General features: G+C 36.0%; 1 protein-coding gene across 4 annotated transcripts; it reads right to left on the bottom strand.

The window, feature by feature from the left end:
* Positions 1-44445: 44445 nt before the first annotated feature.
* On the bottom strand, positions 44446-120126 carry LOC145686187 (D-ribitol-5-phosphate cytidylyltransferase-like). 4 transcript variants are annotated; one of them, XM_081759217.1, is made up of 6 exons: positions 119916-120126; positions 113088-113180; positions 74614-74815; positions 70356-70603; positions 67481-67631; positions 44446-45671 (listed from the first exon to the last, which is right to left on the bottom strand). In XM_081759217.1, exons 2-6 carry the CDS (start codon positions 113178-113180, stop codon positions 45241-45243), a joined length of 1125 nt encoding a protein of 374 aa, XP_081615343.1. In that variant the 5' UTR covers positions 119916-120126; the 3' UTR covers positions 44446-45240. The 4 variants fall into 4 exon arrangements, with proteins under 4 accessions (XP_081615343.1, XP_081615342.1, XP_081615341.1 ...); XM_081759216.1 differs by having other exon boundaries at positions 119950-120126; XM_081759215.1 differs by lacking the exon at positions 119916-120126 and adding an exon at positions 119752-119882.
* Between the last annotated feature and the right edge of the window lie 24053 nt (positions 120127-144179).

Here is a 144179-nt window from a genome sequence, read left to right as displayed (position 1 = left end):
TCAAAACTTCCCCTGTTAGTAGATATAAACCTTTGAAATTGGGAAGTTTGCGGCGCGCCACCCTGTATAATAATAATAATAATAATAATAATAATAATAATAATAATAATAATAATAATAATATACAGGGTGGCGCGCCGCCAACTTCCCAATTTCAAAGGTTTATATCTACTAACAGGGGAAGTTTTAAAAAGCAAACAGGTTGAGAGAGCATACGTTGCTATTAATTATCTGACAATTACAATTACAAGATGCCGTCCATTACAGTCAATGGTTTGCTGCAATTACTTTATAAAATTTGCAAACACACATTCCAGCAATGCACCGTCTATAGCCACAACTTCCTCAATTTGAAAGCCGCGTCACGAGCATAAGATGTGCTTCACAGTCTGAAGATATAGAGTTTTCTGAACCAAGTACGTCTTTGGAGGGACTGAACACCTCCCTCACTGCTGTTGGGTGTTCACCTCTCAAAGTTAAGAAACTATCCAGAAAAAGGCGTACACCATACATGAAAAAGAAACTGTTAGATTTAAGTGCAAAATGTGTTCAAACAGCAGCAGATCTATTACATGTTCCTCCTCATGAGTTACACAATGTTCCAACGCCGTGCACTACCACATGTTCAGACTGTGACACATTGATGGAGGGGCTCAGGAGAAAATTTGCTGTATCTACCATCCCAGATAAGGTGCAAATACTGACTCTAGTTCCTAACTCATGGACTATACCACAGACTATGGAATATTTTGAAACAACTGAATACATGGTTAGACAAGCACGTACGATCAGAAACACAGAAGGTATTCTATCCAAACCTGGCAAAAGAAAAGGTGCAAGTGTAAGCAATGATACTATAAAATGTGTTCAAGAATTTTATCTACATGATGATATAAGTCGAGTTTGTGCTGGTAAAAAGGATTGTGTGTCTGTGCCGACTGAGAATGGGAGGGAATTGAAACAGAAGAGGCTGTTATTGTTCAACTTGAAGGAAATCTTTACATATTTTAAGGAAAAGCATCCAACAGAAAAAATTGGATTTTCTAAATTTTGCCAGTTACGTCCCAAGGAGTGTGCCGTGGCCGTGGAATACATTCTGTTTGTACTGTAAGCCGTGGAATACATTCTGTTTGTGTATGTAAATATCATCAAAATGTCAAGCTGATGCTACAAGCCATACACATACAAGATTATAAGGGTATGCTCCAAAAATTGGTTTGTACATTAGAGAATGAAGAATGCATGATTCATCGCTGCAAAAACTGTCCATCAGAAGAGTTTGTCAAGTCGGAACTGCTGCAATCCGAAATGTTTAACCTTGTAGATACTATAAAGTACTACCAGTGGGAAGAAACGGACAGATAAACTATTGCATGCATCGAACAGCCATGGGATGACTTTATTGACAAACTAGTTACCAATCTTTCAAAACTTACAGCTCATCACTTCATTTCTAAATGTCAGAGCACTTTTTTGCAAATATCAAGGGAAAACATAACACAAGAAACAGTTATCATTATTGCTGATTTCTCTGAAAATTATTCCGTTGTAATTCAGGATTCCATTCAGAGTTTTCATTGGAGTACTTGTCAAGCTACGGTTCATCCGTTTCTGGTCTATTACAGAGATGCTTCTGGGTCTGTCTGTCACCTCTGTATGTGCGTAATAAGTGACTGCTTGCAGCATGATACAAATACATTTTGGTCATTTCAGAAACACATTGTTGCTCATATTAGAAAAGTTGTTCCGGAAGTGACCCATATTTTGTATTTCAGTGATGGCATTTCTTTGGCACAAGCCATGGAAAAACGGCATGTGATGGTATCGGTGCCACTGTGAAACGAATGGCTACTCACAACAGTCTTAAACACCCAAGAGATAATATGATATTAACTCCTGAAGATCTCTTCAATTATGCAGACAAGAATATCACTGGCATCAAAATATTGTATGTTTCATCATCAGAAATATCTGCTTCTTCCATTGCTCTGGAGAAAAGGTACACTAATACACAGCCAATTTGTGGTATCAGGCACTATCATAGTTTCATCCCCATACCGAATTCACTAACAATTCAAGTGCACAGAGTTTCTGGTTCTCTTCACTCACACAATGTACACTTGGGTAAAAGGGAGCATGTACAGTCACAAGTTACTGAGTTACAAGTAGAGCAGTACGTAGCTTGTGTTTATTGTGGAAAATGGTGGTTGGGAAAGATCATTGATGTTTCACAAGAAAATGGTGATGTAAAAGTACAGTTCATGCATCCTAATGGTCCATCTATGTCTTACACCTGGCCCTCAACTCCTGACACATGCTGGATCCTCACAGGCCATGTCTTGAAGATCATCAATGTTCTCATCACATCAACAGGACGAACATATTACATCAGTGCAGAAGATACTGCCAATATCGTTTCCCTCTTCCAGAAGCAGTATTTGTAAGTATTTCTCGGTGGGAGCTTCTACATGCTGTACCTTCATACCATTGTCTTTTTTGGACATACTGTGATTATTATGTTATATCCTTGTTCATAACGATGTATAATTGGAGCATTTTGCCTTCTATTATGTGCGTGTTAATCCTTACACAGTAGTGACGTACTTCCACATATCTTCTGGTGTGCTAGAACTGTTCAATTTGTGACATATGTGTTGTGTTTGCGGAAATATGGACTCTTCTAAAGTGTCAGACAGCAACCAGGTAAGGGTACAATAAAATTGTAATAATTTCATTGTCAGAAATAATACCTTTTTAATTTTTATTTATGTTATTGTGTATGTGTTGATAAGGTGATGTACCAAATTATTTTGTTTTATCTCCTGGGATTCACCGTTTAAAAAATTGTCATTTCAGGTGTTATTTTGGATAGTGTTTTTTGTCTAGTTCACAAGATTTTTCTGAGATTTTTGGAGTTACGCATGCAAAAATGACATCTTCGGTTTGTACAGACCTTCCATTTTCAAACAAGACCAAAATCATTACAATTGGTCAAATAGCTGTTGAGATATGGCTCTTTTTCTGTCGTAGGGTGTTTTTCAGAAACGGCCAATTTGGAGAAATTCGTCACTTTTTGAACACCCTGTATTTTCCGCAGTATCTATTAAAAAGTTCTCATATTGCATTTCTGTTACTTAGACCACACTACCTTTCAGTAAAAAAAAAAAAAAAAAAAAAAAAAAAAAAAAAAAAAAAAAAAAAAAAAAAAAAAAAAACCAGCCAAATCTAAGACTATGAAGCAACATGCATCTGGTGAATTCGTATGGAATTACCCATATCACGTAAGGTGCACGGCGGGTAATCAGGGATAGATGCCACTTCGTTTGGCAGTGTTTCCGTCAGTATATATGGTGCACTGGCCAGTGTCGCATCGCTTTTTTTTAAAGTCTGTGGTGTCTAGAGGAGATTTCGTAGGCATTATAATGTGCCAAGGCACGTGCAGTTTCATTACATAAAACAATCATGCACTGGGTCCATATGTTTGACGTAAGCGCGACTGTGTTAACGACATAAAACACTGATCAAGCAAAAGAGCAACAATAACCGAAGATATTGCTCGTGTGAAAGAAATGTTTGAAAGAAGCCCAGCATGGGAACAAGCAAGAATATTGGGTATGTCGTGAAGGTTTTTAGGAGGCGTATTAAGTAAACTGCACTTTCACCCATAAAAAGTGCAACTGCGCCAAAACCTGTACCCCAACTATCACCAAGCAAGAGTAGATTTATACAATACCATGTTGAACATGATAACGGAGCACTCCAACATTCCAATGTTATTGGTTATGATTGATGAAGCCCATTTTCATCTGAACAGTACTGTGAACAAGCAAAATATCGATATTGGGCGCCTAATAATCTCTTGTTAATGATGGAGAAGCAACTGCATTTCCCCTATGGTGCGGTGTTGGACAATTGGATATTGTAGGACTGTACGTAGACTAGTCGTACGTCAGAGTGCTAACCTGTTGTCATATTACAAATCTGTGTAATTGGTGAACTGGAAAGAGTTGGGGTGGATCCAAGGACTGCTTACTTTTAGCAACACGGAGCCCACTACTCAAACGGCCCTTAACAGCATGAACTTTCTCGGAGAAACGATCAGGACGGTCGTCTCACATTTTGGAGACATTCCATGGCCTCCTTGCTCCTCTGACCTATCCATTTCCGATTTTTATGGGGTCACCTTAAAGACAAGGTGTACCGCCGACGTCTGACAACAATTCGTGAGTTGAAAAATTTCATTATTGAAGAGGTTGCGATCACAGACAGTGTTACAACGTGATTTTTAAAATTTTATGAAAGGACTGCAGCAAACCATTGACTACTGGACGCCAACATCCGTATGCTTGGAGCTGTCAGGTAATTAATGACAAGATATGTCCTCTCAGTAGGTATCTTTCTTGTTTTCCTAAATGACCACTGTTAGTAGACATAAACCTTTGAAATTGGGGAGTCGGTGGCGCGCCACACTGTATGATTCCACTCTTATACTACTGAAACTGAAAGTTTTATTTCCAATAAAAGTAGTTTCTGCGTAACAAACTTTTAAAAATACACTTAAATCCAAGCATTTAATATTTAAATCTCCTCACTCGAATCTGAAAGCGTTAATACAAGACATCATCTCAGTCAGAAGTCAAGCCCCATCGCATCACTTACAACGACGTTCCTCAGGATATTCCGCAGCCAGGAAATCATGGCCCTCTTCGAGCAGAAGTACCGTCCCAGCAGCCTGCTTTGGAGGACAAAAGCTGCTGACCCATCACCTAAAGACCACAGCCTCCTTTATATGTATTATTACTGAAGTTCCCACACACATCCAAAATGAGGTAATAGAGGACTAATCCCAACGTGTACACTTCAACAATATGCAAATAATTCACCCACAGCACAACCTAAGCAGACTTATTCAGCTCTTCATGTATAACCTTATGTAAATGTCAAGGTTATTGGAGTGTACAGTACGGTCCGAAAATCTTGTCAACCTCTTTTTGTTTGAAGGTAGAGTCAAGTCCTCAAAACCCGATCGGCTTGTAAGGAGGATCATGGTGAGAAAAGCAAGATATGTGACCAACTGTTGGCACTCCTGTGTTCCCGTGTCTATATTACTTTGAGTTTTTTTAAGGAACGTGATAGCAACTTGTTGAAAGGTAAAAGAAAGTTGGAAAGATGATTACAATTGGAAGTGATAGACTATATGAATGGCTTTTCCTCTATGTTTAACTGTTCATGACTTTGGAAGAAATATGAAATAACTTCCAGTACGAGAGGTTCTGCCTTATGCTTCATTGGAGAGCTGTGTAGTACCTCGGTCCTGGGCACGCACCATAGAGGTTCTGTGTTCGAGATGGATGAACAGCCACCGTCACTACTAGCAGGGGTGCTGGATCCAAACTCGCAGTCCTAGCCAAGCAAAGAGGTTCGCTGTTAGCACCGTTACCATTGCCAGAGGTTCTGGATTCAATCCCGCAGTCCTAGCCACTCGAAGATGTTCGGTGTGGGCACCGTCGCCATTTACTATAGTCTTGAATTCAATCCTGTAGTCCCGGCTACGCGAAGAGGTTCGCTGTGGGCAAACCTAGCCTCCTCGTAATGCTCAAATGATTAAACGCATGGAAGAGAAACGTGAGAAATTTTCAGTGATCTTTATCTAATTTGTCCAGTGCGCGCGTGTTAATGAAATGAAATTATTATAATTTTTGATAATTAATTGTACTTTGTGATATTAACATTCATTGCACTAGGTTCACTGATATTGTTTTTTTATTTAGAATCTTAAGTAATTTTACCCTGGTATAGTACAATCATTAAACGAAGAATGTTATTTGTAGTAACCTGTAGATTCCCTTTCAAATGAATGTAGCTTTAAAAATAAACATTCATCATCATTTAGTAATGCGCAGTTTATTTCCTTTCAGCAGTCTATAATAAGGTTAACGAAATATATAAAAGTAGTAGTATATCTGACGAAAGTTCACCGAGTAATTGTGAAATAAATCCTATTTCTGATAGAACTGCGTTGGCTGAGAATGCAGCCGCTTTGGAAAAGGAAATAGAGTGTTGCAGATTAGCATACCTTAAAGGGAAATCAAACTCGTGGTAACTCACAGTCACGACACTAACCAATGTACTACCCTAAAGATAACAGAAATATCATTCATAACAGTAATACTTTATTCATAAGAGTAATATTTTAGATCATGGGGATAACATCACAGAAATGTGCGGGTTTTGTGGTTATCCTTACGACAGTGAGTATGCATGCCTTAGAGATTGAATACAATGTAGCTCGTGTAAACTGTGGTTGCATGAAGATTATATTGTTGTCCGAGGAGAAAAGTCATTCCATTGTGGAAAATGCTTTGCATCAGAAAAACTTAAGAAATGCTCCAATGCAGTTCGTGTAACACGTGGTTCCATAAAGACTGTGCGGTGTCAGAGAAAAAAAAAACATTTTTTTCTGGACAGTGCTTTGTTTCAGACACACTTAAGAAGAAAAGATTGTAGATGCTAGGAAATGATGACTATAGATTGAGCTAGTTATTACACCTTGCTTTCCATTTATTATTCATTTAGATTTTTTCATGTTTTTGTGCTGTTAGAAATGGGTTCCATTTTAGAGGACAAATTGCTTAACATCTAGTTTTCGTACATGTTACATGTTTTGCTTATTATATATTTATATTTAATTAGAAACAAACAAAACTTCATTTTTCAATAAATAATATATCTTTCTATCATGAGTGTGAAATTTATCATTTGCATTTTATTTATTTATTTTTTTTTTTTTTAACCTTCCGAGTCACTGCTTTTAATCTTGAAAGTGATCCGGTTTTGAGAACTTGACTCTGTGTGTATTTCTAGTCCATTTTCCTTTTGGATGGCTAGAACCTCCCTTTTTTAAGTATGTATGTACACCGTGTCCGAGAATTATCTATACAACTTTACAATGTTATATTTAAAGAAGTTAAGGTGATATTTACATGCGGTTTGTAGCATTCAATGCAGAAAGTCTTACAGGTTCTTCTCTTGTCTTTTACAAGTTAGCAGACAATAAATGAAGGTGTGGACACCACAAGAAAAAGCACAGTGTGTTGCCTGGTACATAGAAACGAAGTCGGAGACTCAGGTGCAGCGGAATGTAAGGACCAAGTATGCATGTGATCCTCCAACCAGAGCTACAATTAAAGCTTGGTATAAATAATTCATGGAAACGGGAAGTGTTCTGCACCAGAAAGGAGCTGGAAGACCAAGTACCAGTCAGGAAGATGTGGAAAGAGTGAAACAGGCCTTTGTGCGTAGTCCAACAAAATCTGTTCGCAAAGCGGCGAGAGAATTGAATATGCCCAAGGCTACGGTTCATGTGTTCTTCATAAACGGCTGAAGCTGCACGCCTACAAGGTGCAACTCCTTCAGGCTTTATTGCCAACCGACAAATCCAGACGTACTGACTTTGCTTGTTACATGCTGAACCGCATTGAGCACGATAACCAGTTCCTGCAAAAGATTTGTTTCAGTGACGAGGCAACATTCCATGTGTCTGGGAAGTTGAACAGGCACAATGTTCGCATATGGGGATCCGAGAACCTTTATGTAACACATGAGATGGAGCGCGGTAGCCCTAAGGTAAATGTCTGGTGTGGGTTAGTGAATAATCGCATTATTGGACCCCTCTTTTTCGCTGAAAATTCAATCACAGGTCAGGTCTATCTGGATTTGCTTCAGCTTTATGTGATTCCTCAGTTGGAGGATCTGCAACCAAACATTCTGTTTCAACACGGCTGACCACACTGGAGCTCCGCCACACTGGTCTTTAGAAGTTCGAGAATACCTGGATGAGGTGTTTCCCAATAAGTGGATTGGTCGCGACGGTCCGATATCATGGCCTCCACGGTCGCCGGATCTGACACCACTGGACTTCTTCCTGTGGGGGTACCTTAAGGACATCGTCTTCGCTACGAAGGTAGCAAATCTTGAACAGCTAAAGCAGCGTATCCTTGCTGCTTTTCAAACAGTAACTGATGATTTGCTGCAGCGCACATGGGCTGAAATTGATTTTCGTCTGGATGTGCTTCGTATCACACATGGTGCCCCCATAGAGGTATACTGAACAGGTAAGAAACTTTAAGACTTTCTGTATTGAATGCAAAAAACCGCATGTAAATATCACATTAACTTCTTTCAATATAACGTCGTAAAGTTGTACAGATAATTCTCGGACACCCTGTATATTTATTCTAAAATTTTTTTTTAGATGGCTGACACAAGTATCTACAGTGTGGAAGAAAGTGTTTTGACAAATGCATGGGTTCATGAACGTCAACGCACCGGGAAAATCATGAAAGATGTGCAACGGTATTTTACAGTACGATTCAATAAGGAATCTTCGCCGAAGAAAACAATACTGCAATGGTAAGAGACTCTTCTAAACTGGATTCATTTTGGATACGAAGAGAACAGATTGACCATCAACACAACAAGAAACAAGTGCAGCAGTGGCAGATTATGTGATGAGATCTCCCAGAAAATCATTGTGGAAAATATTCTGTGAACTTGGAGTTCCAAAAACGACTATGTTGATGACACACATGAAAAAAGATCTTGAACTCAAGTTTTTGGACTATGATTCGTAAATGAGTTGAGTGATGAGGACATTTGACGAAAACATGAAGCTTGCTCAAGTTTACTCAATGTGTTTGTGACGCTCCTACAATAGGGTAAACTTTTCTTCTCACTCACAAGGGACCATTTTTTCTTTGACAATTAGATTTTTGAAAATGCTTGCTATCATCGGATGCAGCACCCAAGAAACCGAGAAAAGCAAGTTTTTAGCAGCAGACCGTAAACAGGGCCGGAGATAAAGGGGTCTAAAGTTCGAATACAGGACGCAGAAAGTGCATATAAACGTCATGTAATTTTGAAACGAGCGGAGGAATTGAAATCAAATTTGAGGTGTGAGTATCGAGTGTGAAGCTCTTCGGAATAGGTATATTGCCCATCAAGTCGGCCATCTTTAAAGTCGCCATATTAAAGTTATCGAAAATAAACGGGAAGGAAATCCAAAAATTAGCTTGTTTCCAGAAATTCAAATATGAAGTTAGTTTTTACCAACCCTTATGTGTTGAGTAGTTACGGATGCTGAAAATTATGAACAGGCGAAATTAATGGTAGTGTTTAATTCGCGAATAATGAATATAATTCAGTTAATTAAGTACTGAATTAATTGGTTGTCTTCTTTTGTCTCTAGTCTTCGTTTAACAAAGTAACAAATGAAGAAAGTATACCGCGTGCCGGTTTTTTCGACTATCGAGATTGTGTGCATAGAGTTGTGAGTAGTCTAATTTCAGTGATCGTAATTGTGATGGAAAAGTAATGAAACCACAAGCAAAAATTTCTTCCGAACACGAGAAATGTATTGTAATTTCATTAAAGGAAACATACAAAGACATTATTGAATGTAAACGGACTGATGGGAATACAATAAAAGCGAAAGAAAAAATGTGGGCGGAGACTGTAGAAGAATTCAACTACAATCCAAATGTCATTAAACGGGATGTAAATGAAATTAAGAACTGTTATGATATCATGAAGAAGAGAGCCAGGAGAAATCTGGCAGAAGATCGTAAGGAGCATTAAAAGACGGCTGGTGGTCCTGTGCAGCCGAAGAAATTGAGTTTAATAGAAGAGAAGCTAGTTGGCATGCTTGGGAAACATATGACGCCTCTTCCGAATCCATTCGATTCGGATGGCATTTCCAGAAGAGAAATGTGTAAGTACTTTTATTTTACATTTTCAGAACGTAGAATTCAGTTCAATAGCTTAAATAGGGCATAATAGGATGATGTTTGTTAAGTGTGTAAGGCTCTCACAAATCAACTTTATGCAATTAGTTCGTGCTCAAATATCATACATTATCCATGGCTATTATGTTGCAGAAGGGGGCCAAGAATCGATCTCATAAAATATCATAAAATGGAAGATTGCCATGAACTTTCATAAGAAGTTAACAGTGATGTAATGCTAATATTTTTGGTAGGTATAAGGTCAACTGTTTGAAAAAATACAGTGTATACACTCTTCCATTTACGCTCGTTCTTTCTTGAATTTAAGGTGCGTGTGAACTTTACGCTATAAAAATATTAGGTGGGTATAAGCCGTATACACCCAATTACATCACTGAAAGCTAGGTTAGTAGCAGTGTTAGTAGGTTATTGGTAGTACTAGACTAGTACTAGTGAGGAATAAACGGGATTCAAGTTGGCAAGGATCTAGAACAATGACCCCATCTCCATTTAGCTATAATAATGGAAGAAAACGTGTCCTGCGTTGCTCTAATCCGTCTGAATTACGAAATATGGTGCTATCGTGCGCAGAGCCAAACCACCGCGCAACAATATTCCTTATACGCAGCTGTGCGTCGCTCCCTGTTTGAACATTTATAGAAAAGAAACCTTTTCTGTTCCTAAATAACACGGCGTCAGGGCCTCCAGGTGATTGAATTGCTACGTGCGTGAAATCTATTGCACCTAGCACACCAGGGAAACCACGAATGCTAAAGAATGTTCTCATAATTTGTTGTTTTTCAGCTTCTGTACTCGGGACCTTAATGTATTCACCTGCCAAATCGGCAATAGCTCTTGTACATTTATACACAATTCTGCATACCGTGGAACGATCAACGCCTGCCATATCACTTACCACAAGTTGGAAGATTCCAGTTGCATAAAAATGCAATGTAAATAGCAAGCAATTTAAAGGCGAAACACAATTGTTTCTTTTTGTTGGGAATTTAACTGCTCTTCAATATTCCCCAACAACATTAAAACTGAAGTTTCATTCAATCGAAATCTTTTTTCGAAAATCTTCCTCGCTAAACATTTCAAATGGATTACGGCGATCTTTCATTACTCTATGAGGCCAAATATCCTCTAAATACTCTAAATCCTCAAGATCACTTTCGGATATCGTTTGCACCACAATAACAAATTCCATTAACAGTACAGACTGACTTGGATCAACGAAGTTTAAGCCCTCAAATTCGGCCGTTCAAGCTAAAACCAAGTTTATCCACCATTTGACCGAGACAACCTTGAACGCTGTTGGTACAATAGACATTTTCACCGAGATTGGTTATGATCCTCGTTCAACAGCTGAACTTCGTTGGTGCACACGGCCATGAATGACCTCACAGAAGGCCAGATAAGACGTCGTGCGATAATTCCTTGTAGGGAATAGTTAAGCAGTATGTCTCGAAACTGAGATACCAGAAACTGAAGATTTAAAGTAAGTTCTTAGTGAGTCATCAAAGAAATCACAGGAGATGGCGCAGCATCATAATTGTGCCACGACAATGATGGTGTCCATACTGATGTTCTGCATCACTAAACAAGCTGGAACAAAGGGAGTAACAAGACTTCCGAACCGTACTGTACATAAAGAAGCTGTGCCACGTGGAATAAAAGATTCGATAGAGATTAAGCGAGGAGAATAGTTAATACGAACAGAGTATTAAAAGGAAAGACCTGTACATTTCAGTACAAAGCTAGTAAAGTGTTGACAAAAAGAGAGTGTAAATCAGGACTACTTATCTTTAAGTGAGGGAGAAAAGTACACACTTAAACCAGCATATTCATGCGAGATTATTAATTTGTAAGACAGACGGCCACACTTCCTTAGGAATTAAACGGTTTAAGAGCGGTAGGACGGATGTTTCTTCTGTGATTGAGGAAGGCCTATCCTCGAGGCGTATGACCCTGTGCCTTGTTCTTTGATATCCTGTTTTATTTCAAGGCCACATACTCAACCTGGCCCTTTTCTGAACCACTTACGGAAGAATGGCAGTTTTCAGCTGCACAGAATTCTTACGTACCTTCCCGATGACATCCACATCCATGTGCTCACGATGGCAACGGAAGCTATAGTCATGACACCGGTAGGGGCACTAGCTCCCACAATGGTATAGAGTGCTGTAAGCTAGGGGGCATACCCCACCCAGAGATTCTGGCATAGGCAGGCTATACTTCAAGCAGTCCATAATTTATACAAGCTCAAAGGAGACGACAAGCCTCCGATGATAATGAACAAAAGAGGCAGAGTGGATTCTGAAGCTTCACTCACAGAAGCAGACTTAGTAAGTGTAGGCTCTACGAACATAGTAGTAGAACTAGAACTAAATCCATGGAGCTAGATAACGATGAGAACGCACGCACTCCCCTTGATCTTAGCTTAAAAAAACTTCCCATCGATAGTAATCGAAAACCCCAAAGACTTTCTCAAGCTGATTTTCTGTGTGCAAGGAGAACTGAAGGAAGTAATTAATGATAATAGTATACAATACTTCAAATGACACGGCCCACGGAACACAAACAAGCATGGGAAAGAAGCAAGAGTTAAAATGCCTCATTTCCATGCCAAACTAATTGACTCCCTCTTTCAATTAAAGATCACATGAGAAGACATAGGCCCTCAAAAGACTAGCTACAATGTCACAGGTGTCAATAGATTTTCCAAAGTCCACCTGTTTCAATAATGAAGTATCTATTTGCTGTATAGATCCATACAATGCGACAAAAGGAATGAAACAAAATGTGCAAAGTATTGAAACAGTATCTAACTTCAGTTCTTGTGGATAAGAACTGTATTTTTCCTTTAAATTAGGTATGTCAAAGATTTATGAAGTATTAGAGAACAATTCGACAAGGTTTTGTTGTACATACTATTGTCAAATCTGTCAAAAACTGCTATATATACCTGTTTATTGACAATTGAACATCGACGGGAAGATGAAGTTATTTCCGTGTTTATTTTTGTGGTGATGAGGATTTGTGATATTTCACATGGTAATGTTTGAAGCTCTGACTCCTAGAATCCTGTAAGACTTAAAATTCGACTCAAATTAAAATATTTACAAGTTATTAAATATTACACTTTCTTTTCCCATAAGAATATACACAACACTACAATAGGAACAGTATTCCTATGGGCCTAGTAAATCACGTGGATGGGTGCAGAAACTCAGATTTAGAAAATGGGTCTGTAATGTCGAGTACAAGAACGTTAAGAACTGGTTACTGACGCCACGCACAAATAGCCAAAATAATTTACATCGAAGTTAAATTCAATATACGAGATTGATCCCAGTTTCCCGAAGGACATAAATGGTGTAAAGAGTATTTTCGTCTGTTTTATAATGAACTTGATAATGCAGCTGGAGCGCAACCTCATTGGAGTTTTGTTTGTGACGATTAACTCTTGGTTAAATAATAGAACAGGAGAATTTCTTATGGAAATTATCTAAGATGTATCAAAGACCAATTTGCGCAAAATATTTTATGTTGGATCAACTGTAAAAGAGTTATAAATATTAAACATTGTGGCTTTTGCCTATAAAGATATATAGAGTCTGACTTTCTGTGTCGTACTTTAGTTCTGGTGATGGGATTATAATGATTTGAAGGGAGATGAATGGTGCCATTGTGTTGTGCATTTTCCGCAAACTTAACGAATTTTGGATCAATCGTTTTAAAGTTATATGCAAACGAAATCTAAATACGATGGGGTACGAGTACGAGTACGAGTGTTTGCATTGTGTAGTCTGAGGTAACTAGTTACTGTGCTTTGGTTCTAGTGATGTGATTGTCATGGTTTAAAGTGAGATAAGTGAGGCTCCTGTGCTGTGCATTCTGCGCAAAATTGACGCGCAGATCAATTTCGATTTACCATTAATTTCCTGTTATAAACACACAACTGTTACGGAGATTCCTGTTATAAACACACTACCATTAATTCCTTCCTGTTATGAACACACACACACACACAAACTGATTTTAGAATGAAACGAAGATGGCATTTTCCAACATCATGCAAAACTTTCCCATCCCCTCATGTCATATTTTGGGTTCAGTAAAGGTCAGAGCTGAATTTAACGTGTAATGCTTATAGTGACAACAATACTGCAGTCTGTCCTATAACGTTTGAAGTTTTGGAAGTGTACGTTTTTGTTCTTATTTTAATTATTTCTTTCTTCTTTTTAAATTGTTTTCGGGTTTCTAGCACTCGTCATTTCAGTGATTGATTGACCGTTGAGGTGAAGTGTTTATTCTGCAAGTGTTTATTTTGTTTTGAGTTTGTTGCATTGATAAAATAAGTGGGACAAAACATAAAACTGAAAATGAAAATCGAGTATATCAGGAGCGTTGGGAAAATGACTATCTCATAACAAATCACATGAGAAAGTTGCAATGTTTAGTTTGCATGCAGATTGTGTCTGTGCCTAAGGAACACAATATGAAGAGATATTCTTCAACTATACATGAATATAAATTCAATAAATATGAAGGTGAGGCTCGAAAAGTGTTGATCGAATATTTGAAGAAAAAAATGAAGCATCAAACAGGTATGTTTAATAAAGTAAATACGTACAATTGAAACCTGTGTGTTGCATGCTTCGTATGCAGTTTTTCTGAAGCTTGCTGAAGCCAACATGCCTTTAAGAGACGGAGTTATAACGAAGAAATGCGCAGTAGAAATGGCAAAGGCTTTTGGTAACACAAATTAGCGAAATCACTTCGAATCTGTACCGCTTTCCTCTCAGACTGTACACAGAAGAGTATTAGAAATGTGTGACCAAGTGGGGGAAAAAAAATTCAAAAGAAATCGAGAAGTGCCGTTTCTTCTCTTTGTGTCTTATGGAAGTACCAGTCAGGCAGATGTAAGCAAGCGTCTGATTTTTATACGAACAACACAGGAAGATTTTTCGATCAAAGAGGAGATGTTAAACGTGTATAATCTTCGCAACACTGCATAGGGAAGGGACATTTATGAAGCATTTAAAAATTCTGTAGAAAAATTTTGTGGTTTTGAGAAATGTTCATCAATTGTAACAGATAGTGCACCAGCGATGGTAGGAGAGAAGTCTGGACTAGTAGGCCTTTTGAGAGAAAATGGTATAAATTACCCTTCATTTCATTGTGTTATTCATCAAGAAGCTCTTTGTGGCAAATCATTAAAGCAAGACGAAGTCCTCAAAAAGATTGTCAAAACTATTAACATAATAAGAGGTGGTAATAGAGCTCTTTTACATCGCCAGTTTCGTCAATTCTTAGAGGACGTGGAATTAGAGTATGGAGACCTACTTCTTTACAATCACGTTAGGTGGTTAAGTGCAGGAAATTGTCTTAAAAGATTTTTTGAACTGAGGAAAGAAATCCCTGATTTTCTTAACCAGATCGTTCCATCAGACACCACATGCCTAGAAGAGGAGCTTCGAAGTGCTGACTTTCTTCGACATTTGGCATTTCTGACAGATATTACAGGGCATCTAAATGAACTGAACAAAAAACTACAGGGGAAAGGTGAATTAGTTTCTGATCTAATGGGGCATATCAATGGATTCCGGAACAAACTGAAGCTTTTTCCATTCTGCTTTAGGGAAAAATAATTTAGCAGACTTTCCAAGTTGCAATCGTCTGACGTTAGATTTTCCAAAGGAAGCATTTGATCTTTCTAAGTGCTGTAGAGACATCGAGAATATCATGAATCAATTTAATGCACGATTCTCAGATTTTGACAAACTGAAAAACGACACTGCATTATTTACAAGTCCATTGACAACGGACATCGAAGAACAACCTCCAAACTTACAGCTCGAACTTTGTAACCTTCAGGCTGACCTATTCTTTCAGACAGGGACAGACATAGGAGTAGAGTTTTTCAGGTTACTTTCTAATGAACGTTTTCCTAACCTTTGAGAGTTTAGTCGGAAAATAGTGTCAATGTTTGGTGGTACTTGTGTCAAAGTGCATTTCCACCATGAAAATTGTGAAGAACCGCTTCAGAAGTTGCCTTGGAAATTCTCTTTTACGTCTTTGCGGCTTGCAACAACAGGAATGGATGTAGATATCCCAGCCCTTGTAAACGCTGCTAGTCACCTTCATTCCTGTGACTACACATTGAATAGATATGTAATATTTCAAATACATTTTTTATATTTTTCATTTGTAATGTAATAATAATAATAATAATAATAATAATAATCGTTCATTTCGAGTGTCAGTAGAGCACAACAGATGAAGCAGGGTGATTCACGTGTGTGGGAACACTTAACGATAAATGGCCAGAAATGCACTCATACTAAGTAAACGTGAGTTCAAAGCGTCGGAAATGTAAGGATTAGCGTCAAGTACATGAAAGCCATTGCCAATTCACCAATAATATTCCATCAATCCGATGCTATACGATCTGCACGGTTGCATACCAATAAGGATGCAACAACTAAGGCCAAGTTGAAATTGTGCAAGGGGACTCACAACGAAACTAGGTAAACTAAAGGAATGTCACTAGTGGGATCGCATGATCTATATTGAAATGTGGCCAATGTGTGTGTTGATATCAACATGTAGCTAATGGAAAATGTTACCATGTCCCACTACTGCTGGGACACCGTCTCACGTGCGAAAACTAGGAAAATAATTTTGTACATTCTGCTATTACATCTGGTGCACTTTTTGGTAGAACGTAACTAGAACACGATTGTATCAATGTCCCTCTTTGTTTGGAACATTGTCCCACAGTCGACACATATGAAAAGAAATCTCTTAATCCATGGTTCAAATTCTGATAGAGCCTGAAAATAACAAACTTGTATCATGTCCAAGTCTTCTGGGACATATGACGTACTCGAAATATAGGAAAATACCTCCAGAAATTTGTATCTTACACACAGTGCACATGCCAAGACAAAGACGAAAATGAACCAATTTGACCCATGTAACACTACAGCTGGAACACCATACATATGGAAAATAAAACGACATGAGAAATAGGAAGAAACTTCTTAAAGCTCTGATTGTTTACAACTGTACAGTAGGAGTGACAAAATGAAACACACAAGAATGTCGGAAGGCTGTACAAGAGCGCTTGCCAAACAAAGCTGGGTATTCCTCAAAGAAATGAATACAGAGAAAGTTAGGCTCCCTCGAGGCTCTGGGCTAGAGCGCTCGCTTTCGTTCGTGTGGTCGCAGTTTCCAATCCTACTGGGAGCCGACGGCCTGATTCAAGACCCGAGTAGTTATTTTCCTATTTTTCGCACGTGGGACGGTGTCCCAGCAGTAGTTGGACATGTTGACATTTGTCCATTAGCTACATGTCAATATGAACACACACATTTGCCACATTTCAATATCGATCATGCGATTCCACTAGTGACATTCATTTAGTTTACCCAGTTTCTTAGTGAGTCCCCTTGCACAATTTCAACTTGGCCTCAGTTGTTGCATCCTTATTGGTATGCAATCGTGCAGATCACATTGCATCGGATTGATGGAATATTATTGGTGAATTGGCAATGGCTTTCATGTTCTTGACGCTAATCCTTACATTTCCGATGCTTTGAACTCACGTTTACTTAGTATGAGTGCATTTCTGGCCATTTATCGTTAAGTGTTCCCACACATGTGAATCACCCTGCTTCATCTGTTGTGCTCTACCGACACTCCAGATGTTTTTGTAGAGCATTTAAGTACAAATTCGCTACACTTAAGACTCAGAACGTCACTGTTGGCCAGCATCCGTACTTGGCGATTATGCAACCACACACAACGGGCAGGAAGGTGTCCGCCATTTTGTATTTGTTCCAGATATCGACTTAATGCAAACGAATTATTGTTTCCTGATAGAAACCTCATCAATTCATATCCATTTAGACCAATTTTCATTTGGCAGATTATCCACGGCTCCCTACGTTCCTTTGGGGAATCCCTTGCGCGTGCATGGTAGGATTAGGAAATATGCAAAATTCAATACAGCAGGTATGACTTCTTCAGTGAATTTTTTACCCGCCCTCTTTACGTCGGATAGTTTCCGAACTATTAGCGTCCGAAAGTCATTTTCCCACGCTTTCGGCTCCTTGTAGATCCGAAACTATGTCCGATAGCCAAAAGTTCAAGAGAACTTTTTTTCTTGTCTCAGTGGCAGGAGTCACCTTCCAAGAGTTGTAACACTTATTTTGCAACACCCGATATATATATATATATATATATATATATATATATATATATATATATATATATATATATATATATATATATATATATATATATATTGGGGGGGGGTAATATTTGTTTTGCTCAATATTATTGTGTTTGCTTTCACGTGTAAATTCTAGGAAATTGCGTCAGTAAACGTATTTGCGGTTAATGGAAATGGTAACGTGTAATAATCTAAAATATTATTACAATTATACATGTATTTTTCTATATCCCTGTTAAATTTTAATTTAAAAAAATATTTATTCCCCTTTTTAAATTCTTTCTCCGCCACTGCTTCTTTAATGACCACGTTATTTTACTCTCATCTCTTTAGTTTCGACATTAAAATTTCTATTTAAGTAAAATAAATGACTATAAACAAATAATATAAATCACGGGAAGGAAGGAAAATAATTTGTAAAGATAGGGACCATCTCATCCAATGAGATGCGCTAGAACGGTTTTCTTCTATCGCCCCCATCTCTAACTTGATTGTTATAGGTTCTATTGGCATTTTGCCTTGAAACCATTGGATGATAGTGTACAAAGACCGCTAAATCTGTCATGTTAGCGTCTTTTTCTTGAAGAACCTGTGCGAGCATAGGAGGGCCAACTAATGTGAGGAAAAATAAATAAACCTATACATACCATTAGTGCTCCGTTTCAATAGGATCGGAAAGACAAGAATAACAGAGGTATGAAATAGTGATTAAGTGAAATAATCAGAAATCGACACTAAAAGAACAACCTAACAGCGGAAAGTAATAATCAAAAGTAAACACAACAATAGTCATATGGGCAGCCATGTTGCAGTAATTGGAACCATCCATCCTTAAATCGTAAATCCAGAATTTTCAACAGGAATAAAAAAATAAATAGGGAAACGTTATTATAGGTACCTTCATCCAATAAAAGTAACAGTATATCATTTCTTTTATGAAGCGTATTGTTGTTCTTTTATCATGGCAGTCCCACGCAATTTCTGTGCCGTTATAAACATTAACATAATGTCAGGTTAGGAAGGAGTGGCCCACCAGGGTTCAAAAAATTGTAATTGTTTCGGCGAGGCATCTGCCAGAGATCCTTGACTGATCTCTGCAGATGTCCTAAACTCGTAACATGTAATTTTATAACCATTATTATCAATATTCCCCTCCGTTCGGTGTAGAAATTGCGTACGTACCGAGCTATATCCAAACATAAAATTTAATAATCCACAATAGGTAAGAGTTCCACCGTAGTTAAGTATCACACCGGAAAATATATAATTGTTGATTTTAGTTAATGTATTGTGTGATTTAGTCGTAGTACAGGTCAAGGTCTGGTCCATGATATGTAGTATTTATTAGAGTATTTACTTTTAATTTTTTTGTTTTGTTTAACCTCATTTCTTTTAAATAATTTCGAGACTAAAGAATTTTGCCGCGAGTGTTTTTCGATAATTTTCATAAATTTAATTTAGTCCATGACATCCATGTAGTGAAAATATACGTATGAAAGTGCAAATTTTATTGTTAGGTGCAAGGGATGCATTATCGCTGTCTACTGTGTCGACTAGGATGCCATGTGTTACCTTCCGCTTAATGTTAGTGTTTTATTTTAATAGAACAATCTTCACTAAACTCCTGCGGCGAGTTTGATAAGTAGATGCCAATATGCAGTTATACGCTTTAACAAACAAACAAACAAACAAACAAACAAAAAAAGGAAAGTGGTCTTGGGTTATTTTAAGTATGAAGTTTTAATCTTGATATGCTGTTGTTAATTTCATGTAGAAATTTAAGCCTAATGTGTTGGGAGTGAGTATTATCCAGTTATTTTAAGCAAATCCAGTTATTTCAAGACTGTAGAAAAGTGAGAGTGTGTTTTCGTGTTGTAAATGTTAGCCATGTCACTTACCTGGTTAACATTTACTCACATTAAGAAAAAAATATAAGAGTATAGTTTCATGGCGGTCTATAGGTGTAAAAGTAAATAGTCAAAATGTATTTGACCGTGTTGTGGCCGTAACGTATTGTAATACTAATATAAATAAATAAATATAAATATAAATGTTTTATCGACAAGTGATAAGACTCTCGGGCCCAACAGCAATGATAATTTATAAGAATATTGATAAAGACCCCATGGTATTTTGAGTATAGGCCACGGTTAATGGAAGTACATGTGTATTGATGAGTGCGTGTGATATTTCGGCGTCTTGCGCTAACTGTATTTGTTGCTGACAAAATTAAACAATTCGGTACGCGTTGGGAAAGGAAGGCTATTTGGTTGAATTAGGGAAGAAGTTGCAGTGAAGGAAATTTATACTTTAGGTAGGAACCAACAGCATAATAGTGAACTTTCTTAATGGAACAACTGCCAATTGTTCAGATATAGTGTCAAAGTAGGTTTCATCAGTATATACACTTCATGTATATGGATTTTTTTTTTACCCTACCACTTCCTTTATGCACAAGTGCATGATATCATTTCACTAATGCGGATTGGTCAACTAAAACTGTTTTATGAAAGTTATGGTCTACACTTAAGTTTTATTCTCTGTCGAACGGCAAAGAAATATTTTATCCCGACGTCCAAACATTATTCCAAGCGGCTGACTTGCGTGGTGTGTTTCTGGCGTGCAGTAGACAACGTGTTGTAGGTATGTGTGTGTGTTGATTTGGGAGGAAGCAAATTTGTTGTTTTCTGCGATTTCGTTTTCGTACTTTTCGGAATCTGTTAAATGCAAGGAGAAAATCGATAGAGATGATGTTCAAACTTTATTATTGACTTCCCACTATTCTAAGATAGCACGCCGCTCCCTTTTCCTCTTACGTTCTAGAAACGCGGCGCATGTCTGTGGGGAGCATGCTTTGTGAGTTCATTTTGGGATTTTTGGCAGTTTTCTTTCCCAAAATGTCGGAATTTTGAATTATTATTATCATTATTATTTTTCTATTATTATTATTATTATTATTATTACTATTATTATTTTTATTATTATTTCTTATTATTTTCTTAGATTGGAGTCAGTGCTTTACTATTTTCCTGTCTTCTACGGACATTTAAAACTACCACGATTTTTTTTTTATTTTGAATATTTCAAAATTAAACAGGCAAACCCACTCCTCCGATGTAGTCGGCCGTAACCGACATGGACGTTTCTGGCAGATTACAGCGACTAGGGCGCGGGGAACCTAAGGGTAACGCCTAGGGTGTTTTCTCTTGGTTTTCCATGCTTGGACACAGCAATTCCAGCGGTCATGTCGGGACATTTCAATCCGCCCGATATTTGGGGGCGGTATTCGTCCGGAGTTTATGAAGTAGTTTAGATATTCAAAGAATCACAATATACCACCTGATTTTGTTTTCTTTCCTCCTATTTGTTACAGTTGTTGATACATTTGAATGTATTTAGAGAAAATTATTGATCTTACAAATACTGTGTTTTTTTTTCTTTTACTCATATACCTAATTTTGAAGTAGCCTTGTTTTAATAACTTTGTTCACCCAAAGTCATTTTGTAACGTATATAATGAAGTAAAGCTTCCTAGCGCCACAGGGCATTCTATATTCTGTTGTATGCAGTGGAAAAGGGGTGAAAAATAAAATTGAATTGTGATGTATATATTATACGATTACAGGGAATTGTAACGTTACGATGAAACATATATAATTAATCGTTACGAAATGTTTGAAATAAGTAAAGAAATGTAAAGTTAGCCCTGTATTTACCGATTCTACATGACTTTTGTCGAGTCCCGACCTACCAGTACATTGTTCGAATTGCCATCTGGGGTGCTAGCCATATTTTGTTCGACTTTTTAAATCTATTTGCTGATTTTAATACAATTCATAGTACGATATTTGTGTATACGTATTATTCAACACTGTTAAAATTTTGTAAATTGGGTGAAGAGACATAGTTATGCATCAACTTCTCAGTGAAATAGTGATTTCAAAAAATCAGTGGTGGCAAGGAATATAGTATCAGTCTAAACCAAGCACTCAGGAATACCAAATCATATCTTTCCAACTTAGTGAAATTAAAGTTAAGAAGCTGTTCCAAATAAATATATATATCCTGATCTAAGAAGTTTTGCGGTCGTTATGTTAAGTGCAAGCAGTAAAATATTAGTTCACGAAGTTATAATTGATACTACAATCCACCATTTAAAATCCCTTATAATGACTAAATATGCTATTCCCGGATGAGACTTATGATTTCTGTGTGGAAATCAAATTTTCTTCAGGTATGATACGTATAAATAAGTAAACCAATATGGTTCCTCCAAGCAGATCAGTTGGAGCGCTGATCAGAAGCAGGGAAAATATATATATAATTATGAAGGTGTGCTGTGTACTCTTAGTGAAATTTTGAACTACAATCTAATCGAGAGAGGACCCAATATAGATTTTTTTTAATCAAACGATTTAAGATTTAAGTGGATGTGAGCGAAGAGACTCAACGTTTTAATTAATTCTAACCTCTTTAAGAATTTAGTTTTATTTTATTATTTTTCGTTACTTTGCTAACTTGAAGCCCTTTCAAGTATCTCAAAGGAAGTGGTTCACTATTAGACGTTTTATTATCAACCATTCTTCGTATACTATCAATCGTAATGCCACACTGATAGTGGAGCTAAGAAACAGATTTTGTTTTCTAGACGTGCTTATTAAATTTCACATACGCAAAGGCTATGAAACTTTCTAAAATGTGTAATATATCTATGTATATTAATTCCATTTATGTTTTAATAATCTGGTTACCGATGTGTTGGATACTTTCATAATCTCAAATGTAATACCGTTTTCTTAAAACTCATTAGTTAAATCTGTTTTGCGAATGATAAAATTCTAAAATCTTGCTTTCGAATTTTATTATATTCTGTTACAATTTTTTTCTTTTCTTCCAATCTTTTTCTGTATGTTAAAATGAATATTTCGTCTATTAAAATGTTTTGTGGAATTGAATTATTTGATTCAACATGTATTAGTAGTGAGTAGTACCTGACTTTTGACTTTAGTGTTTAGTATAATTTAGGAATATGTAATAATATAGTTTTGGTGTGATACTAGTAATCTATGACAAGTCAACAGAATTACTTTAAACTTGGAAGTCCATAAATATCAACATTTAACAGAGTTACCATCGAAAGCCTAATGAATAAAACATGAGGTGGTGCATCATCATGATAGAAGAAAATAATGAATACGGTAATTTAAGTTAACGGTACCATTTTATTAGAAATTCACTCTGAAATATGATTAAGTACATTCATATAAATTCACAGCTTACCAAGGAGGGTCTCGGTTCATATTCAATTATTTGGCGTAATTGAATATGAATCGGCCTGGTTCCAATTTACTGTTAACTTCGAATTTCTGATTCTACAAGCTAACAATAGCATGAAATTACCTTAGAAAAGGTAATTTCATGTCATTCTTTTAAATTGAAAACGACTCGTCCTCATCCTCCATTCTGGACACGGTCATATAACTAAAAGAAAATAAAATAAAATTTCGGAAGTCCTTTGCCTTTTAAAACTTTAATACCTTTCACGAATCACTTAAATCCGTTAGGCTTATTACAATTTCCTTGGCGACCAACAAAACAAATTATAACCAGAATGTAGGAGGAGTGACGTAGTTGGTGGTTTCAAACGACACTAAGTGTGTCTAGTGCAATGACACTCGGGTTAGTCCGCATCGCAAAGTAGAGTGTATTGCTTGCAATTGCTGGTACCATTTCGAATGTGTCAGTACTACAGATAATTCTGAGCGGGCTAAGGAATTGGAGGAAAATTTGGAATTGAAATGTCCTCGATGTGATACTAAGTATCGAATCCGTTCGGAGGATTCTCAAACTATGAAATCATCCGAACAATTGGAGGAAATCTATCCTCAGAAAATAGTGTCCGAGTCCACTAGAGTCAATTTAGGAATAACAAACGGTGGTGACGGCGGAGACAAATCTCCTCCTCTTTGCCAAAACAATGAACTTCACTATAAGAATGGGAACAAGCAGGAGCCAATAAGTAAAGAGTTTAGGCTATTAATGGAGATGATGACGGAAATGAATGCTAATATGATGGAAATGAAAACTGAAATGAATGCTAATATGATGGGAATGAAAATGGAAATGAATGCTAATATGATAGGAATGAAGACGGAATTGGGTGATAAAATAGGTAGAAAAGTAGAACACTTAACAGGACAGATTAACAATGTATCCACGCGGGTGGACGAGTTAGCAGAACGTATGCAGAAACTTGAAATTGGAGTGCAAGAGAAAATAGATAGAATAGAACAAAATGTTATTCATATCAAAAATACAGCTGACAACAATTATAGAGTTTTATACAAATGGTAACGACACTAAGTGTGTCTAGTGCAATGACACTCGGGTTAGTCCGCATCGCAAAGTAGAGTGTATCGCTTGCAATTGCTGCTAACATTTCGAATGTGTCAGTATCACAGATAATTCTGAGCGGGCTAAGAAATTGGAGGAAAATTTGGAATTGAAATGTACTCGATGTGATACTAAGTATCGAATCCGTTCGGAGGATTCTCAAGCTATCAAATCATCCGAACAATTGGAGGAAATCTATCCTCAGAAAATAGTGTCCGAGTCCACTAGAGTCAATTTAGGAATAACAAACGGTGGTGATGGCGGAGACAAATCTCCTCCTCTTTGCCAAAACAATGAACTTGACAATAAGAATGGGAAGGAGCCAATAAGTAAAGAGTTTAGGCTATTAATGGAGATGATGACGGAAATGAATGCTAATATGATGGAAATGAAAACTGAAATGAATGCTAATATGATGGGAATGAAGACGGAATTGGGTGATAAAATAGGTAGAAAAGTAGAACACTTAACAGGACAGATTAACAATGTATCCACGCGGGTGGATGAGTTATCAGAACGTATGCAGAAACTTGAAATTTCAGTGCAAGAGAAAATAGATAGAATAGAACAAAATGTTATTCATATCAAAAATACAGCTGACAACAATTATAGAGTTTTAAATGAAAAGATTAATATAGTAGAGAAGTCTACGCGTACAGTCTGAGGCAAGGTAACGAAGTGTAAACAGGTATTATGTAATCACAGCGAATCCATTAGTGATTTACAGGTAAAAATTCAATCTGTAAGTGAAGTTAATGATACTATTAGGCAACAGCTCACTGAGCTGCAAAAGCAGAACAATGAACCATGTGTTATAACTAGTGATAAAATACAGTCTTCGAAAATAAAAGACGCTACTTACCGTGTCGAACCGTTGGCCGGTATTTCAAAGAAACGACCTTATATGGAAATAATAAGGGAAGTCAGTTGAGGACACTATAAAGTTTTCCATGTCAGTTTTAGATTCGGTAATTACCACTAGTTTTGTGGATACTTTTCCGAAAATGAACCCGGTTGCAGCTACCGTATCTAGTATGGGTGTACCATCTTCAATTCCACATAGGTATCATATTCCAAATAGTCGGTTTAATTCCTCTTGGCTTGGAATTTGACGTCTGCGATCGGAAGCACGAATTGTGGAACTGGTATTCCTAGGTACAGTAGTAACGTTCCGGTTGTAGATCCGTGGACTGGTAGATCTACTGTAACCCATTCTGCTGGCTGTCCTCATGTCGCCTGTTGTAACAAACATAGTTGAATTACCGAATAATCAGTTAACCATGGAACCGTATATGTGTTCGAAAGTCAAAATAGGAGATTTTGACAAATTTCCAAAATTTGAAGGTAATACTTCGTCTGGAATTCCGAAGCATTTTCTGAGAAATCTGGAACACTGCTTATCCATGTATCCCTTTTCTGACAAAGAACGTTTGCATATAGTAGAACAATCATTAACTTCATATGCTTTTGCTTGGTTTCACGCCAACAAGCATAAAATCAAAACATACAACGACTTTGTACTGTTATTCAGACATATTGCAGTGACCGTATAGAGCGGGCTCAAATACGCGCACTCAATTTATGCGCTATGATAAAAACAAATATTCGTCTCTCCTTGATTTCTCGTGAAGAATAACTGAATTATACTATAGCATTTCCGATAATCCAAATCAAGCTGAAGTTGTGGATCTGGTAACAAATTGCCTTCCACCTGAGGAATCTAGAGCAATAGCTTCGCATGTGTCAAGATATCTCAGAATTGACTTCGCGAATAGTCGCGCTAGGATCAGTAAAGCCGAGTTTTGACTCACGCCCTCCTTCTCGGAAGTATTTCGCTAGACAGGCGAAGCTTTACAAACCACTAACCACTCAAGTGAACACAAGTTGTCAGACGGATTTCTTAAGCTATACACAAGCGGGATACAGGTATCCGAGAGAATTTCAATGGTGGGCGAAGGTTATATAACAACTACCGATTTAGAAATAGCTATCAACCTTACAACCGACCTAATAGGGAATCGGACCAGAATGATAATAATAATAATAATGGTAATAACAACAGAAATTCACGAGGTAGTGATAGTCGACGAGGAAATGGACGAAGAGGTCGTGGTAATTTCAACAATACGAATAATAATAATATTAACATTAGAGACAGTAACTGGAATAGAACTAATAGAGAAGAAAGTAATCTTAGTATTGGGGTACCGAACTATAGTGACAACGAGACAGCTATAAAAAGAACAAACTACGATCGCAGCTGTCTTGTCAAATGGGGAAGATGATTCCGAAACAATAGAACACCCCATTAAATTTAATCCTTTCGATTCAAATACAATAAACGAAAGTAAAAAATGTTTTATTCCAAAATTAGTAGATAATGATTCTAAATTAGACCCGTTTGTGAAATTAAATATTATATTCGTGATCGAGGAAGAACCAAAAGTCTAGTATTAAACAATACATAAATAATTGCATTGACTGTGCTGAAACTAAATTCGCGACTCGTGTAATAACAAAAGGGGTCTATCACCTTGAGGCGAAAGCAGCGCATGAAAGACTGGTAGTAGATATCATTGGTAAATTACCATCAAGTCTAGGCTATTACTAAATCCTATCCATTACAGATATATGTTCTCGGTTTGTTAGCTTTCTTCCATTAAGAAAGGCTCATACTAAGGAAATTATTATAATTTTAGAAAGGAAATATTTTCATATAGTACCGTATCCTCATCCAGAAGTGCAAATAATGACAGGTTAGCGCAGATGTTCAGATATATCTGAACCAAATAAAATTTTAAAATCGATTACCACATAATTTGGTTGAACAGGAATAACTTACCGAGAAGATATCTAGGTTATAAATTACCATGATTTCGAATATATTCAAAGTACAATGAAACAGTTGACTGAAAGGAATTTCTAATTTACCAGAACTGTGATTTATAAAATTCTATTCTTACCGATTTCTTCACAAACAGAGCAGTTGCTCAAGAACGTGTATTGACAACTTAATGGAATAGTTTCTTTTCAAATATATATATTATTCTCAAATAACTCTGCAAAAATCTGAAAAATCAAAATATAATTAATACTAAAGAATATTTCCCTGAGAACTAAAATCCAAAATATTTGTTTAACTATATATATATATATATATATATATATATATATATATATATATATATATATATATATATATGGCGCAAATTGTGCAATATTATGAAAAAATCATGGAAACTTGCTGTGGCAAATAAAGCCATAAGAAAATATTTTTTTAAAAGTCGATCTTTTTTTAATTATCTGAAATAACAATTCTTATGTAAACTAATGAAAAAACCATATTACTGTTTACTTCCATAGTGGATGGAGATATTTCCGTATTAAAAACCATTAATTTGTTTATTTTTGCAAAGTTTTATTATTATTTTTTATTTGAATATGTTGAATTATAGATTGTAAATAAAATCCAGCTGGAAAAATGTTTCTTTTATTTCCTATAAACTGTAGATTAATGAATCCTAACAAATATTAGTGTAGTTATGATTTGATTTTATTTATGTGTAAATTTTCAGGGTGATGTAGTGGTGTGGATTTACTGTTTGTTTTACAGAGTATCTAATAGTGAAAGAACTGGCTCGCCATTATAGTAGACCTCCCTTTTACATATGACAGTAGAGTCAATATTCAGCTGAGACATACACTGGAAACAATGTCAACGGAACTTATAGAGAAATATCTAATTATTATTACTATTTCACTTAAACATGATCTAGATATAGGCAATGCTGCACAGCACCGAAAAAGATAGAGTAATCGTTGAAACAGTTACTAGTCAAAAATAGTGAAATAATTTTCTTTACAGAATTGGTTTGTGAATTGTTTCTTTCTGGGTTATTCTTTTATGCGGATAAGTTTAATACCCATTTCTTTTTATCTTGTACTTTTTCTTTTTTCTTCTTTCTTGTTATTTCTCTCTTTCTTTCCTCAGTGTAACCATCTACCTCATGTCATCTTTAACCTAGAGACAGCCTTATCCAAAACACGGTTAATATATTTATTTTGGTTTCACTACTAGGTAGTTACAGTTTTGGCTACCGTTGCAATAGAGATGACATGGGAGAAAGGTCACTACAACTTTAGACCTTTCTCCTACCTCTGCATGTCCAAACACCATTGGAGCTTTAACAAGTGGATCCTCAGAAAGCAGTATAACTCCAAGGTAAATTTCACCAGTGCCCGCAGTGAATTAGAGGGAAGGCAGCCGAGGAACAGAGGCTGGCTCTGCACTTATAATTTATAATTTGCTTATAATTTGGTATTTGAGTATACCCACTCTTGCTGGTGACTCTCCAAAAAATCAGGAAATAAACATTTACAACCTGAAACACCTACTTTGCTATAAAGTAGAAGTGGAAGCAAAAAAAAGGCAGCAGCGAAATAGATGCCAACGAGTAGACATTCGCAACTCACTGCCGAGTAGCTATCGCTAGGTCGGTCAAGTGTACAGCCAAGGGGCACACCCAGTTCACTATCACGGCAGAAAAGAAGAAAAGAGCTACCATGAAGCAATAGTTCCCATCTGTCCATGCTGCAATGAATCAAGACACAAACTCCACCCAATGTCCACTGCCGATTCCCGCCCGACATATGCCAAGCGCCTACAACACAACAAACAACAGGAAACCTCAACTATCGCAGAAACCAAATCACCTTCAGACACAACAGCAGAAGAGCCCACTCTGCCGACGGTAACAGCAACCAAGCACACACGACCACTAAATCCAGCAACAGCAGCCAAGACCACACCAGTCAACACGGAATCAACAACCATCGAAACCAGCCTGATAATATCAATCAAAGAAGTCCTCAGCCTGATCTCAGGATTGAACATCCGAAACTTTCTGGAGAAACTTGATATTACTCCAACCCTCTCTGATCTCCAACTGGAAGATCTCTGAATGTCGCAACCGATCAGTCCACCAAACTGGCCATCATAATCGAGATAACTGCTGCCCTATTAGATGATGGTACACAATTGCAACCAGAACAAACCAAGATGTCAGAGAGGAATTTGGAATGCTGACGGCGTCAAAGACAAGCAAATGGAGCTCACCCGAGAAAAAGTCGATATGACAATTATACAAGAAACACACCTCAAATCTCAACTACCATTTACAATCAGGAACTATACCATATACAGAAAAGACCGAATCGGCCGAATGAAAGGAGGCACGGCGATACTCATGAAAAGCAACATAGCATACGACCACTCCAACTATCAGCTCTCCGGTCTCTGGAAGCAACAAGCGTCACAGTACACCCACCAGACAGGCCTCTCCACCTCATCAGGACGTATCTGCTTCCGAGCATCTTACTACACCCGCCAGAACTACAGCAGCTCAGACGGATAGGTCATCCCATCCTAATTAGTGGAAACCTGAACTGTAAACATGCAGCATGGCACTCTAGGGTGACAAACAGAAACGGTGTCATTTTACATGATGCCTTCCGACAAATTGATTTAATGCTAGAGGCACCAACAGAACCGGTACAATAACTAAAGAACGGAGGCATACCAGAGTACTAGACATGCTCCTGATTACTAACACCGCAATCTTGAACTGACCAACAGTGCCCCACGATCTTCAATCTGATCACTAGAACGTGGATATTTGCATATTTGCATGTTCTTTTTCTGATGTGATATCGATATGCTTATACGGTCAATGTTTGTTTTAGGTGTCTAGGTATCTAAACGTGAAGTTTCATTGTGCAAATACTTGCATATTTTGATGAATAGTGCATACTAAAGAAGTTATTGCATATATGAGCATACTTGGGAAAAATGACGAGTTTATAGCGATACTCGTCTGACTTGACTGGAGATTTTCAGATTTAAAAAGTAATTTTTAGTCATCCGGCGGTGGTTAGAAAATCCACGAAATGGAAATAACTTTTTATGGTTTAAACATCAATATTGTTTATGAGTAATTTCTATAATGACGCGCAAACGAAGCCAAAGGAGAAGCTCTTTTCTCTTCGATTTCTCTCCCTCTAGGTGAATGAATCACTGGACTTGCAGAAATACTTAAATCTCATCGATCATACCTTCACATATGTTTGAAATCTTGTGTTGTGTAGTAGTGTTGCTAAATAAGAATGCCGAAAGAGAAAAGCTCGAGGGATTCCAGTCTTAGACGATGAACTAAAGAATATTCAAGTATGCCCATGGACGGAAAGACTGTGCTCTGCGAAGTACACCCTGTTTCAAAAAGAATATACGTATTACGAAGAATTATTTTGTCCAAACTATCGATCGCTGCGCCTCGGCTCGGCTATTGGAGAAACGAATACATAGTCTAATTTATATTAATAGCCGCTAGATGTCAGTTGTCTTCTGTTTTGCTTGGTAACCGTCATATGTTTAAAATGGTTACTCCGCAGCAGAAATCATTTTGTGTTCTCGAGTTTGCGAAGTGCAATTCCGTGATTACAGTGCAAAGACGTTTCAGGTTGAGATACCAAATTGATCCTCCGAATGGGTGGAACATTCGCAGATGGTATCAACAGTTTATAGATACAGGATTTGTATGTAAAGGAAAGTCCTGGCCGCCCTCGTGTTCCTGAAGAAAATGTTAGACGAATTCAAACTGCTTTCCAACTCAGTCCTTCAAAATCAACTCGTTGTGCCAGTCGGGAATTACAAGTGCCGACAACAACAATTTGGCGTGGTTTGAGACGTCGCTTGGTTATGAAGTCGTACAAGTTACAGCTGTTACAAGTTCTGCGTCCTGATGACAAACGCAAACGTGTGGCATTTTGTAACGAGATTCTGGATGCTATTGACAATGATAACACTTCTGCATAACGCATCGTGTTCAGTGATGAAGCGACTTTCCGTGTTAGTGGTCAGGTAAACAAACAAAATGTTCGAATTTGGGACCTACAGAACCCACATGCAGTCATTGAACATGTACGAGATTCGCCCAAAGTCAATGTGTTCTGTGCGATATCCCGATCATCTGTTTACGGCCTATTCTTCTTTAATGGAAAAACGGTTAACAGTCAGCAGTATCTCGCTATGTTACAAAACTGGTTGTTTCCGAGGCTGCACGAAGACAACCTCATTTTTCAACAAGACGGGGCACCCCCTCACTGGAGTCACCAAGTGGCGTGAATATCTGAATGAAACTCTACCGAACCGTTGAATTGGTCGTCAAGGAGCTGGTGACTTAGCATGTCTCAGCTGGCCTCCACGGTCACCAAATTTGCCACCCTGCGACTTCTTCCTGTGGGGTTTCGTTAAAGACAACGTTTATGTACCACCACTCCCAGAGAACCTGGAAGAGTTGAAGAACCGAATCCGTACTGCCATAACATCAATGACGCAGGACATGCTTGCCCGAGTATGGGAGGAATTTGAATATCTATGTGATATTGTTCGTAGGACATATTAAATATCTGTAATTTGAACTTGAGAGGTTCGTAAATATATGTGTAAAATTTCATATTCGTATGTCTTAAAGTTTAATAAATGTATGCATTCGAAATAAGTATATTCTTTTTGAAACAGATGTATGTAGCAGAGAAATACGCTGTGAGAAAAACTTTCAAGTTGTGCAACACATTAACACATGTGCACATAAAAAACGAACACAGTGTTACATCTAAGCAGCAAACATTAGAAAAAGCATTTAGTAGAAATAAGACTGAAGAAGGGAGTCAAGAACCATTTTTCAAAGATATGAGCAAAGCATTTATTGCAGTTCCTTTAAAAAAAAAAAAAAAAAATCCAGAACTTCGAGCAGTTTTTACAATTGCAAAAAAGAAATTCTGTTGAATTTATTCTGAGGCTCTACAGGACATCAGAGCTGATATATGCACTTCTCCAATCTGGATAGCAGCACAAGAAACTACTGATTCCTGTGGTAGACACATTGCAAAAATTATTGGAAAATTAGATCCAGGTGAACCAGATTCACCTCACTTGATTTTGAGCAGAGAACTAAAAAAAAAAAAAAAAAAAAAAAACTATTGCCAGAGTTGTTTGTGATGATCTGTATATTCTATGGCTGGATGGTGAAAAAGAGAACAAATTTCTGATATTACTAATAGATTCAGCTTCTTACATGCTCAAAGCTGGAGTTGTATTAAAAATATTTTATTTGAAAAAACTGAATGCAAGTATCATGTGCTGCGGAACTATTGCAACGGTTTACAAGACAGGTCAGCCTTAGAAGCAAAACAGGTAATGTCACTCAGAGGATTATAGTACGGCAGAATCTCATGCGCCTTTGAAATGCTGTAGATAAGGCAATTGAATATAGGAGCGAACACACTAACTTGCCTTTCCACTCCAGAATAGATGAACTACGGCGAGTTATATTGAATGAGCCAAATCATATATTTGGAGAGCACGTGAGTTGAGTTATAGCGGAAGAAATTATTTTTGTAAAGAAAGGGAAGACGAACCCACTCTTGTTCCAAATTTGAAATCATCTGGAATTTATCAGGAAATAATGAGTGCCGTGAACATCGTTGCGCACAATTCCAGCAGTCTTATTCATAATGTTAATAACTTTGCTGAGATTTACAACGGAAAGGTTGCAAAATTTGTTGGACGGAAACGAATAAACTTTGCACTTAGAAATTCGTACTAGGTCCGTTGTGAAGCAACCGTCACTAGTTTTAATTCTTCTGGCCAACTTCAACAATTGCTTCATAAAACACTGAGGGATCTAGCCCAGGAGAATTTACAAAAATGTTCTTAGGGAGAAAAGCCATACGAACGGAGAATATTAAGAAAAGAAAATTGAACTTTTCTTCTCATGTTACTTAAAAAAAAAACAGCGAACGCGCAACATTTTGCTGCTGATGATATGGAGCCGTAGAAAGCATCCCTGACATGGCAGCAGACAGTTTCTTAAAGAAAAAGAGGAAGTTTGTTTCCTCGTTATATCTTAGTAAAAAGATAACTTGCAAAAGAAAACAGCTGGCCAGAGCCAATGTCACAAATGGAAGCAGGAAAGGTTAAAGTGTTTGACAGCATCCTGATTTGGGCACATCTGCAAGATGAAGTTCACTACATCTTGTTCAAATGTGGTAAACCAAATGCTGTAGACAGAGTTTACTAGTGAGGCCGCATCCTATGGAATCCAGAAAGAACCACTGGCGATACAGCAGTCTGAAGAGTAATACGGGATGAAAATTGATCCCTGTGGTTTGTTAAATCGATGATAAAATATGTTATTTAGATGCTAGTCCAGATGGAATGGTAGGAACAGAAGCAATCATTAAGGTGAAGTACCCTTTTTCATGTAGAAATGTAAAAACTGAGGAAGACATTGAAAAGATAGTAATGAAATTCGACATTTCAACAGCAAATGGCATAGAACTTCTGACTCATAATTACATGTATCAGATCCAGGAACAACTTCATAGAACAGGAAGAAAAATATGTTATTTTGTGTTTTGGACACTATACGGGATGTTGGTACAAAAGATCTTCAAGAATGATGAATTTTGGAAAGAAAAACTACAGAAATTTTATCTCGATTGCGTGCTCCCTGAATTAATCGACCCGAGACACAAACGAAATATGAAAATTAGAGATCCTGTTAACATTACGGAAGCCTAACAGAAGAAAGGAACAAGCAAGCACTCACAAACCTTTATTGGTAAGAATTTTCCTCCCTACTGAAGGTATTCAGGTTAAATTGTTAGATCTCCAATCATTGCCTGGAGAAACAGCTGAAATCATTACTGCTTTCTTAACAGAAAGAACTCGGGATACGCAATAAACTTGTAGCCATATGTGCAGAGAACACAAACTGTAATTTTGGGGCGTATCAAGAAAAGGCGTGAACAATTTATTTACAAAACAGAAAGATAATTTGGAGCATGACTTAATGCTCATATAATACATAATATTATTCAGACAGTAGCTGATGTGCCCCCTATTGATATTGAAAGCATAGTGTCAAAAATACTATATTCTCATTTCTATTTGTATACTCAAGTTGATAGTCTTAAAGAACTTTGTGAATTTGTCGATGAAGAATATAAACAGATATTAGGATATAGTAAAACTAGGTGGCTTTCCCTTCTCCCTGCTGTTGAACGCCTCCTGACGATGTTTCTAGCCCTCAAGTCTTCCTTTGAATCTTATGAAAACTGTCCGCTTATAATTAAATTCTTTGAAAATCCTTTATCAGAGAGACATGGCTTTACTTAATTCATAATCAGGCATCAACTTTCCATTCCGCAGTAGAAAATATACAAGGTCTTCTACAGTTCAAGGGTAATGACCCGTGATTTGGAATGTCCAGCTGAAATTTGTAGAATTTCTAATGGTCTTTCTAGGAAATTTGTTGACATCAGAAAAAATATACATAGTCTATATATTACAAAGACCGTTATAATAAACTTTTCATAAGGACTGATTCAGAAGTTGAAACCCACAAAAAAACATTTGGAAATACTACGTTGTCTCCATGGTAACAGGACAATATTGTCGCATTTATACCTACTCACTATCGTGAAAGTTTTTCTGTTGTCAGATGTTTTGATTTTTTTGTGCTACTATCATCTCAGTGCATTGGTGTGAATATCGTGGTGTAATCTTTGTTATTTTCAGTTATCAGTGGAACATAGTTTGCATCCATATTATTCATATAGACCTAACATATAAATTTAGCATGAGTATGTGTGTGTGTGTATTTGTGTTTATGAACACAACGACTGAAGTGCGGAAAGGGGGTGCCCTTGACAAGTCAAGCACGGGAATTTATGTTTAATCTTAGAGAATATTTCGAAAAAGAACGTGACAACGACGGTCCTTTATTGCCACTGAATAACGTGATTGAAAGAGTAGCTTCAGCTTTAGACATTAGCCCTGCAACTGTGAAAAGAACACAAAAGAGAAGTGTCCGAAAGACCTCGCTGAGCCGACGAAAACTTTACCTATCCCAGAATAAAAGCGTAATAGGCCATGTACAGTCACAAATTTGGATGATTTTGACACAGATTCTATTCGGCGTCATAACCACGATTAAGAAAGAATACCTAACAAGAAAGAAAAAAAAAACTTCTACTGTCTTTGAAGGAAAGTGAGTTGTTCAAGGGAGAGATAAGTTGAGAAAAATTTTGCAGAACTTCACTTGGAAAAAATTTTCTGGAAGAACTGTTCTTCTTGAGAAGGAAGATGTAGTGGCGCATCGTACTCGGTTTTTAAGGGAAATAACTTGTATTCTTGTTGAGGAAATAGTGTGGGTTGATGAAACATGGGTAAATGCAAGACACGCTAGGTCTAGGGATTGGACAGACAACTCAATTCGTGGGACTTCTAAAACCCCAATAGGAAAAAGCGGTCGTCTTATTCTTTTACATGCAGGGTCAATAAATGGGTTTGTTCCACATTGCATGCTTCTTTTCCAGTCGAGAAAAACAGTGGACTACCAGGAGGAAATTAGTTGCGTTGAGTTGATTTTGAGTTTAACGTCCCTTTCAGCAGCGAGGCTATATGAGACGGGACCTACTAATTAACGAGGAATTCGAACCACATGAGCTCCCGCTGGGTACAGGAGGAAATGACATACGAAAAATTTAACTCGTGGTTTCAGGACTCTCTTCTCGGAATGTTCTTTCTCGCTCCACTATTGTTTTGGACAATGCATCCTTTTACAATACAAAATTAAATAAAGCACTTACCACGTCTACAAGGAAAGAAGCGGTGTTAAAATCGCTTGAAGAAAATCGAACTCCTAAATTCTGCTCTTCAATGAACCAAGCTGATTTACTCCAGATTGTTCGACATTACAAAGATAAGGTAAAACGTTTTGAGATCGCTGAATTAGCCAAGACAGCAGGACATCAAGTTATCAGGTTGACGCCGTATCATTGCTATTACAATCCAATTGAGTTGATTTGAGCACAATTAAAAGGTTATGTTGCGGAAAACAACAAGACATTCACCATGTAAAGTGTTTGCGGTTTAATACCGGAAGCGATTAAAGAAATTACTCCAGAGAGGTGGAAAAAAGTCGTGGATCATACTTGGCAAATAATTTTGAACTCCAAGAAGGAGAAAGGTTTACTTGAAACCACTGTAGAAGAAGTGGATCTCGTTGAAAAACAGTGATAACAGCGGCGAAGAAGACGCAAGAGATGATGAAACTATGAGTGATAATTTTGAGACATACGGAAGAGTTTTTTTTTTTTTTTTTTTTTTTTTTTTTTTTTTTTTTTTTTTTAATAACGATATAACATTATGTGTTTAGAAGTTTGTTTTCTTTAGAATTCTGTAAAATATATTAACGCAATACCTTCTGTTTGTTTCTTTTGACTGATACTTTCGTCAGGCATGAGTTAAATAATATTTTTGTTGTAACACATAGATGATTCTTTCTCCACAAAAATGCCCCTTGTTGTATTGTATTGTTACAAAATTGTGGCAACCTCGCTAGATCGCACGTGAGACTTGTCAGAGCTCTTCTTAGCGCGGCTAGACTAGTTAATACTCGACAATGGAAGTAATATTCAGACAAATAGAGACAGACATGTAACATTCCGCTAAATTGGATTCCAGTTGAATGCAGATCTCGTAGTTTTAGTTGCGCAAGCCGTTTAAGATAACTTGGAATTAGTAGGAAAATAAATATCTTTACTTGCCTCAAACGGAATGACAACTGTCAAATCGCAAGGATCTTATTTAGAAAATATAGTAGTTCACGTTTCGAGCGCAAAATATCATATCTCGCGCACAAATCTGTATGTTGCATGTAGTAGAGCCACAAATAAGGAGAATTGGTCTATTTCTGACAACTTTAAATTTTCCGAAAGATAAGACCAAACGACAAAATGTCAATTAAACTGCTACTTCAAGAACGTCCACAACAAACGAAAGCTCTATTTCCAAACTACTGAAAAACTACCAGTTGGACTTTCACATATACAAGTTGGATGTAAGATCAGATCCAAACTATTGTGTGCTTTGATTATTTTTCATTTGCTGAACCACATCTTGTGAGTAGCAGAAATGTTTACATGGAAGGGTACTCTTCAGTTCAATTTATTTCGTCAAAGCAAACAAAGAGTAAAACAAACTCCGAAGAAGTACTTGAGCGCTGAAGATTTGGTTCTATATTGCTTGGTCAAGAAATGGGCATTGCTTCTTTTCAAATTTAGAACTAGAGGTTCTCTAATGAACAAACTCCATGGCTCTGGATAAGTAGCTTAACAAATAAAACACAGTTCTGACCAGAGCAGAATGAAATATATTAAAAACTATACTTACAATCTGTTACAGTTTCAAGGACCTAACGTCCTCTTCATCAGACACCAACACTGAGAAAAGACAGGTGACAGCAGATCTTATATACACGAGAAAGTGAAAGGCCACGCCCTTTCTTCTCTCCCATTGGTCGGAGGGAACCAATGAGGATAAAGGCAATTCCGCGCCAACAGAAAAATATAATGAGCCCTTTCACTTTTTCTAACAGTTCAAAAAAGTAAATTACAAATAGAAAAAATTAAATAAGAAAAATAAATAACTATATATATATATATATATATATATATATATATATATATATATATATATAAAATGTTTTTAAATAAATAAATAATTATTAATAGCCTATATGCACTTTTCTTGCTGATTTTCTATAACATCCAACAATTTCTCCCATTGCTCTAGTTAAGAAAATTGAAAAAGAAGTGATCTGGGACGTCATAAGGAAAAGAAGTAAGGAAGTGAAAACAAGTGAGAAAGTGTCTAACCAAATTATGGAACATATAAAGGACAGTGTCAGTATTTTTATGAGAGAAGCAGTGATGAGATATTTAAGAGAATGGGAAAGGTGTTTTGAAGAAAAAGTTAATATCAGATTAACAAACAAAGGAAGATTGTTAGGTTGGAGAGAAGAAAAGGATAATAGGAACAGAGTGGTAGTGATAGGTGACATAGTTTTATCGGAAGAAGTGGACAAGAAGGAATTGGTGTACACAGTAGAACAAGCCATTGTAGACATAAAGGATAAGGACGAGAGAGAGAGAGTAAGGAGAAAAGCATTGTCGATTGTTAGGCAGAATATGAACAAGAAGGAGAGTAATTTAAGGAAAGAAGAGAAGGAAGGACTGAAAAGATTAAGGAAAAGAAAGGATATCGTAGTGGAACAGGCGGACAAAGGAGGCGCGTTGGTAGTAATGGAGAAAGGATGGTACCAGGAGAAGCTAGGGGAGTTATGTGATCAGACATATGAGGAAGTAGGTAACAAGGACATGAAAGATGAAGTGTTGAAGAAGATAGTACAAGAAGGGAAAAAGGCGGGAATTAAAAAGATGATCAACGAAAAAGGAAGGATTCCTGTCATGAAAGGTTTTCCTAAAATACATAAGAAGGACGTGAAGCTAAGACCAGTACTGGACTGCAGAGGTAACTATTTTGAACCACTAGAGGAGAAATTAAGAGAGATAATGGACGACATCAGAGAAGGTCAAAACACATGCAGAGTGAAGAACACGGAAGAATTGAAGAAGAGGATAGATGAGATTAAGTAGAATCAGGAGAAGGTGTTAATATTTAGTGTAGATGTTAAAGCCATGTTCACCAGTATAAGAAGGGATTATGTCATAAAGGCAATAGAAGAGGAGATGGAAGAGAAAGTTATACGTCAGTGGAAAAAAGAGAAAGTCATAAGAGCGCTTAAGACTTTGTGGGAAAATAGCTATTGCATAATTGGAGAAAGACTAGTGAAGATAAAAGAAGGTTTAAGCATTGGATCCAAGCTGAGTCCAGTTCTAGCGGAAATAGTAATGAACAAGTGGGAGAAAAAAGTGACAGAACAAGCAGGAGGAAAGTTACTGTTCTTTTGCAGGTATGTTGATGATTGTTTAGGCATATGGACAGGGAATAGAAATCAACTGGAAAAATATGTTGAAAGTATAGAAGACGAAGAGAAGGGCATAAGGTTAGAATTAGAAGTTGAAGAAAATAACTCTATCAATTTCATGGATATGAAGATAGAGAGGCAAGGTGAGAAAGTGATTACCAGTTGGTATCAGAAACCGTGTTGGGCAGGTATTTATTGCCACTGGAGAAGTGATGTAGACAAAGCAACTAAGAAGAATTTCATTAGGAACATGGAAAGGAAGATAGACAACATCAACAGCGAGGAAGAGGGAAAGAAAAAAGATTTGGAAAAATTCTACAAACAATTGAACAATAATGGATATAGGATAGAGCAGTTTAGGAGAAAGAGAAAAGAAGATAATATGGATAGGAAAGAAGAGGAAGACAAGAAGTGGTATGGAATTCAGAGCATAGGCGAAAAGACCGAAGTGCTGAAGCAGTTATTAAGAAAAGGTGGTGTGAAGACTTATAGAAAAGGAGGAGAAACTTTGCTGAAGTGCATAAGGAAGAAAAGGAAAAGGAAGGAAAATCATATAGAGGAGCAGGAAGAAGGAGTAATATATGAAGTTAAGTGTAGTGAGTGTGACATGAAATACATAGGGGAGACGGGGAAAAGACTTATGGACAGATTAAAACAACATAAGGATGATGTTAGACTGAAAAGAGATAATAACGCTATATACAAACATGTAAAGGAAACGGGACATAAAATAGACTGGGAGGGAGCTAGGGGTTTAGAGAGAGAGAACAGGAAGATTATTAGAAAGTGGAAAGAGGCTAGAAGAATAAAGAGAGAACAAGAGGAGAACTTAATGAATTGGACAAGCGGTATGAATATACACGAGCAATGGGAGAAATTGTTGGATGTTATAGAAAAGCAGCAAGAAAAGTGCATATAGGCTATTAATAATTATTTATTTATTTAAAAACATTTTATATATATAGTTATTTATTTTTCTTATTTAATTTTTTCTATTTGTAATTTACTTTTTTGAACTGTTAGAAAAAGTGAAAGGGCTCATTATATTTTTCTGTTGGCGCGGAATTGCCTTTATCCTCATTGGTTCCCTCCGACCAATGGGAGAGAAGAAAGGGCGTGGCCTTTCACTTTCTCGTGTATATAAGATCTGCTGTCACCTGTCTTTTCTGTTGTTTAACGTAATCCCTAAGTAGGTGGCACTTGTTTGTGGCTTGATCCGTGCGTTGTTGATTTTGATGAAGCTGTTTTTATTTTTTCTCGTGCCTTTGGCTGTTGGGTATAAGATGAGGAGCTGGGTTTTGGTAGAGTTCATCTCCAGATGCCACTCTTTACACCACTTGGAGAAACTGTCTGCTTGTTTTTCTAGCTTTGTTAGAATGTTCTTTGTGATGCGAGATGTGGTCCAGTAGGCCGTGTCATCTGCGTATAATGTCAGCTGTGTGTTATCATTTTTTGGAGTGTCGTTAACATATATGATGTATAGGAGTGGTGCAAGAGTGGATCCCTGAGGAACGCCTCTCTCTATAGGTATGGGGTTCGACAGCTTATCTTGGAATTTAATTCTTGTTTCCCGGTTTCTAAGGAAGAAGTAGATCCATCGTATTATTGTTGTTGGGAGGTTGAGGTTGGTCAATTTATACAAGAGCCCCTCGTGCCACACAGTGTCAAATGCACTGCTCAGGTCAAAGAACATGGCTCCTAATTTGTACTTCCGTTTGAAGGCTTCCTGTGCGTCATTGAATATTCTTATGGTGTGTTGGATTGTGTTGTATGTTGGTCTGAAGCCTGCCTGGTACTTATTAAGTTGTTTGCTCTCGGCCATGTATTCGTGAATCCTGTTTACTATGATTTTCTCTATGAGCTTGGAGAAGGTGGGTGTGAGAGTGATAGGTCTATAACTATTGGAGAGTGTGGGTGGTTTCCCTGGCTTCAGGATTAGTATGGTGTGTGCTTGCTTCCACGTTGTTGGTATATATCCAGTGGCTAGAGTGGCGTTGTATAGTTCTGTGAGTTTGCGAGTGAGAATTTCCGGGGATTTCTTGATATGGAGAGCGGTGATTCTATCAGGACCTGGAGCAGTGCATTTTTTCTTTCTAAGGACGTTAATTACCTCTTCATGCGTTATATCTTTTATCAGTATGTTGTGGTCGCCTGGGTGGTTGTCAAGCTTGTCAGCCTCTATCAGGTTGTGGTGGTGGTTGATTATATTGGTAATGAGGCGTGCTCGGTTTTCTATGTCTCTTTGTTGTGCGGTTTCGTTGGTAGTTCGTGCATATTTTCTTCTCATGCTGTCTTCAAAGTGCTGAATTTTCTCGTTGACGGTTGGTACGTCCTTGTTGTCTATTTTGTGAGGGTTGGGGTTTGCTGTGCGCCGGTTGTACCTCAGCTTGATGGTTTTCCAGAACTTTCTCGGATTGCGTCTTTGTAGGTCTTCGAGGTGACTGCAGATCCTGTTTATTTTGGATTCTTTGTGTTTAATGATGTCTTCTTTAATTTCCCGTTGTAGCCTGTTTATGGCATTTTTTGTGTTTGGGTTCAAGAAACTAAAAAGTAAAGCAATTAAAATCATGCATTTACTTAAACCAATTCTGAAAAACGCCAACAACACAGCTAAGATTAACTCAAGAATCTACAAAACAATTATCAGATCTAACCTCACCTACGGCTCTCCGCTCTTCACGAACAAGGACGTCGAAAGACTGAAACGTACGGAAAGGTACTGGATAAGAATAACAATGGGAGAAACACAGACAGATGAGGCATATCAAATATATAAACTCAAAAAGCTCAACGAGTTCATAGCATATCTAAACAGAAAGTTCGCCAATAGATTGATTGAATCAAATTTTTTCAAAGAACACTACGCAACAACAACAAATACAGAAAACCCCAACACCGTTATCGAAACATTAGTAAACATCGCTAAAAACTAAAAACATGAAAAAAAAAAAGTTTTTGAACTCAGTGGCGGAGCTTACGGGCTCGGGCACCTCAACACTGGATGACGACCAAGCTGTGCTACAAGGAGGATCAAGAAGAAATATAAAGAACAACGCTAGCTTCCAGTAGAAATCCAATACCTTCAATCCCAACTCCTACTCACATACCCAATTCCTACGCCCTATAACATGCACCACAAAAACAAAACACAAATAACACCATGGACAAAGTAGCCCCACTGGCTAGACGTCCTTCCCATGCTGGGAAAACAGACTTTGACTTTGACTTTGACTTTGACTTTGACTTTGACTTTGACTGTCTTTTCTCAGTGTTGGTGTCTGATGAAGAGGACGTTAGGTCCTTGAAACTGTAACAGATTGTAAGTATAGTTTTTAATATATTTCATTCTGCTCTGGTCAGAACTGTGTTTTATTTGTTAGAGGTTCTCTCTTTGTTTCGTTTGATACAAACACCTAAATTATAGCAATTCTGCAATTCTCTTAAAAAATTAACTCAAAACTATTACACCAGCTAAAATGGTTGTAGTAGAAGACATAAATCTGAACATATAAGACATGAAATGTACTTGATACAGCATTAGCTACAACGGATTATGGCATGCACATTGACGTATGTTATATAAATTCTGATTTAGTTCAAGACAGTACGGTAAGTATTTTCGTTACTAAGGGTACATGTGTTAACTGGTGACCCGAATGTAGTTGCTGTAATTATCATACTTGGAGTTAGTTTAATAACAGAAATTTGTACACAAATATTTATTGTTTATGTATTTTGAACGACAGATCATGAAGATAATAGGAAAAACAAGGAGCAGCATGCTTGGTCATCTTATTTGGCACTCCGATTGGATCACCGTATTGATAGAGGGAAAGGCAGAAGGAAAACCAAGAAGAGAAAGACCAAGAATAGAATATCTAGATGTCTTATGAATGTATAAAACAGCTCTCCCAAGGGAGAGAAAAGTTTTAAAATTTCCATGTTGCCCACAAACCTTTGGTTCAGGAGAGAGAGTGAGATGGATTTAGATTAAGTTTGCTTGTTTAAAATTCATCTGTGAGACCTTTGATGAATGTTAATAAATTCATTGAATTCTTCGCGATTATTACTGACCTCTTCAATTATCTGTACAGATTTATTCATACGGTAAATGTAAGTTTCGCGTGAACCTCTTTATTGTCTTTACTACAATTTATTAATTATTAGTTGTACAATCAACACCCAATGGGAACCGAAATTTAAATAGAAATGGTTAGGAGTATCATATTTGAATGCCTGCTCTTATCAGTGCAGTTAATATTGTTTATAATATCAAAACATAGTTCATTTGCTGAAAGTGGAGAGCATCGACGTACAATATATTATATTTTTTAAACAATTTTTAAAATTTTAGAGAAGGAACAGTGGCTACTTTTGATTTCATTGATAAGATTGATCTTAAAGCAGTTTATATTATAACAATTTACACAATACTTATTTCTCCATCCCCTTTTCGTTATTGAAACAGTTTCATGAATGAACCGAGAGCTCCTTCGCGGCTAAGCGGTTAGCGTATGCACCTTTGGTGTGGGAGACCCGGGTTCGATTCCAGCCAGGAGCTCCTGTGGTTCGGATTCCACGTTAATCAGTAGGTTCACGTCACATACAGCCTCGTTACTGAACGGGACGTTAAACTTAACAACAACAATACTGAATGAATCGAACTCACGTAATCATGCTGAAGTGTAATTATGACATCTAACATCTCTATCAATCAAAAGGGGAAATTATGTCTAACGTCTCTATTAATCAAAATGGGAAATTATCTTAATGATGTGTAAACATGAGCGTGAAAAAAAAAAATGCTGCCTTGTGTGTCTTCCTGTGACAATGGACCGGTCTGGGTTAATTAGTGGGGACCTTGTAATTAAAGAAAAGTACCAACACGGTGATTCGCTTGTGAATCACGTCATAGTAAGTTAAAATGAAGGGTAAGGGGAAAAAAAGAAGGAATGTGACAAAACTGTATGTTCGAGAAAACGTTTTAATATTGAAAACCGCGTACAAAATGAATAGGGTTAGTCAAATCTTTTGCCTCTTTCCTTGGACATTTCTACATCTACTCATGCATGCCATATACAGTCAAATAGTACCAAGAGTCATCAACAGATAGGGTAAAAGCACTCGTTAAAGCACACACATGGACATTCCTTGTTTTTCCCCCTTACCCTTCAAATAGTCTTTTGTAACTTATTAATACGTAAATACAAGTAAAAAATATTTTTGCTGGTTTCAGTTACAATGATGGCTCATGGAACATATATTACTAAAAACTAAACATCTGGCGTTACAGCCCACAGAAAGTTGGCGCACATTTAAATAAATAGACAGTACCTGATCAATCAGTGCATTGTTCCCAATGCTACTCTATCTGAATTCTTAGACTGGAGTTCACTCTACCTCTTAATTCAAGAACTTATGCTGGAAGCACTGAAAATTCTCTCTCTCCACTGAGAATATACTTCAGAATACCAAAAGAACCCGTACCATCCATTCGGCTGGTAGGGAACTACGTCGAACTAAATGGTGGGCACAAAAACCGGTTCGGTTTTTATAATTTAAAAAAAAAAAATTTTTCAAAACCAGTTGTTTTTTTAAATATCAAAAACCGGTTTTGGTTTTAGTTTCCTATCAAACCAGTTTCGGCTTAAAATCGGTTCAGTTTTCTAACCTTTTTTTTTTTTTTCATCTTCGTTAATTATCTAAAAAAAAATGAGAGCTATAAAATCACACTGGTTTCAGTAAAAACCTAAAACTATTGAAGAAAAGTAAAACGGTTTCGGATTAGACTTATGAAACTCTGAATACAAGGGAAACCTTAATCAGAATGGTCGGCGAGAAAAATGGCTTAAACTTATCCAACCTTTTCACTGCTGATAGAATTACTACAACAATTTATCTTACCATGATTCGTATGATTCTGAATTCAGACAACGAACACTTGCCCTGAAAAACAGTCACTTTCCATTATAATCAAATTGCAGACAAGTTCAACCACTTTCTTCTGTGCTTCTCTTGAAGAATAATATATTACTGAGCTCCTATTTGTCCATTCAATACATTTCTTTCTCAGCGTCACTATGTTATTGTCTACATTGTCTTTTGAACTAAAATCTTCCACAACATGTACAACGCTACATGCTTTATTTATTGCCCAATGCTCAGAGCGTATATTCTCAGGAAGGGCTTGTTTGTGGTAACACACCAGTTTGTTAAATGACTTCTTTAATGCAAGGTGTGTAATGTCTCCTTTCATTGTTACAATGTGAAAACCAACTTTTGCTGATAATGTCTGTGATAACAACTGCACTAGTTCATTGGTTTCAGGAGCAATAATGCAGACTCTCGTAAGTTTTTCTGAAAAAGAACAGTAAAACCTAAACAATTACAGGTTTCTTGAAATACATTACAATAAAAGCCACATACACAAAATTCAGACATATCATAGTAAATTGTAGAAAATAAAATAAGGCAATTTGATGATGATATGCATATAGTGTACTCTTTGACTTTTTACGCTCATCCGCCTTAACCTTCCAGTGATACGCAGTATGTTCTCTGTCTTTTTTCTTTTTCTTTTTTTTTTTTTTTTTTTTTTTTTTTTTTTTGACGGCCTGATGAATAGTAATGAAATTAGGTGAAATATTAGTTCTCTGTTTCAAAACGTATCTTGTAATATTAATATTACGAGATATTTGCTAAAGATTCCTTGTTCCACAAAAAATGCTAAACATACACCAGCAACTAATTTAGGAAATAAAATGAAACCTAGTTATACCATCATGGCTCTACAGATATTCAATCAAGTTAGAAAGCAAACTAACTTAACGTGTATTTTGAAATATCAGCAAAAACTATCTGGTGAAAACAAAACGGGCTAATCTGCTGAGCCTACGAATAATAAACATCTTTAATTTTGTCAGAAGATGCTTTAACACTCAGCTACTATAGACTGCCAATTATGTTTAACTCATTCTTGGACTTTGTCTAATCCGATATATATATATATATAAAAATCTCGCTGAGAAGAAAATATTGTAGATATACTGATTATAGTTAGCGATATTTAACTCTACTCATTTGCAAAGGCAGAGCTATCTGCTGTGTTATTATTGTGCAGGGATTTACGAACTCATTTCCTGGTAACTTTAAACCACCCATACATGCAGGCCAACTTTTCGTTAAACAATAATAGATTACCATCATAAGCTGGATGTCTGTCGAGTCACCTACTTAAGTATATTGAATTAGCGAGTACAAACTGTGCTGGCAGAAATTACACCATAAATAAACCAAATGCGCTGAAAGGAAAATCGATCAAATTAAATCTCGCGAAGTGTAGTAGCAAATCAAACCTTACACGCTAATTTATTCCTCACCAACATGACACAAAATGCTTTGTGACTCTGCGCTTCACTAACTTACAGACGCAATTGGTTTGTTGGAACTTGATCTAGTTTCAAGACAGAAACAATCACACCATTTAGCCACTACAGCGGAAATATTTGCCAACCAATTATAAATATCGTACAGTCCCTTTCTACATGTTAAATTCACGAAAACGATGTTGAAAGTTTGCATAAAGACAAATTGAATCAGAGGATAATTTGTGCATATTCTGTATCATCTAATCATTTTAACGTTGAAAGAACTTCATTTCAAAGTTTTCAAAAATCATTCATTAAAGTTTCTTAATAACGAAATAAACTATTTCAAGAAAGTTAGTTGATTATTCTTAATATCCTCTGATTATTATTTCCATTTATCTCTGGCCAAATATTCAACACCCATATTTTGAGATAGCTAAATTAATAAGAATCTTGTCATTTTGTAAAAAAGTACATTGTGAAAGTATGACCTACCGCCATCTATGAGTGATTGATGCGCTTTCATACGCTTTTAAGATTTTATCAGATGAAAAGACAAAGTTGCCTTAGAATGGATTACCACACTTTTTACTCAGGCCATTTAAAACAAATTCAGATTTATTAACTTATTAGAAAGGAAATTTGTAATCTTGCCTCTTTTGGTACAAGGTGGAAATGTGTTGAATAACAAGATCCTTCTGGTGCTATAAAGAACTTAAACAAGTACATAACTAAAACTAAATAAAAAAATACCATACCTTGGTCTCTGTACGAAACAATTCTTAAAACTGGATGAGCTGTGGTCTTCTATATGTAAATTGCTGCAATTAATATTCGATTGTTCCGTACTGACAGACTGTCCAAAGCAAAAATTTCACATCCTTTATATTTCGAAGATCTAATATATGATAGTAATTTATTTCTTCCCAACTGCCTTTAGTCCAGATTTAGTAACAGCTTTTTAGGAATTAGGAATTACATTTATACACATTATCGACATCTATAGCGTAAGCTTATCAAACATGAGAAATGACGTCCCTCGGCGGTAACACTACCCAAAGAATTCGGAAAGGAAGAAATCGGCCTATGGCCTTTATGTTAGATACCATCCCGGTATTTGCCTAGTGTGAATGAGGAAAACCAGAAAAAACCTCATTCAAAGTGGCTCGCCTGAAATGGATTTTACACCTTTCCAACGAGTATCTCCACGACCACGCTATACGGAACCACTAGCAGACTTTTATTTTTATGTAACCCTAAAAAGATTTGATTTGATTCTAGTAACCAACCAATGCAGTACATTCGATGTTCTTCCATCAGAAATCGGTGATTTCTTTAATTTTACAAGGAATTACAAGTTAATTCACTGCTCAATTTTCAATATGCCATTCTTCCGACAACACGAGTGCACATTTCTCTCTTCAATCACTGCTCACAAACTAAACTCGACTGAGAGCGACAATTCATAGATATAATCTTTTCTCAAAGGTTCACGGCAGCTTTGCGCGCATGCGCTCCCCACTGCTCCACGTATATTACTGACAGGTTTGGTCACTCTCGTTACTTTTTAACCTCGTACATTAAATACTGTTGAAATTATAAAACAGAGTATTCAATTCTTATATCCCAAATATGTTCTTTGATTCTGGTTGTTTCTATTAGCATTACAGTAAAACTTAGTTAATTTAGATCCCGATAAGCCGAAAAAGCCAAGAAAACAGAATACAAGGTTTTAAATATACCTAAACAACAAAAATCGCATTCGTGATACAGTTCTGGGACGATTAAGAATACTGTATTGTATTTTATCACTGTTGTTCAACAGATTAACATATCATCCAACCCAAGCGGCAGTTCTTTGATTTCACTGCAGCCGTAACATTACAAAACCCTACGCGCTTTAGTACTATTGCAATATATAGATTGAAAGCCAATCATTTGCAACTGCTCATTATTAACGGCTGAATATCGACTACGCATGAACTAAAGACGCAATGGGTAATTAAGAAAGTCAAACTCTACCGCTTAATTGTTGGTGTTAATGTATTTAGCGTTTCGACAATACGCACTATATGCAATGCAGTCAGCTTCTATTCGAGTTCATACTTCAAATCTATTTCCCCAGCAAACGTTTCGCGTGATGAAGAACCAGGTCCGTTGAGCATATCATCATCATACAAATATAATGTATGTACGTACTGCATTTAATGTATTGTATTGTTTTATATTTTACTTCATAGTAGTACCGTTATATGTATTTAGGTCTATTCTTTTAAATACGCCATAAAACCATGTTTTGTTGTTATATACCAGTTTTAATTCAATTTAGGTTCTTTTAGGTTATTTCAGCTAAGCCGGTCTTCCATTAATACGATTAGCTTATTCCCTCACCTAGCATGGATTAACGAGTTTTCAATGTATATACTGGTACTAAATATCTCAAGAACAACAACAACAACACCAAAAAAAAAAAAAAAAAAAAGGTACATCTAGTGTTTTGCAAATTTCAATAAAATAGCTTTTATAATCAGTCAGATGTTTCTCAACACTCTTTTCCCATTTAATAGCTATGCTTAAATCAAATCTTTTAATCGACTTTTTCAAGGATTATTTATTTTTTCAGAATTTAGTAAACCTATTCTTTTCTTAACTTTTGCTGTGTTATTTATTATGTTTTATTATGAGGCTCCGCCTTAATTTTAACGAAAGCACGTCTTTATATGTAATAGAGTACTTTTCTGATTTTAGAAAGATAACAGAACTATTTTTTTATGCATTTCTTTCTCGGAGCACAAAGCAAACAGAAAACATTTTTTCAAACATTCAGTTCCATTTATACTGATGTGTAGGCTCCTAATGTATACGTAAAAGATCTACCCTTGGTATTCTGAAAATTCCTGAATGGAATTTATATTCCTTTATGTTAATTAATAAATCAAAAATTGGACTTTCCTTATTTTTATTTTTTTTTATTTTTTAACACTTACTTCTATGATTATGTTCTTGAAATAAAATTATAGGAAGATAAGCACAGTTTCGTTTTGATAAACAAACTATCACTCACACGCTTATCATTTTTAGTACACTTTAGAATTGTTTTTCTCAAGACTTTTAATTCAAAATGGTGTAGAACATAACTGAGAAGGAAAGGATAGTTGACTGCTCATCGTCAGTCTATCCTTTTGAAAATTACCTCTTCACACACCAAATGAACATATGGTATATTGTAGCTTACTTTTACACACATTTGTGTCCTTTATAGTGCCAGAATAATGTTACTGTAAGGACCTGAAATGTAATACAACTTGTACCGAAACTGAATGGTGAGTACAAATTTCAGTACAACACATTTACCTCATTTTACGTTAATGTACTTACTTTACGCATAACTCAATACTATCTCCTTAACACACTTTGTCTTCTGTGTGGGTAAATGTAGCTTTTTCCACATATCGACTGGATTGCTACCTAAGTTACTAACAAGGAACGGATATGAACGTGTTATCCGGACATCCGAATCAAACCTAGTTCATTCGATAAACATAACGAAGATATGTTCATGCACAAAAAATTAGGTGCTATGAACAACGTAGTAAGTTCCTGGGGCCTATTAACCCTGATAGTATAAAGAAAATTGTAAACTTGCAGTGAAATAGCTATTGCATCAACACTGTTCATTGGAAAGTTGTGGTTTATAGTTCATTCTCTTCAGCATGAAACAAACTTTCCAGAAGTTCTATGTATTGGACCCATAACGTTCTTAAACATGGAAAACTGGGGGAATGTCGGGAAAATTCCCTCCAGAAATCCTTCCCATCAACTTTGACTCCCCTCTGGAGTGGCTCCGGGTAAAAGCACACAATCCAAATGCTTCTCGGAAAATACTATAGTGGATAAGAAATGAGTGTACCAAGTTATGCTTTGATAAACAAAATAGGTATGAGAGGAAAGGTTGTATACCAATACGCTCTGTACATACAAAACAACCTATGACCTGATCTATAAAGAGAAAATAATGTATAAAATATAAACGCACACATTTCTTATCTCCCTCATTTATAGAGTGTAAATTGTAGTTATCTAACAATTATATCCATGTTTTATTTAATTATTTGTTCAGATCTTAATTAAGTACCTTTAATTTTAATGAAATTTAGTTTGGAATCTTTCCTTATCATGTTATTCTTTGAAGAATTATGGTATCCTCACTTGTGCAAAATCATTATTTGTTGTCCTCAAATTTTTGCAACATAAAAACTGATACCTGAAAATGTACCCATTAATTTGCAGATCTGGTAATTGAGTATCAAAAGGCTTAAATTACAGAGATTTTGAAATTGATGAAATCATTGAATTCCTAACGTTTCCCGACGCCTAAGGTGAAAAAACCGTGAACTACATCGTGAGAAAATACATTGGAACGCGTGTCCTTTCGAACACGAGGAACCGAGGAGCTGGAGGTCTCTAACACTTCGAACATCCTGCCAACACATTAAGTCCAACCATATCCTGTTGGAAGTATATCTGGGAATTATGTTCTGTAGGGAATCCCTTGCGCACCCATTGCACATTAGTGAAATATGCCCTTTTGGATAGCGTACGTTACATTCTTTTACCCCAATATGGACCGCCATTCCACGATTCATGTTTGAAATAACACATACAGAAGGTTGGTCCAAATTTATGGAAACGATTTTGTGTCCCCTACGCTAGGGCGTAAAGCCGTATTTCCACCAGCAGTTGTGCTCGATATGACGACCCTGACTATAAACTATAGCCCGACACTGAAGTTCCCATTGGAGTAGGCTTCTGTTCAGAGAAATCTGACCAAGTTTGAACCACTCCTCTTTGCAAACTTTCCACAAGACAGTCAATGTGCGTGGACGACGTAAACAAATCGCTCGCTTCGAACACCCGAAAGCATAAGTTCATTGATGCAGCGTCGGGAGACTTGACAGGGATGTCTGAATATGGGATAGCAGGATTCCAGTTTCAGGTGCTTTTTGTGCCATGTATGCCACAGTTGTTCGAGCCGTGTGGCTGGCTCCTTTGTCTTGAACAATGAAGACTTTCGACACCTCAGCACCATACAACTACGGAATATGCTGCCGGTATAATGGCCCGTGTCATTGATAGTATGCTGCGTTAATTTTCACATTTCGTGCAACTCTATGCAGGGGAAGTTTCCCTTTATGGCAAAAACCTGCAACCACCATGAAGCCACGGGGAAAACTTTCGCAGCACGTGTGGACCCAATTGGCATAGTCCTTTGCATCCTTGGGATGATAGTAAATGGCTCGAACCTGCTTGGAGTTTGACAAAAAGATCCAGGCCTCGTCTAACGTGACCACATAATTCCATTTGTCACCCGCTAAATACCATTCATAGAGCCGTTTGCAATGAACCCTGCGTTCCCGGATGTGTTTGGCTGTGAATGTGTGAACACGTGGCTTATGCTTTACTTACAGGCTTGAGTCCTGGCTGATCATCCTCTGCGCAGTTAATTTGGATCTTCTAACACTCCTGGCAATGTCTCTTTGTGGCGGCGGATTCTCCTAGATCAACTTCTGCACTTGCCGAACCACATCCAATGTATGTTTGGGACGGGGGTGTTGTTTTCGTGCCACTGTGCGCACACCCGCTTCCTCAGGCTGTGAATTTTTGTTGTGTTTGAGTACATTGGCAATACCTTCCTTGGAAATGGTGAAACCCTTGGACGAACAGTTTCACAATTGCACTGCAGCTATATCCGATGTCGGAAAGAGCAGTGATGTACCCCTCACAGAATTGGGTCACTTTTGGAGAGCATTTTACACTCGAAGCATTTCACTTCCTGCTACCGAATTTTCTACACAACTGGTTTCTGATTGCTCTGCTGTGCTTACTGTCTGTGCGATTCTAGCGTCCCTGGCGGACGTTCCACTTTGTTTCCATAAATGTGGACCGACCTTCTATATTGTAGTTTATGTTTTACACGCTTTAGCACGCCCTTAGCTCTAAACCTAAGCCCCCCCCCCAGGTTCATGTGAGCTTTCTTTCTTATTTTGATGTATGAGGAATTACCTCTTACAGTCAGTAGCTATAGTTCATTAACACCCTGTATATTGCATCTCTTTTTGTGGTTCCAAAATTTTATAGTGACAGCAATAAGAGACTATCTATTTTCGAATAAAAAAAATATTACTCACGAAACTAAGTATGTACGTGATTAATATGCTACACGTGCTTTACCCACTATGTACTACAAACTTAAAGGAAAGTATATTCGGCAATGTAATACGGAGCGAAAATAACACAAGAAAAGTCGTGGAGTATCATAGCACATGCGCTAATATATATATATATATATATATATATATATATATATATATATATATATATATATATATTCGAGATATTTTCGTGAAAAGATTAAAATGGGCCACCCTATATATATATATATATATATATATATATATATATATATATATATATCGAAAATATCTCGAAAACTTTTCAACATAAATGAACTGAACAAAATCTCAAATAGGAAGTGCCATGGGACACATGGAATGGTGTTATCGTGGTGCCCCCAGAGCCACCCTCCATGAGGGTCTACGGCCCAAATTTAAAATTTTAAATAGAAACATGGGCGAGTGATACCTCGTTCGATAGGTCTTTAAAAACTACAACGCGTTGGGGCAAAAAAAACCTTCATATCGGTCACCGTACTCAAAATGGCGGCCAAGACATAGTGCCTATATCAAATAAAAGGTCCAGTACCATTAGTAAGAAAACGGTTGGAGATAAATGAACAGAATAAAAAGTGAAACAGGAAAATGATATGAGGTGCGTCGAATGATGATGTTGTGGTGACCCCAGGGCCGCCTTTCATGGGGATCCAGGGCTCAACTGTTGTGACAAAACATTTTTCATATGGATCAGCGTTTTAAAATTGGCCGCCAAGACATGGTCCCTATATCAGATAAAACGTCCAGTACCACTAACATGAAAACGATTGGAGATAAATACACAGAATAAAATTCGTATAGGAAATTACAGAGGGTATTTATTATTCCACGGCTCGAGAACGATATAGCAGAGAAAAAGATGATTAAAATAAAAGTGACTTAATGCAAAGGAGGAAATCTAATTCCTAGAAAATTATCGCTACAACTTTCCTCCTCTGAAATGGGAAGGAATGGTGAAATTGCAAATGAGAACCTTAGTTTTTGGAAATTGAATCTACGCAACAAAATTATCTGAAATGTGTTTTTATAAGAGATAGATGTCTCCGTAATGAGAAAAAGTAGGTAAAATTCGTGTTAAATAGTACCTTCCATCTTTATTGCATACAAGATTTCATGCAAAAATCAATCAACTGGAATGCAAAACAAAATTGTCGAACATTGCAGTTTTTGCATTGTAAACGAGGTATCACTAGCCCCATCTTTTCATTTAAAATTTTGAATTTGGCTCTGGGCCCCCGGGGATAGTGCGAAAATACCATTCGATGTTCCCCATGACCTTTCCTATTTGAGTTTTTGTTCGATTCCTTTATCATATTAATGGTACTGGACGTTTTATCTGATGCAGAAACCGTGTCTTGGCTGCCATTTTGAATACTGTGACCGATATGAAAAATCTTTTACCGTAGCGCTTTTTATTTTTAAAGATCTATCGAACGAGGTATCACTTGCCCCATGTTTCCATTTAAAATTTTAAAGTTGGGCCCTGGGCTCCCATGAATGACGGCCCTGGAGGGCACCGCGACAATACCATTCGACATGCTCCACGGTCTTTCCTATTTGAGGTTTTGTTTGGTTCATTTATGTTCAACCGTTTCGATGTTAGTGATACTGGACTTTTATCTGTACAGGCATCATGTGAACCGTTTTCGAGATATTTCTGTGGAAAGATTAAAATGGGTCACCCTGTGTATATTACATACACATGATGCCTGTATCAGATAAAAATCCAGTATCACTAACATCGAAACGGTTGAACATAAATGAACCAAACAAAACCTCAAATAGGAAAGACCATGGAGCATATCGAATGGTATTGTCGCGGTGCCCTCCAAGGCCGTCATTCATGGGAGCCCAGGGTTCAACTTTAAAATTTAAATGGAAATATGAGGCGAGTGATATTTTGTTCAATAGATCTTTAAAAACTAAAAAGCGTAGTTTCAAAAGATTTTTCATATCGATCACCGTATTCAAAATGGCTGCCAAGACATGGTGCCTGTATATATATCTTAACTGTAATCAGGTGGCAACATAGAGGGTTAGTCGATATGTTTACTACCTAATTTTGTGTTTCAGGACCTTCAAAACCTCTGTATTAACCCAGTACCAATAACGTTTTCTGCAAACGACATAGTAGATCTCCATATACTTGGACACTCAGAAAACTAATATATTAAGATTGGATATTCAGCAAAACTAAGAGAAAGATAATTTGAAGCATGCTACTTTAAAAAATTTGTTCAACTTAAATTGGTTAGCTAGTTGCATGAGACTAGCGCTCTTTTTTCAACACCGGGGATATGAGATATGAACCTAAACTTTAACGTGGAATCCGAACCACATGAGCTTCCACTGGGAATCGAACCCGGGTCTCCCGTGCCGAAGACACAAGGAAGCTGAATTTGAATTTAACATTATAAATACTGGAATGAATATATTTGAAGATATAATGACCTTCGTTCTCGCTTTTAAGGTTTTCTAAGGATTACGTTTCTGCACACTTTAGATGACACATAAACTGAAGTATACTGATATTTATAGTGTCAATCGAATAATGATAATAATATAAACAAAAATAAATAAATAAAAAGATAAAAATAAAATTATGCAACCCCTCCTTCCCATTAGGGTTTGGAATTCGCAAACCCGGCCTTGTTCGTAGCCTAGGGTCCAGGTAAACATTTGAATCCCAATATAAACCTCACCTAATAGTTTTCGAGTTTTCTAGTTTGGACCAGTTCTACATATTTCCTGTGCATACCAGAAACGAAACATTGAAGTCAAAAAATAATAATTGAAATACGATGACTAATATTTGGGACACATATTTATCTTAAACAAAAAGTCACGCAATAACTTTGTACAAAAAATTAAACTAAACCCATTGGTCCATTCAAAGAAACCAGTGTTGTAAGTTGGGACCACTTTCAAAACCATACGAAACACTGATCTGATTTTAACTTGATATCCTAAACAAATATTTAATAATGAAAAAGAATACTTCAAAAACAAAAATAGATATTCCAAGCAAACGATTTCTTATATGAGAAACTGAAACAGAAAGAAAAACATGAACCTTAATATAATATAGAACAGAAATAAAAAATTTCCAGCTGCTGTATGTCGTCACGCAAAAGAATGATTTGATTTCATTGTTCCTGCTGCATTTTGTATTGTGTTTAAACTGTTTAAGACACTGGGTTGAACATAGTATGCCTTGCTAATGCCTTAATTCTTTTAACATTATTATTTTTCTGAATAGTATGTCGTCTCTTTGTTGATTTCGGAATTCTGTACATCCTATTACATTCACTCAGACAATAAGCTCTACTTTGATCAGCTAAAATGGTCATTTGCACTTCATCTTCGGCACATTTTCCATACAGTAACCTTTGAGTCACCCTAGAACTGAAAATAACAGCAAAACATGTCTCCACTGTCTTTCGGCCAATGAGGATACTATACTTTATTCCATGATATTCATACAATGTTCAAAACAATCAGTATGATAAACGGTCGTATGCAATGGACTGGTACACTGCAAAAAACAAACAAAGGTACAAACCAGGCAAACTAGTAGGTTGAGACTGAAAAACGTTACACACCTGTTGCCAATAGAAGTCGTAAAAAAATAGCTGAATGACTCATATAATATAGCTAAAAATGGAAAATGGCTTAACTCATCTAAAATTGTGGTTCAATTTATAGCTAACAGAATAATAAAACAAACAGAATATTTCGTAATTTCACTGTAGGTAGCTAAAGAATACTGTAATATTCTTCCTGACATTTATAAATCAAACTTTTTTCTAATCCTTAATTCATATTTCAGGTAAGAACGCCTTGCTCACATCATCGACTAGATATAGTAAATATCCCTTGAATTATTCTTCCATTCCCAATTCTTGTGGTAATATTAGCTATTTAACGGTGTACTATTGATCTTCTAGCACAACACTAAAAGTGCACAGTTCTAGTCAAAAATTCCCTTGAGACACTTAAAATGAAATTTAGTCATATGATCACGATCTACCATCGCACCGTGTAACGTAAGCGAGTGTAATACAAGTAAGATACATTGTAGAATAGGAATATAAATAAGGACTAACCTACTACTGCAAATGGAAGGAAGTCACATTTTAGTTTTATTTTTATTTATATTTTTAAAGAAGGTTTGGTCTGTCAAAAATGTTTAATTACCGCTAACGGTTAATGACTAGAACTTGGCAATTATGAGTATAAACAAGTTAGTATCGCTTCACAGTGTGAAGCTACGACTACCAAACTATGCGAATTCAATACTCAAAGTCCATGTATAAGAACTTTCTAATTGATACTTAGTTTCATTTTTTTTTTTTTAAATCAGAAACCATGGAAGTTCTATTGCGACGAAATTATGGTGTTATCAGAGAAATGACAGAAGTTTCATAAGATAATATTAATCCGACGGCATTGGTGCCTGTTAATGTGACTTGAGCACCGGCGCCTAGTCTCAGATCCATTTGTTAAGTTTTAAATCTTTACCTAACAATTTTTTGTTTAAATTCTTTACCTAATAATTTTATTTTGTATTACGCATATTAAACAAGTATATTGCGAATTTCAATACAAATGTTACATTTTAGTGTATCTTTGGAAAAATTGAAGAGTTGTGAAAAATATGGTAGAATTACAAAACAGGTGGCACAGGTCTCTGAGACTTGGAGCCAGTGCCACCGGGTTAAATAACGATAAATGTATTCCCGATTTTGTCCTTCAAAGGCTCAATACTTTTAAGACAATAGGTGATGGTACCATTTTTTTTTCTTATTTTGCTGATGTCATTTTAATTTCTTCCTGGTGAATTGTTGAAGAGAAGTCCTTTTGGGTACTGGTGTGATAACATGGATTTTACCGAGGAGGAACAACGAGTTATCATAAAGTTTCTGTTCGTATGAAGTGAAAACGCTGTGGATATCTATCGGTAGCTGACGGATGTCTGCGGGAACAGTGCACTTGCAGATCATACTGCTTGAAAGAGGGTTCGGGAATTCACGGGAGGGAGGGAGGGGGGGGATGAACAGATGATCTGCCGAGGACTGGATGTCCAACTTGTGTAACAACATGTAGGAACACGGCCCGTGTTGAGAACATGATAATGGAAGAAAGACGGCGAACTATGGAAGACATCTCCTACTTTATAGGGTTCTCGTGGAGCGTCATGGAAAACATACTAATTGACAGCCTGAAGATGAGAAAGATAAGTTACCGTTGGACGAGGTGAAAAAGACGTCCCATAACATAATTACCAGTGGTCTGCTGACAACAGTGTGACCACAGGACAATTGTTTAAATCCATTATTATATAAATAAAACGTTTATTTTCCTGTTCAATCCCAAAACACAACGGCAGTTAAACCTTATTTTAAAAAGTAAATAAATAAATAAATAAATAAAAAGTTCGCATGGTTTCTTCAAACGGAAAAGCTCTCTATGCCATATTCTGGGATAAAAGGAGGTTAATTCTAGCTGACATACCGAACAGATATACGCAGTATTGCGTGGAACTTTTGGAAACGACATTGCTTCTTACATTGCAAGAGAATCGACCACATCTCGAAAGTTCATATTTTTTCCTGCACTGGTACAATGCACCGCCCCACAGAGCTGACATTGTTCTCATCGTTCTGCAGTGTTAACACATCGAATCTCTGTCACACACATCCTATTTCCCAGATCTTATCTCAGTGACTTCTGGCTGTTTCTCAATCTCAAGAATTCCTTGCGGGATTTTTTTTTTTAATCCAGAAATTCCCTAGGAAGTGCCGTATACCAGTGTCTCGAACACACTCCACAAAATTACTTTGGAGATACTTTTGAAACATGGTTACACAGTCTGTGACGGTGTGTAGAGGTGGAAGGAGGTTACGTTGAAATGTGGCGAAAATACTGAACCTCACTGGAATTACATGTAAACGGCACGTATTTTTGGTACTCACTTCGTTTTAAACTTATAGTACTTTTTGATGAAACATGTACGCTTCTCAAATTAATTAGGTTCTAACTTTGGACTACTTGAACATAAATATTTTATTAATTGCATTTGTACCTAAGAAACATGCGAAGTTTATTCTTGTTTGTTTGTTTATTTATTTATTTATTCCAAGTGAGTAACAGCCTTGGTGTCCCTGTATCTACGATGAAACAGATTTCATATTTTAGCAAATTTTCTCCATTCCACTCACCACTTTATCGTTTTCCCTTTCATTACATACAATAATTTTAATTGCAATAAAAATAACTTCAATTATGTTAATAGATTGCTTAAGAAAATTGGTGTCCAATTACATTGTATATTATTACTTAAATTTTGCTTCAGGGGGTCTTCAATTGGCGAGATATTGTGGTCTACATTAATGATTTCAATAGTGTTTGCGGGCTAAGCTATACGGTGGTATTTAGAACTGCTCTTAATTGGGTTTTTATGTTCAGTACTTAATTTTTGAATAGAGATCAGGCCACGTCAGAGACCTTTGTGGTCTACTTTTGGCACGCGCTTAAGACCTCCTGGTACAGTCAGAAACAATATTAAGTATAGGCTGAAGGTATAAGAAATAATAGCTCAAACCTATACTTAATATTGTTTCTTTCTGACTGTACAATGTTAACATTAATGCAAAGTGAAAGTTAGACAACAGAACTAAAATGTTCACAATTCAAAATTATTAACACTGTTTAAGGTAATCATTGTTAATTTATATATTCCTATTTAAAAACTCAACAATCAAGCCGTTGCTAAGAATTAAGTTTCTCTTGTTATTGTGGTTATCATTCAGTGGATCCACGTAAGTAGTTATTCCCCAATTTTTTTTCTTTCTAGTAGCGTTGAGGCTAAAAACGTTACTAGCAATACGAGTTGGATGTATATCGGAACTAGCACTCAATTATATAAATGTGCTAGCTTAGAACTTGGCTGTTAAGATTACTTAGGGGCAACAGAGGGAAGGGGAACAGCGCCCTGGAAGAAAACCCTCTATGAAAAGGAAGCTTCGATGGTTGTTTACCTTAATGGTATCTTCCTCAGCTTCCTTTCCCCTTTGTAATTTGCAGGCCATGGGCGCTGAGAGCCTATAGACAATTAATTGGCATCTTCTCAGGCTCGGCAAATTCCCGAAAGATGCCTGTACAGTTTAATAAGTGTAAGAACTTCAACCATGAACCTTGTTCTTTGAAGGGAACATTTATCATTACATTTAAAATACTGCGAAAATATAAGAGGATATTGACATTTTAAAACGTTTAGTTTTTATTGCAAGAAATCGAATATCCTAAATGCTATATATCCATGTGCCGTCTGTGCGTGTGTTACCCGTTTTATACCCGGTTACACATACAAGTGCGAATAGTGGTTTGGATCATACTTAAAACATCTGGTTCAGTGTTACATAGCATCGTTGCTAAAAATGAACTAAGAAATGCAATCAACCATCAGTACCGTATTAAAAAGTAACAGAACTATAAATATAACAGAAATAAAGGTGAATCTGATTAAAAGTAAATCTTAACAATTCTATGTTTACATTTATAGAGTCCAGGTAGGCAGTGATCTGTTCGTAGGGCTGAGGGTAAAAAATAGTAGAGAAAAATGCTAACTTCAGACATTCTATATATTTTCAGGAATAGATACATTTGTACAAGACTAAAGAAAATATATTTTCATCATAACTCGGTATTTCAGCTTCATATTGTAAAAGTTACAACATAATTGTGTCAATGAGACGAATACCAGAGTAACTTTTTGCTCCTGAAACAATTTTGTTCCTTGGTACAGTTCGCGGCAGTGAAAATGTTACAAAAAGTTTAATTCTAAATTACTAACATACTCGCGCCGTGTGCTAATGCATTCAGAAACACAAGTCTCAATAGAATACGTTCTTTTCTCCTTGTCTAAAGCAGTCTGTATGACGTAATATACTCTTTCCATTCAGACGGGAAAAACAAGAACCATGTTTACAAACTTTATAGCTCTAAAACCGTCTCTTTCATTCATTTGTTCTGAAATGCCTTTTCAGAGCCCGAGTAAAAAAACTGACACAAAATGTTCCCATAGCTCCATAAACGTCTTTATTTGGATTCTTTCCCTTCTTCAAAGACTGCATATCACATCAAGCTAGCAAAATGCTCCTTGAGAATTTTATAGAAATTTTCAATCACGGCAGTAGGTTTTGTGCTTCCCGTAATTTGTACTGCGGGCGCAGAGTTCTAAATACTACTGACAGAAATGAGTGTTATTCAATGATTAATTTTATTTTGTCTCCCAATAATTGCAAACATATGTTACAGGGGCGTCATTTGAGCAGGACAGGAGGGTGTAATTTCCCCTCCCTTGAGTGTGATAAATACATATTGTTTGATCAAATGTATAGTAAAATACTGAAAAAAAAGTGAAACTCTTTATGTCGGCAGAGAATCGCACCGAACAAGATCTAAAATGACGCTGCTTTCAGCAACAAACCTACAGAGTTACGATAGAACATTGCTAGAGCTCTTACATTTGGTTTTAAGAGTTGAAGGTTTAATCCCAAGCCATGTGGGTTCATAGTGGACGATATTGAGAGAGAGAGAGATTCAAAAATGGAAAACGAAAGGTATGATTTGCATATGCAAGTTCAGAATTGGAGAAAAAATGATCAGACAGCATCCATATTATAACGAAATTTGTGATTTTGTGAAACGGAAGAAGGAAAGTTTCCGAACTGCGAGGATCACATCAGGCAGTTGTATAATTAAGGTGGAGAACTCTTTTTAGAGAATCAGATGATTGCAAAGAGAGAGAAAGATCTTGAGATCTGGCGAATTAAGAATTTAAAGTCTCTAGCTTCCAAGATTGGTTTCGAACCTCTTACCTATAGAACCATGACTTGATCCATTCAGCCACGGAGAGCTCTACGCAGTCATCCATATACTTTTCCTTTCGCTACGTTGAGAAACTAATAGGATATAATATTACAAAAGTCGACTTGGTGACTGTGCCGTTGACATTGAACGTAGACCTCTTGTACCTTAGTCGCAGGGTGCATAATGAACTTCCTCTTGTTCAGGAACACTTTTAAGGCAGTAGAAGTTTTATTACTACTGTGTTAATTGAGTTATATTTGATAGAAACATCTGATAAAGTAGTGCCTAATACTCACGGTCAGACATACATCATCTTTCGCGAAGATCTACTGGAAAATGAAACAAATCATCGTAAACATGTTAGACTTTTAAAACAACAAGTTAAAAAAAAAAAATAAATAAATAAAAAAAATGAAAATGCGCATGAGTGTCACCTGGATGCGAACCAATAACCTATAAAAAACATTTCACGTCATTATGTGTTAGATGAATGGTTAGTGTAATGGACTCCTACGTCGATGGTCCTAGGTTCGAATCCCGACCATTCTTTTTTTTTCAGCTATGTTCATACTGTGTATTCCAAAAGTTCAATTTTGAATTAAATGTAGTCGCAGCTAGTTTAAGCCGAAATTATTTTCAAATATGAGATTTGCTATTACATGCTTTTAAGTTGCGATGTTTCAATTTTGATATCAAATCTTATAATAATCTTAATTTAACTCATTTCCCTACGTCATGTCATGAAATTTTCACATCGACGACAGTCGGGTAGTAATACAATATTCAATTGTTACTGCGTTATATATATATATCTTTAGAAATTTTTGACTCGGAAAAGAAACGTACAGTGGACCGTATGATGCAACATGGACTCTGGAGCAAATTGAAACGAATTTAGTATACGTGTAAATTACTATCTGAAAAATATACAGTTGGGAGGGTAAGACACTGAAACCATATTTTTAAAAAACTAAGTTGGGCCCAAATTTATCCTCCAACTCAAGTTTCTTTGAAATGCATAAAATTAGTTTATTTAGTTTGATTGATTACAGTTTTGCATCAGTAGAAAGGCAATATGAGACAGGATTTATTGCTTAAAGTGGGATCCGAACCACTAATTTTGAAATTTTACGTCGGATTGCAGTCAAAATCCGGACTTCTCGTGCCTCTACCCTCAAAATTTAATGTTAAAAGACGGAAAATTGCGCCCTGCAGCGTTGTACATACGTACTAGGGTGGGCCGATTTTAAACTTTTTTCGAAAATCGGTTCGGCGAAGCGGTTAAAGGATGTCTTTTGGTGGGCAAAGTGCGCCAAATTTTTTCAGCAATTTTAGTTAATGCCTTCATGTGCCACATCGAGGTTTTATGGAAAAAGTATGCAACACGCACTATACGATACCATATTTCACGTTTTTGGCTGTGTAAAATGCATATATTCTCGGTTTTTTTTTTTTTAATTAATTAATTAATTAATTCAACCTTAGGGACAGATTGAACTATACGTAATTCACCTTCCCAAAGCCCACTTATGTGCAATTCTTCGCTTAAATTGGCCAAATTTCAACGCTTAAGGCAAGAATGTTGTGTTTTTTTTTATATGTATGTATAAAAAATAAATTTTATTTTATTTTTCTGTAATGCAATTCATTACTTTCCTAGATGGCATAGTTTTTCTTCGATCCGAATGTTGGCATTTCCTTGCGAGAAGGCAAGGCACAACCTATGAATCCGTCACGACTTGCCGGCTCACACACGATTGAGAAGCTTGCGTCACCAAACATACTATTCGCTCTACTGCTTGGGTATGGCACGGAAACCAGCGACGTAAATATGCTAGTTGTCACCCGGGGCACAATCTCCCCCCCCCCCTCCAGTTACGTCACTAACGGAAACGCAGTTATTTCTTCTCCAGGCAGTTGCATAATTGCTAGTGCAGCACTTCAAGATGCAGGAGTCATTTCAACGGAGCGCAAAGACCTTGCTATTGATATAAAATAAGGTCAGAAGGGAAAAGAGAAAATTCAGCGCAGCTGTACAAGAAAATGACGACATAGCCGGAAAATCTGTTAAGAGCAGTCTTCTTCGATGGAAGAAAAGACCAGAACCTAATGAAAGCGAGAAAAGGAAAACATTGGCATTGACGGCAACTCGAAGAACACTTAACAATAGTGGAAGAACCAGGTTCAACATATTTGGGCCACATCGTACCTAAGTCTAGTAGTGAAGAGGACATCGCCACGTCCGTGTAGGAATTTGTGGACGAAAACGGAACTGATCTGTCAACGTTGGTAGCAGCTAGCTGTGACGGTACATCAATCAACACGGGTAGATTTAACGGCTCTCTACCTTGTCTGAAAAAAAGAAATCGAGAACTTCAATGGCAATGTGCAGAGCAATTCACCCAGGATACTGTTCTTCAAACTTGGCGAACAAGAAACCCGGTCCAGTGGTCGTCACGCTGGCTCATCACGGCATGTCACTTCTTCGTTTGTGCATTAGCACAGCGAGCTCTTGCGAGGTATTGGTGTATCTTGTACAATACGTGAGTCAAGGTGTGCGCCTATGGCTGATTTGCCATCAAACAAAAGCCATCGTGCTGTGTAGGACCGCGGGCGGCATTTATGGAATTTAGGACGACTAGTCCAATTTCTACCCACGGAACCTAAGCAAATAGTATTCTCTGTATTGCAAAAGAATGGTTTCTTTGCGCACCCGGAAATTTTGCTTCTTAGGATGATCATGGATGCTATTCCGAAAATCCGTACATTTGGCTGGAGGAGGATTAAGAGGGCCCGTCACATAGGAAAGAAAAGATCAAAAATCAATCCGAGACTTGTCCCAACAGAACCTCCACTCACAAAGATGCTCTCCGACGACGAGATTGAAGAAAATATTAAGTCAGCTTCAATGTTCGGAGAAGAAATAACTGCGTTTCCGTGCCACACCCAAGCAGTAGAGCGAATGGTATGTTTGGTGATGCAAGCTTCTCAATCCGTGTGTGGGCCGGCAAGTTGCGACTGATTCACACGCTGTGCTTTGCTTTCTTGCAAGCAAATGCCAACACTTGGATTGAAAAAGACTATGACATCTAGAAAAGTAAAGCAAGTAAGAGAGGACACAATAAGGCCATGGCAGAAAATTAAACAGGACGGAACTCGAAGTGCAGTCATCTCCACATGGTGAGTTCTGGGTTATTTTGGCCAAAGAATAAATGATCGAGATTGTTGATAATGCATTGCATTACAGAAAAAAAAACTACTCTTAGGCTAAAAAATCTATTTTTTTTATACACACACATATATATATATATATATATATATATATATATAAACGCAATATTCTTGCCTTAAGCGTTGAAATTTGGCCGATTTAAGCGAAGAATATAAGTGGGCTTTGGGAAGGTGAATTGCGTATAGTTCAATCTGTCCCTAAGGTTGAATCTTAAAAAAATGAGAATATATGCATTTTACACAGCCAAAAACGTGAAATATGGTTATATAGTGCGTGTTGCATACTTTTTCCATAAAACCTCGATGCGGCACATGAAGGCATTAACTAAAAATGCTGAAAAAATCTGGTACACTTTGCTCACTAAAAGACATTCTTTAACCGTTCGCCATGCTGCTAAAACTGCTAAAATTCAATTTAGCAATTTAGCCTGATAATAATAGATTGGCAGAATTTTGATGAACTCAGGAAAATGTACCTATCTATATCGCGGAAGAAATTGATTTCGTATTGACAGTTCACCTTTTCTTGCGTAAAAGCAGTCACATGCTGCTTCAGCTTCACCTTTTTTCTTTCCTAGTGCAATACGCTTCGTTATTATAACACCAATGAAATATCTCCCGCATTATACGTTATTTTATACAGAGCGGTCGGTAAGTAACCGAACTCGAACTTTAAGAAATTCTAGAAGTGAAACAATTTTTTTATACCATGTGAAGGTGACATTGTCATTCTCAGTAAACCTCTGGGCAGATATAAATATATCAAAGCAGACGCTAAAAGTATCCGCCTTGTTGTAAGATGCACAATTGGGCACGACGGCACATATTTCGTGCCACAGGACATAGAGTGGGCACCCAGTTGCTGTTATGCACTGGGTGATGATATCTTTCAGTGTATCCAAATCCCTCGATGATTTTCGTAGAATATTTCTTTTAAATAACCCAAGGAAAGAAGTATGATGATGACAAATCGGGTTATCTCGCCGGCCACAGTCCTTTTGAAATCAGAAGGTCACCAAAAATTCATGTAAAAATGTCGTTGTTTCATCTGATGTATGGCACGTTGAAGCGTCTTGTTAGAGCCATACATCTCATTCACGAACTTCCAAAAGCGCTAAGAACTCATGAATAATGTCCTGATACAGAGTTGAGTTACTCTATTTTCGAAAAAAATAAATACCTAAATGGTTCACTGATTCGTGTACGGGATACAACACAGTGGGAGTTTTGTGTACGAGATCCAGGGTTTCAGTGGACCAATATCTAGTGTTCACTGAATTAACATGACGTGTAAAATGCAACCAGGTTTCTTTCATTTATATATACTTATTTTTATTTTTATTTTCATTACATACTGCATCTTCATTAGGACTTGCTCTTTTAGGATATGTGTGGCATTCCGCCTGTTAGGCTTAAACAAATTCTACTGACTGCCCTGATACGTATATAACTCGAACTTTCTCAAATATTGCCTTATCAGGCTTAACATATTATTACATTAAAACCTAATTGCTCCTTTATACATCCTTCAATCATAATTTTCTATCTACTCCACTAAAACTCACTTCAAATTTCTCAAAATACCAACCGTCAACTAATACATAAATACAAACTCCGTCAATCTACACAGCTATACAAAACAATGTGCCTCGCAACGCTCTTTAATTATTATTATTATTATTATTATTATTATTATTATTATTATTATTATTATTATTTTGATATGTGCGCTAACGTTTAACACTTTCCGCCCATATGTTACCAACATTCCTCCCGGGTATCAGCAAAAATGCTTCCAACACCGCTATTCCGGATTCAAAGGAGCGAAGTGTAACTTGTGAGAGAAATGCAGACACATACAATCAAAAATACATAGCAAGCTCGTATTTTTAAAAAGTTCAAGCATATTCATACATACAGAATAACTGCAAATACTTCGCTAAGATGAATCCTATTTGTTACCAACAGCAGAAACATTTATAGAACAACACGTTAGAGAAATGGCTGATCAATATGATCTTCCGAATATTTTAGGAATATATAGACTAAATAAAAGAAATCAATAGACACAGAAAAAATAGAACAGACACGGGTCTCTCAATCCCACCTACAGAGCTCAAACACCCACAAACCACCCGTTGTACTTTAAAGAACGAGGGTTTATAAGAAAAAGCGATTTCAAAACACGTCATCGCTGGTATCAACTGAGAATCCAAATAAGGAACATTTCTCTAAAGAAAATTTCTTATCAGATGCATCTTCTATGAGTTAAAAGAAAATTCTACAACTATCAAGCAAAAAGTATTTTCCAAGGTTTTCCCGCGATACAATTGCTCAATTTTCCTGACCTTTCCAAGACTGAGGACCCATTTTCTTGATTTTCTCTGACTACCCAAAAAAAATCCCTGATTTTCCAGTTTGTAGGAACCCTGTAGGAACTCTGAAACTTTTTCTCTTAACTCACCTTTTAAGCAACCTTCCGCGGCGTAAAAATCCTTCTTATATGTTACCTTCCATAGATCAGATGGACCTTCCAATAATTTTACTCGACTTCCTGCATATTTCTGAGCTAAATGCAAGCACTCGGTCCCGAAATCCAGATCTTCGTCCGTACACTGTATTAATAAATAAATAATAATAATAATAATAATAATAATAATAATAATAATAATAATAATAATAATAATAATAATAATAAAACTATTAATACTGCAAACAATTAAAAGCATATTTATAGCTTATAAAGCAACCATATGATTTTTTTAAAACCCTATAACTCTATTAAGAAACAATAATATCTCTTTTGTGGAAATAGGATCGCTCTCTCTCATACTTTCACTTCTATAAGGAATGATAAAAAGAAGTCAAGATTATATAAAGTCAAAATAAATAGTTTTCAAAATAAGTAAGGAATACAGGTGAAAAACAGCATTAATTCTATCTGTTGTCTCAGTAACTAGTACGAAATACAGCAAGATGCCCCTGTCAAATAGTCTTCATCCTTTTATTTACTAAGCAATTGGAAGTACAAGTTAAAAATGAAATGTAACTGCCTCTGCCTCTCTCACAAATTTTATTACCTAATTATTATTATTTTCAAACGTCTTAAGTGCATTTGCACATATACTGGCTTCTTTTTTTCGTCAGATCATAAACGTATCACCTACATATCTAAATAATTTTTTTCTTCTATACATCTAGCAACTGTTTAGGATCTTGACAACATAGTGAAAAACGCTTCAGACTGTTTCTAAATCATTTGGACAATAACAACTGTTTTAAATTTATTTACCTATTTTGCATGTGAGAATTCATAATTAAAAGAGGATTTGTAACTATTAATTATTTAGAGATTTTGTGTAAAAATAGTGCAAAATAAGAAAATTATAATCCAAAACTCCACAGATAGCAACTCTTGGCTCCTATCACCATTGATATAACTACGATATTTTACTAGCGAGAGGGAGCATGGTCTTTACTGGTAAGAACTGAAAGAACCTTTCAATGGGTTTAATGGTATTCTAGGGGTGCCAGAGTGCCTGTCCCCTTCTATTACACCTATGCCTATCACCATTGTTAAGCATGAGATTGAAATAAGCTGGAATTAGAAAACATTAAGGATTTGCAATGTGCAATACTAATTTCAATCACGATAATGAGTCCCGAGGCGGATTGAAAAACGCATAACTTAAAATGATTAAAACATTATGACACAAGCGCTTATTATAACACACACGTATACCAAGCACAAATCCTAATAACAAGCATAGGTACTTAACACTTACAAGCAAAGATTAAGAGAGAAAATAATCAGGAAGTATGTAAATCGTAAAGGTACCTATTGCATCTTTGGAATTTTGCATTCATAAAAAGCAATAGTAGGCATGCTTTCCAGAACTACTTCGACCAATTCAAAACTAGTAGGTATCTTTTTTCCTTGTGAGTGTACAATAACTGAAATGTTCCATATTTGAAAACAACGGAACATAATTGTTCATTTCAAAATCTGTTCAATAACACACTGAATTTCACACACGAAAACAGCCTTTCTTTATTTAAAAAAATACAAAAACTTTGAAGTTATAAAAATCTTCATAAAGAATTATTGCTGTCAGATAGGAAATAAAGCTCATCTCGTCAAAGTACAACAAAATCGAAAGGAAATAAAATTTTGTTTCTTTTTTGAGTCAGTAAGGAAAACGCGAATTTTACAACCTTTTTGTCTGTCAGTCATTGTGTTTTTAATGCCTGTAACGCCCTTTATGGCAAGAGCTATAGCTAAATAGTCTTCTAATTCGGAATTAGAATCCTCGATTTATCCAGTCGTTTTAAATATCAATGACTTATCAGTGGCGTCGCAAAATCCCATTTGGGGAGCTTCGACAATATTTCGAGAACGAAAAATGCAATCAGAAAACGGATTGCAGACCTCTTGTAATTTTTAATGTTATATCAGATGCCTATCAGTGGCATTGTCACAAATCGATTTTGTCGAGTTCGACATCGAATCTTCATCTTAACTTGCAAGTATATTAGCCACTACACTATTCGATCGTTCTTGAGCATAAGCATGATTGGTCTAGGAAAGGACTGGGTAGCGTAATAGATATACCGACATAGTACGCTAAAGACCTGGGTTTCACCTTCGGTTCATTCGCACGTTTTCATTCTTTGAATTTCTTTTGAATCTACACTTAAATACATTTGGTGTTAAATATATTGGCAGTCTCTCCTGTTTCTCCTTTGTATATATTTTGACAATACTATATTGCAATTTCTGATTTTTCAAATTTATGAAGACTTAGCGCTTCCCACTGTAAAATTATTTCCTAATCACTGAAAATTGTGTTCTTGCATGAGAAACATTTTTTAAAAATTATTTTATTAAAGGAAAAGCAAGCTCCTTTCTAATTTTAGTTAATATTAAGTACTGAGAGAGAAAATAAAAGTAACTATGGCAAACAACGTAGTACATTGGACTAAGGCGTTCTGTTTCAGTTTGTAAACTATAGAAGACAGGAGGGTTACGACTGCAGTATGTGCAGACGCGCCTTATGAGTAAGGATCATTTGGCTATTTCAGAGCCTTTACATGGGTAGCTGTAATATGTAATTCTTCCCTTCTTCCTGTACCTATTCCTTAAAATATTTGACGGTAAGTTTCACTTAAACCTGAAACCTCGGATATGATACCTATGCTTTTTTTTATTCTATTGGTTGTTTATCGAAAAATAATTTACTTATGTGCAAAACAGACACAACTAAAGTGATGTAAATCAATAAAAATAAAGTGTATATTATTACTAGCTTATTTTCAAGGTAAAACAGTATTTCAATTACCTTATTATACGCTGCCTTTAATACATCCATCTGAAATGCTTGCGGTGTTTCGCTGGCCACGTACTTCGATCGATCTAAGCATTCGACCAAAAATCCATTGACGTCAGCAGAAATAACTGTGGACACCAATGGACGCGTTGCACCTGCTGCTCCATGCAAATCAGCAGCCACCACAAGACTCTCAAGGAAAGGAATTGGAATGAGTGGGCGTACCGCATCATGGATCACGATTACTTTCAGCGACGGGTCTAGAAATTAAATTCATGTGTATATATAAAATGTTCTACAATAAAAGATATTTGCAATTTATTATAACTTATACCTCGCAATATTGAAGACATAACCACAGACACATAGAAAGGTACATTGTAAACTCTTCTGTTTTATCACTTCATTAGATAGGGAGGGGAACAAGTAGGGAGAAAAGAAAAGAGAAATTAATTAATTTAAATGTAGGTTTCGCGCCACATTTCAGTGCACAATTGCGCGACTGCAACCAGGTTGAAAGGACAATTTAGTGACTGAAGATCAAACTACTGGAAGTGGATATATATAAACTAGTGAGGAATTAACAAATAGATAAATGAGTATAAGGAACAAGTAAGTTTCGTTTCACAGTTGTAAAACTACGGTAGACTTTTAAACTATGCTAATACTTGAAACAGATCTATAACTTCGGGTTACAATAGAGGGCTAGAGAGTAGTGAAACCTGTTAAGTAGTAAATTTCTACCACTTTCGGTCTTAGTAGAGAAATACAGAAGAAGATGGAATATTTCCTTAAGACCCTGAATTCATTCCAAAAAAAAAAAAAAAAAAAAAAAAAAAATCGCTTGTCGCTGTCTGTTTCCATTTCTTTTCAATGGTTTCAACGTTGAAATCGGAAACGATATATTTCTACCACTTTCGGTTTGGGGGCTAACGAAGGAGATAAAACTTTTTCTTGCGACACTGATTTTTTTTTTTTTAATACATCTTACCGTTCCTGCTCACGTAAATCAATTGAGCAGGTAAGTTCTAGGAAATTTCAACGACCATTTCTCGATATTGTCTTACGTTTTTGCTCTGATACCTGTCGACAGACAGATGGACATAACTGTTCTATATGACTTATGTAGTTAAAAGTCTAAAAGCGTATTGTATATTACGAGGTGCACACCAAAAATACATGCTGTTTTGTTTTAAAGTCCACATTTTTTGTCATTTCAGAAAAGCAACCGCGGCGTCTGAGACCTCCATCCTTCGTCTCTAAGCAGTGCAGGTTTTGTTTACAACGTGGCAGCAGTTGAGTTAACAATGCCTGAATGAGTAAGACGTGTCTCTGATACTTTCCGAGGGCATGGAATTTTGGGTTGAAGACCAACTGGTAATTGCGAAATTTCTCACCGCAGCTAGACGTTGTGCAGTCGATATTCATCGCCAACTGTGTGTGTGTGGTGATAGTGCTTGTGCAGAAAGCACTGTTAGGAAGTGGATGCGTGAGTTCGAAGCAGGGTGAACGAGTGTGAAAGATGAGCAGAGGTCTGGACGTCCAAAAACATCAACAACTGATGCTAACATTACCCGTATTGAAAATTTCATCATGGAAGATAGACCCCTACAGGAGATTTGTCATTAACTGAGGCTAACAATGGGAACAGTAGACGAATATTTACAAACGAACTGAACCTCAGAAAAGATTCTTCTCCTGGGCCCCACCAATAATTCATGACGATCAAAAAGAGGCAAAGATTCGATCAAGTGTTGCAAATTTGACATGTTTTTCGAAGAAAAGTGCAATTTCTTGTAAAATGTTGTGACAATGGATGAATTACAGATTCTACTATTCAATCCAGAAACAAAAAAAGAAGCTGATGCAGTGGAAACACCGACTCAACACACCAAAAAAGAAAAAGAAAAAAAAAGAAAAAATCGCCAGGTGGCATCCAACGAGAAGCTGCTGTACGCTATCTTCTCGGATCCCCAGGGAGTGATATTGTGCCATCCTGTTCCTAAAGGTCATATAATTAAGGACGAGTATTTTCGTACACTTTTAAATTTTTGCCAAAATTACTGAGAAACGACCGCAAATGGCAATTTCATCATCCACATGGACAATGCACCACCACACCATGCTAATGTTGTGACCTCATTCTTGGCTGACCACAGTATTGAACTTCTTTACAGTTTTGAATAAAGAATCAGTTTCCCAAACACATTATGATTAACATGGGCTGACAGTATTAGTTTCCGATCCGTCTTTTACAGTGTTCGGGACAAGCCGGGCCGGCCCGGAAATACATGTGCCTGGTTCGGCTCTATAGCATCTGTATCCGACCCGGAATGTGCCAAGGCCGGTTCGGCCCGTATCAGGCAGGGCCGGGTAATCCGCCGGGCCAAACGGGCGCGCCCGGCCCATGCAGGGCTCTAGTGTGGTGGGCTGCCAGCATATTATGATCGAAGCACCTTAGCTTTCTGAACTGCCAACAAGTGATCATATATCATCACATGTCAAAGATTATTGGAGTTTGGAAGCTTTAGACCATCCATCGTACTTTTCTGACTTGTCCTCTACAGTTTTACCACCTGTATCCTGCGTTGCAGAACTCCTTCGTTCCGAACATCTTTGATCTGTAGGCTACAAGAGCTTTTCGACTCCAAACCTCTTACTAGGTCCTTCAAACCTTGTAGGAATCAACTCCTACTAGCAAGAAGGTAAGAGGTCAACCTTGAAGAACGTAATACATAATATTCCACTTGCTACTGTTCACGACCTCTATAACCTTCCACATTGTATCAGGGCCATTCTGAGGGTGAAAGGTAGTCCAACGCCACATTAATATGATAAGATATACTTTCTTTAGATGTAGCCATTAATTTGTTAACTATTTGTATTTGTTGTATGGTTATCTGAGCCAAACCATTCTTTATGTTCGTATTATTCTTCAGCATCACTATTTTTTGTCGCAGATCACAATGTTTTCAAGAATTATGTTTTTTATGTCTGCGAAGTAACAATTGTATAGCAATGAAACGCTATTTATCTTTTTTGAATCAAGTCATGTTAATAATTGTGTTCAAGAAAATCTGACCATCTACCTCTCGTGGTTCAATTAACAGGACTTACCTTTCTTGTGCAACAATTATTTGTCATATGTTAATGATAAGAGGACACAACCGAATTTTTTTTACACATCAGATTCTCTGTAGGTGCGAAATCAAACACACGAAAAGAGTGAAAAAAAGAATGACTAGACTGAGACTCGAACCCGGATCTCCGACTTCCTTACCGATGCGTTAACCACTACGCCACCCAGTCCGCTTCCCAGAACAGCCATACATTCCAGAACAACGATTTCAGGAGAGAGAGTGTGTTCTAGGAAGTGGACTGGTTGGCGTAGTGGTGAACACATCGGCACGGTACGGCGTAGATCCCAGGTTCGAGTTCCGGTCAAGCCATTCACTTTTGAACTCTTTGTGTGTTATTTATTTGTCATGTTTATAGAACATCATGACCATGTATTTACGAAAACAGCGAAAGAGCTCCAAGTATGGTGTGCCAATGTTAAGATACCTTTTCAGTAGAAATTAGATACGGTCACATTCATAAATACAGAGAGTGAGATCTTTGTTTCATCTCAAAATTTTTCTACTTCACCAAGACTTTCGAAAACCGCTGCTTCATTATTTCAAATAGATAGAATCCAGCCACCTTGTATCTGTTATGCTTTGCTAAGCTTCTGTAGCTGTATGAGTCAAATCATAAGTATTTTATGCGACTTGCGTTCTGAAATTTGGGAGTTATCACCCTTAAAGTCTTGATTCTCAAATTTTGGAGTTTTCACCCTTCAAGTCTTGATTCAGACAATATAACATCGACTCTATTATCAGCAACTGCACATTTTTAAAAAATATAAAAGCAAAAAAGAATATTTCTCACAATTACTTTCATTTTGAAAAGACGTAGTCAATCAAATTATAATAAACGTGTATTTAATCTATATTATGTATACAATTATACACATAATATTTACAAATATGAATCAAACTTTCCTTATTCTGGTGATTTTTGTTTAACATTTCTAATCACACTCATTTAGTTACTAAAATGAACAGTGAACTGTGATGACATTTCATTTGAAAAAAAAAAAAAAAAAAACTCAAAATTCAGCCAAATCTTAATTTCTTCCCGATAACAGATTCTGTACTTGACCTTAAAAGTAACTGTACATGCTGTACATGTTTAAAAATTTAAATTAGAGATAACTGAAATAACATACCTTGGTGTAGCAGGGCAGACAGGCCTGTTTGAATAGATCTATGACGTGTACTTTTCCCTTGCACATATATTACTTTCTCTTCGCCATCGAAATCGCCCAAAAGTTGCTTTACATTCTCTGGGTCGTCAGACACGAGTGCTACTTGTTTCACCCACTTTAAAATGCTGAACTCTTGCAACGCATAGAACAGGAGCGGCTTTCCCTAAAACAATTGGAGAACAAGTGTTGAAATTGGAATAAGCGATAACACACAGAATATTACTACTGATAACGGAAATTTGTGTTCACTTCTTATAACAGGGTTCTAACTTTTCTCAGTTTTTCAGGTCTACATATAATGTAAAAGGCAGGTATATTTTTCTCAATCAGAGGGTTCCTCTCTACTACGCATGCACATATATATACAGTATGTGCAGGTAGAAAAGTTTTGTAAAACAAACTAATTTATTTTATAAATATTTCCTACCGAACGATCGAGTAAAACAAAAAGAAAAACTAGTTCTGGGAAGTAAAAACCTGAACTCAAAATTCCCCAATTTTCTCAGTTTTTTCATGAAATTCTCTAACTTTTACATTCTGAGCTTTACACTTTTTCCAGATCGGTGGAAATCCTGTTACAAGAGTGCAAGAAAGAACACTGAAAACTTCAGAGTGGAAAACCATTTCTTCTGAATACTAAAATTCACTCTACTGCCTAAGAAACTGGAAAACTTACTGCTACAGCAACAAATGGTCACCAGAGGATCCTTCCTGTATTAAGCTAATCCAATTATCTGCATACTACAGTCAGAGAATATTAAGCAAATTATGCCTTATGCTCTTTGTAAGGCCAAATTACTTCATTATGGCGTGATGAAGCAAGTATAGCTAGAAACTAAACTTCAGTAACTAATTAATATGTACTTATTTTAAATTTACTAACAAGTTAACTAAAAGATAGACAAAAAGGATGGGTCATGATAAGGGCCATTTTCTGCCTATCAATGGATCATGAAAGTTGATACCTGTAATCTACACCATATTCCGCGAGAAAGGTCGTTTGGATTATGTTGGGATCATTTCCGGTTGTCCCTGTAGAGCATCCGGAAGTTACCCCTTGTTCCAAACTTCGAAAACTCAAGGTGGGTGTGTGATAAATGAATTTGCGTGTAAAGCGGTAATATGACGGAACAGTTCGCAATAATGTTTTGTTTCACTGATAATAACACATAAAATAGCCAAATAGCAAGACCATAGATTTATTTATTACATTATGAGACCAATTTGTTTACGAAAAAGCGTGTTCGGTGAACCTGTATTTTGACATTAATATTCGTTTTCGGAGATGTATTAACAATAGAGCGGACACATCGAACAACACCAAAATTATGTCAAACTGCAGTTTGATATATCTACTTGAACATAATACAAACTCAGGTTGTTTTGGAAATCCACTATATACTTAAAAAAAAAAAAAAAAAAAAAAAAAAAAAAAAAAAAAAAAAAAAACAACTGCACTTTAAGTCGCATGTATAATATGAATCCACAGTGTAAAAAAAAACCTGTGCAAACAATAAACTATCAAAGGAAAATATGTGAAGACATCGAGGTTAAATAGCATCGTGAAGAATGCTTAATCGTCTTCTGAATAGTCAGTCCAGTCATCATCCACCTTACTCCGGGCATCTTCGACGTAACTCCATCCATCCATGACGTCGGTTTGATATTCTTTTCTGCTTGTGCTGTTTGGGAGAAGGGAGACGTTCTTTCTGATAAGGTCACAATAGTATTATGCATATCCAAATAGGGAACGTTCGATAAATGGGTAGTTCTTGTTGTTAAGAATATTGTGGTGTGAAAATGTTATTTCAAGTGTGCCCATGAGGCATATAACAAACTGTGTTGAACACAGTTAGGTGCCGTAGTGGTCGGTTAGTCTTAGTCCAAATCAGGAGTCAAAAGGAAGATGGAAATAATGGCAGATAATGTCAGTGTGCCGCATAACAATATAACCTAGCGTGTGATAAAGTTAATTATATAGTGTGGATAATGTAAATAGCAATTACGTTTTTCATTTCTGTTTTGTATAGACTATACTAGTCAATAAAAGGCCCCCTTCGAAAACAATGTGTGTTGGAGTGTAAAAGTGTGGATAGTAGAACTAGCACTTAATGTTGTCATTCAACGTGTGTGGGTATAATCAGGGTTGGCAAAAACCATGTTTTTAAAAAAAAAAAAAAACGGTTTTTTGGTTTAAACCAGGTTTTTTTGGTTTAAATAATTTGCTCCATATATTCATATCATATATGGACAGAAATAAGTTTGTTTCGCCTTGATGTTATTATGCAACAACCGGGTTATGCTGGAAGAGGTCACATAAGCTTAAAGCGGAATAAAAACCGCTTCTCGAGTTACATCAGAGAGAAACTGTCCTCCATTTGAACACGGAACCAGGACTAATTGGCCACAAATGTGATACGTCTGCCGACTCACTCATAAAGGAATCCTGATAAAAATGCGTTGTACTGATCTTTACATGCTTCTTAGTATAACTGTCAAGAGTCATTTCAGAAGGACAAGAAGATAAACAGTTGCACAAGTGAAACCATTATACAGAATTACATATGGACAATTTCACAGTACTACGGAATACAGAAGAACTAATTTATTTCAAGATAGTTAACAACGACTTTTATTGGTCCAAGTTAAAGAAATACGACGACTTAATTTGCATATCAGTAAGAAAAGTGATTAAATATACGAATTATTTGAGTCCACTTTGGCTCAGACTCATTTATACATAAATAGATACCAAAGATACTTCTCATTTCACTAAATGCCTTTCGCGGGGATTGTAAGACCCCCCCCCCACACACACACAGAAAAAGTACGGCATTTCTATGTATTTTATCAATAGTAAACATTGAAACGAAACAATATTTAGAATTTTTCTTTGATTGCAATTACATAACAGTAATAACAACTACAAAAAAATCACAAAACAAACATTTATAAACTTATAAAAAAAAGTTGCTTTTGTAGTATAATCTTTTTGAGTAATGAATGGGGAATTTAGGTCTGAATATAATATGAATAATATACGGGAGTGAAACGTGATAACCCACAAATGTGTGTTCATCAACATTTTACAAATACTTACAATTTTACGAACATTTTTCGTTTTTTGGTTTAAACCAGTTTTTTTTTTTTTTTTTTTTTTTAACCAGCTGGTTTAAACCTTGGTTTCTCTAAAAGACACTGTGAAGGGATCATTTGGAACCAAAAAAAGAAAAAAGTGAACTTTGTGGAAAATCTTTGTGTACTTGAAACTGCATAATGCTAGTCAAGCAATATTATAACCTGCCTCGACCGTAGGCTCTGAAAGATTTTTTTTTTTTTTTTCTTAGAGTAAAGTAGTGTGGTTACAGTGCAAAGGCAAACTCTGAGAACAAAGTGTGGAAGAACTAAGAATTTTGTTCTTTGAGAAGTGAGGACAGGAAAGAAACCTCATATTCAGTATCAAGTGAAGTATATAAAAGTGTGTTCACCTAGAGCAAATAATGTAGCTCCCCCCTCTCCCCCCCAAGAAGTACAATTTGTGCTTGTGAATATTTCTTTGTGGAGTTGTGGATGGGAGAAGGAATATGTTGCTTTCTATTTGTAAATGAACTGAACAAAATATTAAATTATATTCTGTATAAGTGAAAAGTTTAAAGTGATTTACTACGAAGCATTTACCCACATCTTCCTCAGAATTCATCTGAGAGTTGTGACGAAGTTCGTACCCATTGGTCGGATACCTATGTTGATGCTTGGTATTAAGTCTAAAAGTTTTTTAAATTCTTCTATAAGAAAAACGAAAAGTTATTTCTCAGCGAAAAATAATACTGAATGCTGGTAAAAAGAAAACCGAATTTAAGGGGAAAATAAAACGAAAAGTTCATCGGCGGGTACACTATTGGCAAAAGAAGAAGGAAAATGGGAACAGAAAAGGAAAGGAGCGGTCTGGGACCCGTATGTTAGATATTGTCCTAGCATTTCACTCGTGTGAATGAGAAAAACCTTAAATATATATATATATATCTTTACTACAAAACTCATGCCAAAACCACATAGGCGAAGAGGAAGTGCTTGGAAGAAACCCTCAGTGTCAGGTCCAGTCGAGTATTACAGCAGATTGACACTCACGAACCTCGTGTGACCGAGGAAGTCAAGTAGCACCTCCTACAGCCTTTGTCGACAATCACAGTTTGCCGGGAGTTACATGACATGGACAACTGACGATTGGAAACGTGTGATATAGTCGGATAAGTCATCATTCACCTTATTTCAAACCGCGGGTCATGTTTGTGTGTGGTGGATGCTGAAAGAAGCGTATCATCGACAATGTCTTCGCCCAATCGTGAAACATGGCGGTGGCTCTGTGATGCTGTGGGCCGCAATATCCTTGGTTTTCAGTGGCTTATCGGTCGCGTCACTGCCCGTGATTATATCGCCATTTTAGCGGACCACGTGAATTCTATAGTCCAGATGTTGTTTCCGGGCAATGACGTCATATTCCCCCAACGATAATGCGCCCATTCACAAACTGGAGCTGCGGCGGCGTGCTTTAAGGAACATCGGGGTGAAGTTAAACACTTTCCCTGGCCTACCCAATTCACAGACTTGAATTGAAAATCTGTGGTTTGTTTTGGAGATAAGAATTCGGCAAAAATTTCCGCCTCCATCCTCTTTCACGGAACCAAGTAATGCATTGTAAATGAAATAGTGTAATATTCCAGTCGCCTACGGCCTCTATGATTAATTTCACGTCGTATCAGAACTGTTCTGAGGACGCAAGGTGATCCAACGTCATATTTATCTGGTATGCTGCACTTCTTCAAGGTATTTCCATTAATTGATAAGGATCTGTGGATGCAATATTATGCTAAGTTTCCTTACAACGTATACCTCTTCGTATATAATTAAATCAGCTCTTGACATCGAAATATAGTCATTCACACTCGCCGCCGTGTTGAACTCCCTTGTAGTGGATATGCGCATTTTGTGCAGGACACCCGGGTTGGATTCTCGGTGGGAGCTACTATGGTTAGGATCCCACGTTAAGCTGTAGGTCAATGTCTCATACAGTTCCGGTGCTGAAGAGACGCTTAACTACAAAAGAAAAAAAATCTTCTCCGTGTTTTCTGAAGATAGATATAATGCATAAACACTTCAAACCTACTGGTTGTTTCTTCTGGCAGTAAAGAGTGTGAATTTCTTTTATATATTCCTATATCTTTAATAATTGAAGATTAGATGTATATCCTGCAGAAGTAGATTAGATGTAGATTCCTTAGATGTACAGTGGCTCAATAAAGAAGTTGAACATATACATACTCACACATTCCAAGAGTACGCTTCAGAGGAAAAAAGAACTCGAGACTTAATCTGTAACAAAATTTTAGAATGTTATTAGATATTTTTAATATTTTGTTGGCAATCTTTTATTTTTCACAATGGCTTTCAATCTTTCGGGCATGGATTTTACAAGATTTTTTGCAGAAGGATCAATTTTTGTCCATTCAGTCTGAAGTGATAATTCCAAGTCTTCCTTAGTTCTGATAGTATGATTTTTTAACTGGTTTTCTAAATACACCCATAAATGCTTACTAACGTTAATATCAGGAGATTGCAGAGGTGTTTCATGCGGACAATTATACAGGAGAAACAAACATATCTTTTGTGCTTGGGATCATTACTCTGATAGTACTGGAAGATCTCTTTTATTCCCAATGTTTCAGCACTTGGTACCAAATGTTGCTTCAGAATGTTTAAATACTTTGTTTCGTCCATAATTCCATCGACTACACAAAGGCTACCTGGACCAGCAGCAGACATACAGCCCCAAACCATTACCGAGCCATCTCCACGTTTCGAGATCGTAGATTACGCTCTTCATTACCGAGTTCTTCATTAGGTTTTCGCCAGACACAACACTGACCATATGAGCGGAACAAATGAAATTTGCTTTCTTCCGCGAATAACATTGTGCTCCAAAACGAAAAATCTTTACTTTTAGAGTTTTTTTTTTTACACTTTTTCTATTGCACTTGCTCAAGAACGGTTTTCTACAGGCTACTCTTCCATGTAAATTGCTTCTTTCTAAAACCAATCTTATCGCTTCAGGATTCACACTTTTATTAAGATGTTCTGATACTACTTTGGGCAGTTCAGGAGCACTTATCTTGGGTTTTTTTATTAACCTGTAGTACAATTTATCGCTCGTCTGAATTTGAAAAGACTCTGGGTTTTCCACTTTTTGGTTTATTTTCCATTGCTTTTGTTGATTTAAAATGTCTAATAATGTAATGAACTGTGGAGTGTGACCTATTTACTATTCCCCCAATATTACGAACTGATTTTCCCTCTTTATAATATTTCACCTAAAACTATCAAGCAGACACAACCTTGGAAATTCCTATATTAAGGGATCTTATACCTCTTCGCTTAGGTTTCTAACTCTGCATTTGATAACACGTGAATTTTGATATGGTGATTTCTACCAAAGTATTGCAGGCAATGACTTGAAATTTTTAATAAGAATACACAAGATCCATATAAATTCAACGAGGGTCTCCAATTTACGTTACATGTGTTAGGTTAATTGCAATAGATTCTTCAGTAAGTTTGGGAACAGGGAATAGAAAATATGTCAAGGGAAGAGGGGGCTATTGAACATCTGTTTGCTTGTTAGCGGCTTTTAAAAGGACGATCTTGCCAGAAAAATCATGTTGTGATTTTCACTTCTCAGTGGTTAGAATGGTCTGGAAAAGTTTTTTTTTTTTTTTTTTTTTTTTTCCACGGTTTGTTTGTTTCTTCCACCCCCAAAGTCACAAGAAGAAAACTTGTTTGGGTAAGCATTTTGAATTAGTAGCGAAAAGCGACCACGGACGGATTAAAGGGAGGGGTGGGCACTCCTTCTGAGAACATTTCAATACTTTGAATAACCGGAGTAAGAAACAAGAAATTTAGTAATCTAATAAGAAAAGTTTATTGAAGTATACAGATCAAGACGCAATTCAAGTGTCACAGCATTGTACTTCCCTCCCTTCCCAATCCCCTTCTGAAGGAGTTCTCTTTTCTCTATTCCATATTAGCCACTTATACTTTCACTATTCAGTATTGATCTTTACCATCCTATCTGCACAGCAGCGTAGCAAATTTTGGTGAGACCTTAGGCAAGAAATGTTTACGTGTCCTCCCTGTCCCCGTTTCTTAAATTGCTAATTATAATAAAATTTATCGAAATCAAATAATATCAACGATGTTATTGGTACTGAAGGAAAGAAAGACTTATATACATTCATTATTGCAGTCTTAAAATAAACTCGCCGCCTCTCGCCTATGGTAGTTATCTCAGAATAGATGAAAAGTTAGTTTGAAGCCTTATGATGTATTTTTTCCTATAAATAAATCCGAATTCAGAATTGTTTTTATTGTTGCATCGACAAAAGTGAGTGCCAAACCGTTTTAGACTCATTAATCTTTGCAAGGACCCTAAAAGTACAAGGCCCTGGGCAGTCGCCCATCCCTTGAGATGCCTCTGTACCCGCACACATTCCTTCCTCGTCCAGGAAATCTCCTCCCCTTACGCATCGTCAATAATATTGAATAATGGTGAATTTGTTCCTCATGTATTTGCACTGTTTCATATTGCACTGATCATGATCTTCCAGGTTGTGAATGTTTACCAGCTGGCATGCTAGGCTCCTATGGGCTGTCATGCTGAGTTTAGTTTTTAGTCTAATAAATAGCTGTCTTTAGAACATAATCTTGTAACGCAAATATGATAGCCATGAGTTCCTGACCATAGTGTCTAGTGGTCTAAAACTCACTTGGGTGTGATAAAGTTTGATATTAGATCTTTGTGGGAATCAACTGTTCTGTTACAATATTTCAGTTTTCTAACATTGTTACTCCTAATTATTATCACTATACAATTTCTCGAATAATTCAATGCACTTCAGGACTTAATCCTAATTTGAAAATACATAACTTTTTTTTTCTTTTTTCCGAATGTATCATTTCGTTTTATTTGACATAGAGAAGAGGAAACAAACATATTTTCGGACAAAGAAACGGGATAAAGCTTCAAGGCCTGTCTTAGCTTAGATATTGATCGCCAAGAGTGCTGGGACTAAACCTTAAACTTCTTTATTCTGAAAAAACGGGCGCTTTTGTGGCAAGATTTGCCCATTCTAAGGCTTTAAACTTTCGCTCTTGATTATAAAAATACATTATAAAAGTCGCATACAATGAAATGTATACATCGTAGAAATAGTATACACACATCCTACTGTAACCATTTTCTCTCCCCCTCACAACCCGCTCAAAACAAATTGAATAAATCCAAAATGTATTAGAAAGCACATTCTAAGGCTAAAGAAACAAAATAGCCACACAGCTGGATGAGTAAAAAACCTTTCCAAGTAGTCGAACTAGGTTTCTGGTACTAAATTAAATATATTCTGTTAATGCCATTGGGGGCAATACTGCTGGCTTGGTAAATGTCAGAAGTCAATAGTTAACAATTGTAAATACATTTATTAACAAAAAATAGCTAACAAGAAAAAAGACGTAGCAACGAAATTACTTAAATTCAAACAAACACTTTTTAACCCTTATTTGTATATGCAATAGTTTATGCAATATTTTGGGTCCATTATTACTACAAGCATTTTGACATACCATGAGGACACAATAGCCCTTTTACCAAAAATGACGTCAGGCAGATAATAATAATGATAGCAATATATATATATATATATATATACACAGGGGTTGGACAAAAAATCTAAAACGTTTGCAAAAGTGTGAAAATCATATCTAGTATGGTGTAGGGCCTCCTTTTGCGTCCAAAACAGCTTGGATCCGACGTGGAATGGACGTATACAGCTCCTGAATCGTGGTGTGTGGAATTTTGTGCCATTGTTCCTCCAAAACATGCTCCAGTTCCTTAAGGGATGCTGGTGGAGGGTAATGAGACCGAACACGCCTTTCTAACTCAGACCACAATGGCTCAATGATGTTCAGATCTGGTGATTGCGAGACCCAGGGGAGGTGTGATAGCTACTGATCATGCTCCTCAAACCAAGATTTCACCATTTTTGCAGCGTAACAGGGTGCCAAATCATCTTGGCAGATGCCATCACCATCAGGGACAATATTTGGGCCATGGGTGGAACCTGGTCCCCCAAAATGGCCTCATACACCTTAGCATTCATCATTCCATGCAGGGCTATGATGGGACCTGCAGAACACCACGATATCACTGCCCATACCGTAACAGAACCACCCCCATGCTTTACAGTTAGGAGCAGACAGTCTGTATCATAAGGCCTGCGACGGTGTTCTCCATACGTAAACACGACCGGTTGTTGGAAACAAAGTGAAGGTCGATTCATCGGACCACATTACGTGTTTCCACTGCGTCCACGCCTTGTGGTCCTTGCACCACTGGATACGCGTCTTCGCATTTACTGCTGTGACCAGGGGTTTGGCGATAGCGGTTCTGTCATGTGTTTTCATTTTATGAAGTTCCCGTCGCACTGTTTTCGATGAAACCGGGTTCTGTAGGCCGGAATTGAGTTCAGACGTGCAGTGGTCTTCATTTTAGCTGCTACAATCCGTTTTAATGCCCTCCGGTCCCTATCTGACAGGACTGTCTTTCGACAACTGTTGTGCTTTGCAAACGTCATTTGCCCATGGATTGTGTATGCTCTCGTGACATTGGACACAGTGCCTTTCGATACCTCCACAATGTTCGCCACCGTTGCCACTGAAGCTCCAACCAGACGGGCACCAACGATCATACCTCTTTGGAAGTCTGTCAAGTCGCCCATTTTACCGCACCAATTACACACCACGACACTTGCAGGTAAACTGGTTACTGCTGACGGAAGAGGAAGGTCTACATGACACATTGAAAACAAAAAACGATCGGCAACCGCAACACGTGTTGTACAGTGGAGGACCAAACTTACGTGTCCTGTATGAAGTGTTTTTAGATTTTTATCCACCCCTCTGTATATATATATATATATATATATATATAGCAATTTATCTACAATAGATAGATACCAGGACTCCATTGTACTATAGCAAAACAGGAAATATTTTAAGCATAGTAAAAATTTTGGAAGTTCACTCACCAGACAATTACGTCAACAGAAGCACTTGGCGAATTTGCATGGCGAGCCAGCAAATTACAGCATGCTTCAGTTGATTACAAAGACGGAATTAAATTCATCGGCCAAGTAACACTACCGTAAAATAAAATAGCAACTAGACTTACAGAACATTATATATCTTAAAAAAGAAATTATGAACGAACTACTTTACTTGTCAAACAACATTCGTACTGTGTATACATTTTAATTATATAGACTGTCACGTCTTTTAATTACGTGGCTCTCCAGCTTGCTTTACAACGATAGGCAGACGTCAATAATTTGAGTATTTCAGCAGGAAATCGAACCCAGAACCACGCAAACAAGAGTCGAAGTTCTAACCACTAGACTATATAACTCCTCAGAATGACTCATTCAAATGATTCTACAAAAAACAATTATCAACGAAATATTTTACTACATTCTAATACTAATTACATTTATACTGTGCATACATTTATATTAATTACATCATGAAAAGGAGTAGAACGACTATTGCCTGAAAGTAAAATGATGCTACAAAACGAAATGCCTTACTATTGTCAAACAACATTTATATTCAGTGTACACACTTATATTTATTACATTATAGAAAGGAATAAAATGATTATATGCTTAAGTTACATGTCCGGAACACTTTGTATGTTACTAATACACTAATTTATGAAAACTGAATAAAAATATTGTATGCAAGAAATATTAAATTGACCCCACAAAACCAATTTTTGACAAATCTAATACCATCTTTCAAAGACATTACTTTTAGTTTCATTACAGAGTAGCGCATTTATAGCATCTTATATAAGAAGAATATAGAATTTCTTATAATGATAAAGTACATTTAACACAAATACGTTATTTAAATACAATATTTTTGTTTGTTCTAATTTGTTAATCCAAACTACTGCTGCTATTGTCTTTTTACATCGACTAGGTCTTCTGTTTTTTTTTTTTTTTTTTTCTCTTTCTCTCTTCTCGGTTCTAACACTCTTTGAGGTTCCCGGAGAGGAAGTGACCGTTCCGATAGAAAATCAACAATTTCAGGAAATAAACATACTCAGTAAAACTGAGATAACTTTGGAAGAAGGTTTGACATAAATTCTTTCTTTCTTGATACGACCTTTATATCCTTCATTATGTACACAACAAGATCACATCGTTCTATATTGCAACATTGCAATTGTGTCTGTATCTGGTAAAAGTACTCACTGGTTCGTGGAAGAAAATATTTACCATTTTTATCGATTGTTAATGGAAAACTTTTAACATCTGTGCAGACTTCTTCTATTGTTTCACAGTAACGGGCATTGAATGGACATTTAATCTCTATTAAATATGTTTCTTCATTACTTCCCACTACATTAGGGGAGGCAGCAATACATGGATTCTCAGTATCTATGTATAAACCACATTTTCTCACGGTTACACCAGTTTTTTGTTCATGTAATTTTTGAGCCGTTTTCTCCTTGGTTCTTCCCCATAGTGCTGCATTAGCATTAATATTCGGTGAATATAGGAGGTGCTTTACAAGTGAGCCAGAGTTATTCCCCTTCTGCCCAGGATTCTTTTCAAATTCAAAGCCATCACTCTCTTTATTCATTCTTCTCTCCACTTCCTATAGTTGACTTGCACTCTCGTCTACTTTTCAATTTCGATAGCCCTTTCTTTGTTAACAACTTGGTTATTGTAGAATTCTTTGCACAGGACTGATAACTGCTCTAGAGGAATATCTGTCGCGCCGTAATCGAGATCTCTTTGCTCCTTTCTATTATGGATATTTTGATGAATATCTTCATGAAAATCGAATCTTTGGGATTGTTTGATTGATTCACTAAAGACACTCCTTCTAGATTTGTACTTCTTGTTAATAAGTAATTTCCTATTTCTCTTAAGTATAAGTCTCGCCATAGGTGACAGTCCATTTTTCTTGTATTTTCTTTTGAACAATTTCCCTTGCCACTCATTTCTTGGAGAAGTCTGGGACAAAACAGCCGCAGTAGCTCTCCTTCCATAACTCTGACCTCGACAGTAATCAATCCTCTTTCCTCCAATGAACTTAATTATCGTGGACATACAATTTTCTGCTGCATTGTTGGTCATATTATTAAGAAGGGAATCGCTGAGAGCATCTTCCATTACGGTAAGCATGCCAACCTTGTCAAGTAGTGGAATGCGATTTTCATTACTAGATGTTGGACAAATATTTCTATATTTACCGTGGTAACAAAAAAAAAAAAAAAAAAAAAAAAAAAAAAAAAAAAAAAACCGTGGTACGGAAGGCTTTGAAGAGATTCCTTGAGAAATTTTTGGCCTTCTTATTGAGTTTTTTCCCTTCTTTTACTACTTCGATACAATATATTATAAGCTGTCTACAGAAGTGCGATTTCTTCAATTCTAGGTTTTAATACTTTTCGTGCCGAAAGTTCTTCCTTTCCTGGAAATGATTTTACATTCTCAGAAGCTATGTGTAATTTCTTGTTGAAGTTTCTAACCAAGCGGTTAACACATTCAACTTTCTGTATGTTCACTGTTTTAGCATACGGTATACTCTCATAAACTCTTGACATGACAGAAAAATCTCCGTCTCCTGTAATTTTATTGCATACAATCCCATGATCTTCGTGCAACCATAACAGTCCTTCCACTATTATATCTGCTTCCATAGATGTGGATGATAGTTTCCAGTTTGCACTGCAGGAGTATTAGTTTACAGGCTTGTTTTGTCTATTTGCTGACGTACAAATGACACAGTATTTATTCCGTACATTTGCAAAGAGCACTTTTCCTCTTTTCTCTCCGATAATAACCCCCACTTCACTCTGAGCATCTAATCTGTGCTCATACGATCGTTTACACCACATACCGTCAACAATAACAGAAATTTCTGACATTCTGTTATCTGTTACGTTTTTCTCTGCAATTGATGCGTTTTTCTCTTCGAATATGTTACTAGGTATGGTTTCTATTTTTGTTCCATCATTATTTTACCTAAACGCTCTTCATATTTTTGGTAAGTTCACTTTGCCATGTAAGGAGATTCCATAACTGCAAAGAATTCCTCAAACCTGCCCAAACAGCGTCCAAATTCAAGGCGTGTGGTATTGCTGTGCATACACTCATACTGGCGGAACACAATATCTTATTGCAAGCACACTTTAATTCACTAGCCAAACCGAAGTTATTTGTACCAATATGTATAAAATAACCACCAAAATCACAATTCAGGCTATGAGGCTCCACTAATCTTATTTGCTCTACAAAAAACGACAGTTCAACCATTCCTCTGCTTCAGAATATAGGAATTTCAGTCCTGTTTTTCTCGTGCTCCACAACATGATCTGGAATATCATCAGAGATATGTTTTTCAACTTGATTTCCCTCGCAAAAATTCTGAGTATCAGTCCATTGTTGTTCCTCTTGGAAAGTTGGATTATTTCCTCTTTTGCAAATAACCAAAATAAAGAAAAAGAAACTTCCAATTAGTGCCTCCTACGTACTACAAAGAAACATTTTCAGTAACCTGCGACATGGTTAGTGTACTTCTTCAAATGAAGTATAAGGAAATAACAATTCAATAACGAAGCTGATAAATACTGTTTTAATATGTCCTATAAAATATCCAACGAATGATTGGTTACTTAGAGGGCAAATAATATTCAGCTGAAAAATCTAATTACACCAATTTACTTCGTCAGTTTTTAAAAAGTTCCTGTCAACAAAAATGTTGATTCTGTGCATTTAGTATATATAAACACATTGAAACTTCATGCAGAATCTATTTGAAGTAGTAATACAGTAAGTTATCGGTATTGACAACCTCCTTGCATCGTGCCTTAGAATCGGGGACGAGTGCGTTATGACACAAGGAAGCCCCTTCCGTTCATTATCCGGAATGAACGGAATTTTCTACCTGGTTTCAATTATTACTTTGCGAGGGGATAAGTAAAAACTCCAACTATTCTATGAGATCTGTGTATTTTCATTATTTGAAAGATGTGTAATGTGACGTGTATGTATATGAAGTGGATATGACATAAGCCTTCAGATCACAGTACCAACATGTCTGACAATCTAGCCAGAGGCAACCATACAGCTGAAGAACACATGCCTACTGATGTTCTGGGTCGTTGGTGCTGTTGATTAAGCTGTCCACCCTCTGGAGTCTTCTCTGGAAGTTTATGATAGAATATCCTTTACTGCTACTGCCTTCGTAGTAAGACGATAATCATTGGTAGGTGCTACTTCTTGATTTAACAATTTGTACAAGGAGGATAATAGACCATGATAATTCGGTCTATTCGATCAAGAAGTAAAGCTTCTAGCATCAAAGCTAGAACACTACTTCTTTTCTCGATGGCTGCTCAACTCTTCGACTCTCACGGACTGATCGTCGACTCTCTCTCGATCCATCTTGGATTTGGTTTTTATGATGAACCTCCAGACGATGGAATCTGTCGTCTAATGTCTGGAACGCCGCTTGTTGCCCCAACTGTTGGCCAAACTCTCGTTTCTCCATTGTCACACCATGACTGCAATTCACAGACAGTCCGTTTCTGCAAATCTGACTATTATGTCATATCCGAAATTGTGTCTCTGTTAACAATGTCATGATACAAACATCTTTCTTCATTTAAGGATTACATTTTCTTTTCTTACTCTATTATTTACATCATTCTGCCGACTTGCGTCTCGACAGTGTAACATCAATAACAATAACAAACCAACGTGCAACGAATTGTAAGTTGTTTTTATTTACATAATTTCTTTGTACTATCCACAGATGAAAACTTAATTTTATTCTGATTCAATTTTAATATGATTTTACATGAAATAAACTTAAATAAATCTACTGTAATTCTCTGTTCCTTGACAGTATATATATTATGCCTCTGCAACAGTGGCGGAATATCTCATGGGTTACCGAGTCACTTGGGTCAGTATTTGTCTGGGTCACGATTCTCAGACTCGGTGACCCAGACAGATCAGTGACTCGAAGGATGATCTGCACAAGTAAATTTTCCTTGATATTGGTTGAATTCAAATGATCTTTTGTCTTCTCCGACTGAAGTGTTAGTTTTACACACAAAATATAGAAAAAAATAACGAAAACATTGCATATATTAAGATCGAGTACATACAGAGTCGAGTTGTGTTCTCTGTACTACATTATACACTCGCTCACTTAGGTTCTGACTTGTAGCTCTCATATTGAAGTTATCTTTTAGGACAGTGTTAACGCATATGACCTACACACGTGAGTGAACTGCATGTACAGATGGTTTTTAAAAGTAGAAACACATGCAGTTGGAAGTCAAATGTCTGGGCTACCAGCAGTCAGATGGCGACCGCGCCGCCAGGGCTTTGGTGATGAAGTATTAGGAGAAATTCCGTACTACGTGAGAAGAAGTAGAACGACAATGTAAGGAGTTAGTGACTGTGTAAAAGGGACGACCTCTATGGCTTCCAAGGAGTTCAAATGGTTGGCACTCAGTTATGTGGCGCGAAAGTGGTAAAGATGCAAGTGTGTTGGATTGTCGCGGGGGATCTAAGGTAATAACAGCCTCTGAAACTCACGATAAAACCATATGGACGAAGAGAAACAGTGGTCGGAAGAAAATGCATATTTATGCAAACCACTGTACGTATCAGAATTTTTCAAAGTGCGTATCAGAATCTCTTAAATTGTACAATCACCGGGTCTGTTCGGGCCACCAGATCTAGTGTGTCATCGGTAAGAAAATAATGACCCATTCCATCACTGCTCTGCAAGGAGTGACAATCCGTCACTTTGGATATCGTCGCTGTGCCTCGAATAACCACTATGTGACATTTTTTGTCGAAAATGAGTTATGCCGTGCAAATAGACCTGAAAGCTGATAGGCAGCGTTCCTTATAATGTAATAAGTGAATATTCAATTGTTTCGCCACAACAATAAAAAAATAATAGATTGAAATTAAAGGCTTCAGGTTCTCATCACGTACGTATTGATTAATGTATACAAATCTTCTATGTGCTTATAAAGGCGCAAAAGGTAAACCAACATGGGCTACGTAAACAAAAAATAGTAATATATTATTGTTGAAGCAAACTACAACAATGTCCAGTGCATAATATACGCAAAACCAATTTTATTATATTTTTCAAGTGTTCCCGTGTATATTTGGCAAAATTTTAAGAGTTTGGAGTGGTTTTTGCTTCTCTTGAAAAGTTGTGGTCATAACACATAGCGGTCCTTCAAGTCGTAGCGTACTTTTGTTCAAAGAATAAGTTGTACGTAGAAATTGATAATTCCTTCTTCGAAATATAATTTACTAAAGGAAAGGAAATTACGGTATTTTGATTGGAAGACAATCTCATTCATAATGAATATGTATTTTCGTATTAGTGTGTCAGTGAAAAGTATTCAATGAAAAATATTAAGACAGGAAATTACTGGAAATTAAGTGTTTTCAATCTAAAGTTTCGGTATATTTCATATCAATCCAATCATTTGTGGTATACACTGTTGAAGCGCTCAATGGTAAGGAAAATTATAACGTTGTCACCCCATTCCAAGATAACAGTAAATGAAAGAATGCATGGTTTGAATGAAATGCCGTACACCAAAGAGAACTACAGAAGTAAAGGAAGAGACATAATCAAATATCCCACATGATTCCAATGTCCAAAGCAGTGAGGTCATAAACAACATTGACAGGGTTTGAAAATCCACCTGGGCCTATATGGGTTTTTCGGGTATTTTTGGGTTTAATTGGGTATTTTCAAAATATTTCAATGTCTATGGAGTAAAAGTATTAAAATGTGATTTATTTCAAGATTATCATTGTCACAACTTGCAACAAATTTCTATTCACTACTGTTTTGAAAAAAAAAAATGGGTACCATTTTGAAATTTTACATTGGATCACCGAGAAAATCTATACAGCAAATTTAGAATGTTTCGTGCTTCTACCCTCAAAATTTCAACTTAAAAGTCCAAAAATTGCACACAGTAGCGTGGATAACAGCTGTTTTGAAAAATGACCGCCATTTTGAAATTTTACGTTGGGTTGCCGCCAAAATACATACAGGTAATTTAGAGTTTCTCGTGCTTCTACTCTGAAAGTTTCAATTTAAAAGACTGAAAATTGCGCTTTGTAGCGTTGATAACAGCTGTTTTTGAAAAAAATAGCCGCACTTTTGAAATTATACCGCCGCCAAAATGTATACACGAAATTTCGAGCATCTCTTGCTTGACCCCGAAAATTTAAACTTAAAAGATCGAAAGTGGTACCCTGTAGTATGTGTGGTACAGGCAGACGAATGAACAAATGTAGATTGAAACATTCCAGGAGCCTTAGTGACATTCGCCAAATATTTTGTTGAAGTTCACTTTTAATTTTTTTGTGCATTCAATTACGAGAATTTCCCGAGCACTTGTTGCAAGACGGTTCTTTTTCAGAAAATTAATTTAAAACAATAAAGATATAATTCATATTTTATAAAGTAAGTGTTTCAAAATATCTTAAATGAAATTAAATATCTTCCAGCGTAAAATAAATAGTTTTATTGTTGACGTATTCACTTCCGATGCTTTGTGCGTTCAATTGTGGGAATTTCCCTAACACTTCTTTCCCGAATTTTATTTTTCTTTCTTTCTTCGAAAATGCGGCTTTTTTTACTGTACATCGAAACTTCAACTAGTACGGAATTTTGAATTGAGCACTTGAAATAGTAAGCGTTACGTAGTCTTCGGAACTCCGAGCATTAAGCTTTTAAATTTGACAAGAACTTTTACGCTACTGTTGGTGTTGATTCTACAGAATACTTATTTGAAGAGTTAGCAACAAATAACTGAGCTAAACTGTTGTTGTTGGGAAACCAAATTTTACTGAGGAATACTTGTGTTACCATCAAAGATAAAAAATAATATTAATAGTTTTACTAATGTACTATATATTTATTAATATTATCAGCACCTATGGCCTTAAACCCGTCAAACGTATAAGGGATAACGTTCCTTGGCGTCGCCGAGTCGACGAGCACACTATTCGCGGAAAGTATTTTCTAAAATATAAAATTGCATATTTTACTTCAAACAAGTTATAAGCATAATCTATACATTAATTTGTTCTATACTGAGGTTTTTTATTCATTCAGAGCTTAATAAAGATCTTATGTTGAAAGGTGAGAAAGCCAAAGGAAAGTCCAAAATCTGATAAAAATCACTTTCAATGTGATCACCTTAGTTGTACTAACAATATACTAACAAAAAGCTCAAAAACCCAGGTGGGTCCAACCCGAAAATACCCACCGGGTTTTTTTCGGGCTGGGCCCACTTGGGCAAACCCTGAACAGGGGAAGGGTAGATACGAGGCAAATGATGATAATAGTATCAGTAGCATACACACAAAAATGCTGCAACTTTAACAAGCAGTACTAGTTTAAGTTGCGTACATGTTTAAAAATAAATAAAATAATAGAAAATGAGAAGCAACACTGTTTCCAGATGAGGCATGGACCATGAGAATTTCTTATTTTGATTATAAAATCACTAAGTGATATTTCAAATCACTACACAAAACTGAAAACTAAATTTAGTTACTTATAATCATTTACTTAATAGCATAATGTAAATTATTAATAAGAGACAAGACAAAACTGTTTAATACATTCCTTATTATGTCGCCCATATATCTTTTTTACATGATATGGGAGAACATGTAAAAACCGGTACACTTTGAGTTGCAAGAATATAAAAGGATTTTTTCATATTTCATCATGTTAGTTTTAAACAATTCTCTCTATTTTATTCTATACTTCTGTATGTACTTTCTTATTTTTCTATATTCAAACAGAAAATGGCGTTTACTCTTATTTAATTAATCTATATTTCATAAAATTCTAAGTTCCGATGTAAGTGGAACAATAAAATCCTTCCTTTTTTCATTCATTTAAAAGCATTTAAATATTTTGCATATAATCAGTGTTTAATTATTTATATTACTACTATGTTAAAATTCGTTGATTTTCAATTATGACAGTTACAAGATTACACGCACTAACGAGGGAGGAGCAGATGTTTATTCCATGAATACTAAACATGCAGAATATATAAAGGTCGTTTTTATACAAAATTATTGGTTGTTCATCATACTATAAACAATAATAAATTTTAAAAATGTAGTTAGAGTTGGTCATTGTCTCCCACTATTTCACAAATCTGAATATACCGTATAGTAAACTGGGTATACGGTGGCCCGAAATTTTAGATTTTTAAATTTGCAATTCAATATCTTTTCAGCAAGTTTTTATTATTATTATTATTATTATTATTATTATTGCTAAAACCTTAAAGATAGGTTTGCAATCTACCTCAAACGTGACCGGTTTTGTGACGTAAAAGGTAGTTAGAAACTTCTGGAGGCATGTCGAACGGAGACCTCTTGTCTGGATCGCAAACCCCAAACAATTCTCATACATGAAAACTACTGAATGGCCTTAACATCCACCCAGTTCCTCCAAGAAGTAATTTAAACTAATGCAAGTCTTGGGGGCGTAGATAGCGTAGCTCAGAATTAGAAACATGGGAGTAGAATTTCAAAGATAAAATTCGATAACACAGAAATAATTTAGAACAAGAATTTAATGAACTGATCTTGAATGACTGAAAAACTACAGAGCATGATGTGGACTGGTATGACTTAAAGACTAGAGAAGACAATGCATAATCACTTACTTTTGATAACGATGACAAGCAGAACCTCTGATGGACAAAATGACGGAGTGACAGAAACTAATTATGAATAATTTGACTCGCAGAGTTTCGACGTCAAAATAGAACTTCTCCTACCCGGAAGAGAATCCGGTAGTATTTATATGATTTTTCCGTCATGTCAACATTCTTGCACATTCTTTCTGAGTCTTCCTAGTTCTAGAAGTCATCGCCGGTCATTTGCATTGTAGAAGTCAAGGCACTCTAAATTTTCCATTGGATTATGAATCCTAAAGAATATTCAAACTGCCTTCACTTCATACATTGCCTGTTTTATACAAATTTTAAAATCCAATTAAATATTATGTTTCTTTACATTGTGGTACACAATATTCCCTGTGCTTTAATTAAATATTTTGTTTCTTTGGTGGTTGAAACAAAAGCTTGGAGAAAAAAATAAAAAGTTAAACCAAAACCAAAAATTACATAAAATGATAATAGTAATAATAATCAATTCTTCTTAAAATATTGACCCATAAATTATGAAACACCCTATATGTTATATAAAGTATCCTATACGTAATACATGATGTATAAAATGAACATCAAAATAAATAAAAGAAAAATAATGCTTGAATGAAATTTTAAAAAAATGTTCTGAAATATTGTCCACATTGGATTATCCTGTATATAAAAAAAAGAATATTTTATTGTAATGGTAAATAAGTCTTTGCAATATTGTTAGTTAAAGTCTGTTAAAAGCAGACACATAGCAGTTCAGGAACGTAGAATAAGCAAAGATGGTATGAAGTCATGTTAGATAACAGATTATTTTTCTGTCGACTTATCACTTTGTCTGTGGGAACAAACAACCATTCTCTGTTGTTGGCTCAGAGACCAAGTTCTCAAGAATGTTCACAGCGCGTTGCCAACTGCATTTAAATTCACCAAGTTTTAATCACTCAAAGTATGTGGATATACACAACTTAAGAAGTATATAATCACTGGAATAAGCGCTTGCACACAACACTAAAATATATTGTTTAGGGACATGCACTCACTCACTTATTTCATCACTAAGTATGTGTAAATAATACAAAAAGGTAAATTAAATCACTTCACTCAGTAACTCTAGGATATTTAGAGTTAGCAACACTCTTTAATATTCACAGTTGATAGCGGAAATGCAGCGTAGTAGTATTCAATAACAGCGGAAGCAGGGGGGGAAAACTGGAGATGCGTAGAATAACACTGATTAGTAGAATCCCCTCGTAAGATGCTACAGAGCTGGTGCTGAATGCATCTTGTCTTTATTTGTCTGTGTGTGAAGTCAGTTAATAGTACAAAGTTTGTTAAAATAATAGTTTCTGTTTTCGGTGTTTCTTATTTTATTGTGTTATTGGTGCTTTCAACATAATATAGTGATGGGTCCTTTGTGTTTTTTAAAGTTCTAGTGGATTGTGAACAAAAGTGAAAAAAAAAATCGTGAATTCAATTACAGTTCAGAAGTGTTGTGCATCAAAGTGAAACCACTGTTTCCCTTTTCTTTTTCCATCCTCACTTCTTTTCATAGCTAGTCCTGCTATAATTATCTTGTAGAAATCATCCTCTAATCAATCAGTCATGTTGCTTTTAGTTGTTAAAAAAAATTCGTGACCTGCATTGCCTGGGAAGGATATATAGGGTAAAGGAATGCTCTGTTTTAGATAATAGTCATTTGCATATCGCAAACGGCTAAGCGAGTTTTATTCAAAGAAATTGAAGTAAAGTTATTACTGGATAGAGGAATATTAGAAACATAATTACTAGGAATAGAAATATTGACATCGTCATATAAATGTAACGAATTTGACGTAGATGCAACAATAAACGCATTGTCACGTGAGTCGAATGACAAATTAGAAACGTAATGAGGTACGTGAGGTCCAGTGGGTTGCGGTGTTGCCAAGTTTCGCATACAACATTTCGAGAAGGTGCAATCATATTTGAACAACAGTCTTATAAATAATATAACTGCAATAATTATACAAACTAATGTCGTGGCTTCAATGATAAAAATAATTTGTCCGTCCATTCTCTGTAAAAGAAAGAGAGTGAAGGGACTACTAAATATTTTGGCCATAACGAAATAAAATAACATAATATCTATAACAACTACAAGCAATAATAAAACTTATTTCCTATTTCTCAACTACTTTCTTTTGTGTTCTCTCCGTCTGTCTGAACCTTAGAAATCAACTATAAGTTCTATAAACATCATGAACGAAAGGTACGTTATTCAATCTTAACCTAGCTCAGGATAGTGTAAATCCTGAACAGTCTCAAGCCTGTAAAATAGGGAGAGAGGTTGAATCTCGTGCCTCAATACACTAGTCTTACTATTAATATCGTATATCCTTAATAAAATATTCCAATAAAAACTAAATGTTCCCTGCGCTTTAATACGCAGACCAAAAATAACATACTCTTAACATGATTGCATGAAAATAAGACTAACAAATTTAGCATGACGTCTCACACCTTGGTAGCCTTAGATCATGAATTGAGTTAATTCAAATAAAAATTAATTACATATATGAATTATTATCATAGTCATTCTATCTTAAATTATTTAAAGGAAACTTAAAAAACTCAAAATCAATACTGAACTTTGGAATGAGGTGTGGAAGTGTACTTGTGCATCATGCAAGGTACAATGCCCACATTCCTATGAACTATCTCTATTAACTTACACTACTAACTTATTTCTACTAATATTTGGAAATATTTAAGTAAAAGAAAACTAATATTTTGTTTCTCTTTTCTTTTTTTTTAAATATATTTTCCAGGTATGTATGCTGTTACTGATATACATAATAAACTTAAATACATAAATATATTGATAAGGATAAAATAAATATACATAGTTCGGTAAGTAGTTCAATGATTACTACCTTCAAGATTGTTTGCATGTGAGTTAGCGTAATTTTTCTCTAGTTTTCTCAATTTAAAAAATAAATACAACAATAGAGCAAGAAACAAAACTAACATAATCGGGATTACAATTGAAAAAATGCTATGCAAGTTGTCAAAATGTAGCATATGCAAACTATTTTCATTGAGTTTGAGTGATTCTAATTCAGCACTGATTTGATCTAAAGATTTAATTGCATACGTTACATTTAAATGTGGAGCTGAGATATTTATTGTCAAAACAACATTCGTGTTGACCACATTAATAGTTTGCCTTGAGGGCAATACAGTGTGTTTTATAAAGATGTTTTCAAAGTTTTCATACAAAATAAATTGTGTTTTGTTGTTACCATAGACTAATGGTTCAGTATGAAGAACATTATGAGATGTTCTTTTTGTAATGTGTCCTGGTATTAGAGAATTAACTAATAATCCTGCAGGAGTATAAAGATGACTATACTCAAACTTATGTGAAATAGTTTGAACTTCGCAATTAGTAAATGATTTATTGAAAACCATGTTCGTTAAACATTTCGATGGGGAAGTGACTCGTAAACTAGACGTCTCGCATAAAAATAAAAATGAATGCCATTTACATAACAGCTTATTGATTTCCATGAATTTGTTGTCGCTTTCATATACCTGTTCTGGAATATTATATTTCACAAGCTTATCAGAATGTAACATTCCTAAATTGGAAACTTGAAACAATTTTGAAATTTTGTTTGGTGTTACTACTGGTGTTTTCAAAACTAAATCTACATTCAGTGTTTCAAAATTGAAGTTAACCAAAAATACAGATGAAATTGAATAAAATAAACCTATATCATGGATATACAAAGTATCTTTTAAAATTGCATGGTTTTTAACTAAACTTAAAACTTGCTTTGAATTTAATATTTCGTGAGTCACTCTATTTTGAAGAATATCAGATATCATTTTCATAATCCTTTGCTGTGATTGATAGTACGTAAACATTGCAAGCAAATAGTTTTCTATGCTAACTACTTTACAAAATCCTTCTTCTATCTGTGATTTCATTTTCAGCATAGTGTGTTTGACTGTTAAGGCTACATTCTGTACAATTTTAACTTCATGATTAAAAGCTTTCTTGAGATTTTGAACTTCAGTTGTTAACAAATGATCATGTTCCTGTAACGCATTTACAGATGCCTTTAATTGACTAGTTTGATAAAAATTATAACCTGAAAGACCTAAAGATGTAAGACCAAGTATCCAAGATACAATTGATCTCCGATTACGTTGTTTAGGTACACAATGAACTGAATTGTTCGAAAATTGGAAAGCACATGGTATAACGTCTCTGATTTCTGCAAAAAATTCTCTTTCATGTTCCAATAATTCTTGCCTGAATTGAGTCCAATCTGTGCAACTATCATTGTGTGGTAACGTGAAATTAATATCCAAATGAATCCGAAGCGTAGTATAGATGTTCTCTGCATCATGAACTGCAAAGCCTGCTTGCGAAATAGCAATGCCTAGTTCTGCTAAAGTAATTTGTTGCTGAGGGTCAAGATTTAGCTCACAGTAGCTACTCATGGACCATACAAGAATCAGAGTCATGGAAATCCAATTCATCTGAAATGAATAAAAATTTCCACTAAGCGGCTTGTTGAAAATGAAATCTCAGATTTAAAATTTATTTATAGGATGTTCTCTAATCTAATATTTACTTTACAGGATCATTTTTTTTTCTCTAATGTTGATTCGTTTCTCTAAGTGTGGAAGAAAAATCCATAATTCCTAATCTAACCCAAAAGGATAGAATAGAAAACGACACAATTGAAGATTATTAAATTACGTTTTGATATTGAAATTTAGAAAATGTTAACATATTTCTATGTCAACTTCCGTCGATTGTCTGGACTTGGTTGAGGTTCAGCGTCCAGAATTCGCTGAAGCATATCAAAACGCAAAATAATAAGATAGTCCACCACCAGTTAATACCTATACTAGATAATGTTATATTTCATAAACTCTTTTTTTTTTTACACTAACGTTCCCATTTGGCAATTGGAATCTTCGTAAAACGGACGTAGTCTTCTAATGTCAAATGAATCCTCGACTTCTTCATTTTTCGAATTTCGATAGCGAATTCGATACGAATTTTCATTCAATTTTTCAACAATTGTCCCTTGCGTCCTAAATTTGTTTCCAAAGCAAGCCGGAACTCCTTTCTGCGGGTTAACATCTTGGATTAGGACTTTCTGTCCTAAATGAAATTTTTGATCGGAGTATTTTCTCTGAAAGTATTGTTTCTGCGATTCGAATCTCTTAGAAAGATTTTTCGCTGCAATCTCCCTCGCATCCTGTACATTCTTGATTCGGACTTCATTCTCCACGAACTTGCATGGAAGATCTAACTTCGCATCCAACATCGTTCTCGCTTCAAATCCGAAAAGAAGATAAAAAGGCGAAAAACGGGTACCTTCATGTTTGTGGGTATTAATACAAAATGTTATATTTGCCAAAGCCGTGTCCCAGTCATTTGATTTCTTGTTTACAAAATGTCGAAGGCATGTTTGTATTTTGTCGTTAAATTTCTCAGCTAATCCAATGGTATAGCTACTAGCTGTATTCGCAAACTTCAACTTGATGTTGAATCGTTCTGCCATTTCTTCCATGATCTTCGATTTGTGGGATGTCAATCTATCTAAGTAAATTAATTGAGGAATACCAAACTTGAGAATTATTTCCTCATAAATGGCATTAGTTATCGTTTCTGCCGTAATGTCAGGAAGACTTTTAGTCACCAAATATCTTGTACAAGCATCCACCATTGTTAAAATGTATTTATGTCTGTGTGTAGCCGATAAGGGAAAAGGCCCACACTCGTCGATCACTATTGTACTCATAGCAGAGTATGCTGGATAGGTTTGTGGATGTAGAGGTGTTCGACCAGATCTTCGTTTGTTCACCTGACAAGATATACACTGCTGACAACGTTTCTGTATGTACTGCTTTAAGGCTGGCATGTAAACTTTCTTAACTGCGGCTGAATACGTTTTTGAAAAACTTAGATGTCCCCCTCCTAGATTAGAAGAATGAACACAGTCAAAAACATAGTCTCTCAAAGAAGAAGGAATACATAATAAATAATTAATTCCTCCAGGATGTTTTTGTTTACGAAAAAGGCGTCCATCCTTGATCTCAAAGTAGTACGATTGTCTTTCCGTCTTCGCGTCCTTCGGTTCTTCTCCTTCCAAAACTCGGATGATTGGACCGCAAAAAGAGTCCTCCCTCTGAAGTTTGCCGACATCAACGTCCTCCTTGAATGAAATGAATGTATTCAGGTCTTCAACATCAAAGTCCTCTTTTGTTGGTTGATTATTTGTTTCCCTGGAAAGTACATCTGCCACATTGTCTGAAGACTTAACATGAATAGGAATATACTGATATTCTGCTAGCTGTAGTTGCCATCTCGCTAGCTTCGATGGTAGGTTAGGAGTATTTTTCAAGTAGGTAATTGACCTATTGTCACAAAGCAATTTGAACTCTCGACCAATTAAAAATACTCTAAGCGCTTTGAATGCACTTAACACTGCGAGTAACTCTAAAGAATAAATGTCCAAATTCTTCTCACTGTCTCGCAAATTCCTGCTGTAGTAGGCTATTGGATACCACTTCTTATCTTCATCGCATTGCATCAAAATTCCACTCACAGATTTTCGGGAAGCATCTGTGTATAAAGCTAGAGGTTTCTTCGCATCGTACGGCTTCAATATGGGTGTCTTCATCAATTCCGATTTTAATCTATCAAAACTTCTCTGGTGTTCGTCTGTCCAATGAAATTTCACATTTTTTCTCGTCAGTTTTTGAAGAGGGTCCACTATTTCTGCATAGTCCTTTACGAATTTCCTAACATAATTCGTAAGTCCCAAAAATGATTTTAATTTTTTAGTTGATGTAGGTATCTGAAATGTTTTGATTGAATTAATGATCTTGTCCGAAATTTTGTAACCAAACCTGGATAATTCATGTCCTAACGCTATTACTTTATCGTGGATAAACTTACATTTCTCAACAGAAAGCTTCAGACCTACATTACGTAATCTTTGAAACACTTTTTCTAAAATCTCAATCATCTGTTCCTGAGAATTGCTTGAAATCAGGACATCATCCATATAACACATCACATGTTCAGGATAAACGTTCGCTAAACACATAGACATAATTCTACTAAATATTGCTGGAGAATTTAAGAAACCTTGGGGAATCGAACGATAACGAAATGACCCGATTTGAGGCAAATTAAAAGCTGTATAAGGTCTAGATTGTTCTGCCAAAGGAACACAATGAAATGCATTCTTGATATCTAACGAACAATAGTACAGTCTTCCTCCTATAGTAGATAAAATGTCATGTATTGGTGGTAAAGAGACGGATTGTAACACTGCGTGAGAGTTAAGGAGACGCGAGTCCAAACATAGACGTAAATCTCCATTTTTCTTCTTTACAAACAGCACGGGCGAGTTATATGGGCTTTCACTATATTCAATAACTTTTTGGTCTAAAAGAAGATTGATTTGTTCTCTAATTTGTGGTCTAAGGGCCGCAGGAATGGGATACTGTCTTCTATAGAAAGGAACCTGTGTTTTTAACTCTATTACATGCTCATAATTCTTAATTCTCCCTATAGAATCCTCTGACCAAGCAAAAACGTCGGCATATCTATAGCATAAATCAATCAATTGTTCTCTAATCTCAGGTTTAACCTCTGTACCAACATCTAGTTTTGTACTATCAAACAATTTCTGATCTTTCAACAACTGCTCTGAATCTACATCCTCTGACTGTACATTGAAACATTGAAAATCACTTAAATATGCTAGATCTTCGGCATACCCTAAAATCTCATTTTTCGTTAACGAAATTGAAGACACAAAAGGATTAATAACTTGTACAAAGTGTTGTTTGGGAGATAAAACTGTCCTAGGAATCAAAATTCCTGTCTTGTCTTGTAATGATTTGTTTGGTTCAAGTAACCATTCTTTTCCTGTCTTTGAATTCGCTAATTTTACTTCAACAAATTGTTTCGTTCGAGGCGGAATAGTAACATCATTAACCAAAACAAACGCAGGGTTCATACTATTACAAACTAAATTATTAGCCTGTGGTGATAATTCCTTTGAAATATCCCTGTTATCACTTATAACAAACCTAGGAGGTTTTCCAAATCTACGTAGCAACAAAACATTTCTATTCAAGTCTATTTGTGCTCTCTGGGATACTAAAAAATCATTCCCTAACAACATGTCTTGGGAAAAATTGTTTAGCACGCGAAAAGCATGATGAAATGTTCTCCCATTAATCTTAAAACGAACAATTGCTATTTTATTTATCAAAAGAGAATTTTGAGTAATTCCTTTTATGCGTGTATCAATATTCAAAATCTTAGCCTTTGGTGAAACTAAATCTTCTCTAATTATTGATATTTGTGAAGCAGAATCTAACACAGCATGAGCATTCTTATCTTCTATCAGTATTGGCATTAAAATCATATTGTTTTGAGTGATAATGGAGGATTTTACAACGTGACCCTTGTTCCCGAATACTGCGTTATCTGTAAATGTACCTCCCACATTTACAGACATTACGCGTTTAAAGACTGCTTCCGCAATAAACATGTATCCTCTGTGTGAAATCCATGACCACAAACAGAACAAATGGGATGTGTTTGTGCCTGAGTCGGATAATGTTGATAATTACTACCATACATAGGTGTTTGGAACTGGTAATTATGAAAATTACCTCTAGGATAAAATTGATTTCTCGACTGGCCTCTAAAATTTCTATAGTTACCACGGAATCGACCTCTAAAATTTCCTCTTTGACTAGAGTTATGATTCTGATTTCCTCTATTTTGTCTGAAAAAGTTATTCCCTTTTCCTTGAAAATTCTGTCTGTTTTTATTACTATTGTTTTTATTACTACTATTACTGTTATTCTGATCAGATTGTTCTGACTAATCTGTAAAGTTAATTTCTCTAACTTTTCCTCTAACGACTGCAATTGATCGGAGCTAACTGGACTTTGTGCCTGATTACTTGATTGACTCTGCACTTTCGGTTCACTAGCCTCCTGCTTAACTAACTTTTTCTTTTTCTTCCTCTTTTCCTGATTGTTCAGCGGTTTCACCTGTACTTCACTATCTGACTCGACCTCGGAAGAATCTGCTGTTAATGAAGTTTTCAACTTTGGAAGTACGGATTTCCAAGATTGTTTCGTAACGGAAGTATTACGTTCGCGTTTTTCCCTTCTCTGTACACGAGCTTTATTTTTCTCAAGCTTAACTAAAACACCTAACATTTCTTCTACAGTTGTAAATTCATATACTCCAATGCGCTCTAAATAATAAGGTTGTAATGCAGAGGCTATAAGAGCAATCACCCTTTCCTCTGACAACTTGTCATCAAATCTCTGAATCAGCAAAAGCATGTCATACACAAAGTTCGTAACTGGTTCATCAGGTTTTTGTATTCTTTCTCGCAATTGATCTTCTATGTCTAAACCTAGTGTAGATCTACCAAATTCCTTAAAAATAAGTATCTTTAAATTGTCATAAGATTGTGGCTCTTCACTTTGTCTCTGTAAAAATACCCGTAACCTTTTTCTAAATTGCCCTGTAAATGCTAACGGTAACATTTCCTTTTTCTTAGTTTCGTCCCAACCATTGATCCTACATACGTCATCATATTCTTCCATAAATAAACGTATATCATCACCACTTTTGACATCGAACCTCGGAATAGGCAACAAATCTCGAGCAATCTCAACCTTAACCGAATTGTTTGCCGGAGTTTCTGTATTCGTTCCTTGATTCATTTTGCTGTTTAGCCTAGTATTATATTTATGTGGAAATCTTGTTTGCGTTTGCGCTGACTTTTTCTTTAATTTCACTACATGTAAATGTATATCATCTAACAATTCTGTTAACTCATCAATGGGCATGAGCAAAATAAGGCAAGAAAATAATCTTTTAACTTAAATAACTAATATAACATTGTACTCTATGTAATATAACCTTAAATTCCTAAACCACCTTAAATACAACCTTAGCACTTAAATTCTAAAACGTTTAAATACACTTTGAAATATGATTGCACACTCCCGCTCTTGGTGAAACATTACGATACCGAAATCAATTTGAACAGTGAATTTCAACATACAAAATAGTTTGTAACACTATCCAAAAGACCGCGCACTCCACCATGCTAAAACCTTAAAGATAGGTTTGCAATCTACCTCAAACGTGACCGGTTTTGTGACGTAAAAGGTAGTTAGAAACTTCTGGAGGCATGTCGAACGGAGACCTCTTGTCTGGGTCGCAAACCCCAAACAATTCTCATACATGAAAACTACTGAATGGCCTTAACATCCACCCAGTTCCTCCAAGAAGTAATTTAAACTAATGCAAGTCTTGGGGGCGTAGATAGCGTAGCTCAGAATTAGAAACATGGGAGTAGAATTTCAAAGATAAAATTCGATAACACAGAAATAATTTAGAACAAGAATTTAATGAACTGATCTTGAATGACTGAAAAACTACAGAGCATGATGTGGACTGGTATGACTTAAAGACTAGAGAAGACAATGCATAATCACTTACTTTTGATAACGATGACGAGCAGAACCTCTGATGGACAAAATGACGGAGTGACAGAAACTAATTATGAATAATTTGACTCGCAGAGTTTCGACGTCAAAATAGAACTTCTCCTACCCGGAAGAGAATCCGGTAGTATTTATATGATTTTTCCGTCATGTCAACATTCTTGCACATTCTTTCTGAGTCTTCCTAGTTCTAGAAGTCATCGCCGGTCATTTGCATTGTAGAAGTCAAGGCACTCTAAATTTTCCATTGGATTATGAATCCTAAAGAATATTCAAACTGCCTTCACTTCATACATTGCCTGTTTTATACAAATTTTAAAATCCAATTAAATATTATGTTTCTTTACATTGTGGTACACAATATTATTATTATTATTATTTACGACACACTGCACTTATCTGATACTTGGCGAGAAGGAATTTTGGGATTATGTGCCTGAGACTATCATACTCATGGAAGGTTTTATTTTTTTTCCACAGTTCAAACGCAGCAATATGGGATGGTAGCTTATTATGTCCAGGGACACCAGAACTTTTTTTTTTTTTTTTTTTTTTTTTTTTTTTTAAGTTATCAAGATTCTCTGTAGTCTGTGCTGCACGACAGACCCGCAGCTATGGGGGGCTAAGCCCCTCAACATTTCTCTTCGCTCACTAAACTACAATGGTTACTATAGAGAAAAATGAGGCTTGGCTCTCTAATTTCTATATCGTCCCCCTAACTGCTTTACAGCCCCCCTAACTTTGGCGGTTAACTGCGGGTCTGCTGCACTACACTAATGCCGTAACCAATGCTGTAAAAGCTCGTGATTATTATTGCGTCCTTTTCGACCATCTCGACAGACCTCCTATTTCAGGTCTAAGGAATTCGATTCCAATTCACTACGTTTAAAGCTCCGGTCACAATTCATACAACTTCCTTCAGAGGAAAAAAGACTATAAAAACAATAATCGACTCCAGCTTAAAACAAACGCTGTATGGCGAAAAATAATAAAAACGTTGAATCGAATAAAAAAGAAACACTGCAAAGTGACAAAAATAATTACTCTATTTATGTACGTATAAACTACTTACAACTATAATAGGCCTCTAAGTGAATACTTACAATAAGGTGAATTTATAGAGTATCATGTGACGCACATTGTGAAATAGGGTTGTTTAATAATTTCAATACAGATATATTACAAAATACACATTATAATAGTTTGTGTATAGCTATACTAAAATCTTAGTTACTTTTGAGTTTCAGCTTTTCTTCGTTCCTTAAAATGTTTCTGGAGCCGGGTAGCTTGGCGAGACTTTTTTTGAGGGAGGAGAGAGTACCAAATTCTTTTTCTCTTTGATTCCTTCATTTTGTCACACTTCTTACAACACAGATATCATAACACAACGGCAGCAACATTTCCACTAAGCATGCATTTTGCAGTTCGTTCCAAGATTATTCTAAAACTTAAGGGTCATAAAGTCACCTCTTCTCTTTCCTTTTACGGAGGAGTCTTTCAGAAAAAAAAAAAAAAGTGAAAAATGGAAAACAGTTAGATGCTACGAACATTTCCCTTTGTTCTTCACAAGACTCTTGTTTATGGTAATCTCGTCTTGTGTGACAAGGAAGACTTACGAACACAAAATTGCAACGCTCCAGGGGAGAGAGATTCCCTCTCCAAATTGTTACGCGGCTCGTATGACAGTCTTGGAGTTTCTTTAAAGAATGTCATCCGTTGTGAGGTCTGGAAATGATCTCCATTATATAATCCTATTTCTATAGAGACAGCCGACAAAACTACTAAAGGCAAAGCTACCCAAAACAAGTTTTTGAAAAAAAAAAATAATAAAATAAAATAAGAAAATTAGAATGAAAGGAATAGAGACAAGATTGGTTTCTAGTCAGGAGCGCTCATAAATCACTTCCACGTGTCGCAAAGATTAGTGGGAGCTACAGGTTCAGACGCAGGGTTTGAAAAAACCCGGACTTTTTTGAAAAAGCCCAACCCATCTGGACCCATATGGGTTTTTTCGGGTATTTTCGGGTTTTTTCGAAATATCTCAATGTCTTTGGGGTAAAAGTGTTAAAATGTGATTTATATTTCAAGATTGTCATTGTCACAACTTGCAACAATTTTCTACTCACTGCTGTTTTGAAAAAAATGGCCGCCATTTTGAAATTTTACATTCGATCACCGAGAAAATCTATACAGCAAATTTAGCATATCTCGTGCTTCCACCGTCGAAATTTCAACTTAAAAGACTGAAAATTGCGCTTCGTAGCGTGGATACTCGCTGTTTTGAAAAAATGACCGCCATTTTGATATTTACGTTGGTATGCCGCCAAAATCTATACAGGTAATTTAGAGTGTCTCGTGCTTGTACTCTGAAAATTTTATAAGGAGAAATAAAATGTTCAAAGGTATTTCAGGCAAAGACGGACGGACAGTAACTAGTGAATGGTAAACTTAAAAGGCCGAAAGTTGTACCCTGTAGTGTGTGTGGTAGAGGCAAAGAAACGAGTTGAGTTGATTTTGTGTTTAACGTCCCTTTCAGTAGCGAGGCTATATGAGACGGGACCTACTGATTAACGTGGAATCCGAACCACATGAGCTTCCTCCGGGAAGCAAACCCGAGTCTCACGCCGAAGACGCGTACACTAACCGCATAGCCATGAAGGAGCTCGGCAGACAAACGAACAAATGTCGATTAAGTCATCCAGAAGCCTGACTGACGTTCGCCAAATATGAATACCAAAAGGGGTCTATTAATTTAAAACAAAGATGCAATTCATGTTGTATGAAATAAATAAACGTTACGTTTTAAAATGTCTTATATGAAATTAAGATCTTCCAGCGTAAATAAGCCTGCCATATTTTCTCCATGAGAATACGGGACACCTCAGATCCCCCTCCCCCTTCCCTCAACTTTCCAACACAATGCAATGAACTGTAGTCTGGTTATGAACAAAAGTATAATAGGCCGCGGTGGCTCAGTGGTAGAACGTTCACCTCATGGGGTTCCTAGTTCGATCCCAGATCGCGCCAAGTGAGCTTTGTGGTGGACAAACACCTTGTGCGTGGGTTTTCTCGGGATTCTCACGTTTCCTCCTACTTTCTTTATTCCGTCATTTCATTCATTTCTCATCATCAATGTCACCTTGAGTATAGCAGACACAACCGTGAGACTAAAACTAAAACATTTCATTTTATTTGCTTATTTACTTTTTCAAGAATATAATAGGCGAAAGTTCACTAAGCAGCTGCTGCTTTTCTCTGTTCGTACCCTGCAATTAATTGTACAGACTTAAGATGCCTAAAAACTTAAGATGTGCTATAAAAATGCTTTACAGGAAAACAATATGCAAATTATTTAAATCAGTGGTACAATCTACCTTCAATATTCTTCGCGCGTTTAGCAATATTTATTTACAGGCTGTATTTGCCAAAATTACGTTCGTCAGTTTAATCTGATGAAAAGCCGATTTTTCTCCCTCGTGTAATTGTCAGCACCAGATTTACATTTTTCTAAGACCTGGACCAAAGCACAATTCTATGCCCCTAGCCTCTGAAAAAGATTATAATTCTTGCTAACTTATCTAATGTGTTGCTGAAGAAAAGGTTAGTCATCTTCCCTGTGTTTGTAAATGTAGAAAAGTAGCTTTGCAAATTTCGCTCGCTATCAAGTCGAACAGGGTGATGTAATAACTTTCTCGAAACTGTTACATGCAACAGCGTACTGTTCATTCACTAACTACAGGATTCCCAGCCAATGTCAGAATTTTTTGTTTTTCACTTTTCCAGGACTCATAGTGGTCTGGTCTCTTGTAAATAGTTGAAAAGTGTCCAAAAGCACACGAAAAAGTGACCAAAATCTCATCATGCCCCTTTTTTTATCTGTCAATTTCTCATCACCTCCCTCTTTATTTGTTGTTTTGTTTCATCTTGTCTTCTTTACTTCCTTTCTTAGGTTTTCTAAGTATGCTTTCTAGTTACGGTAAGCAGACTTAGCAGATGTAAGAGGCTTCTGAGTAAGTGGAACCAGTTCTGGGCTACTTCCGAGTTTCTTCATCCCAGACATTATCTTTAACTTAGCAGAGTTCTGAAAGCCGTGAAATATTCAAATTCATACCTACTCTTAAGAACATAGAAGAAGCATAATGAAATTTCGTGACTTTTTCTTTACCAAATCATAAAATTTCGCAACACTCTCAAGAGTGAATGTGGGTGCGAATTAGGCCGAATTTTCATCCATGCGATAGAAGTGTGGTTTGCATGCGATTTGGTAGCGTCTAAAGCCGACCATAGACAATTTTAGTGGTAAATTTTGACGTTTCATAGAACAAAATTTTCCAATCTGTACTTACATTTGTACAGATAAAAAAAAATCGTGACCTAAAAGCTAAATTTCGTGACTTTTTCGTGACTTTCGTAACCGATAGGCACCCTAATAACACAAGACGAACATGATGAACCACGCAAATACACATACACACAACGTTGAGCGGAGCGTTAACTATTACGAGAAAAAAACTAAAGACTATTATGATAGAAGAAAGAATAGACACAGAAGGGTTCTCAACCCCACCTTGAGAGATTAAGCATCCACCAACCATCCACTGTGCTTTAGAAAGAATAAGCTGAAGTGATAATAAAGCTGACAGTATTACATGTGGCAGCAAGTACTGAAGCTTTCAGAGGAGTAATGAGTAACAAGTTTCTGGCTTTTTCCATTTGTTTTTATAATATTTTTCTTAGAAAACTGCCAATGCAAAACATAAATCACATGAAAAAGTCACTTTACCTCCCAAAAAAGTAACTTTTAGTGACAAATCTAAAAAAAGTAACTTTTAGTGACCAACGAAAAAAAGTAACTTTTAGTTAAAAAAAAAAGTGACTCGCTATGAGCCCTGCTTTTCGAATAAGCTGATATTGATAGCACAAATGGAACGGAGTTAAAATACGGGACATTTCCCTGTCCCAACTAAATGTACGGGGGACGTGGGACACTCGGGCCCAAAAACGGGACGTATGGCAGGCATAAGCGTAAAATAAATAATTTTATTGTTGAATTATTCATTTCCGATCCTTCTGCGTTTAATTCGGGAATTTCCCGAGCACTTCTTTCACGGCGTGTACATCAAAACTGCCACTAGTACGGAAATTTGAACTCATCACTTGAAATAGTAAGCATTACATAGTCTTCAAAACCCCGAGCATTAAGCTTCTTAAATTTAACAAGAATTTTTACGTTATTGCTGGTGTTGATTTTACAGAATGCGTATTTGAAGAGTAGCAACAAATGGCCGAACGAAACTGTTATTGTTGGAAAACCAAATTTCACTGAAGAATACTTGTTTTACATCAAAGGTAAAAAATAATACTAATAGTTTTACTAATGTATTTACATATGCACTATTAGTACCGGCACCTATGACCTTAAACCCGTCAAACGTATGAGTGATAATGTTCCTCGGTGTCAAGAAGTCGACGAGCACACTATTCACGGAAAATATTTTCTAAAGTATTAAATTGCTTACTTTACTTCAAATAGGCTATAAGCTAATTCATACATTAATTTGTTCTATAACTATCTCAAGCTAAGGTAAGTTTTTTTTTTTAATTGATTTAGAGCATTCAGAACTTTATAAAGGTCTTATGTTGAATGTTGTTGTATACCTTAACGTGAAAGCCTCTAATTCGCCCAAGGAAAGTCTAAAATCTGATAAAAATCACTTACAATGTGATCACCTTAGTTGTACCAATAATATACTAACAAATAGGTCAAAAACCCAGGTGGGTTTTAAAGTGGGTTTTTTCAGGTGGGTCCAACTCGAAAAAACCCACCGGTTTTTTTCGGGCCGGGCCCACTTGGGCAAACCCTGTTCAGACGGCTCTCAATTCCTGGAAAAAAATCTATCCATATTCTCTACGTTGCTAAGCGTAAACGGAAGTATATATTATTAATATAATTGATCTAAATTGATCTGTGCTATTAAATCAAAAATAGGAACCGTGAACTTATAGTCTGTTGAAAATATCATAGAAAATTTTAAGTCGGTAAGTACAATATCTTGTTAAACATCCATACAGAAATATCTATGTGTTATTGGGATTCTGAAACACTTGCAAGTGGGTATACATCCCCTTAAGCTCCAAAAGAAACAGAGTGCTGCCACGTGTCCGAGCTCTTTTTTGACATGGAATTTAGCTATATTTTCACTTTTTTGTATCTTTTATAGTCATGAAATTTGAGTTTTGTTATTGCTGTTTCTATTTTCCATAAGTATATAATATACAGTAATTAAAATATATTTTTTCCTCCGAAACGTACTCTTGGAATGTTTATTCTCCCTTGGAATGTGTAAGTATGTAAATGTCCGACTTCTTTATTGAGCCACTGTATATCATCTGTCAAACCTGAGCAAAAATTTATAACTTGAAAGATAACGTCATTGTGTCTATAAGATGTATTTCAGTAATCCTGACTAGTCTGCATTTTGAACATATTTCTTTCCCCTCTCAGGTGCACCTAAATAACTTACCGTCTTCTACATTATAAAAACGAACTCGTATTTATAACATCTTTGATCAAACCACTTTGTAATATTGTTGTTCATTGTTCTTTGTAATTACGAAGTTATGCAATTTATTTCGACTCCGCGTATGTTTACTTAGCAAATCAGAGTTGCTATGTAAGAAACACGATTAAAAAAAAAAAAAAAAAAAAAAAAACTTTTTTAAAGAAATATAGAAATATTATTATCCACTATATCTGTCTTCAGGGAAAGTGAAGGTAAGGGTGAAATTTTAAAAAATCTTGTTTGCATATTCTTTTCCGTACCAGCTCAATCCAATCTTGCTCAGATCAAATTTTATATGGTATTCCTGTCTTCTCGGCTTACCCGACAATCACTATAGAAGGAAATTTTGAGCTGAACTCTACTTCCCGCACCTTGTCTGTGTTAGAGATAATGATCCTCAGTGGCATAATCGCAATGTTGTGAAATACCACGTTCGTTCACCTGTCTGCTTGTTTCTTTTCGCTTCAACTATTTTATTTTATTTTCAAGTTTCTCCCTCTCTCTCTCTTCTTTCTTCGAAAACTCTTAGTAAGAGTTCCTTGCAGGAGTTCTATATATAAGAGCTGTAATCTCTGTATATAAAATAAGTCTTCACTGACGGATTGATCAATGCCTCGACCAAACTGCATAAGATAGAAATTTGGACAATACTTAGGATATATGACGTAAAGACCACTACAAAAAGAGTTTTTGAAAATTCGACGTGGAAGGGGATGAAATGAGGATAGAAATTATTACAATAAGATACTCATATCTAGAAATTCCTTATGGTTACAGACGTGAATTACATATTTGGACTTCTCATTTAAGATAATTAAACATGTTTCAGCATTTTTTGATATTTCATCTAGAAGCGAAGGAAAAAGGTGGTAAGAAAAAGGTTAGGTATTTAAATTATTATAATAAATGTCCGTATTTTGTAATCCATTAAGGTTCCGAAGTTGATATTTATCTTTTCGTTTAAAATAATTGAACACGTGTGAAAAGTACATGACTGGACCGAGAATCGAACCTGGGATCTTCAGTGTACCGTGCCGATGCGTTACCCACTACGCTATCCAATCCGCACCCAGAACACCCATACACTCTCCCACTTTTCGACTCCGATCAGACCACGTGGCTTGTATCACAACATAGCTGTTGCGCTAAGACAAATCTAGTTTATGTGCAGAACACAGCTAAGAGTTGTATTATCAATATATTAATGAAAGGAAGAAACAAGTTAAGATTGTCTGTTTTCTTTTTCCATTAATATAACTAAATACATGTTTCAAGCTTTTCTGATGTCTATCCTAAATGGCAGAAAAAGGGGTGAAGGTTGTTCAACAAGATGCTCATATGAGCCATTCAAATTTAGTGCGACTTACGTAGAGACGAAAAAGCACAAAATATTGTCTGCAGTAACACGTGCGGGCATTTTCTAGTATAAGAATACTTACCAGAACCTCTTTGTATTGTTTCGGTACTGAAGAACCAAATCGCTGTCCGCAGCCAGCAGCAGGCAAAATAACTCCCACATCAAAATCAATCATCTGAAAATAAAATAAACAAATTAATTAATTAATAATACTAATAACATTAATGGAAGAATATTTACAGTTTGGCAAGACCATAAGATATTGTTTGGGAAATTATTCCCTATAACAAGCAAAATACCTCTCTACATTCTCATATTATTAGAATAGTTATAATGGTTTGTTACAAACTGTTGATTTTAGGTTTTCAAAAACTAATTCCCAGTCGGGATTTCTTACGAGAAAGAAGAGGAGCGTTTTTCAATTTATTTATTTTCTAAAAAAAAATTTTGTTACATTAACTGTGTAATTTACTATTCTACGGTTCACGCATAAATATTTTTTATCTTTTATTTATTTATTTATTTATCTTTTATTTTCTCTCATAGCTGATGGCAAGCTACTTTATATTCTTGATCATAATGAAGCATTATCTCCCGAATTGCAAGTGCCTGATTATTAAATAACGAAATATATTCGTAGTTATAGTTACAGTTTTGAAAGATATAAATAATAAACTTTGTTGTAAAGTGTGCATTGCATTAGTAATTTCTTAACTTTATCCTGGCACACTAGTGTGCCAGTGTACACCGTGTGAAAACAGCTGCAGTGGAATTCTGTCAGGAGTCATTAAGGGACACTGGAAAATTGATTGCCCATACAATCATTTAATTATTACGTCATCAACGTTTTTCTTGTACGCAAAACACCGTGTAAGGAAGAAATTTCACTGAGATTTGGAATACGCTATAAGGTAAATACACCAACTTCGGAACACTCACTATTGCGACGCCTTCTAATTTTCTTCCTATTACAAATAAAGCAAGTTTTGTGTCTGGTAACATTGATTTATAAAAACTTGAAAGAATACAGAAATTGCTTCCGGTCTATGGTAACGAAAATAAACGTCGCTTAACTTATGAAATACCACGACATCACCATCGGTGATGTTTTATGTCATAGCCGTGAGTTCGGGCTATCACTTCGCAGTAGAGTTTCTATTGGCGCAAGTTGATGCAAAGTACATTCGTGTCGAAATTAGTACTATCCCACTGAGAAGCTTTCCAAAGAACATTCACGGTGCGAGGTCGTCTGCATTTAGGAGCCCTAAAGGCACAGTAAGTCATTGGCGAAGCGTCGGGTGACTTAACAGAGATGTCATTATACAGGACAACATGGATCTCCGTTGCGCACTCCATACTTGCCAAAATTTTGCAAGTGGAAGCAGGTGTATAGTTTGATGCCAATCCTGTTGCAGACATACCTTATGGGAAAAATGAAATGAAATCTTTGAGTTTTACGTCGCACGGTTATGCCGGTTAGGCTAACGGAGACGGTGATGATGAGTAATGAATGAAATGGTGGAATGAAGAAAGTGGGAAGAAAAGGGAGAACCCCGAGAAAACCCACGCACACGGTGTTCGTCCACCACAAAGTTCACTTGGCGGGGGCTGGGATCGAACCCGGGACCCTAAGCACCAGAGGTGAACGCTCTACCACTGAGCCAACGCGACCCCATACCTTATGGGAATCCCTGCCATCGAGAACTGGGACTTCTGTAGAAACAGCACGTAAAGACTGTCAACTGATAATAGGCGGAGCTGACTTTGACATTTTTAGCTACGCGGTGAGTGGTTAACTTGCCACTGTAACTGAATCCTGCAATGATCATGAAACCCTTGGAGAAACTTTTACTGTTTCCTGATACATGCTTCCAAATGTTTTTCTCTATGGGTGGTAATATATTGGATTTTGTTGCAGTCACTCAGATAAGTGACCATAAACTAATACTTTCACCAGCACGGTAGCGTACATACAACTTGTGACTTACGTTCAGCAATGTGCCGAAGAAATAACTTACGAATTCGAGATTTACGCAACTTGTTTAGATTTAAACCCCACTGGTGTTCACCGTTTTCAATGATGTCTCCATTTCACTACAATAGATTTATGTGTTGATGGATTTCGATCAGTGACAAGAACCTTCACTTTTTGAATCATCTTATGGCACGAGTTGGAGCGGGCCGTGGACTTCCCTGATCCTTGCCCTCTAGAAGCAATCCTAGCCTACCTTTACATTTTTTGATTGCATACTAATGCCTTTTTTGTATATTCTCAAAACAGGGTGGATTGATTTATATCAGTCTGATTTAAATCACTTGATTTTTTAAATAAAAATCGTTGATTTAAATCAAATTCCGTAAATAAATTAATTTAAAGTGAAAATACGTAAAATCCCGTTTCTGTTCTGCTATTTCGATTATGGAAGATAATAATCATAATACAATTAGACTCAAATGTATGTAAGCACAGTATGAAAACGAGTATCATGCAGAGGATGATTAGGGAAAATCCCGTTTTGAACGGGTAATGGGTGAATCCTGCTTTCTTCTCTTCGTAACATTGGGGTTTCAAATCGTTAACTATTCCAACAGGGAAATCACCATGGAAATTTAAAACGAAAATTCTTTTATGTGCGCGTCTGTTTGTTTGATCCCAGATAATAGGGGCGTATTTAGAGGAGTCCAATCCCCTCTTCGAAACAGACGAAAACGATATTCACGAAGAAATTAAATGTCGACTAAAAGCAGGGAATTCATGTTATTATTCAATTCAAAATCTCTTGTCGCGAATTCTCTCGAGGAATTTGAAGCTTAAAATATATAAAACGATAATCATATCTGTTGTTCTGTATGGTTGCGAAACATGGACGTTTACTAGTTACTATGAGGGAAAAACATAGACTGAAAGTATTTGAAAACAAGATCCTGAGACGAATATTCGGACCCAAGAGGAACGGGAATGGCGGAAACCTCATAACGAGGGGGGCAAGTCTTAACTGAAGACCAATCGGAAAACGACTATTAGTAAGACCTAGGCGCAGATGGAAGGACAATATTAAGATGCATCTCGCAGAAATAGGAATAAAAAGTAGAAATTTGATCCAGCTTGCTAAGGACAGAAGTCAGTGGAGAGCTTTTGTGAACGCGGTATTAAACCTCCGGGTTCGATAGGTCATAAAATTAGTTAGTTAATTTTAGGCGAAATTTATGTACTTTCGTGCCGCTAGCTAGTTTCGATTTTTTTTAAAACATACCCCTGCCAATAATCAGTAACTTTCATTGAAAGAAAAGTGTCATGTTGATAAACGTTGCTGTATTTTTTTCCTTAATGCTTAACAATGTTTGGATTCAAATAGGTTAACGATTGGGGATTAATTCAAAATTAAATCCCAGAACTTTCACTTAAATGGCATAATTAACATTTAATACTAATTCCTAATGTTTTTTCTTCAGTTCGCGACTTGTATTATACGAGCAGAAAGATTTAATTTAATTCAAAAAAATTGATTCAAATCAAATAATCAACAAAAATGATTCTTTAAAAAATCATGATGTTTTTCCACCCTGTTCTGAAACTATGCTTCTTACATTGCTCTATTATCTGGTGCTATTCGCAGATCTACCTTACATACTAGGCACGTGACCACATTGCACATCATTTCCGTAGAAGCTCTCTCACTGCTACGATTCGGTCCGTTTCGTCCATTTCTCTGCGGCGCTACAGGCGCAAGTCAAATTCGTTACAATAGATTGGAAACAACCTTTGTAGAAGTTCATGCGTTAGCAGGTTGGCGGATCCATTGTCAAAGCATGTAGTCGCACCAAGTATTATTGTGATTAATTCCATCTTAAGTGATAAACAATGCTCTACGGATAAATTTAAAAGTAATAACTGTCGGACACTTCGTCCAAAAAATTTGTTATATGGTATACCAACAAAAGATGAAAAGAGAAGGAATAGAAGAGCTAATAAAAACAATTAAACAGATATGAATATAATTTACAAAAACCCATCATAGTGATTACAAGGACAATATAAATTTGGACACCTTTGAGCTATTTTACGAAGCTGGAAAGATCAGCAAATCAACAGTGAGGTTACGATGAAAAGGTTCCCACTTTTTTTTATCTGGAGAGCACGTATTCCCTGACTTCTCCAGGCTTTCCAGGTAACGATTTACAAATTTTCAGGTATAATGTAAAAAGAAACTGTTTTTCCTCCACCAGGAAGTTCTTCATCTACTATACATGTATATGTATAGTATAAGCAAAGAAGTTTTGCAACATATTTCCTATTAAATTGCCAGGTAGGGCAAAAAGAGAGAGATGGATACTGGGAAATAAAAATACTTATGTTGCGATCACACTATAACAAATAACTTCTATTAGTAAAATATTTCTCTAATTTATTTTACGTTGAGTGATTGAGATTTATCTCCCTTAAACAATGTTACCATATGGATACAACTCACTAACAACTGAAAAATCGAAAAAAGTGTCAAAAAAACATTCATTTACATCTAAAGTGATAAAATCATATAGGCCTAAAATAAATAATTTTAGTACTGTTCAATTGAATTTGTACATTAAATGGTTGATCGTATTTTATAAGCTGCGTTTTATTCTTCGGTGAGGTCAACTTTAGGCGGACATTACACTTCCCTTGGCGTGGCTATGAATACAGAGTTTATTTGAAAATAACAATAATAATAATCGCAGTGAATTATTACGATGCTGCTAGTAACTGCTTACATATTTGTATGTGTAAACTAATATTATTTTAAAAAATCATATATTTTTTCATCATTCCTACATCATAAAAATCCTTCGTATAGCACAAAGAATCATGCTATATATCATACACGTTGAAACACTGCGACAAAAACACATTCATTATTGTACTTGTAAATACAGTACTATCAAACAGCATGATCAAGCTACTGCTCGTAGTGGTGAGTTAGCACAGGTTGATGCGTGTTTTCTTCATCAATCATCGTTTCTACGATATTCACCATTACTTCGTATCCACGCCCTGCCTTGACGCAGAATAGATACAATTCTGCTTATAGTGATCAGCTAGCATAGGTTTGTCCATGATTCCCGCATAAATAATTGTTATGGCACATCAATTTGAAACTATACTATCAATCTATACACAATAATTTGGGCGTTCACACGAAAACAAGAGAGGGGCACAATGTCTCAGGAAACCATGTGAAGCAAGAAAAGGGAACGAAAATATTTTCGAATTTGATAATTCATTGTAAAGCTGCACGCAGTGAAAGTTTATCCGCATTTTGGCACTTCAGACTATTTAATTTGTGTTAAATTCCGATAAGCACCGGCGCGCAAAACCTATGTACTAGGTAAATGAACGAAACAAAATTTATCTAACCTATTATAAGTTATTATTGTCATGTTGAAAAGTTGTCGATGGTTAATGGAATATATGCCTCTTTTTGTTTTTTTAGTTTTATATCCAACGATTGTGTGTCGAGGCTCAGGGGGATGATAATGGTGGAATATCAAGTGAGAGAAAACTGAAAAATCACGCACACGGTGGTTGTCCATCAAAAAAACCCACTCGGCAAAAGCTGGGGTCGAACCAGGGATTTCAGAGTAAAGTGAAGTACGTACACTCATGTCCAAAATTATTGTCGCATATCTATAAATATGTTGTTCTAGGAATATAATTTGATAACGAATTCGCTCGGTATTTCTTATAATGTTAGTATGTGTATAATGGCAAAGACATGTATGTGGCAAATTTCATGTCAAAAGAGCAGTAAATAAGAACAATAAATGCCGAAAATAACATTTTCTTGTCCATTTTGCAACATTTTATTTTACTCACACTAATTTTCGTATTAGTGATTCTTTTCCTATGAAATTTACCACGAATATACATTTCCCGATTATACACAGTATCAGTATTAAAAGTGCCCTGCAAAATCATTATCAAATTACATTCTTACAAGAAGACAGTTATAGATATGCGACAATAATTTTGGACATGAGTGTACCTGAAGTTAGTGTGCTAACTCATGCAGTGTAGACTGCAGAAGTGTCCACGAGTTAAGGAATCCATATATTTGTGAAATTTACGTCAGTAATTTGTTATGTTGTTTTTGAGCGGAAATGTGTAAGCAATGAGAACATATCGGTATATTAACTATAACGTCGTTAGTAACGTACAAATACATAATCCAAGACGTAAAGTAAGTGCTCTTATGATATACACTCTGTTCTGCGCCATTCTCGTTAGTGTACACCCACTTTCACTAACGCGTCTGCTCCTTGCGGATGCATCTCCGCGCTACCTGGTGAGTCCCCTGCTGTGTTCCTGCCCTGACTTGGTTAGTATCTTTTAAAAATAGTTCCACTGAACCCCTCCTAGAGTGAATCTACAAAGAAGAATACAAGTTTCACCCCCAGAAATGATTGTCTAATATAGAGACGATTCACTGAAAAAGTATCTATTTAATGCATTCAGGTGTGGATCCGTACAATACATCTGGGATATCATTTACAGTCTCCCCTAACTCGTTTCATGGCCACGGAAACGAACATCTTGTTTTTTGTCGAACTTGTGATAAAGGTAGAAAACAACGGGTTCTGTGGGGTTTCTAACCACCTTCGCTTGCTGTAGCTCGCTCATCTATATTTTGCGAAGTAACACAATCTTATATTTACAAGATAGGGTGACAAAATAAAAGATACCCTAAATCTGCACTCGAAATACTGACCATCTAAAACACTGAAAACACCTCTCCACTCTTCAAGTGGCTAGCGCGCACCTTTGGCACACGCTGTTCTACCTTCGATTCCCGATAGAACATTAAACGAATTAGGATGGTCATGCATCCGTACATAACCGCGACAACAAACAAAGCATTAAACTTTCACCAACCTTAATATCGAATGTAGATATGATGCTTTCCTACCTCTGATGAAGACACAGATGTATTATATCTTAGCGATTCATTTTTTTTCTCTTTATTATGCTCATAACTTCAGCTTTCTTTTAATTGAAGTTGTGAATTCTTTGAACTTAAATTACAAATACACCATTTGTAAATTTACGCTTTCGCGCTGGCGCGCTTTCACTTGTCATTTGTTTTATTTTCATTCGGCTTTTCAACACTGTTGCCAGCTGTCATTAGCAAAATGATTATAAATTCGGCTTCAAAAGTCAACAGAAAAACGCTAAAACAGGTATTTGCCTAATTTAATGTTTCATTTTCTTTTCTTTTCTTGCGAAACAGCATGAACTTATATACGTAAATATAATTAATTAAAACAGAAACCATGTAAAATAGCTCACCTATTCGCAAAGAAACACTAGAGCTCATTCGTGCCACCCTCGAAAATTCTGCATACAACCTCGCAACTCATTATGTGCTACACTAAAAGCTCCTTATTCGCGCTTCGTTCATTTGCGTTTTCACTATTCGCAGATTAAAAAATGCGATCCAATTCTTAAATTCGCGGCTAAAGATTTCTTTATTCGCGGATCTAATCAGTACGTACATACATTATAATTAAAAGGATTCCAATAGGTGTCAAACCAGTGATGAAAATTTTCCGATTCATAAAAAACATATCCACTTATTCCCACATGGTTGTTTAGCCATGATGTGAGGTAGAACATTTTCTTCTATATTTTTTCAGAAAATTTTCCGTTCTTAACAAATATCAGTGATCAAGTAACAATTCCTCAGTATTCATAAAATTGATTGAATTCATGTATAGAAATGTTAAAAAGTGAAAGATCGTTTAAAGAATCTGAAAATTTTCATGGCTCAATTTTCCGTGCTATGTAAGAACAAGTGAAACAATTTTTCATGAATCGAAAAATTATCTATTTTGTACAGTGATGAAAATTTTCCGAAAAATTTTGAAACGTAAAATTTTCCGATTTATAAAAACATACTCCACTTATTCCTACATCGTTGTTTCGCCGTGATGTGAGGTCGAAAATTTTATTCTATATTTTTCCGGAAAATTTTCCGTTCTTAACAAATAGTGATCAAGTAACAATTTCCTTAGTATTCATAAAATTCATTGAATTCATGTATAGAAATGTTAAAAAGTGAAAGATCGTTTAAAGAAATCTGAAAATTTTCATGGCTCAGACAATTTTCCGTACTATGTAGGAACAACTGAAAAAATTTTCCATGAATCGAAAAATTGTCTATTCTGTACAGTGATGAAAATTTTCCGGAAAATTTTGAAACGGAAAATTTTCCGTTTTACAAAATCATACTCTACTCATTCCTACATCATTGTTTAGCCGTGATGTGAGGTCGAAAATTTTCCGCTATATTTTTCCGGAAAATTTTCCGTTCTTAACAAATATCAGTGATCAAGTAACAATTCCTTAGTATTCATAAAATTGATTGAATTCATGTATAGAAATGTTAAAAAAGTGAAAGATCATTTAAAGAATCTGAAATTTTTTATGGATCAGACAATTTTCTGTACTATGTAGGAACAAATGAAACAATTTTTCATGAATCGAAATGTTTTCTGTCTTGTATGGAAAAATTGAGGAACTTTTTATGAGTCGGAAAATTTTCATATTTTGAAAGAAAAAGTAAAACAACTTTTTGTGAATCGGAAAGTTTTATTGCTCCGTAGAAACAAGTGAAAAGAATTTTCATGAATCGGAAAATTTTCATCACGATGTAGAAACAAGTGGAAAAAACTTTTCATAATCCGGAGAATTTAGGATATTATGTATAGTGATGTTAGGTGGAAAATTTTCCACTATACTTAACTGCACATTCAACTATAAAATTCAATTCCTGTAAAGGAAAGTTAGACAGCAACAAATTATCATTTTCCAATTACTTTCGGAAACCAGAAAATTTTCTATTTCAAATTGGGAAGTAAAAATATACAGTGTTTATCTGTGTGTGTGTGTGTGTGTGTGTGTGTACGTGTGTGTGTGTGTACGTGTGTGTAAAGCGCAGGGAACATACATCGAGTTTGTAGAGAACAAATATTCCATTCCAATATGTAAAATGTAACAAGAAATTGAAAAGAAACCTTTGTGAATTTATCAATTTCAGAAACAGAAAATTCCACTATTTCTTCACATGTAGGCCTGCCTATGTAATGAAATAACTACATAAAAGTTCCTTATGAAGATTATTTTTGTAACAGAAAATAAGAAAAAATGATTTCATTGTGTTTATCACTCGTAAATCATAATTTCAATATTGGAATTTTGTATAATCAACATCTTAGAGCAGATATTTGTATTGTAAAACTACTATTATTGTGTATAAAAATGTATTAGAAATAATGACGATTCGATAGAACAAGTATATATATATATATATATATATATATATATATATATATATATATATATATATATATATATATATATATATATATATATATATATATATATATATATATATATATATATATATATGTGTGTATGTGTGTGTGTGTGTATGTATATATATATATATATATATATATATATATATATATATATATATATATAAGAAATGTTTTTATTTTGTAAATTAAAATGAAATTACTTTTTGCTTTTAGAACGCAGCTAATAGTGCAGCTTTTTATGTTTCTTTTATTATTTTATTGGAAGAACAACTACACAAATCAGCTTCGTTATTTGTTATATTTCAGTTTCTCTTCTGAATGAATATATGAATAAATAAATGTTTATTTCCAGAAAATGGTCAGTATTTGCTTTCATGAGTTACTTAAACTCGAATTTTGGGTAGTCAAAAATTTACAGTAGGCACTTCATATTATATCTACATTTTTTAATAAATGTTGCAGTATGTAAATCTATAAAAGTAGTAAATCTATGAGAAAACCGTCTTATGTGTATTAAACTGACGAAATGTAATATTGTAAGATCAAAGGTGGATTCTGAGGGAAGAACACATTGAAATTTTTCAAACATTCTTGAAATGAGGAATAGTTAAATTTTCACTTCTTGAAACTTTTTAAGACAATATTAATTACCAATAAATTTTTTACGGCTAAACAACGATGTAGGAATAAGTGGAGTATGTTTTTATGAATCGGAAAATATTCATGACTTTTAATAAATTGAAATTTTAAATAATAGAATGGGATATTTGTACTCTACGAACTCGGTGTATGTTCTCTGCCCTTTGCATACACACACACACACACATACACACAGAGAGAGAGAGAGAGAGAGAGAGAGAGGAGTTGAATTGAGTTGATTTTAACGTCCCTTTCGGCAGCAAGACTATATAAGATATTCCCAACTAATTAGCGTGGAATCCGAACTACATAGGCTTCCGCTGGGAATTGAAATCAGGTCTTATATGCCAAAGGCGCGTATGCTAACCGCTTACCAACGAAGGAGCTCACAGAGGAAGAGAGAGAGAGAGAGAAACACTGTGTACTTCCCAATTTGAAATATTAGAAAATTTTCCGGTTCCCGAAAGCTAATTGGAAAATTAAAATTTGTTGCTGACTAACTTTCCTCTACAGAAATTCAATTTTGTAGCTCTATGTGCAGTTAAATATAGTGGAAAATTTTCCACCTAAAGTCACTATACATAATATCCAAAATTCTCCGGCTTATGAACAAATTTTTCCACTTGTTTCTACATCGTGATAAAAGTTTTCCGATCTATGAAAATTACTTTCACTTGTTTCTACAGACCAATAAAACTTTCCCATTCACAAAAAGTTGTTTTACTTTTTACTTCAAAATATGAAAATTTTCCGACTCATAAAAAGTTCTTCAATTTTTCCATACAAGACAGAAAATATTTCGATTCATGAAAAATTGTTTCATTTGTTCCTACATAGTACTGAAAATTGTCTAAGCCATGAAGATTTTCAGATTCTTTAAACGATCTTTCACTTTTTAACATTTCTATACATGAATTCAACCAATTTTACGATTGCTGAGGAATTGTTACTTGATTACTGATATTTTTTTAGAACGGAAAATTTTCCACCTCACATCACTATATCCAACCCAATATCCTTTGTAAACGCCGTCAAATGGACTAATAAAATGTAAAATAGACCTTATTACAACTTTTACAAGTATGTTGTTAAATGATATCGCCGCTGTATTGGTTCGGACTTTGACATAAGCCGCTTTCGCCCCGATCGGTGTTTTTGTGAATGTAAACCTAACAGAATGAAAGCAACCTTATTACTCGATGAATAAAGTATATTTTTAAATGCCGCCACATTATTAGACGTTCCGTCCTTTGGTAAGAGCCGCTTTGAATATTTTATTGTTTAGTCTTTCCACTCGTTACAAAAATTGTGATCGAGTAACACGTCTCTACCGCTGTCTTCCTAATTTATACAGTAATGTCAACTAAAAAAAAAATGAGAAACAAGTTTCGACACGAAAAAAATCTGTTACCGCTTAAAGTGAAAATAGAAATGCTTGATCGTTTACGCCTTGGAGAGTCGTTTGCATCTATATCACGCTCATTCAATGTCAACGAATCAACTGTACGATCGATAAAAAAAAAAAAAAACGAAGATAAAATAAGGTCGTCTGTAGCTTCAACTTCACTGTCAGCGAAAATCGTTTGTGATCCAGCAATAGAAAAAATGGAAGTGGCGTTGTCATTATGGATCGAAGACAGCAACCAAAAAAGGGTGCCCCTGAGTGTCCAATGGTCCGGGAGAAGGCAAAGTGTCTTTACGCTCATTTTAAAGAACCTGATGGTAGTTGTAGTGGTGAATGTACAGATGGAGGATTTCAAGCATCGGAAGGTTGGTTCAATAAATTTAAGGTGAGATAATCATTGCATAACATTAAAATCGTTGGAGAAGCTGCATCTGCAAACACTGCTGCAGCAGAACGATATCCAGAAGAATTTGTAAACTTAGTAGCTGATGGAGGATACAAACTTGAGCAAGTATTTCATGCAGATGAAACTGCACTGTTTTGGAAGAGAATGCCAAACAAAATATTCATTTCTAAAAGCGAAAAGTCTGCTCCTGGATTTAAGGCAGCAAAGGATAGAGTTACACTGCTGCTATGTTCTAATGCATCTGGAGATTGTGTCATTAAACCACTGATGCTTTATGATCGTTAAATCCTCGGGCTTTAAAAAATCAAAACAAGGACAACCTGCCAGTGTTTTGGCGTGCTAATAAGAAAGCGTGGGTTACAAGCGCTGTTTTTTGTTACTGGTTCCGGAATTGTTTTTTTCTGAAGTTGAAACTTATTTAAAGAAACAGAATTTAGACTTTAAAGCAGTTCTAGTTTTGGACAATGCACCAGGTCATCCTCGCGAACTTGAAGCTATGCATCCAAATATAAAAGTGACATTTTTACCTCCCAACACGACGGCTTTGCTTCAACCTATGGACAAAAGAATAATCCAGGCCTTTAAGCTCTATTACATTAGACGAACCTTCAAAATCGTATTGGATAATATGTAATGTAATCCTGATATGAATGTTATGGAATGCTGGAAGAAATTTGACATAGCAAAATGCATCGTAAACATAAAACAATCATTGGAAGAACTGAAGCCACACACATTGAAGTCATGCTGGAAAAAACTGTCTGACTGCGGAAAATAACGAAGAATGTGTGCAAATTCAAACTTTGACTGCAAACATAGCCGAAACTGCGAATGGAGTAGGACGAGATGGGTTCGAACAGATAGAATCAAGTGACATTCAGGAATTGCTTGAATCGCAAGATGAAGACTTGACTGAAACCGACTTGGAGGAAATGTTAAATTCACAGCTCATTGAAGAAGAGGCTTCAACAAGCTCTGGAAACGTGACATTTAATTTGAAAAATCTTAGTGAAGGTTTAAGAATGGCAAATGAGCTTTGTGATTTCTTTATGAAAATTGAACCGTCTATGGAACGAAGTCTTATTTTTAAGAGGCAAATTGCTAATGCCACTGCTGAATATCAGTCTGAATTGAAGGAGCTTTTAAAAGCTGCCAAGCAAGAAAAAATTACAAAATTTTTCAAACCATTGCCTAAGCCTGAAGATAATAATTAATCAATATGGCCAAAAACTTCAATTACAGTAAATTGATTTTTTTATATATGTATTTGCTTTTTTATTTTGTCACCTAGGAACGTATCCCCTATAATCCCATATAAATTACCATTCCGTATTCACGGTTTCTGTATTCGCGGCATATTTATCGAACATATACCCCGCGAATAGAGCTTTTACAGTATTTCAATTGTCACAAACTACACAATTTTGCGTTGCCTTGATACTAACCATTACGAAATGTGCCCGACAGTCTGCGCTTCCATACCTTTCCCTTTCTTGTGAATTTACCCGTTAAAAAAAAAGGCACAACTTTTAAGGGGGAATTAAAAAAAACACGCAGGTGGCAAACTTTATGTATTTGAACTTGTCAAAAGTTACACAACGTCATACACTACGCGGTACCAGAGCCGTGACTAGAGGTTTCGGAGCCTGAGGCAAAGGAGGATTCGACACCCTCCATGCTCGCATTAAAATGCCTTTCTTTTTTTTTCATATAAGAGAAGCAGCTTTCGTTGTTATGTTTCGCTGAATTTTTATCAAGCTGTTTAGGCAGACGATTGCTACAACGTAAAGCGAAATTATCTTCTTTTACGAATAAGAGCTATTTTCAAGAGGTTTATTTTGAACTTTTTGTTAAACTTGACAAAACTACTTTTCTTCATATACAAATCCATTTGGAGAACAGTTATGGAAATTTACAATACATATTATTTACATTTCATACTATCGATAAGAAAGGAAATTTACAGTAGAAATTATATGATTTTAAAATGTTCAAAATTGATGACAGCATTAATTTCCAGTAATAATTGTGAATTTCTGTAGTTCAATTGATTTTGAGTTTAACGTCCCTTTCAGCAGCGAGGCTATATGAGACGGGACGTACTGATTAACGTGAAATCCAAACCACATGAGCTCCCGCCGGGAATCGAACCCAGGTGTAAACTTCTGTAATTGTAATCTGTGTGTGACCACACAAATAGCATTTTAATTTAGATTATTTTACGGTAAAAATATTTTATGAAATGTAGTGGAAATTCAGAAGGAGACTTCGTTTCTAATTTCTCAAAGCCTGCATTCTCGCCATCGTGATTAATCCGATTGGGTAGAAAAGCGTGATTATCTAAGCAAACTCATTGCTATCACAACGTCGACAAGTATTTTAAACTTTGGGAGTTTCTGATTTTGAAAACGCACCTGCGTACACTATAAGTAATTACTCGGCACCTTGTAGGGGGAGCGGGGTAAATACACGCACTTAAGAATAAGTTCGCATAACTCCGTTAATATTAAACAAAATATTCTCAGTTTACGCCACAAAATTCTTGAATATCTTAGCTACATTTTAAAGATTATCAAAAACAAAAACAATCACATAATAATTTCCTGTTGATTATTTTGGACAAACAAGCGAAAGCGTGGTATTCCCTACACCGTAGGGTAATGCTACACATGGCAATGGGGTAATTCTACGCAAACAAATTCATAAGAACTGTTAACATTTGTTTTTATATATATATATATAAAGTAAGCAAATAAATAGTCTTTTGACAGTATTATATTTTAAATAATCTAACTATTTAAGAAACAATTGGCCTATATTGAAAGTCAGTAGAAACTCACAGAACATGATTGAAAATCAAGTAATCTTAAAAGAGTGTTAGCTAAAGAATAAAATGTTTCAAGGATACAAACTGACTATGTCAAGAATCTGGTTTGGCTACAAGCCTCCATAAGTAACCTACTGTTTAAAAAAAATCTTTAGTAGAGCACATATCGCATTTATAATTTCCAGCCGTGTCCCATCCACTGACTGTTGGTGACTCCAGTTGCTGCACTGAACACATCTAAACTAGTGGTGGGCACAAAAACCGGTTTTTTGGTTTTCGGTTTTTAGAAAAACCGAAGCCGGTTTTTGAAAATTTTCAAAAAACCGGTTTCGGTTTTATTCAAAACCGGTTTGGTTTTTCTCCAAAACCGGTTTCGGTTTTCTTCAAAACCGGTTTGGTTTTCTCCGAAACCGGTTATCGGTTTTCTCCAAAACTGGTTCGGTTTTTCACCAGATCCGGTTTCGATTTTCTTCAAAACCGATTCTGTTTTTTTTTTCAAAATTTGTTCTATTTCTGACCAGAATGGTGTTTCGTTGTTCTCCGGAAACCGAATCCATTTCCACAGAAATAGTCTTATGTGTTTTCGAAAAGCTTTCACCGAAACCAGTTTCGGTGAAAACCGAACCGGTTTTTAGAGAAAACCGAACCGGTTATGAAGAAAACCGAAACCGGTTTCGGTGAAAAACCGAACCGGTTTTGGAGAAAACAGGAATGTCGGTTTTTATAGAAACCGGTTTTTATAGAAACCGGTTTTCGGTTTTTATAAAAACCGGTTTTGCTCATCCCTAATCTAAACCACAGTTCTCCATCACAGCCGAATTCACCACACACGAGACAAGTATCATTTGCACATATGTCTGAAAGGTGGATGTCATCTATGTCACTGCCATCACACAAAGTGTTAGGATCAATGTCTATATCTTCATCTGAACGAGTGTCATTCCATGTGAGTTTTAGTTGAGATTTACGCCTATAATTGTTCTTTGTATTTTTATTTGACACTTTTGCTTAGCTCAATTGATTTCCATTCCTTTTTCTCTTCTTTTGTTGAATCATTTTGTTTCGATTTTATTTTTGTTTGTTTGTTTATCTTGAAATTTCATTTCTAGTTTGGCCTTTTCTGGTGTTGCCATTAAAATAGTTGATCGTCTCCTCCGTACAATGGATTTTGATATTTTTCTTTGCAACTGAGGGATGGGGGAAATGTCAGTGACCGTAATACGTGTTGGTTGTCCTTCTTTAGACGTGGTTGTTGATGGTTCCAGTAAGAGAGGGATTTCTTGTCTTGAAGGTCCAGGAATCTGTTGTAGTGCTGTCACTATTTGTCGTCTATTATCTTGACTTGACACTGATCCATTGCTGTTGTTAGGTAAAGCATTGTGCTCAGAAGTCTTCTTCGGTACTTCACTATTTGCATTTTTTTCGGTTTCCTAAAGACACTTTTCTTGTGGGAGATCAATTGGTCTAAAATCTTCATTCCGTCTCATATCACTTTCTTGGAATTTATCAGGATTTAACGGACACAATCCTGCTGGTTGAAAACCAGACTGTGCGTTCGCCATTGTTGCTACTTTAAGGTAGGCTCTATTAAATAATTCTGCCAGCTCATACGGAGTAATTTTCTCATTAACGTGAGTTTTCATATAAAGGTCACACTCGCGATTAAACGATGCTTTCAAAGGCGAAAAGAAGGTAAGTTCAAGCGGTTGCATTTTGTGCAACGTGTGGGGTGGAATGTTACCATGATAATTCCATTTAGGCATGGGCGCGAGACCAAACGAGACGAGAACTGAAACAAGTCTCGTCTCGTCTCGCAAAATCAAAAGCTGTTCTCGTCTCGCGTCTCGTCTCGTCTCGCAGACCTAAGTTCTCGTCTTGCGTCTCGCAAAATTTTGGAAGTCTCGTCTCGCGGTCTCGCGCGAGACTTCTCGCGTTGGTCTCGCGGTCTCGCAAATCAATACTGGAATAATGTAGTCTTCATTCGATCCTTTTAAAATAATGTATACTCAAAGTTTACGTAGTTTTATTTCATAGTTGCATTGTTACACAATGCTTATCCACTCATTCCGATTCACAATGCTTGATTTTACACCCCACATTCTCGGTGTTAAAAAATGCCAGTTTTCTGTAGTCTCTGTCTATGTGAAGTATGAATGAAATCGGCATGTTACATTTGAGTAATCTTACTTGCAAGATAAAAGCTTTCAAACAACTTGGTAAGAACGGTAACTCAAATAGCCGTATTTATAGTAAACATGCAGCGTTAGTAATATATATTTCACAACTTAAATGCACTTTCATCTAAACGTTTTCTTAACAATTGAGAGTTGAGATATTAATCTTTAATAACTACAAGAAAGACTACAATGAGCTTAAATAAAAAAATATTATTATTATTATTATTATTATTATTATTATTATTATTATTATTATTATTATTATTATTATTTAGTCTAACCGAACTACATACAAGATTTCCAATACTTGGAATTATTGTCACATGGAATTAAACAGTTACAATTTTAGATCTAATTCTGTTACAAGTAACACACGTTGGAGATACAGAAAGCAACAATGCAGAATCGATAGTCACGGTGAACAAGTAACATAAATCTGAATCTTACTTACATACTCTACAAAGACAATCACAAATATTACCTAAGAAATTGAAATTTCACATTAATTCGTCTTCAATAAGAAATGAATTCATTTTCTACAAACCCCCCCCCTCACCCACACACACACACCAAAACAATTTCAGTGTTCCGTACTGAACAAATTCACGCAACGAACCAAGCTCATCTGAAATAATATTTCAAACTGTTTGCAATCTGAAACACTAGTTTATTCCTCAAAATCAAAACAAAACCATAAAAAAAAGTAGTGGAGTACCAACAGCATTTTTCTCCCCCTCCTTTTCTGACGAATAAAAGCTAAGCAGATATCAGTTCTGGTTTCTGTGAGAGGATCCGTCTTGCAGCCATAAATCCATTTATCCTAAATTTATGTTTACGGAAAGAAACAACTGCTTTATTTTGACTAAAAAAAAATTCCTTCTTAAACAAGCCAATAGGCCCTTTTTCTGCCTCCATAAAACAAGTTACCGTAAGAAAACAATTTGGTGGGCAGGGGGAACAAATCTGTTCTAAACCCAGAGGCTTTACATCACATTGGAACTAAACACATGATTTTTTCCCTCATATTATATATATATATATATATATATATATATATATATATATATATATATATATATATATATATATATATATATATGCATTGAAAATAGGAAGAAGAAAGTCAGAGTGTCAGAGACAGAAACAGAGAGAGAGAGAGAGAGAGAAGATATGGTATCCTCTGACCGACGCCTCGAGCTCGAATTTCTGCACTGAAGGAAAAATCAAAGCGAGCCGTATATTTTTGAACTACGATATTTTTACCGAGGGTGCAATAACAGAAGACCGGAAACCGCAGCCGCGAATATGCAATGTTACCTAAGTTCATTGTTTCCGTCTACAAAATTTTCCGAAACGACAGCTTCCAAATATGTCCTCAATAAAGAAATTAAAAAAAAAATGTATTGTACTGGTGTTTGCTATCCTGCTTTAATGATTTGTCAAGATGTTGTCTCATCATCAGGAGGAGGGTGGATACACAAGACAAAACGTGTCGGTTTTTTTTTTTTTTTTCCTATTTGCCTCCCGCTCCTCAAGAACTTTATGACCAAAGATCTTGGCACACGACCCCAAAGAGAAAATAAAGAAAACAGTGTAGATAATGGAAGAATCTATTTTATTGCATTTTGGGAAAGTAGTGACAAAGCAAAACTAACACAATCTTTAGTTCTTGAATCTTTTGTCATGAGAAAATCTCCTAAAATAACTAGATTTTGATTAACCTTGTTAACTTAAACCTATCATGAAATCAGTAATTGTGACAACCTGACCAAACCATTTCAAGAAACAAGAACAGCTAACTAAGCAACTATCAGTGTTGCCGAAAAGTCACAACACTAACCCCGTTAACTAGATACTTTGAAACTACCAAAATAACAATAAAAAATAAAAAAAAATCAATACAAATTTCATAATACAAAGGAAAATTGTATTTTTTTATTTCCACTAGTCGACATAATTTATAGTAAATGTTCAAATAAATGCTAGCCCAAAAGTTTAGAAATAAACTATTAGTTACTGACTTGCCTTCGTCTGCGATTGTCTCTACGATCTCAGGTGATGTTGTGTGGAAGGGATGTTTCGATGGGAACCATGCACTTCTATGGTATCAATTTTGTAGAACATTAACATCTTTAGGGAGTTCATAATTATGACAGCATTGTTCCTTACTGCAAAGTACAGCACGAACGCACAACATTGATTTACCTTTTCTGGACCCATTCTGTTCAAGGGTTGGGGACGAGCAAATTCAAACAATTTTTTTAAAAATTTGGCTTCACTCGAAATAAAAATATTTTATATCCACTCGAGAACTCGGTTCAAAAAATCTCCAATTCGACTCGATATTTGCTCAAGTTTCGAGTAGTGTCGGATCCAAACGAGTGTAATTCTATAGTATTAGTAGTTTTTATATTAACTAGTGATGCTCACGAGATGCGACAAGAGGAAAAATTAGTCTATCTTGAGATGTCGTTAATGTATTATCTCGAAACAAATGTGAAATGTTTCATGAATATCTCCAGTCCTGGTCACGAGGCGAGACAGATTTGATTTTGTCTCGCCCAGTCTCTATCTCTCGCCTCAAAAACAAGATTAATAAAACAAAATACGGAAATTTAGCTGTTTGTTTAGGCAAATAGTAAACATTTTCACTTTCGGTAAGACCAGGCCTGAATTCAATTCATTTTTGGTGTTTATTTAGCGTGGTAGTGGTACAGGAGGAATTATATAAAGAATAAACACGCGAAATCAGTGGACAATTTATTGAAGATATTTTCAGCGAAACAATTGTTGTTGATCTCCTTCTTTTGCGAAAGCTTCATCCTCAACCATATAAGTGTCTGTTGGCGTGGGTCAATGAAAACTTGACCCACGACCCACTGACCCCCACCCACCGTGACCCACGACCCACTGACCCACCACCCACCATGACCCACTCTGACCCACGACCCACAATGACCCACCACCCATCGTGACCCACTCTGACCCACCACCCACCATGAACCACTCTCATCCACTTTGATCTACTCTGACTCACCAAAATCCATCGTCATCAACTCTGAACACGATCCACGGCCTCTTCTGAACTGACTAAAGAGTTTACACATGTAATAAAACAAGACTGTGAAATTGTCACTAATTGGAGTTTGAATTTCTAGTCAATCGCTCAAGCACCACTCTGTTACAATAACAGTGGATCTGACCTTTACGACATAAAATGGTAAAGTGTTTGTTAGTGAGGAAATTGAAACAGTTCAAGGTGGGGGGAAATTAGTGTGTGCCTAAAATATACTTGTACTAAGAGAGTATTCTTTCAAGTGTTAATTTCTGAACGCGTTCCACAAGAAACTTCTATTCGCAGGAAAATACCCCTGTACAATATGGAAAAGCTTATGGTTTCTCAGTTCACAGTATTTTTCTCACAAAAGACTTGAAAAATCAGTTGTTCATAGGGTATAAAGGTGCTCGGGTACCATCTGTGAGAGCATCTCCAGAAAGTAACTCATAATTGTAATTTGTGTAATTACTAAAACACCACGTTAAATTTAAGTTACAGATATGCATAATTGCAATTATTATGAATATTTATTCAAAGTAGTTTACCTAAAGCAAAGAAGAGACTTACTAAAAATTAGGTACAAAGTTGAATAACACAAATAGCCATTAGTAATATAAGTATACATTTTCCTTAACTCGTAATTTTCCATCCTAAAACAAATCTGAAATCGGGTTTATTTCTTATTGGTAACATTTTGGCGGTAAATCATCCGCAGTGGAATGATGTCCATCCTTCAGCCAAGAAATAACTAGCTCGTCTACTTTGAGCTTGTCTAGCGGTGGGCCATTAACATTGATGAGCAACAAGTTAGACAATGTTTGAGCACTTAGTGTATTTCTAATATTAGTCATCTGTAAATTCATAAGGGAAAATCCCCGTTCGCACTCTGTCGTGGAAATTAATATTTCTACCCGATTTCTGCAACTTCTCATCGACAATCTACTTGTTAGACTTAAGTCTGATAACGATTTTTCTTGGTCAGGTTTGAAATACTCAGCAAGAAGTAACATCTCTCCATCACCATACAACATCTTTTCCATATCGACCATGTCAGTTGGCAATGTCGACCCATGTAAAACAGAAACTTCATCTACCACGCCTTTGATAGGGAATCTTGTGAATAAATTATCAATTAAAGCCTGATAAACTGATGATTTCTAATTTGTTTATAAATTCAACTTTTGTAATTACACATGAAGGTTTGATACCATTACCAAGTTCCCTCCCCCTTCTAGAAAGCGAAAGGGAACAAGGTTTCTGGAAAGTGTTCAGCAATTACCACACTGCTGTTTGCCATGTGCCAAATTACCATGAATTTCAATTAAATTATCATAGTATAATTATTTCCTTGTTGAAGTATCAATACTTTTCAGTGGGAAAAAAGATGAAATTTCAAAGTTCCAAATCAAAGTAAGTAGATCAACGTAAAGGGAGAAAAAGTGTAAAATTTTCCATACAATTATGTGTACAATCCAAACTTCAAATTTCCGTGTAATTAAGCTTACAGTACAAATTTTACTGTATGCCTATTTTTCTCAACTTTATGGGTTGATTGCCCTGTGCTGTAAGCGCTCCATATAATAAACATTAGCTTCAGCAATTATTATAGCAGAAAGCAATGGATATATGAAGCCAAGCACTGTATTTTTGTTTCTAATTTTTTTCTTAAATAACATCGATCGTTTTCGATCATTTTTACAAACCAACTCACTATCAATTTTCCATATATAGAAATCCCTCCCCCCTTACATAAAGGAGAATTTTTAAAAAATGCTAGGACACATTGTTTATTTTCAATAAAGAGTTAATACACTGAATTTCATCTCCGTAAGTTTAACGGCTTGCGAGATACTCATTTTTTTTCCGCAAAAATTCGGATCCTCACTACCTCCTTAGGATATTATGCATTATAATAATAGCTATATAACATCCCAATTTGGATTAAGGCCTAACTATATACCAGAAGTAATTTCATTTGACTTTGCAATTTGACCGTGATGGTCAGGCACACACAGTTACATTCATTTTTTATATATAATAATTTATATATTACCGTGATTCAAAAATGTATTTTTTCCAGTAGTTAGCTCTAAAAACTCACAGGTCTCGAAAGCCAAGTAGTAGTAGAAGTCCTATTGCCATTATTACTATTAAAAATATCAATATCCAAAAGTGCCCGAAATTCTTTTTTCACTTGGTTAGATATACTCACCTCAGGTAAGTAGACAGAAACAAGTGGAAAAGGAAGGGAAGTGAATGTCTTGAAAGTAAAACGGAGACAAATTTACCAGTCCTCAGAAGATACTGTCTACAATGCAGTGAGCAGAGAGGGTCGGTAGATCATACTGAGTTGGTGGGTCGCAGTGGGTCATGGTGGGTGGTGGGTTGCAGTGGGTCATGGTGGGTGGTGGGTCGCAGTGGGTCACGGTGGGTGGTGGGTCGCAGTGGGTCACGGTGGGTGGTGGGTCACAGTAGGTCACATGCTGTTGACCCACGACCCACTGACCCACCCAGAAAACTTGACCCACTGACCCACCGACCCACTGACCTACTCCAATTCTGGTGTCTACACGTTCAGCCGAATCTTTATCGAATTCATCGTCTGAACCGTCTGAATTCTTATCAGCTTGTCAGAATTTCTCTCGAAACTGTTTTCGTATTGAAAACATGGATGATAAGTTCCGAAGACTTTGGCAATAACACATCCTCTCATTTCTTCTTTGGGCAAATCATTTCATAAGAAAATGAAGAATTTGTCATCTGAAGCTGTAAACCATTTAATTATTTCCAACACGGAAGCTGACAAAAATTTAGACGACTCAAACGAAGGTGATGAAGGAAATAACTTCCATGGAGATTCTGCTGAACATGTAGACAATACCTATAGAGTTATTCCATGTGGAAACGACAAATTATGCCAAAATCTTCGTGCGGTCGCATTCGAGATTTGAGTGTTTGTCTGAACACTTATCAATATGTGATAGGAAGGAAAATGGAATGGTTTGTAATGCACGCCATTCATGTTGAAGATACGGCCATAGTTGAATCCTAAGTTATGTTCATTTTCTTGGAGCTCTATCGAAAATGAAAAAATAAATAAATTCAAAATTGCACTATAGATATGTGGACAGTAACCTTTTTTTTTTTTTTTTTTTTTTACCACGTAGTAGTGACGCAAATACACATTTTGGGTTACGAAATGTTTGGATCTCTTTAGTACAAGTCGATGAATTAAACCAAAATTATATTTTCGGAAGAAATATTGAAAAAATTGTTGTGTCAAAGGGAACGTAATTTTGAGAGAATAATAAGTATCATCTGTACTTTCTATAGAAAAAAAAATCATCTTTTGTATTTCTAATTCCTATTAGTGCTAGTGGTATAAAGTATATAGTGCATAGAGAACGGGTGCTGAGCTATGCCCCCTCTAACTTCTGATCGGAAATGACTAAAACGCACAAATTTGTGTTTCTGAGCCTCACTAAAGTATATGTTTTCATGTTGTCACTTTATATTGTTGTTGTTACTCCAAAATTCAAAGAAGAAGAAGAAGAAGAAAGAAAGAGAGAGAGAGAGAGAGAGTGAAAGAAAGAAAGAAAAGAAAGCAATACATATCAATCTCCAAAACAGATGTGACCATTACAGCCTTTTGAAGCTCCAACCTTCATTGCATTCCTTTTTACACCCGGACTTTGTTTACAAGAATGTTTTTGTGGAATTTTACATCTGCTAAGGAACGTGAAGCAGCAAGGAACGTGCAGCCACGTAAACACATGCCGGGACAGAAGTAAGTCGAAATACAAATTAAAATTTTCACCACTTGTGGAGGAAGCATATTTCTTGCGGGAACCAAAATATTGTTAGTATGCCACTGTGCCTTTTTGTTCCACACGGTTTAGAACTTTATATATATATATATATATATATATTTCTGGTTATTATCATTCACATAATCGACCGTCTTGCTCGATTTTTTCGCTTTCAGGTGCAATGACTCTATGTGGTTGAGGACTAAGTTTTCGAAAAATAAGGGGGAGAAGAACAATTGTTTAACTGAAAAATTAAAATGGCTTCATTAAGTTATATTTTAATTAATGAATGACTGGTAGATTGACTCTGTCCTAGCTATTGAAGTAGATAAAAGTATCTTTCCCTCTCGAATCTTAAACTTTTTCAGACGCAGTCCGCTATATGGATCCGCCATTTTGAATTTTTAAATTTTAATGTCAAATTAGTAAGTTTGTAATTAACAAAGTCAAATGCACCAATGTACCAAGTCCAGTTCGCCAATTTTACTTTTTCCAAATTTGGTCCTCCATTTTTTTATTTGATGTCAAATTGATAATTAACAAGATCAAAAACCTCATTATAGCAATTTTTTGTCCATTTTTACTGATTTTGAATTATGACCACGTTTCAAGCATTTGATACATAGTTTATCGATCTCTGTGTTTCGCCCTTTTGGACCGTCGCTCTCCTGGCTGTCGCTTTCTTTGTGCGTCGCCTTTTGACCCGTCAATCTCTTGGCTAACGCTCTCCTGGTCGTCGCTCTTTTGCTATCACTCTCTTTGCTGGCGCTCTACTGTCGGTACACCCATGTTTATTACAAAACTCGATCTTGACATTATTAACTATCTTCTCTTCAATATGTATGATGGTGCTTGCAAAAGAATACCATATCAATATCACAAATGTAAACTATGCGAGACCGCGAGAAGTCTCGCGAGACTTCTCGCGCGAGACTTGCTGAAGTCTCGTCTCGCGTTCTCGTCTCGCAAAAGATATCAGGTCTCGTCTCGCGTTCTCGTCTCGCAAAATATTATAAGTCTCGTCTCGCGTTCTCGTCTCGTTTGCGAGACGAGACGAGACGAGACTTCTCGCGTTCTCGCGTCTCGCGCCCATGCCTAATTCCATTATTTTTGCAAAAGTTCAATATTTCGAGGGAGATATGACTTCCGTGGTTGTCTAGTAACAACAGGACTGGATCTTCAATAGAGGGCTTCGCATGTTTACTGAAATGTCGGATCCATTCAAAAAAATAACTGCTCATTACTCCAACCGTTCTTTGAGTAGTGATATAGCACCTATAGGTCCTCCCTTTTCTAACAGTGGTGACATCCTTCGCCTAGGATAAATAAACATCGGAGGAATGTATGAGCGAGTAGCACTAAAACAACATATAACGGTAACATTTTTTCCTCTGTCCCAATATGTTACACCTACTACTTGTTTCAACCCTTTCGGAGCTACAGGTGTTTGTACTGTATTGATACCTGTTTCATCAACATTGTAGATATAATCTTCCTTGAATTTATAGTTGTCGAAAATCTCTTCCAAGTTCTTGAAGTACAAAGTAACCTCTTCCTTGTTGAAAGCGTGAATCCGATTTAAAATAGTTCCCTCTGGCTTTCGTAGACTGATATTTTCGTGTCTTTTTAAGAAAAGTCTCAACCAATCTTTTCCTGCTAATCTCGAAGCGTCATTAAAATTGTGTGCAATGTTGTTAGCCTCAGCATATTCAAAGGCTAACCTTCGAAGTTGTATACACGTCCCATAAAAAAGCTTTGCCATTAGTAGAATGTGTTGTGCCAATTCATTTTCTTGCTCTTCGGAAAAGACAGTCTTTTTGTCTAGTTTAGATGCAGTTATGTTCCCTGACTTCATTTTAGTCCGTAGAGTAGCCTCATGAATTCCGAACGCTTTTCCTACTTCTCTTATCTTTCTCCCCGATTGTATTGCAGCTATAGCACTCTGAAGTTGTTCTTGTGACCATTTGCTTTTTTCCGTTTCCCTTTGATGCTTCCGGGGCATCTGTAATGACACAAAGCAAATAGCTTATGTAGTTTCTCTTGCTATTAGTTTATGTGAAGAGGAATACCACGCACGTGACGTGGGGTAATACCACGATTCTTTGTTTCTGCGTATAATTACCCCGTCATGTGAGACACAAAAAAAAAATGCTTGCTCACGTATTTTCGTTTTAAGCAAGAAACTCGAAAACTTGCAAATGAACTACCTAACCAGAATGCATATTATATAACATGTTATACCTCTATATAACTACGCTTGTTCTATCCTTACCTTTACGAATAAACACTGCGAATATAATAACACAATCGATAAAAATAAACCTCTTCCTGCCACGTTCTCGAACAGACTTGGAAATCACCGCCGCTATGTTTCTTATGACCGTCGGCAGGTATCAGCACCAGTAGCATTCCCGTTAAGTCACTCTAAACCACGGAATTTACATGCTGCGTGGAATTACCCAACTGCGTGGAATTCGACCTTTCTCCCCTATATCACATCGTCATTAAAAATCATGTATAATAACTTGTTAAGGTAATAAGTAAAAACTTGTGACTGTTATTGAAATGTTTGGTTGCGAGCGGAGCTAGCCAGATTTTTTTAACAAATCTATTTATCTGCAAACCGACAATAATATTGATTTTATAGGGCACCAGTACGTTTTCGGGGTGACGTGTCGTTTACTCATTTCCAACAATTTTTCTTTTTTCTTGCTATCAGCGCCCGGGGCTACCGTCCTGATCACCTCCTTCCCTAGCTACAGCTCTGCACAGTACACATTGCAAGTATACTAGTCATGACTTGATTCAAAATGCTGTAATCGTGATAGGCAAATTATAGCTTGAGGACGAGATGCGGCCCGTGAAAGGTTCTCTCCGGTCGACGACATGATGCCTATCTTTCGAATGAAAAGAAGAATGGGGTTTCCTCGGAGGAGTTGGATTCGAAACAGACCGATACATGGAAATTTAACTTCACTTCAGAAAAAAACTGCATCCCAGTACGAATCACATTACAAAAAACTCATTTGGTAATGTAGCTTAGTATTACAAGAATTGTCAAATCAGTCATTCTTATTTTCAAAATATATTGGCACTTTAAGATTTTACCCGTTTTTCTTTGGTCCTCTTCTAAGAAAGATCACCCATCAGTGCCCTAGTTCGTTCTTCTGTTTGGAAATTGAACGTGCAATAATCATCCGCAATCACTAACAACTTTTCTTCTCGCCCTTCCCGAACTATTATGAACTATCAACTGTCAACTGTCAATTAACGTGACGTACCATTTCAATTGCTATGAGGTTGTGTTGTCAGTTGTAACAAACCGAAGCTGGCGAGAAAAACCACATGGAAACTCCTGAATTTGTCTCACGTGATGTGTTCTGGTGGTGACGTCATGAACCATACAGATCATTCTCGAGTTATGCCGAGTGGCACTCACATGATTCCTATTCGTTTTATTCATCAATCTTTTGACAATCGCTCAGTAAGTAATATCTACATTTTTTAAAAAGCAAAGTACTGGAAGGATTCACCAGTTTTGTCGCCAAGATATTTTAAAAATCGCTAAAAAAATTGTTAGTCGCTTTTCTAAATATTTTGTAGGTATCTGTTTGTCGAAATTGGTTAGATTTAGTGACTTGTCGCTAAGATTGGCAACACTGGTCCCCAATACATATCGGCGATCATCCTTCTAAAAAAATATCTAGCATGAGACGTTCAATCCGTTGAAAACATTTCACTTTCCTCTATTTCTTTCATAATTCATCTTCATAGCAATCTACAGTAACTATTGTTAAAAGCATCTAGATTAATAATTTGTAAAATCGCCAAAATACATTAAAAACGCAAACTATGTACAGACTTAAGCTACTTTTAGACGGAAGTATTTATCGTAGCAAAAATCGGGTCATCGATATCCTACCGTGTAAAGTATCAAATGCTATAGCATTTCACATGAAATGGCATATCCTATGGGTTTTCTTGTCGATAGAACCTGCCCTATTTCGTAACATTTTCCCAACATTTCTGGTCCGATTGCAGCGCCGTGGTGTGTTAAAAGGTAGCGAAAGATTTTATGCCAAATATCCATGCTCTTGTTTTGTGTGGGAAATTGAATTGTACTAAAGAAAAATGAGTTGGAGTAGCGATGCTATTATTATGCTGATTGTAAAATATGAGGAACATTCTTGTTTGTTCAAAGAACTTTTCGAAGGCTTCATTATCCATACACAGGAAGTTCTTGAATGGAATAGGATCCTCAGGCTTCAGTTCTTTCTCTACCATAGAAAGAAAGGAAATATTATCATCCCTCCGTAACAGCCAATTCTTCGCCCACATAGTCTATTTCTTTGTGGTTTTCGATTTTAATATAACCGGCGACAACTGTTGTTACAGTCACTATAGCTTTAGCTACTTCACGCTTTAGTTTCGGAGCCATAATTGTTCTCTTTTCTAGTGATTTGTTTGCTACGTCACGACAAAAAACTTATCAAAATGCTACCGTGTAAAAGCACCATATACGTTCGATGCCATAGAATATTATACGAGATTTTTGGCAGCAAATATGCTACGAGAAATGGTACGATAAGTGCTTCCGTCTAAAACCAGCCTAAGAATGTCCAAACATAACTACAACTAACTTAAAAATTATTATTGCATTATCTACTATCTGTTTTTACTACGTAGGGAAGGGGAAACCAGGGGGTTTAGACAGTATACTTTGGTACTTTGATATTTGTATTTTTTTTCTCATATGAAACAGCAATTGCCTTCTATATACTCTGTTTCAAAACAAAATATGTCACTAAACAGTATCTAGACAAGCAGTGTTCGCCAACCGCGTCTTATTATTTAAAAATATTTGCATTTTGGGGTGCATGGAAATCGAGTTTTCCAGAAATCCCTGGTGTTTAAAGGGAAGAAAGGAAAGAGTGATGACCTTTATGCATATGGTGATCTTGAAGTTATTGTTCTACTGTTTGACATAGCAATGACCATAGTTTTCACGTTTTTCTTTGACCCAAAGGCTTTGCAGACTGAGCCAGGCAATACTGTAAAGAATCAGTTCCTTTCTAATCATAAAAAGAAGTTTCGAAAAAGACCTTAGTTTAAGGTTTAAGAGGAATGGACATATTTGAGCCCAAGAAATCATTAACCTCGACAAAAATAACGAAACACGTGACCTATAATCGCTTATTTTGAATAATTCACCACCGTTTTCAATAGGATTGAGTACAATAGAAAACCTCGGTTTAATACCACTCACTTCTAGCCGCAATTGGCAGCAAAGAAAGTGGAGATTAATGGATTTCGATAAATGCTCAGCAAAGGAGAAAAAGAAAGGAGGTGTAAAAATAAAGATTTTCTGTTGTTTTGGATTCATTCAAATGAAAAATATTTAGGGAAAAGTTGTTAACAGGAGATGGTGGAAAACAATAGTAAAGACCTATAGCGTGTGACTATCTCACAGTAATCTCTGATGTTTGATCAATTAGAGCAGTTCAGAACTTGAGTCAGACGTGTTCAGGATGTCGAACTAAGAACTTACTTTGAAATTGCAAAATGTCGCAAAACGTTTTACAAAAGTTGTTAAAGCGGAAAAAAAGGCAATTGTGTTAATATCGGTGAGGTAAATGTACAAAGAAACCAAAAAACAACGTAGAAAAATCTAAACAAAACATTAATTCAGAGAAAGACTCATAGAACGTTTTAGAAAAATGCCTAGAGCGAAAAAATAAGACAGTAGTGATGTTAATTTTGGTGAAGAAAATGTGGAGAAACAGAAATCGAGAAAGCACCAAGAAATATATAATAATAATAATAATAATAACAACAACAACAACAACAACAACAACAATAATAATAATAATAATAATAATAATAATAATAATAATAATAATAATAATAATATAAAAAAGCCAGTACTTCAGAGAAAAATGTAAGTATTATTATTAATATAAGGCCCCTCCAAACAAAAATCCTGGCTTCGCTGCTAATTACAACTATTAACAAAAATACGAATAATTATTGATGGCATGGAGACGAAAAAAGGGCACAAAATATATGCTTTAGTACCTTTCTCAGTGGGTATACGTTTTATCTTAGAAAATAGTTCAGCGTATACCTACCAAAGGTACTAAGTATTAAAGCCCTGTTTAAACGATTAAATTATCAAATAAAATTAATTATCTATGCCATTTATACATTTTATGTTATACTTCATTATTTCTTTCTCTTTCTACTTCTTTCGTAGGTGAAGGCATCACGGGCGGACCTATCTTTGTCGCTTGTATCTAGGATTGCCAGCTTTTCAAAGCAAACTGTGGGGATACTTCATGCAGCTTATTGTATCAACAGTCCTTTGTTCGTAATAATGTAATGTAAGTCTTTTTAGTGAAAAATGAAGCATATATTTATTATCTTTATCATATATAAAGACTCGACGTGTGTTTCACTTACGGACAATATAATGGTTATGAGCCTTATGATCAATATTACTAATTTCCTAATGTTATTTCCACATTCTTATTTAATTTCGGATTTTGATTCTGGCACTGGAGAAAGGTAAACCCTGTTCAACCCTCTTACTGATTACATTTTCTCATATTGTTTTCCTTTTTATAAATTGGTTTATATATAAATTTATAACGATTCTATTATCTTTCCATTCCACTCTACCCTCTCTAGCATCCCCATTAAAAGATTCCAGATAACTCGGTAAAAAATCTTTCCTAAATCAACAAATACTGAACAGAATTCCTTTTGTCTCTGAGAAATCTTTCATTGACTACCCTCCGTGAACCTATTATGGTTCTTGTGTCCTTTCTCTTTGTAAAGTCAAATTATTTCTCGCTTAATTTTCTATGGCATGTACATAATTGAAGACTCGCTGTAGAAAACAATGTAAGTGCCACCTTGAAATTGTTTCACTTACTTTATTAAAAAAAATACGTTTATGCTTTAGTTAGATTTTCATACGTGGTTATATGCTAGCTTGTATTTCTAAGCAATAGTACTTTCTATTTTTTTTACGCTTGGACACAATTTACTATCTTTTGTCTCTACTGTTACAGCAACTATTAAATTTGGCACTTACATTGTTTTCTACAGCGAGTCTTCAATTATAAATTTCTAATTAGTATTTACATTAAGTTCATGCCGTGTAGAAACGGAATTTCTGGTTCGTTTCTTTTTTATGAAGAGTATACGTGCTGTGTTTTATCTCCCTAACTTTGGGGATTCGTGAGATAACTATTTTTTGCAAAAGGAAAAATAACTCTCTGTGCAGAAGCCCCAAGTTCGATTGCCGCAGGAACTCATCTGATCCGAACGACACGTTAAGTTAAACTGAATGTCCATATCTCATATAACCTCGGCGCTGAGAAGGATTTTAAATTCCTATCTAACCAACCAACAAAATTTGAACATCTTTTATCCTTAAATCCAACTTAAACTACTAGCTGAGCAAAACACTACGTTTATTGTAAAAATTATTA

The sequence above is a fragment of the Thermobia domestica genome, chromosome 5 (assembly GCF_964235325.1).
Source record: "Thermobia domestica chromosome 5, izTheDome1.hap1.1, whole genome shotgun sequence".
Lineage (NCBI taxonomy): Eukaryota > Metazoa > Arthropoda > Insecta > Zygentoma > Lepismatidae > Thermobia > Thermobia domestica.
Note: the sequence above shows the minus strand (reverse complement) of the source record. Positions and strands in the feature narration are given on the sequence as shown.

What these genes read in the sequence shown, in the direction of transcription:
- LOC145686187 (XM_081759215.1), bottom strand. An exon ending in GTCTGCCCTGCTACACCAAG is followed by an intron (nt 70,604 to 74,613) that starts GTATGTTATTTC and finishes TTTAATTTCTAG; the next exon opens with ACCCGTCGCTGAAAGTAATC. An exon ending in TAAAGGCAGCGTATAATAAG is followed by an intron (nt 67,632 to 70,355) that starts GTAATTGAAATA and finishes TTATTAATACAG; the next exon opens with TGTACGGACGAAGATCTGGA.